Source organism: Calidris pugnax, unplaced genomic scaffold (assembly GCF_001431845.1).
Source record: "Calidris pugnax isolate Ruff unplaced genomic scaffold, ASM143184v1 scaffold8, whole genome shotgun sequence".
Taxonomy (NCBI): domain Eukaryota; kingdom Metazoa; phylum Chordata; class Aves; order Charadriiformes; family Scolopacidae; genus Calidris; species Calidris pugnax.
Window position 1 is genome coordinate 18,557,255 of NW_015090830.1, and position 144,179 is coordinate 18,701,433.

At 43.7% G+C, this 144,179-nt stretch overlaps 1 protein-coding gene across 2 annotated transcripts; it reads right to left on the reverse strand.

Moving 5' to 3' along the window:
* Window positions 1–11,998: 11,998 nt before the first annotated feature.
* NEDD9 (neural precursor cell expressed, developmentally down-regulated 9) lies at window positions 11,999–117,640 on the reverse strand. Of its 2 annotated transcripts, XM_014941054.1 has the most exons (8): window positions 117,624–117,640; window positions 87,327–87,550; window positions 36,916–37,356; window positions 19,448–19,549; window positions 18,142–18,243; window positions 16,488–17,702; window positions 16,066–16,155; window positions 11,999–14,666 (listed from the first exon to the last, which is right to left on the reverse strand). In XM_014941054.1, exons 2-8 carry the CDS (start codon window positions 87,327–87,329, stop codon window positions 14,157–14,159), a joined length of 2,463 nt encoding a protein of 820 aa, XP_014796540.1. In that variant the 5' UTR covers window positions 87,330–87,550; window positions 117,624–117,640; the 3' UTR covers window positions 11,999–14,156. The 2 variants fall into 2 exon arrangements, with proteins under 2 accessions (XP_014796540.1, XP_014796539.1); XM_014941053.1 differs by lacking the exons at window positions 87,327–87,550; window positions 117,624–117,640 and adding an exon at window positions 52,875–52,952.
* Window positions 117,641–144,179: the final 26,539 nt, after the last annotated feature.

Consider the following 144,179-nt stretch of genomic DNA (forward strand, 5'->3'; position numbering starts at 1 on the left):
TTCCTCCAGAGCAGCGGAGGGGTGAGGGGGCCACGCCGAGGCAGGGAGCTGGGAATTTCACTGAATTTCACTGAATTTTTAGAGTTGGAAGGGACCATAGAGATCATCTAGTCCAACTCCCCTGCTGAAGCAGGATTGCCTAGCGCTTGCCCGAGCACATCACTCAGGAGCATCCAGGCGGGTCTTGAAAATCTCCAGAGAAGGGGACTCCACACCCTCCCTGGGCAGCCTGTTCCCGGGCTCTGTCACCCTCACCGTGAAGAAGTTTCTCCTCATATTTGAGTGGAACCTCTTATGTTCCAACTTGTGCCTGTTGCCCCTCGTCCTCTCACTGGCAGCCATTGAAAAGAGTCTGGCTCCCTCCTCCTGCACCCCTCCCTTGAGATACTTGTCAGCATTAATAAGGTCTCCCCTCAGCCTTCTCCAGACTAAAGAGTCCCAGCTCTCTCAGTCTTTCTTCATAAGGGAGGTGCTCCAATCCCTTAATTATCTTTGTAGCCCTATCCTGGACTCTCTCCAGTAGTTCCCTGTCCCTCCTGAACTGGGGAGCCCAGAACTGGACGCAGTACTCCAGTTGTGGCCTCACCAGTGCAGAGTAGAGGGGGAGAATGACTTTCCTTGACCTGCTGGCCACACTCTTCACTTTGTGGCTCTGATTTGCAGGTCTTTGACTGACATTCCATGTGAACCTATTTGTTTTCCAAAATCACAAGGTCTATTTAATAAGTGTGACATTTAAATACTAGCAATGACACTGCAGCCTTAGTTTTTACACTTTCTGAAGGACTCAGATACTGAGGGCAGATTTGATTTTGCTTTTCCTTGTCCTGGTTTCCAGGATGTCTTCACGTTTCTCCTGACTCCTGGAGTGACGGGCTGGATGGGGGAAAGTGCTTATCCCTGCACTGGCTGCTTAAACAGGTGAATTGCTCGCGGTGCAGATCTAGTCTGAAATCCTGGATGGGCAGAAAGGGAGCTTTCAGGTTGGCTTTTCACCACTAGATGGCATGGGCCTTCAAGCTTTGCGGGTGAAGGGCCACCTCACAGGAGAAACCTTGAGCATCCATCAGTGCCAATGCTGTTGAGCTCCCTTGCATTTTCTGTCGCTGTTTTTAGTAATTCTGTTGGGATTTAGCAGGGCTGGGAAGTAAAAGGGCAGCTTCTTGCAGGGACTGAGCCTGCTTCTTGTTTGGTTGTGTGCTTCATGCCAAAAAAGCTGCAGGACCTGTGGAGTCCTGTGTCTAGGGGGGCTTGCACATTGCTCTGCAGCACAGGAGGAACACTGGATTTTGCTGTGTAAAGGAGAGTGATCTCAAAAATCATCTGCCCCAAAAAAGGTGGTCTCAAAAGTGCCAGGGTGGATATGATTTTCTTACCTCTCACCTTATTTAAGAAAACAAAACAAAAAGCCAAACCAAAAACCACAGGAGACCACAGCAGCATGTCCTCATGTCTGAGGGCTACAAACCTAGTGTAATGCTGTGAACAGCAGCTTAGAGGAATGCTTTGGGCTTGTGGGGTTTTTCCCCAGTCCAATGGCAAAGGCACGCTGCCCACCAACCAGGTCTCTCCAAAACCAGTTCCCAGCTGCATGTCCTCACACTTCTCGTGGTTTTGCTGCAGAGGTGTGAGGTGAAATGCCACCCCACCAGAGGCTGGTCTGAATCCTGCTGGTTTTTCCAAGCAGGTGAAACCAAAGGCTGATGATCAGCTTACTTTAAAATGTTCCCCCCATTATTAATGTTAAACTTGGGGACAGAGATCCTGTGTCACGTTTCCTTTGCGGTGAAGACAGGAATCCTTGAGAAGAGCAGTGACAGAGTGGGAGCCCTGCTGAGTTACCTGGCTGATGACTCTCTGCACTCAGGCTGAGGGAGATGGAGGGAGCACTTGGTTGCACGAGGCTCTGGAGAAGCCTGTTTTCCCTTCGTGGAACCTCTCATTTATTACCTCAGAGTAGGAGCCAGTCCCCATTAGCAGATCTAACATTTACACATAGACAGCTGCTGGCATTTAAAAAAAAATTAAAAAAAATAAATTCTTTTTTCAGTCCTGTGTGGCTTGCCAGGAAAAGAAGGCTTATCCCAGCTGTGCAGGTGCGTGTCTTGGTCTGCTGTTTGGGTCTGGAGGGCTCCTGCTCTTGTATTAATGATCCCTAGCACTTGGCGAGACCGTCTGACTCCAAACCGAGAGTAAACACATTAGGATTAAAAATAGGGCTGTCTGTAATCACCTGGCAGGGCTGGGGCTGACACTGGATGTCCCACTGCAGCTCTGCCTGGTGGCAGCTCCACAAGGAGCAGGAGCGCTGCTGGGGACATGGGACCACCGCTGGAAAGGACTTGCTTGCCCGTGTGCTGGACCACTGCTGCTGTGGCCGCCTGCCTGCCCTCTGGGGGCTTGGGCAGGAGGAAGAAGCCTTGACCCTAGGGCCAGCAGGAGGAATGGCTGAAGGTCCTTTAGGCCCCCAACCAGACAGTGCTGCTGTTTTTCTCTTGTGTGTGCTCCACCATGAGGTTGACCAGCCAGGATCCATCCATCACATCAGGGAACACAACAATCAGGCTGTGGATTTCCTCACTTCTCCACAACCCTTCCTCTCAGCTTATGTTAGGTGAGATGTGCTCATCATCCACGCTTTAACCAGGACTGGAGGATGCTTCAGAAGCCATTGTGAGGGATGGTGGGGTGAGCCTGTGCTAGGGAAAGGAGGGAGGTGCTGGGAGGAGGAGAGTGTGGGGCTGGCGGGGCTGGGTGTGAGCTTCTTGCTCTGCGAAGGGACACAAGAGACCGAGGATGCTGTGTCACAGTGCAGGTATGTGACAGAAGCTGTGGTTTTTCTAGGAACACCAAGTACTTCAGTGGTGGCTGCGGCAACAGGCTTCTTGAGGTGTCCCACGTACAACAGGCTTCTTGAGGTGTCCCACGTACAGATAAATGAATGCACTTCATGCAGTAGGTGATGCAAGCCTGCAATCTTCTGCTGTGGGATACCATGAAGCTATGTTTGTGAACCTGCAGATGCAGGCTAGTGGAGACTTCCATGGGCAAAGCCCAAGTTCCCTGCACCACGGCCTGACCCAACAGGGCAGTTCTTACCCTCTTAAACATTGGCAGGCTGAGAGCTGGAGATGCTCAGAGAACAAAACCAATGGAGTATTCCACACACACACTCTCTCTCAACTAAAAAAGTCTCTGAAGTCCAGAATGAAAAAAAATAATCTATTGTTTTACAAATAGTTGTCACGTTTACTGCTACAAGTGAGAGGCAAGAGGCCAGCATTCAGTGCAGCACAAGGGAGGAGATGGCAGCCTTTCCTGCCACCAGGAGATGCCCTGCCTCCAGGGCCAGCAGGGCTCAGAGCTGGGCTGCCATCAGCAGGTGTGAGACCGTCCCGCCCTCTGGGTAGTTGTTTTCACCTGCGTGAGGAAGCTGGGAAAGGCTGATTAGTTCCCACTTGTGCACAAAGTTAGGCTTTAGAAAGTTGGGGGGTTTTATTAGGATTTTAATTTGTGTTCTTTACCTGAAGCACAGGGGCTTGAGGACTCACTGCTGTGCGCATGGAATGAGCTTTAAAAATAGATGACCCTCAGCTGGTGGTGGGACCACAGCTGTGGCTCTTCTGCACATAAGGCTTGTGCCTTCATCTTTGTGTCTGGAAAAGCAGCATTGCTGAGGAACAGAAAGGGGACCATTGAAGTGTTCTCCTGGCTGTCTGTCATACAATTGTCTTCTGGGAAGCCATGGATGTATTCAGGTAGAAAACACTCTTTTTCACATTTTTACTTGATTGCTTTTTTTAAATGATAGGAAGCTGTGCAATGTTCTCAGGGCGTGGAGATTTTATTCTCTGTTGCCTTGCCTGGAAGCAGAGGTTGGCATTTTCCACTGAAGTTATTCCTCGTGAAGTGGGTTGGATGGGTTGCTCCAAGGATTTTGGATACTCTGATAAGTAGGTGATGAGATGTATTGGCTCCATATGAAATATGGGAGTTACAGGATTTCCCCCCTTCTAGGACAGCCTGAGGCAGAGTCATCTGCTGGAAAACTGGTCAGCTGCAGGGGTCTGCGTTGCATGGTGATGGTCTGGTGTCTCCTGATGGCCTCCAAGTGGGGGCTTTTGTTTCCTCCAGTAGTAGTGTCATGGTGTGTGGTACAGGAGTAGCTTGTGAGTATCTTGATGCTGCCCTGTCCGGTTAACTGTTCAGAATAAGCTCTTGGAGAGTTTGTTCCTAAGTATTGTGAAGAGAAAACCAAAAATGTGCAAACGCTGTAGAAGTGGAAACTCATTCAGCTGTATGTACGTCCTCGCCATGTAAAGCCCATATTGTCTGCGTTTGTGTCATCCTTGTCCCCATATGAGGAAAAAAAATCAGACAAAAATGAGATGAGGCATACTGGTAGTGGAGAAGCAGCTGGAGTAAATGAAAAAGAACTATTGCAACATGTTTCTAACTAGTCAAAGAAAGCAAACTCACTTTGTCAGAAAATAGTTTTGAAATCCACACTTCAAAATCAAATGTTCTTCAACTGCGTGAAGCTCCTTCAGCCTTCCTTGGCGATTCAGCCCTTCCTGTGCCAAAGGACACTGCTCCAGATGTGCAGCTCCTTAACTCTGCATCTGGCACACGCTCCCTGTGGCAACGAGTGTCAGAAATGGTGTGTTACACTTTTCCAGTAAGGCAGCTATTGAAGGGGAGCGAAGCATCACCTAAACACCATCTCTGTGAACCTTAAGAGCATTGGCCTGATTTTTCCTCTCCAGACCCCCATATTCCTCCTCTTCACCCTGGTATGAGAAGGAGCAACCCAGCCCAGGAATGCCTTCAGGCCGGGTGCTGTGAGCTCCTAAGCAAGTCCTCTGTAACTGCCTGGACTCGGTGCTGCCACGAGCCCTGAGCTGGGAAGAAAACTGGTGGAGGAGTGGAGGCACAGGGGTGTGAGCCACCCGTGTGTCCAGCCTTCACCCCATCTGGCGCAGCACGCGTTTTGGTGGATGGGACTTCAGAGCCAGGTCTGACCCCAAAGCCTGGAGACTGCCTTTTTGTTATGAAAACAAAACTGCACAAACACATCAGCTGCAAGGCACACATGCAGGAGATCTGACACGGTGTGTCAATCTCTCTGCAGACAGATATGATTTATAGCTTTGTGTTCATGAGTCAAGTGAAATAAAACATGGGTTTCCCATGTGTTAGACTTACTTTAGATCCACATAGGCTCTAATGCTTTTCAATGTGTATTTCAATGGCATCACGTTCCTGAGTTCCACAGGCTAATTGTGGTACCAGCTATGGTGTTACCATGACAGTTGAAGGAATACGCAAGTCAGACTTTGCAGAACAAGGTAGCATCTCTTACTGAGATTCTAACATTATAATCCCTAGAAGGATGCTAACTTGTTCATATGGGATGTCTGAATCGTTTGCCTTACTCTGTGATGCTGAGGTGAAGGAGGTGGCAGGTCTGGGGGGATTCAGCTCCGACGTGGGTGGTGGCACTGGCAGGCTCAGGTTCCAGGACTTGGATTCCCTGGAGGTGTCCAAGACCAGGCTGGATGGGGCTTTGAGCAACCTGCTCTAGTGGGAGGTGTCCCTGCCCATGGCAGGGGGGTTGGAACTTGATGATCTTTAAGGTCCCTTCCAATTCTAACCATTCTGTGATGCTATGACTGCTCTGACTTGCTGAACCCTCGGGACCAGCCCTGCTGTAGGAACATCCTTTTGGTCTTTGTAGCAATTCCTCTCAAGGTGATATAAGCTGCTGGCATGGCTGTCCTTAAGTCAACCTGCAAATGGACAACTGGAAGCCGTGTCTTGAGCGGGGAGGCCTGAAAATAACTGCAGGTCAAGCACTGTGGAATGCACGTGCTGCTTCTCATTTGTCAAAAATTAATTTCTCTTTGAAATGCGGCATGAAGAGAAGCCAAGTAAGTTAACTTCCCCTTCTGGAATGCAAGTTAATTACAGGTACCTGTTTCCAGCTCAAATCAGCTCCTGAGATAAAAGGCTTTTGGGTGGGCTGCTCCTACCTTCCTTCATGAAAACAAAGCACAGGGTGTAAAAAACAGTACTAGTCCTTTTTTGTGTTTTTTTTTTTTTTCCTTTTCATGTTCATGGCCACTCACCCCTGTGGCTTCTTCTCTTTGAGCTCAACTGGGAATAAAGGCAGACTTGAATCACCCTGTGGGGAAATGCCCTGGAGCTTTCTACCTGCACAAAAAGTTTTAAGGTGTACTTTGATTCCTTTCTGCAAGACACTCTAAAGCCAGAGCAGGTGGCTCTGGCTCTTTTTTTCCCCATTCCTCTCTGCTCTCCTCTTTTAGATTTTTTTTCTGCTTGTCCTTCACCGTAACCTTCATTTAGCTGCACTTAAGTCTGCCTTCATGTGAATAGCAGATGCTTCTGGGCCATTGTTATTGCACCTTCCCGGTTGGCAGCGCTTTGGGGAGCCCTGGTGTTGAGCAAGATAAAGCTCCGTGTGTGGGAAGCCACAAAGGGCCTCTTGGATTTGGTTTCCTGCAGCTCTGCATCAGGGAAAGAGCTCTCATCATTTTTCCTGTAGCCAAGGGATACTACAGGGAAAGAGGAGAAGAATACCCTTCATCTCATGGGACAACCCCCCACCCAGCAGCAAAAGTTTCACATCCCTCCTGTGGCTGCCAGCAGCTGATACCCTGTGGGTGCCCGTGTGCGTGGAGCCAGGGGATTGTGATTTTTGTTGTTGTTGTTTGTTTGGGGCTATGGTAGGTGTAACCTCCCGGGGACCCCACGGCGTGCGGAGGCGGCTGCTGCTGGTGCCACCGAGGAGATGAGCTTTATTTATCTCCTCTAGACCCCACACTTTGTGCTCCCCCACCCCATCTCTTGCTGTAGTCACCCTGAGCTATCGAGCTGCTGCTTGTACAGAAGAAAAAGATTATAGAATCATAGAATGGTCCGGGCCAGAAGGGACCTCCAAAGGTCATCTAGTCCGACCATTTATATGATCATTTATACCCTGGACTGAACAAATAGATAATTCCTTTTTACTCCAGGTTGAGGGATGCATAAATGTACATTTGTGATTATATAGGGAAAAAAGTCAAGAGCAAAGATTTTGTAATGTTGCCCAGATGAGTCTCTCATTAAGAAAATGCATCTAACGTTTATCCCTATATCAAACAGAGATTAAGAGCCAAATTTTGGTCCTTCCACACACAATTACAAATTTCGGAGTGTAAAATCTAATCGCTGAGTATACTCAGTGAGGCTGAAGAGAAGAAAGGGCTCTGCAACAGCCAGCAGTGTGCGTGCCCTGACATTTTGACCTGAAATTCTTTGCCACCCCTTTGCTCTGGGAGGCCACCCCTAAGTGGTCCTAGCCACTGCCCTGGAAAGTGGTGGGGTGAAGAGCACCCTGCTCTGAACCCAGCAGTTCTCCAGAGGCACACGGCAATGCCCTGGGGAAGGCATCTGCTCCGACCAACTGTTTCATGCCCTCGGTAACTCACCAAACACTAAATATTTGGCTTTTGAAAGCAGGAGGACATGCTTGTGATTCCAATGGCTGGCAGCAGGTCCAGCATGGTCAGGGCTTGCTATTGGTGTGAGCTGCACTCAGAAGTTAGCTCTAATTTAAACAAAGTAGAACTGCCTCTGGGGCATTCATTGGGAGGGAAATGGAGGTGGTATGAGTTTGTAAGAGACTGTGCTGGCCCCCATGCTAGTTAAGCTTCCCATCACTCTGGGTCCCTCTGAAGTCAGCAGGTTTATGGTAAGGATGGGTTAGATATTTCTCCTGCTGCTGTTTGCTTTATCCAGGTACTCTCAAGCCTGGATTCAACGTCTTCTTTGGGTCAGAAGAACTTCTGGGAGGGCTTTGCAGCACTAGATATAACTGTAAATTATCTCTGAGGCTGAGAAGCCACACAGCTATATCCAGGGCTCCTCGGACTAAGAATGCTGCTGTCTTAGCTGGAATTTGGGTGCAAATAGCAAAAAAAAAAAAAGTCCACATTATCTGGACAATCCATCTTTGAGATGGGAAAATCTTCTGGCAGAAAAACTGGTCCTTTGATCTAAGAGTGATGTATAAATGTTGTTTTTGAAACTGCCCGTGTAACAGGTTAAGGTGAAATGAATAGGCACATTTCAGAGTTGGGAGGAACAGTGTTGTCCTCTGTTGCCCTGTCTAAACACGAACTAATTCCATGAGCATTGTGAGAGGAGAAGGGAGCAAGGGAGGGTTAAGAACTATCTTTGGAGTAAATCTTACGGGTTTTGAAAACCTTTTGATTGTGACTGAGGCATGTGAAGACGGAACAGGTGGCCTAGAAGTGGGGTTCAACAGGGAAAAGCTGGATTAGAAGCAAAACAGCTACAGATGCTTGGCTCCTGGGCAGGGGGAAGGTGTTACTGGTGCAGCAACACTCTGAAGAGCACTGGCAGTAGATGTGGGAGGGACATTTCTGAAACATAGCCCAGATGTACGTGTCAGAGAGTGCCAAAAGCTCCAGGGTCTAGAAGTTATGGGGGATGTGTAGATGCTGGGGTGTAATCCAGCGTCAGGTGCTGCTGTGGGAACTTGGTTTCCTTCACCCTTGTTGCCTTTGCTGGAGCGGCAGACGGTGGGTTTGCCAAGGTGGCAGCCAACTCACAACTGATGAAAATGGAGCAGCCCTGGCTTGCAAGGAAGGGTGGAGGCAGCAGCAGGGGGTTGTGCGGTGTGGGGAGCAATGAAGCGTGTCATTTGTCAGTATGAACTGAGAATTTCTCTAAAACCTCAGAAAAAAAAAATAAATTTCAAGGGTGGCTTTTGTCTCTGCTCTTTCTCCCTTGCTCATCATCCTGGAGGAGAAAGGAAACATTTTTCTAATTAATATGAATTAGTATTTAATTAATGCCCGGAGTAAGGAGCCAAGTGTGTTCTGCATTTGCTACTAGTGTGGCAAAAAAGCAGACTTTTTTCCACACTGGACATCAGTCAGTCATTTCGCACCAGCCATCAACTTGGTTGCCAGAGGGCAGCGGTCTCCTGGCAACTGGGTGGGGACCCAGTGGCTCAGGGAGGAGAGCAAAGAGGCTCTGGTTTCTATTCTGAACTGGTTTTGGTTGTCCAGTTCCTCCTTTGTTGTTAGTTGACCTTTCTAAATTTAGCAGAGGAGGAAAAGGGACATAACCCTGCATCACTTCGCTGTCCCCTTGCGAGGATGCACCGAGCCAGACCAGGGACTTTGCTCTGGAGGCTTTCACTGCTCTTACACTCCCCAGCAGGAACATCTCTCTTTTAAGAGCTGAGAAGTGGTGCGAGCACAGGGTCAGTCCCAGGATTCTTCTCTCCCCCCTGCACACCCAGGGAACAGCAACAGTGAAATGGGGAAGTAACTTCTGGGAGAGACTCCGTGATCCTTAAAGCCATGTGGTTTAGAGCCACCAAGCTGGTGAGGGGTCTAGAGAACAAGTCCTGTGAGGAGAGGCTGAGGGAACTGGTCTTGTTTAGTTTGGAGGAGGCTGAGGGGAGACCTCATTGCCCTCTACGACTACCTGAAAGGAGGTTGTAGAGAGGTGGGGGCTGGCCTCTTCTCCCAAGGGAATAATGACAGGACCAAAGGAAATGGTCTAAAGTTGCGGCAGGGGAGGTTTAGATTAGATATTAGGAAGAATTACTTTACTGAGAGGGTGGTCAGGCACTGGAACAGCCTGCCCAGGGAGGTGGTGGAGTCACCATCCCCGGAGGTATTTAAGAAACGTGTAGATGTGGCACTTCAGGGCATGCTCTAGTGCCTGAGACTGTTGGTGTCTTTTCTGTGTGTATGGTTGGACTCAGTGATCTCAGGGGTCCTTTCCAACCACAAAGATTCTGTGGTTATTTCAGCTGGAACCCACACCCAGATAATGCTCCGCTTGGCATGGAGCAGAAGAGGAGTGCTCTTACCATTGGGCTGAGGGGAAGGATGGCTACGCTGAGCAAAGCTGCTCTTCCAGTTCCTGCAAGGATCATGGCTTCACCAGTAAGTGCTGGGGCGGGGGGCAGGCCAGGCCAGAATGGTGGACAGTCACATCTGTGTCCTGCCACCCCACCTTATACCCTCAAGTTCTCTCCTCACTTCAGTGCAAAGACGGGAAGTGAACTCCTCATTTTAGAATGGCTTTGACAGTATTAGCGAGCAGAATATTTCCTTTTAATATGCTTAGAGGACTCTGAAAACAGGAAAAAATAAAGACCAAGCGTTGCTGTTTCTTATATAAAAAAGCTCATCATTTAATAATCTTTACGTGACTCTCTACAAGATAACAAACTGCAATACAGGCTTGCAGCAAAGGTCCTGCTTTTGAAAGCACAAACTATCAACGTAACCGCTAAGCTTCAAAACGCTTTTTCACTTTCTAAGAATATACAGTGGGAAAAAAAAAAAACAAACAAGGAAGTCCAAAAAAACAAAATTCCCAAACTCTAGTATACAACAGGTGCACGTGGATTGCTGTTTGCCAACTGGCGACGGGCTGCAATAGCAGAACTGCCCTTTCTGGACGTTACGCCAGAGCCAAGCCCTGTGGTCCATCCTGGGTCCGTTGAGGTTGTGTTGGCTCCTGATGCCCTTCCAGGAACGTTCCACACACCCTGGGAAGTGATGGGTACCCAAGAGCAGTCTTCCCTCTGAGACACAATACGTTAAGGCTGGGAGGTGTCATACACTGCTGAAGTGGTTGTGTGATCCAAGAGGACAAATCCCATTTCAATAAGGCACGCGCTGGGATACAAACTGGGGAAGAGGGAAGTTGGGCAGAAGCGCCCGTTTCCTAGGAGCTACTGGTCTCCTGGCTGTGTGTCTACCAGCAATCTGCTGAGGCAAACACTCAGACCACATCAACGTGGAACTACCTTGAATCATGGAAGGACAGTAGTGTTTCTGCTTTAAAAACGCCGGAATCACCTGGAATTTACCTGAGCTACGACTCACTTTGAAGCACGGCTTTCAGGTCGAGGGCCGCAGGCAAATGGGCTTCTGTGACTGATTTTTAGGGGCTTCACGAAAGGCAACGAAAACAAATAAGCTTATATGGGTTTTGGAGCAGCCAGCACACGTGAAATTTCTGAAGAAGTCCACCACTCTGCTAACAGTTTTTAAAGCTCTGAATTGAAAATTGCTGGGTGGGATTGAGTGTACTTAGGGATGGAATGGCCCCATTAAAACAGGAGGTCATTTTTGGCAACAGTGTAGTGCAGAAGGAGCGGCGCCTATACAACAGAATTTGGAAAAAAACGTCCAATAGTTGAATGGAAGTCAGAATTGCAATAGGTGCAATTAATTGACGAGAATATGTTCTAGAAAAATAAGTGCTATTGGGGGCTGGCCTCTTCTCCCAAGGGAATAATGACAGGACCAAAGGAAATGGTCTAAAGTTGCGGCAGGGGAGGTTTAGATTAGATATTAGGAAGAATTACTTTACTGAGAGGGTGGTCAGGCACTGGAACAGCCTGCCCAGGGAGGTGGTGGAGTCACCATCCCCGGAGGTATTTAAGAAACGTGTAGATGTGGCACTTCAGGGCATGCTCTAGTGCCTGAGACTGTTGGTGTCTTTTCTGTGTGTATGGTTGGACTCAGTGATCTCAGGGGTCCTTTCCAACCACAAAGATTCTGTGGTTATTTCAGCTGGAACCCACACCCAGATAATGCTCCGCTTGGCATGGAGCAGAAGAGGAGTGCTCTTACCATTGGGCTGAGGGGAAGGATGGCTACGCTGAGCAAAGCTGCTCTTCCAGTTCCTGCAAGGATCATGGCTTCACCAGTAAGTGCTGGGGCGGGGGGCAGGCCAGGCCAGAATGGTGGACAGTCACATCTGTGTCCTGCCACCCCACCTTATACCCTCAAGTTCTCTCCTCACTTCAGTGCAAAGACGGGAAGTGAACTCCTCATTTTAGAATGGCTTTGACAGTATTAGCGAGCAGAATATTTCCTTTTAATATGCTTAGAGGACTCTGAAAACAGGAAAAAATAAAGACCAAGCGTTGCTGTTTCTTATATAAAAAAGCTCATCATTTAATAATCTTTACGTGACTCTCTACAAGATAACAAACTGCAATACAGGCTTGCAGCAAAGGTCCTGCTTTTGAAAGCACAAACTATCAACGTAACCGCTAAGCTTCAAAACGCTTTTTCACTTTCTAAGAATATACAGTGGGAAAAAAAAAAACCAGACAAGGAAGTCCAAAAAAACAAAATTCCCAAACTCTAGTATACAACAGGTGCACGTGGATTGCTGTTTGCCAACTGGCGACGGGCTGCAATAGCAGAACTGCCCTTTCTGGACGTTACGCCAGAGCCAAGCCCTGTGGTCCATCCTGGGTCCGTTGAGGTTGTGTTGGCTCCTGATGCCCTTCCAGGAACGTTCCACACACCCTGGGAAGTGATGGGTACCCAAGAGCAGTCTTCCCTCTGAGACACAATACGTTAAGGCTGGGAGGTGTCATACACTGCTGAAGTGGTTGTGTGATCCAAGAGGACAAATCCCATTTCAATAAGGCACGCGCTGGGATACAAACTGGGGAAGAGGGAAGTTGGGCAGAAGCGCCCGTTTCCTAGGAGCTACTGGTCTCCTGGCTGTGTGTCTACCAGCAATCTGCTGAGGCAAACACTCAGACCACATCAACGTGGAACTACCTTGAATCATGGAAGGACAGTAGTGTTTCTGCTTTAAAAACGCCGGAATCACCTGGAATTTACCTGAGCTACGACTCACTTTGAAGCACGGCTTTCAGGTCGAGGGCCGCAGGCAAATGGGCTTCTGTGACTGATTTTTAGGGGCTTCACGAAAGGCAACGAAAACAAATAAGCTTATATGGGTTTTGGAGCAGCCAGCACACGTGAAATTTCTGAAGAAGTCCACCACTCTGCTAACAGTTTTTAAAGCTCTGAATTGAAAATTGCTGGGTGGGATTGAGTGTACTTAGGGATGGAATGGCCCCATTAAAACAGGAGGTCATTTTTGGCAACAGTGTAGTGCAGAAGGAGCGGCGCCTATACAACAGAATTTGGAAAAAAACGTCCAATAGTTGAATGGAAGTCAGAATTGCAATAGGTGCAATTAATTGACGAGAATATGTTCTAGAAAAATAAGTGCTATTTCTTCCGTGAAATTGTGTATATACTAAAGAGATGTTTAAATATCTGTTCTTTCCAATTAAGCTGTTTTCTTTCCATACAAATTACAATTTGTATGTTAATCCTCTGGAGGGGACTGTTATTTTGAGACACTGCTCATCTGCAGCCCCAAAGACGGGCCCAGTGGATCCTGGGATGCTCTTGGGACAACTGTGAGTCCATGGCTTGAAAGTCTAAGGCTTTCAAGCAGACTGTTAAATTTAATTGCCAAAGCAAAGACATTCAAGGTAAACATGTATGAATTTCCATGGCTGGGAATCTGTCCATGTTTTGAAATCCCATGTTGCACAGTTACTAGAAACGGCAAAATTTGAATGCCTTAAGATATTAAATATATACAATTCTGCCTTCCTCCTTAGAAGGTTCTTTTTCTTATACAACCTAAAAATGCATTTCTCCCAGATGCTGTACGCCTTGCTCGACGTGTTGCTTGTTGGGGCTGCACACACAGGCTCGTCAGACTGACGGAATGCTGTACGTAACGAAGGAACATCAAGAGGAGACTTAAATTTCACACCATTAACCTATAGAAAGTAATTTCTAAGAAGGGAATGGAGTTCTATGAGAACCATTACACTTGCTTCGTGGATTGCTACAAGTAGGTTTCACAACCAAGTCCATGTGCCAAAATCAAGGCGGAATGAAACAAGAAGAGTGCAGCATCCAGTTAACAAATATTCTGAGGAAAGGGGCAGTATATACAAAAGATAGGCACTGCTTACCCGATGCATCATTTTTAAGGTGCTTAATTGCTGTTTTAGGGAATGTAGCAACATATACATATATGCAGTGTATACAAATCTAAATGTGTATGAGAAACATAATACAGAACCACATATATTCCCATATCCCTGATTTCATCAGATTCTCTAACGCAAAAGATGTATTTAAAATATTTCATTAAAAATATCTAAAAAACCAATAATTATAATGATAACATTTACACAAAAATAGTTCCAGTTTGTTTGCTCTTCTGTTTTGGCTGCTCACGCGTTGGCTTCCGCTGGGCTTTCATAAGGAGGCCATTTGGACCAGGGAGAGTTTGAACAACTGTGCGTGACGGGACAGCTCCGTCACTCGGTCCACCATCTTCTGCAGGGCTGCTGTGCTGGGGTAGTGCACAGCGGCCGCCTTGGTGGCCACAACGATGCTCTTCAGCAGCTCGCACAGCTGGTTGCTGGAGTTCATCACTTTGTTGCGTATGTCCTGCGTGGCCACTTGCCTCGCCAGCACGTCCCCGATGAACACCAGTTTGTGAGCACTCAATATGACACATTTGCTGTGAGCCACGAAGATTCGGGGGGGCTGAGAAGCGTTGACGCACCCGAAGAAGGCGTCGATGGCGTTGAGGAGGAAGTTGAAGTGAGTCTCAAACTGGTCGGAATAGAATAGAAGCAGCTGGCTGTCACAGGAGGTGGTGGTGCTGTTTGCAGGCTGGAGAGCTTGAGGTGGCTTCCATTTGGAGATGTCGTTCTCTACTGGCTTTGTGATCTCTTGCTCCAGACGTTGAAACTGGTTGATCTGAAAGGCAAATGAAAAGGCTCTCTTGAAAGAATATTCTCATAAGACATTGTTATGTATTACAATTTCACCGTATGCCTCAGGACACCCCTGGGTATCCCTGATGAACTTATGCCAAATAAAAAGCAGCATATATGTTGTCTAAGGTCCTTCATTTTAGAGAGTGAGGGGTAATCAAGTGCTTTGGTTACCACAAATCCAAATACACAGAGTTCAGAAGAGGAAAAACTTCTGAAATACTTTATTTGCATTAAAAAAACCCACAAACCATCCCACTCCTGAATTTACAGGCTGTTGCTCATTTGGCATATTCTGAAATCCCAAGTGAGAGCGATGGATCCAAGTAGCAATGACTCCTACACAATCTTTAAAAAGCTGCCATCTCTGTGGGATTTTGAGATGACAACCCTTTAACTCTCATCTCTGCATAGCTCGTACAATTTTCTGCCATATGATATGGCAACAACTTATTGAAGAATTAATATGAGGGCAAAGTGACAGCCCTTAATCTTATACGACCTACTTTTTTAGCATTTACAGTGATGCTAAGCACAGTATTTATGTTAATGGTATTGATGTTCCCTGAACAGAAGTGCAGGTGACACGTGTCGTGTATTCAGTGTGGTCCCAGTGATTTAGGCACTGGATTACAGGTCAGGAAAGCCAAGTTCTCAAGCTGGCTTTGTGACTGACCCACTGTGAGACGCTGCAGAAGTCTGTTTCTCCTCTGTGGTAAACTTTTGGAGACAGAGACTGCTTTTTATTATATGTAAGCACTGGGTACACCACAGCGGTGCACTGTTATTAAAAAAAATAATTAGTCTCTTAAATTGAGATGGTTGGAAATTGTTTCCCAGGGAAAGGCTTGTTCCTGCCACAAGAGATGATGTTCTAAACATGGAGAGCTGTGGCTGTGCTTCCACTCAGTTACGAAGTGGCAACAAGGAAATGAACAGGCCAGAGATGCTGACCTTCGGAACAGCTGCTCTGCAGTAAATATTTAAGATTCCTTTGGCATAAGCAATCACCGACAAAGATGCACAGGGCCAGGAAGGTGCTAAAATCTTGATGCTCACCATCTCCCATTTGGAGCATGCCCTTGTCCTTTGCGTTGATAAATCCATTAATGGTGGAGCCTGGCTGACACAAATCCCACTTGGAGAGAAACTAGCCTGGAGCTGCTGATCAGCCAACACCTAGAACCTGCTGTTCCTGTCCTCACCATCTAGCACCTGGGACTTGCCAACTGTGTGTGCTGGCACTCATGCACGCCTCACAGCCACGACGCCAGCAGCTGCACACTGCTAAGGGAAGGGCCCTCCTGCTTTATTTGACTAGTACTCTTTATGTGCAAGGAACACTGCATTTCAATACGATTATTGCACCCGAGCAAACATACCTGGTGGTGCTCTAGCTCCGTTTTGCTCTGCTTGATGATATTTTCCTTTTCCAGCAGCTCTTTCTGTTGCCTTTCAAATTCTTCTTTCCCCTGTTTTGCATAACATAAGACAACGGGTTAAATCAAAACTGCTTCTGAGCTAAATGACAACTCATAGGTCAAATAACAGGCTGCTTTGTACTGGCTTTTTCACTGGTAGTGCACCACTAAGAGAACAGAGAAGAAAAGGATAGTGTGGCAGAGCAAAAAGCTATTGTTAGTATGTATGCAACGGTCCTATCTGAGAGGAAGTAACCACCTCGGTGAAATCACTCAAGTATGTATTATTGTGACAATTTTATTACTACTTCCCTGCAAACACATTCTGCAAAACCCACAGGTAACTTTAATTTGGCATTGTGCATTGTGTTGGGTTTACGTACCTGCAGGTGAACATAATCGTAGTCATCCATCCAGCTCTTCTCCGAGCTGTCACTGGTGGTATTGTGAGGGTGCTGACCTTTACTTAGGAGTGGAGGAAAGGAACTGCAATGGTTCTGTGCTTTTTCTCCATGATGCTGCATGTGGGGATTGTCATATACACAGTCAGGAGCGTTCATGATATTCTCTGGTACGTTTTTGAAACGTGAGCTGCTCAATGCCTGTTTGAAGAGCACCTCTGCGTTGACGCTGATGGTAGTGGTCAGTTGCTTGGCATCGTCCGGGACTGTCCTTGCCACCATAACAAACCGATCCAGGTCATCACACTTGTTCTGCGGTCTGTTGACAGCTAGAACATTCAAAGACCAGTTGTAGCTGCTCAAGTCATGACTGGTTTGGGTAAGGATCTGGTGAGAGTCCTCCAGCCTTTGCACCTCCCTCCTCATTTTGTTAAGGAGGCCTAACTCAGGTAGGCAGGAAGCATTGGCTGCTGATCCTCTCGCAAACTGGAGGTACTCCACCAGCGACTGCTCTACCTTATCCACAGCAGCGTGAATCGCGTTGAGATGTTTCTCCATATACCCATAAGACCGCCAGTCGGTTGTAATGAAGGCCATGAGGTTATTGACAGCTGTCTCCACCATCTGCTGGAGGTGATAAAGCCTCTCTATAGCAGTGTCTGGATCAAGCATTAGTCTTTTGTCCTGTGCAGTTGATGCTGACAAAGAAGAGTCTTTTGACGTTGTTGAAGATGTAGACATGTTACTCCTTGTGCTTCCTGTGCTGGAGAAAGACAACCTATTCATCCCATCAGTCACATCCTGTAAGCCTTTAGTGTCTTGGAGGACTGATGGTGGCACATCATATACACCTTCTTTTCCTTCCGGGATGAGATTTTCGCTGAGTCCTGTCTGTTGTCCTGGGAATGCAAGTCCCCTTGGGGTATCATAAACGTCTTTTTGAGGTGCAATTTGCTGTCCAAGAAAATGGTTTTGATGATTCATAGGGAAAACATTCTGTTTCTGTGGTGCTCCATCCGACAATAAAAGGCTCTCAGGAGGAAATTTATTAAGTTCTTTCCCAGTTGCTTTGGTGATAGGAGGAGGAATATCATATACTCCTTCTGGTCTTACACTGTGGCCCACTGGAAACGAAAAATCCTGCAGATTTTCCCTCAGGCCTGTATCTCGGCACGCAGATGGAGGCGTAGCATAGACCTGAATGAAAACAAACCATGAAACCTTTGGCTAGAATAGCAAAATATTTTACATCTTCTATATGACCTATAAAATACTGGGATGGAAGATCTGCTATTGACTTTCATGGAGTCAGCTACTTACCCTGACTTTGACTGACTTGGTTTTAATATCTCACTTTTTAACAGTCATCTCAATGCAAATTCTCATAACCAGTAAAATCCAAGAAGGCAGCGTGCTGCCACAAAGATAATGTAGGCCTAATTCTCAATTCACACTCCACAACATCAGTAATTTTGATGCAGTGCGTCACTTTATCAGTTTTAACATTTTAAAAACCTAAGGAAATCTTTTAAGTACTGGATTTCCTTTTCCTTCAGTATCATACATGAACTCATTTAAGCATGTCTTTGGTCAGACATGAAAATACAGGATCTTGTGGGAAGAGGGTAATACTTACCCCTTTGGCAGGTGGAATGTCATAGACTCCTAAAGCTTTTGCTTCTCCCATGGGAACTGGATTCACAGGCCCCTTAACCGATGTGGGGGGAATGTCATATATCTAAAGAAAGAATAAATTGGTTATAGAAACAAGTCAGCTCAGGAAAGCTCTGATCTCAGATGAGTTTTCTTGGTTTCCATGTTTCCTCTCAGCCTGAAGATGATCAGAGAGACCTCTTCAACTCTGTTTCATATGGCAGAGCTGTTGGATTTGCCTGGGATTTTTGACCGTTCGGAGGAAATGCACTTTGCTAAGCCCCCTCTGGGCAACTGTGTGGACAGCAGGTCAGGGAGATGAAGTCATGGCTGACTTCCACGCCCAGAGTTAAATCAAGGCCAGTCTATTACAGATACCTGCTGAGGTGAACAGGGGAGAAGTATATTCATGTGGCCAGAACCGATAACAACCTTACTGACAGAGATTAGAGGGGCTGAGGAGTAAGCTTGTACTAGGATCCACAAAAGTCTCTGAAACTGATGCTGCCCCTGTCAGCATCAGCTATCTGCTTTATCAGGTGCAGTGTGAGTTGTCTTACTAGCAGAGAGTACAGCTGTCAGATGTTTCAAGTGTCCCTCTTGGTGACATGTCCTACATTGCAGTGGGCTCTGCGTGTGGTCTGGGGCCACTGTCTGAATGTGTCTTAACCCAGACTTCCCAACAGTTGCAGCCATTCCGTGTCAGTCTGTGTTATGTACTATTGAGCTTCGGTGTAGTTCCCTAGAGAAGTTGCTTTGTCAAAGAGCCACAGAGAGATGCAGGGTTGGTGAATTTCAGGTCCTGCAAGCATCCGTTCTAGATGTCTGTGGTCTTGAGGAATGAATGTTAAGGGTGTTCCCCAGAACAACGATGTATTTCAAGTTCAGTGACGTGGTGCATTAGATATGTGGTGAAAACAACTCCCTGCATAGTAGCTGTTCATCTAGGCAATAATTTTACCCTTACTGAGTGAATTACTGTCAACTATGCAACAACAAAGGAAGGGAAAAAAATTGTTCCCAGGCAGCTAGTTTATTCTGTTTAGATACACTCTTTGATCAAAACACAGAAAACAAATGGGACTTTTGCGTCTGGTGTGCTGCCAAATCTTAGTCAACATCAAATACAACTTTGAAATACTTGTGCACTCTGTGAATAAGCCACAGCATCTAATTAAAACATTTTTTCTCTCTGAAATGAGAGAACTTGCTTTGCTTGTAAACTTCTGGTAGGAATTCACCACCTTTTGTGCTCTGTCAGTGCTGTTGGCAGTTTTATTGGTACCTACCCCTTGGAGAGGGCGAACAGGGGGGATATCGTAGGTATCCTTCTGGTGTTTGGAAGGGAATTCATAAACATAACCTTGTCCTGACCTGACTGGAGTTATTACCTATGGGATAAAAGAAGAAGAGGAAACATAAGTCTCTGAGGATCTTGGCATGTTCTGTCTGTAACTGCACAGGGTATAAACAATCCGGTACTATTAACATTCATGCTTTATGTGGTAATGTTAGTAACATAAGTCTACATATAATTCTGAAAGTTGACCACCACAAAATAACTATTAGTAGCTACAAACGCACCATCTTTTCCTTCCAGACCAGCTGTGACATGACTGCTTCCTAGCGCTACAGTATCTTCTGTTTGTCAAGCACAGATTCTCCTGCACATCTAAGAAATCTTGGTCCCTTCTTCCCACTGACCACCCATTAGCACGAACCACACGAGGTGATGGTGACACCATCCACTCACTGAGATCAGGGCTACAGACACTGTGCTCCATAGCACAACATCCTGGATAACTGAGCGTGAGATGTGGCTTGGAAATTCTTTACATAGAAAGGCTATGCTTAAACCTTCCAAAGTGGGACATCAATTTTGCTTTCTCCACTTGGTTTGTCTATATTAGCAGCTAAGAGATAGGAAACGTTAAGCCATTCTTGAAGTATATAATGCAAGAACAGCCTCTGGGAAAGAAAGAAAGAAAAAAAAAAGCTTAGAATTTACATTTTTTTGACATTTTCTAAACCATTAACTACCATAATGACTTCAAATAAAATTTGGTGAAAAATAAATGCCTATGTCTTGGACAGCATGTGCATGGCAGAATTTCAATATAGTGTGGTATAAAAGAAATGTTACTTATCCCCAAGAAAGATCTGGGTTTATAGTGGAAATGCTGACATCTTAACCTCTGCTGGTGCTATGTAGCTCTAACAAAAAATACAAACGCTGTAATCCAAAGGCATAAAATAGCAAATTACATAGGCCTGTACAAGATGTGCTTTGTACTCAGCTAGGGAGAATTCTGTACCAGAGCTACCTAACTGTCTCCAGAAATGTATGCAAGACGTACAACAGCGTTTCTTCCCAAATACTCAGTAAAGATCCCATAACAGTTTTTGCTGCAAGGAATCCTAGCGTCCTGGCCAGACTTCACAGTGAGTTTTGCCTGACTGAGCTCTGCAGGCAAAGTCCCTGCTGCTGACCTGCTATCTCCTCTCTCCAATGTGAACAACATGGGCTTTTCTTCTTTTTACTTGCTGCCCAAATAGTGTTGTGTAACCTCTGGCTCTGTACCAGCACACCATCACTGGATTTTCCCCCTGAGGTGACTGCAGGTCTGACTCAACCTGAGTATCCCAAGGCAGTGCCTGGTAGTGCCAGCCGCTGCACCGCCTGCCTGTGCCTTAAGGTGAGGGAGGAATACCCGTGCCCGGCAGGCAGGGGGGAAGACAGCAGGTTTTGCAGCTGCTTTTCCTTGAATTAGCATCAGAGGACAGGAACTGGAAGTGAGTTTCCAGAGCGCTGTGCCAGTTTGCTGCTTGGGAGAAAACTCCTTGGGTGGGGGGTTAAACAGGGCTTACATACATAAGAGGTTTTTAAAAAGAATCTAAAAAAGTATGGAATATATGACAGATCATTTCCCTCCTGCACAGCCACCTACTGCATTGTAAAAGGTGTCTACAGACAAAACTTTTAAGAAAGATCTCCCTTAAATTACTAGAAGCTTCCCATATTGGACCACTCCAGACGTTACCCCTCCCAGGACACCCACATGTAATACTGGGCTTATTTTGTTTGCCTGAGAAACTTCTAACTTGTAGTAACGTCGCTTCCTCATGCTTTTTCTGCCAGCAAGGCCTAGTGAGCAGACTAGCACAGTTTCCCATAGATTTTTTGCAGCCTTTTTTTTTTTTTTCTTTCAGTTGGGTGCTGTCATTCAAATGCTTTCCACTCAAGTCAGGAACAGAAGGATTTGGTTTTAAGCAATATTTACTCAGAAGTTCTTTCCAGGGGCTCCAAAATTACAACCATGGCATTGCTTCAATAATGAGTCACTGGGTGTTTGAAAATGATCCTCTGGGAGAACAGACAATGCACAGCAAAAACAAAGGGCTGTTTCCTGGGTAGCCCATCTCCACGAACCCTTCTGCTGCTGTGAACACTGTGGCATTAGGCTGCTTTCTAAAATGCTGGGAAACTGCTTGACCATGCACAGTAAAAATCCCAGACTGATCGTGGTGGTCAGCCAGAAGTCCCAAACCAGCCCTGGAGGCGGGGAGGACCAGTGCACTGCTGCAGTTCAGTTCTGCTTATACCTGCTGATTGTTGTCCACCTGGACAAGGTGGGAGTCAGGCTGCATCAGGCTCCAAAAAGGAGTACCTGAGGGACAGGTAATAGTCCCTCAGCCTGAAATTTTTAAAAACTCTTGCTCAGTTTTGGTCTACTCCAGAAACTGAACTCTATCCTAGATCCAGAGCAGGAGTAAAATTTGACCAGATCTCCTCAAGGCATCAGATGTGTGATGCTTCTTAAGAGTCATGCCCATGGAGGTAATGCATGGCACCTCTGCAGAAGCTTTATGACACTTCAGTTCTTCAAGGTTTGCACAGCACTTTAGATAAGCACCTTTACACAGGCTCAGCACTAACTGTCCTACCCATCTTGTGCTGAAACTCGTTCAGGATACAAGACACCACCACTCCCTCCTTGCTCAGAGAATTAATTTCCATGAGCAAACTCAAAGAAAACTCCCAGGCCTCTAATAAAAAAAAGGAGCTGATCCAAGCAGCTCAGGTAATAAGGAAAGAATCACAGAAGGTTGGAAAAGACCTTTAAGATCATCAAGTCCAACTGTAAACCTCGTGCTGCCAAGTCCACCATGAAACCATGTTCCTAAGCACACACAAGTAAAATATGAAATGCCGAAAGCACTACAAGACTGATGTTTTTATTTACTGGGCTGTGATACAATCCTAAATAACTACACTGAAACTGGACTGGCCAGATGAAGGAAGCGAGTTTCACCCAAGCGCCGCAGGACTTTTTAAACCATGTATCTTGGTTATTTTTGCTCCTTCCCAGACTTGACTAATCCAAAGCAGTGGTCATGCAGGGTCACCCCTTTATTTGGGTGAAACAAATCCTCGCTCTGGGTGCATCCAGATGTTGTCAAAGGAAGTGAGAGGTTAAAACACGAAGTGCCTGATTCTGGATATTCATGAGTACTGCCTGCCTACACAGGTGCCTGCCAGACAGAAGACAGAAGCTGCCTGCAGGGCTGTGCTTAGCAGTGCACTCTACTTAAGGTGGCATTTATTTTCCAAATAAAAATGCATCAGAGGCTTTTATATCTGCTCCTTTTCAGGCTTCTGAAAAAGCTATATGAAAGACAGAAAGTGAAACCCAGCAACAACCAAAGTCTGTTGGTAACATGAAAGACAACTTTTTTCTCCCGTTGACTCAGGTGTATTTTCCTGTGTGAAGGATTATTATCCAGTAACAACATGTTCTGGGAGATTTCATCATAAAATCCTCTACAAATGCTGATCTAGTCTGCACTGAGTACAAGAACATTTCCTGTTGTAGCTACACTCCTCTTCCTTTCCAACACTTTTCATAATGTGTCTCTGGACTGCTCGTTCCTACTCAATTCAGAGCAGAAGCAGCTCATCAACAAAACATATCTTGAGTGAACATTTTGTAAAAGTAATTAAAAGAATGCTCACGCGACCTGAAAAAGTGAAAATGTGGAGCATTTGTTCTGACTCTTATGTCCCCAAGACAGGATTTTACACAGGAGGCCAGGACATGTGGTCACACTGCTGCTTCTGTACAAGGAAGAGGGAGGTAGCTGGGCAGGTGAACTAAGAAAGGTACCAAACTCAGTATTTTCAGAAGTAACTTTTGATTTTGAATATTAAGCCATAAATATATTAAATGAACTTGCTGCTTCTGAATGGGATGCTCAGCCCCTTCAATGCATTCTTGAACCATTTTTTATGGTTTTGAATGTTTGATGGAAATTTACTTTTGAAGCTGGGCTTCAGCAGGAAGAAGGTGGCTGCAAAAGAAAAGTTCCCCTTCTCCCACTCTCTAACAGGGATATCAGCCCCATCTGGTACTTAGGAATTTATTTCCTAACAGATGTCACTGAACTTTAGACCTCGTGAAGATTCTCTTTTTCATTTACCTCTTCTCTTTTAAGAATGCCTGTGGTCACGCATGTTTAAGTAATCCTGCACTTCAAACCAGCAATTTTCCTTGTTTACGTGTTAAAGGAAATAGATGGTGTTCCCACAAACTATCTAGGCCAACGTTCTCAAAACATTGTTAACCACCTAATCCAGGCAGAGCAACTAACAGGGAGCAGTTTTGGCTTTGGTGAAACATGTAATGAGCCTACTTCAAACTTTCAGTACTGCAAAACAAAGACAATTGAGCAGAAAGTTTGTTCTGCTCTTCCTGAGGACCATGGTCTTCCAACAGCAATTACTTGGGTCTTTTCCATGCCAATGGCATGTTCCTAACCAAGAAAAAGAGCTGAATATGCATGTACTTTCCAAAATATCCAGTCCTGTGGTTCATTAAATCCCTCTTCCTTAAATATGTGGAAAAAAACACCATTCTATTTCTTCCAGGATTAAAATGGATGTTAGGCTGCAACAGAGAACATTCCTAACAATGGCAGCAACAAGACAGTTCTTGTGCTTATGGCAAATGCACAACGCTGTCATTATGGCAGATGTAGTTTAGATTGTTTAACAAGGACAGAGAGTGAATAAACCTACTGAAGTCAACAGAATTACTCTGAATCTACAGCAACACTGTGGAAGGCAGAATTCAGCCTGTTTCCATGAACAGCAATTCCTGATAGGCAGACTGACGGGAAACAAGCTTTGCTGAGTTTTATGGGTGAAAGAACTGAAGCAGAGCTGTGCTGCACCTCTGCAACGCCTCACCCCAAACCACAGGAGCTGAAAAGGGCTGCTTGCCATTTCCCAGCATGGCCTCTTAGCCCCAAGAACGTACTGACGCCTGCTGACTGCTTTTAACATACATCAGTGCTTTTTGGAGGTGGAAAACAAGGGGCACATAGGGCAAATTTTATATATTTAATTTGAATCTGGATAAAAATTGTATTAAAATATATTTCCTGCAATGATGCTCTCTTCTCCACCCCATGGGTAACTCTCAGTGGTTGCTGAGCTACTGCCATCAGCTGCTGCTAATCTCAGCTGTCCATCCTCAATCTATTAAAATCAGCTGTAGCTTACCCTGGGAAGAGTCCTGCCCTGGAGGAGGCTGACTGGAGGTGCATAAAATGGGGCTGTTACGAAGCTTGGATGTGGAAAAAAGGGATTCAAAATGTAAGTAAAGGAAAATGTGTGTGTTTGTTGTGAAGTACTTCTGTAAGTTTAATACCAAATTCTAGTTGTTGAAATTCTGTTCCTAAGCCTTTCAGGTGGATATATAACAGCTACCTGGGCTCTGTTAGGCTTGTAAGTAGAATGAAATAGGCAAAGAGAATATGGGGAAATTATAAAAGAAAGAAAGAACTGGGGGGGAAAAGCCCGTAATCTCTGTTCTGTTGGACTCCCAGTGCTTTGGAAGGCAGTGGCAGGAGCTGTTGAATGATGCTGGATCAGGCAGTGAGCCACCTCTTGGCCCTTCTTTCTGTTTGCTGCGTGTACTTAGGAAGTTAGGTGTGTCTCATTAAATGTATTTTTTTCCTGAGAAAAGTCCTGTGGCTAAATTGAATTGCAGGAAGGTTGTGTTAAAGAAAAGAGTCTCTAAAGTAATCCAGGTATTTGAAATAACCCGGTTAGCTGGCTAAAACTCTGTCCTTTTTACATAAAGCTCATAGTGTTTCCTCTCCTGTCTTTCTCAAGCTGCATCAAGATTTCTGGTGACTGATAATGAATTTTCTGAAAGTAATAACTATTGTATCACCTAGTATTATCTGCTATAAAAAAAAAAGCAGAAATAATTTCATAAAGCAGTAGCCTTGACTTAATTATTTACTATATATGATGGCATACAGTGTGCTTCCCAGCTGTGTGTGAGTAAAGGTTGGGGTTTCATTCTCAGATGTGCTAAGGATACTCCCTCTGATAAACGTTTGTTTTTCAAAGTTGCTAGGGTTATCAAATCATAACACTTTATTTTAATGTATGAACACTATAAAACACTGTAGTAGAGTATTTTCTGCCAAGACTGAACCGTTGGAGAGCTTTTGATCACAAGCTGAGGAGAGGAAGCCTCTAGAAGTATTTATTCTAATGCACCAGGCTTGTAGCTACACCCATGAGTTGTTTTTAGTGCTATGAGCCCCAAAGTTTCTGCAAGGCAACAAGAAAGCAGCAGAAATGACTGTATTTTCTCTCCTGGGCTGAGTGAGTTATCAGCTCTATTGTGGGGCGGAAAGAAACCCGGTACCAACAGACATAGTGACATTGCCACTTATCTTTGATTGAGTGAAGATAAGGATACATGGCAAATACAACCCTGATAAAGAACTGACTTAGAGTTCTCGATGTTGATTCCATCTTCAAAATACCTGCTTATTTTCTCCTACGCTTTATGTCGATTTGTTGTCTAACACCTATACCTATGAAGATCTCATTTTCTGCTCTAACTGTACATGCTCTCAGAGCTAAAGTATGTCCAGATGTCACTGATTCATGGTGTGTTAAATTAAAAATGCATGACTCTGCAGGCTCAGGGATTTAAACATAAACTTTTAAATGTGGCTATGAAGTGCCTCACCAGTAGATACCCAGTCTTAAAAAATACACCCATGGTATTGTAATGAAAATGGGTGTTACAAATTTCTCCTTTTGAGGTTGTATTATTTCAACCAGATTTATGCAAGTTTTGGGTTGTGAGTTTGAGTTGGTTTTGAGTTGTGAATCTTGAAGATGTAGAACGGAAGTCATGAAAATGTGAAATCACAAGCTGGCCTTGATTCAAACCCTCAGCTGCTGGTGATACTGGTAGAGTCAACTACTTTGCAACTAGCCTAATGTTAACTTTTCAACTTCTGGTGTGACCCTTTCCATTAACTAGCACACAAAAGAAGGTTCATTACACTGTTGTTCAGTTTTGTATTTTTCCTAAATCTAAAGTGCAGGTTTATTGTCTTTCCAAACAATTACTATTTTTTTTTAATATTCTATGGAGTTACGTAAATGACCTAAGCTCCAATTAGCATAAAATGACAGGGCTGTATTAAGTAAGTGTAGTGGAATGGTGCTGACTTGCATCAGCTGTAGCTTTGGATTACAGTGTTGAATTTTTTGCTTGCTGCTGGTGTTCACGATCGCAAGCTAAATGCAGATACAAAGGCCTATCTCTCTGCAGACCTTACTGCATGAGCAGTACAAAGCACAAAAAAGCTCAACAATTTTGTCACTGACAAGATTTTACTGCGCTTTTTTTTCTCTTTTCTTTCTTTCCTGTATGAATGCTTTCGTGACCTGATCCTGCTCTCACTCCCATCAACTCTAGGGCTTTCTGCCAGTTGTGTTACGAGCAACATTTCTGCTTGGTGCTGGCTGGCCTTGAATTGCAAGGCTGACTGGGACAGGGTATTTCCTAGCTTCTGGTGGAGTCATTCTAGCTTACAAAATGTGATTAAAAAAAGTCAAATCAACACTTCTGGAGAATATGGGGAAATTATAAAAGAAAGAAAGAACTGGGGGGGAAAAGCCCGTAATCTCTGTTCTGTTGGACTCCCAGTGCTTTGGAAGGCAGTGGCAGGAGCTGTTGAATGATGCTGGATCAGGCAGTGAGCCACCTCTTGGCCCTTCTTTCTGTTTGCTGCGTGTACTTAGGAAGTTAGGTGTGTCTCATTAAATGTATTTTTTTCCTGAGAAAAGTCCTGTGGCTAAATTGAATTGCAGGAAGGTTGTGTTAAAGAAAAGAGTCTCTAAAGTAATCCAGGTATTTGAAATAACCCGGTTAGCTGGCTAAAACTCTGTCCTTTTTACATAAAGCTCATAGTGTTTCCTCTCCTGTCTTTCTCAAGCTGCATCAAGATTTCTGGTGACTGATAATGAATTTTCTGAAAGTAATAACTATTGTATCACCTAGTACTATCTGCTATAAAAAAAAGCAAAAATGATTTTATAAAGCAGTAGCCTTGACTTACTTATTTACTATATATGATGACATACAGTGTGTTTCCCAGCTGTCTGTGAGTAAAGGTTAGGGTTTCATTCTCAGATGTGCTAAGGATATTCCCTCTGATAAACGTTTGTTTTTCAAAGTTGCTAGGGTTATCAAATCGTAATGTTTTATTTTAATGTATGAACACTATAAAACACTGTAGTATTTTCTTCCAAGACTGAACCATTGGAGAGCTTTTGATCACAAGCTGAGGAGAGGAAGCCTCTAGAAGTATTTATTCTAATGCACCAGGCTTGTAGCTACACCCATGAGTTGGTTTTACTGCTATGAGCCCCAAAGTTTCTGCAAGGCAACAAGAAAGCAGCAGAAATGACTGTATTTTCTCTCCTGGGCTGAGTGAGTTATCAGCTCTATTGTGGGGCGGAAAGAAACCCGGTACCAACAGACATAGTGACATTGCCACTTATCTTTGATTGAGTGAAGATAAGGATACATGGCAAATACAACCCTGATAAAGAACTGACTTAGAGTTCTCGATGTTGATTCCATCTTCAAAATACCTGCTTATTTTCTCCTACGCTTTATGTCGATTTGTTGTCTAACACCTATACCTATGAAGATCTCATTTTCTGCTCTAACTGTACATGCTCTCAGAGCTAAAGTATGTCCAGATGTCACTGATTCATGGTGTGTTAAATTAAAAATGCATGACTTTGCAGGCTCAGGGATTTAAACATAAACTTTTAAATGTGGCTATGAAGTGCCTCACCAGTAGATACCCAGTCTTAAAAAATACACCCATGGTATTGTAATGAAAATGGGTGTTACAAATTTCTCCTTTTGAGGTTGTATTATTTCAACCAGATTTATGCAAGTTTTGGGTTGTGAGTTTGAGTTGGTTTTGAGTTGTGAATCTTGAAGATGTAGAACGGAAGTCATGAAAATGTGAAATCACAAGCTGGCCTTGATTCAAACCCTCAGCTGCTGGTGATACTGGTAGAGTCAACTACTTTGCAACTAGCCTAATGTTAACTTTTCAACTTCTGGTGTGACCCTTTCCATTAACTAGCACACAAAAGAAGGTTCATTACACTGTTGTTCAGTTTTGTATTTTTCCTAAATCTAAAGTGCAGGTTTATTGTCTTTCCAAACAATTACTATTTTTTTTTAATATTCTATGGAGTTACGTAAATGACCTAAGCTCCAATTAGCATAAAATGACAGGGCTGTATTAAGTAAGTGTAGTGGAATGGTGCTGACTTGCATCAGCTGTAGCTTTGGATTACATTTCCAAACAACTACTATTTTTTTTTTTTAATATTCTATGGAGCTACGTAAATGACCTAAGCTCCAATTAGCATAAAATGACAGGGCTGTATTAAGTAAGTGTAGTGGAATGGTGCTGACTTGCATCAGCTGTAGCTTTGGATTACAGTGTTGAATTTTTTGCTTGCTGCTGGTGTTCACGATCACAAGCTAAATGCAGATACAAAGGCCTAACTCTCTGCAGACCTTACTGAATGAGCAGTACAAAGCACAAAAAAGCTCAACAATTTTGTCACTGACAAGATTTTACTGCGCTTTTTTTTCTCTTTTCTTTCTTTCCTGTATGAATGCTTTCGTGACCTGATCCTGCTCTCACTCCCATCAGCTCTAGGGCTTTCTGCCAGTTGTGTTACGAGCAACATTTCTGCTTGGTGCTGGCTGGCCTTGAACTGCAAGGCTGACTGGGACAGGGTATTTCCTAGCTTCTGGTGGAGTCATTCTAGCTTACAAAATGTGATTAAAAAAAGTCAAATCAACACTTCTGGGAACGTCCAATACTCTTGCTAGGAGTTTTACCACTGCCATCCCCGTGACAATTACTCATTTTTAGACAGGACAATTATTCATTTTTAGATAGACAGTGACATCACTGTTTCTGCATGTGTTGGCCAAAAGGACTAATGAGCTGACGTGTTACAGTACTGGTGATAGAAGAGGCATGCACTCTGAAATAGATGTCCGTGGATGGATCTTACGGAGAAACAAAATCCCCAAATTATTGTCTGATAAGCTCTTCTAGTGAAGAAATAGGTTTATCTGGTAAAGCATTCTCTGCAAAACTGTGATTAAATTTGAGCTGGAGGTTTGATTAATGAAAAGCGTGTGGCGAAACTCAGCGCCTCAGCGTTTTGGTATCTTGCCCATGACAAATATTTAAAGCAGCATTTTGCTTTGGCCATCCCAGTCTGCCTAGTCTTCTCATTTTAAAAGCTGCCACATGAAGAACCAGTTGGCAAACATGCATGTATTTTCTGTGCTGGTAATACTACTGTCTTGTCTCAATGACAGAAGCATAAATTTAGGGAAGGTCTGGAGGAGGAGAGAAAATGAAAACAAAACAACAAAAAAAAAGGCATGAGAAGATGAGGTGCTGGGACAGGTAGGGCAGAGAGCAGTCTTACTGTTATGAATGCCATGAAATCCTAAAGGCTTACAACCAAACTGAACCAGTTTGGTTCAGTTCAAACAACTGATCTTAATTCTTTTGAGGAGCTTCATCTTACTTCAGTTATTTCTTCCCCCCTGTATTGAATTTCTAGATGGTAAGTTAGGGGGTGGAAAGCAGCTTCATTTGGGAATTGTTGAAGTAGGGTATTTCCATGACTTCTTGTTTCCCTTAAAATATTTTCTTTCTTCCTTTAAAACATTTCTCAGAACAGATCCTTCCCTGGTCACTAGTTTCAGTTTTGGTGAACTGGCATTTCCCAGTTGGCAAAAAAATAGTTGAGATGAAGCACTGCCTCAAGGGTTTCAATTCCCCTAGAGTGCTCTCGGAAGTACACATGGATGAAAGTGCCCCTAAATCATTTGGGCTGGGAACTATATTGCTCTGAGATAAGCAGGCAAAGAAACCTTCCATTAGGAAGAAGCTCAATTTAATTTGATTCATAGAAGTTCTCTGGCTCAGGCTATATTCTGGCTCCATTTCTGTCTGGGCTTCTCAAGGCAGCTGTACAGACAAGTGCTCTATTAACTGGTGGTTAGATTAGCACAGCTTGCTTTGGCATGTTTATGGAAGGTATAGACACTTTTTAAACAAATATAAACTCCATCCTTAATTGTCTGTTGCACCTGTATGATAATTACACCAGACCTCAGTCAGACTTGATTGTCCATATAAAAAAGTTATGATGGTAAGACCCAATGGAAATACGTTAGTGCCTTTTAAGGATTAGGGATGGACTGCCTTATGGAAGGTTTCTGTCTCCTAAGAACTTAACTATGTTAATTTCACTTTGATTCCTTTCTACTATTTTGGGAGGAGGAGAAAGCTTAATTATTTAAAAAAAAAAAAACCCAAACTGATGCAATATTACCACTGCCATTTAAGAAAGAAAAATGGAAATGTTTCATGCTAGACATGTAGAATGCTGATATGCTGATGTTAATTACTCTTCCTCTAAAACAAAACATCTACAAAAATCACTGAATATCTGCAAAGCTTTTAGATTTCAATAGAACTATGATTTCTGACTGTCAGCAACCCCTCTTCATCTATTTCCTATCTCCAGAAACCATACTTCCTCCTTATGATGAGATTCACTCTTTGAATAATCAGTTTTCCACTCGCGATTTGGTAGAATGCTCCACTGCTGTGCTTGAGTTTTCATACTTACAGGGAAATCTAGATTATCCAAACTTAGTGTTTGGTTACTGTGTTATTAGATAGATGTAACCAAAGATCTAGTTAGGCTTCTAACCACTGAGAAAGAGCCCATAGGCTTGCATTTCTCTTTTTATTATTATTCTATTTTTAGCTAAGGTTTGATCCTGCACTTGTGCCTGTGTAGGCAGATTTGTGTCCCTGAGGATCTCAGTTTTTGGATGAGACTGCAGGACTGGCCTTTTTTCTGATATTACAGGGTAAAAATGCACGCTTCTGATCTACAAATAGAACTGATTAAAAAGAGCCCTGCACTTAGGGAGAAACAGGGAGTAGTGTTGAGCTCATAAGTTTGCTCAGCCTCATAAAATGCAGGTTTTTTTTCTTAAAAGGCTTTTCTTCAAATCACATCAGTGACGAACTACTGCTTACTCTGACTTGTGGATGAGGGTTTCTTGAGTGGGTGGTTTTCATGGAGACCGCTGAGGATAGATTAACTGCACAGGCTTTTGTTCAGTAAAATGGCTTTTCTCCTTTTAATGTCACATGGAAAGTTACAAGTGAAACTCTCGAGTCTGAGGAGAAGGCTGTGTGCTGGTTTTACCATTGAGTTCGCATTTAATTTGGGAGAATTTCATCCTTTAGAGTGCACTTTGTGAAACAGAGCACTGAGTGTTGAGGTATTTGTTACCATTCCTGCTGCACTCAGCGAATTTGCTGTGTGTTCAGCACTTTTAACAGTGAAGCAATATTTTGTTAGGAGGGATATAAATCCCCGAAGTAGAATTTGTAATGTGAAAGCAAAAGGAAAGAGGGACTGTAAGACGACTGTTTGGGTCATTTAAGTAAACCATATCACAGGAAGCCACAGTATTTCAGACTTGAGGGTAAATGGGGACATTATTCTGTCTTGGAATGTAAATACATTTTGCCAACAAACTACAAAATGCAAGATATGCTCCTGTTCTGATGACAAAATATATCTGCCACACAACTTTCTATGCTTAATGTTAACATCTCTTCATACCTTATCTTTTTTTCTTGCCTATTTTGACATCGATAATGTAAAGACAGGCTTACTTCTGGAACAAGTGTGACCATTTGTTTCCTCCCAGCTAAGACAGCACTTGTTTAATTGGAAGGAAAAACGTCATTAACGTGGCTAACTGGCTTCTGCTGCTGAAGTCTGTGCCAGAACTGTCAGGGTGGTGCTTCTCGTGGACTTTCTCATGGATTCAACTAACCTGACTTTAACATAAATAAAGACCAGGGAATGAGGTTGGTTCCCTTAGCCATGGTCTACCTTAAATCTCCTGCTGGAGGCAGTGAACTCTTGAAAAAGGTGGAGGTTGCAGGATGGCAGGGTGTGGAATCCTTGATCTGTCAAGGGCATGTTTATACTTGGGAATAGGCCAGGGATGTTTGGGTGTGAATGTGAGTTCCTCCCCTGTTCTGCTTTATCCAGTTTTAAAAGGTGGATAACCCTGAGTGTTTCTTGAACTGTAAAGTTCTAGTTCAAACAGACCAGCAAACAAAAAACCTGGTGTGTTCCAAGTTGGCATTAATCTCTGTTTGCCTGAGTTAGTCCATGCCCTGTGGGAGGAGTAGTTCAGGGCTGGTAATAACCCCTGCAGTACAGCCTCTTCCCTGGTCCAACAGCTGTGGCACATCAGCCTCATGTTCTGCTTTGTGCTGACTTTCCTTGATCAAAAATTCTCCTGAAAGCTTTCGGAATTTGTCAGAACTGTTTTCCAACACGGAAGTGTTTCCCTTATATTTTTTGGCTAATGCTGTTTTCAGTATGGCAGGGACAGCAAAACAAACCAGTTATAGGAAACACTGAACCAGAAAAAGAGTGTTTAAATTACAGTGGTGACTTCTTTTTTTCATGTAGCTCTCCCTAGCTTAAAGCTCATGTGTGAACTGATGATTAATCACAGATGCAAAGGAGACTTTGTGCTTTGACAGCACCTTTCCCAAAGGATGTTCTCAAAGCAGAATGAGTTCCTTCATCATTACCCCACATATTTTGCAGATGAGATTGCTGAGGTGCAAAAACACCACAAGAGTATGCAGAAGTCCGTGGCAAGGATAAAACCCAGGTTTCTTGAATGTAAGATTTGTCTGAAGGTTCCTTCTCTTTGCTGGTTGCAGCAAAAGAGTAAATTTGAAGGCAGAGCACGAAAGAAGGAATAAATAAAGATGCAGCTTTTGTATCTTTATGTTCCTTGGACATTCTTCACCTTAGGTTTTTGTGACTAAACTTGCAGCACAGTAAGCTTGGGATTAATCAAGGTTTATTTTAAACCATCCCTCATTATCTCTGTCACTTGTATGGTGAGTTTTAGAAGGTGCTATTTTTATCTGATAGGAGGCGATACACCTCTGTTGTCAGCAACTAGCTTGGCCAGAATGAATTCATCATTATAATTACCTGCCTCAGGACTCCTTTTTGACTTGCTTTGCCTTTCTGGCTAATGAGATGCGTTACCTCAGCACAGCTTTGTAACGTGCCCGCTGATGATTTACAGTTGCTTGAGGCTAGACAATTCCTGCCTGACAGCAGTCCCTCAGCTTCGCCTGTAAAAGCTGTACGGCGGCCAAACCACACGTTTGCACAGAGAAAACAGGCAAATGAATAGGATAGAAACGGATAGGATAACAACTGCTGCTGGTCCTGCTTAGAATGGTGTCTAGAGGACATGGTCTTCTCTAGCTACTGCTATGGGAAGGGAGAAGGCTTACGTATAGGACAAATGCACAGCAAAATGCTCCAATGTCCTCAAAACTGCCAAAATGCCCAGCTTGCTAACCAGCCGTTTTGGCTGCGGTAAGAGGGCAGAGTGGTGAATTAAGCCATTGGGGCAGGTGTCACATATCTGAGAAAAGAGATTCATAGTTTTGGAAGTCAAAGCAAAGATTCCCAAAATCAAATCTTCAAGATTTCCAGCTTTCCTTAATACTAAGGACTGTTTTCACTGATCCCTAAACGAGGAGGGAGGAGGATTTGGAGGACAGTTTCCTCAAAGGGGAAGCACTTCAGCAGTTCTCTCCTTAATTATGTTTTTCTTTCCCAAAGGCATTAGCAGATAGTGGCAGCTGTAGCGGTAAAAATCAGTTTTGGCAAGGTTAGGATGATAAAGAAGGGAGTAGTTTTACCTCAGACTCTTCTGTTACTAATAACCCTACAGTACACTCTTGTCTGTCACTGTTTCAATCCCGTTGGGCTCTTTTTAGGATAGAACTGGGCAATTCCAAGGGACCAGAGACATGTCTGCCTTTGATCAAAGCAGGACAGTGCCATGAGGTTTGCCATCCAGCAAGCCAGCCACTAATACACAGTGAATACTGAGTCTCAGGGCTTTTATGCTAAATAAATGTCAAGTCAGGATTAAAGCGATTCTGTCCTAAGCAATAAGAATTGGTTAGTGCTGAGAAAGTCGGTAGCTACTTTGCTGAGGGTAAAATGCTTAATAAATGTACATGTTTAGTTTATTCTACAGTTGGCAGCATAGCCACTGTTCTTATGCAGCATAGCTGACCTTCTGTAGGTTGCAAGGAATTAAGTGAAACAAGTTATAAGTCAGCCTAATAAATGGCCTTAATTTTCTAAAGAATTGAATTGAGATTTCTTGAATTCAGAAAAATGCATAATCAAACTTGCTGAAAAATTTCTAGGCAGAAACTTAGAGAAAATGGATGCCTCCTGGTTTTTGCATCTCATCAATAAGCTTGCGCTTAACTGAAATCTTTGTTTTAATTTTTTCAGTGTAACTAGAGTTTTAACACAATCCTTATAGCGACCAGGTTTATGCAGAATGTCCTTTTACTTTCGGTGGAGCTGGAGAGGGTGTGGGGAGGGAGAAGAGACTTTGCAAACTACTGGAGAATTTTTCCTCCTTTCAGGCTTACAGTGCACAGAGCACAAACACACACATTATGCTAAGTAAATTATGCTAATGGTCATTTAGGCAGGTCAGATCCTACAGTTAAAGTACATAGCATTTATTCTGACCTAGGATCTTGGGCTTTCCAACAGCCTTGAGTGCAGCTCTGCAGTGTGGTGCATCTCCTGTGGTGCATCTCCTGTGGCCCAAGCCAGCTAGCTGAGGCATCTCTGCGTGGTGCTGTAATGTTTCATGCAGACACACACTAAAATGTGATCTCCTCTGTGCTGTCACATCAATAGGCTATTTATCAGGTGTTCACTAAGTGCCTTGGAGGGTATCTAAATGCTACTGTGGAAAGGTAAACTGTACTGCCCCTGAAAAGTTCACTCTATGTAGAGTATAGGGAAAGGAGAAAAGGAGTAAAAAGATGAGAGTTCTCAACAAAACCCACATAATTGCTCCAACAAAGATCCTATCTCTACCTGTGCAGCATGTGCAATTTTCTCATTTTATCATCCTGCACACCCTACAAAGCATAATTGTGGAAAAGCTGAGCAAACCAACCTCTTTATAACTTGACTTGGAATGATTTCACAGATCTATTGCTCAGTAGGTAAAAAAAATCCACTTATTCTTATGAAGGAAAAGGAAATTATAACAAGGAAATAAAAGCATTAGAAGATGACTTCCAAAGCCTGATATAAAAAAGACTGAGTTGGGGGTGAGGCAGGAAAAAAGCCTGAAACAGACTGTCTTGCCAATCTAAATTAGGAGATGAAAGTTTAAAAGAGTCAGGAACTTCCTGACAGAAACATCATCTACTCACATAACTTGGATATAAATACTATGCTCCAAACTCTAAAGATAAGGTGGATGCTAATAGCTGGAGCTGTTGAGCTGGAAATGGAGTGATTGTAGGAACTTGGTTTTGGCCCTGCAATAAGGGGTCTGGAAGGCCAGGATAATTTCCTTCCTACTTCAGGTACCTTCCCTAACTCTTTTCAGCCACCAAGGCACTGTGTGCCACCAGGGTAGCTGGCAGGTACCCTGTGAAAGTAAAATAAGGGAGTAACAGGAGATGGGGAGAGCCTGAGAGGGACAGTAGGAATATGGGGGATCCGCATAATGCAATGCCTCTCACTGGAGCTTTGGAAGCTCTCAGCTGCTGCAACAATGGCTGCACCATGGAGCTCTTGCAGCTCCTACCTTCAATCAAGAAATTTAGCTGCAGATAAACATCAACTGCACTCTTATAAACTTTAGGTTTGGTATCAAAACATCCGTCATTATCATCATCATCTTGTTCCCTCACTCTTCCAAGTATGGCCCTTGTCTCATTAATCATTGCTTTCTCTTTGTAGTTCAGACCCAATGGGACTTCTGCTGCAAGGCAGTACATGATTTTTAATTAAACAAAAATTACTTGGGCAGATGATGTAACTGTTCATTAATTTGTGGGAGAGTTAATCTTACCACAGCAGCTCTCTTTTCAGCATATAATGCAAGACTGCCATAGGCCAGATGTGCTTCAGCCTCCCTGGGGAGCCTGTAAGGACACGAGATCACATACTTCCCTGCACCTTTAGCAGCTGTATCTCAGTTCTGAATTAAGCAAGTTGTTAAGAACCAGACCTTTCTTTTCCTCCCACAGCAGTAAAGTTACAGCAGTAACTTTATATAGTTAAGATACAGGAAGTGTATATGTGTGTATATATATAGTCCACAGGCTATCACTACGCATTATTGGCCGTCAACACAAGTGACCTGCCTGTGAGCTATGACATGAAAGCAAAGGCACGCACCTTGTTACTCAAAGCTGAACCATCAATGCCTCTCTGCATGGAGGGTGGCACCTGGTAAACATCTTGTCCCACTAGACCGTGACCAGTGGGTATTTGGTAAATTCCCTGATTCAGGTGGGAAGGTGGCACTTGGTAGACAGGGTCTCGTGCTGAGGCATGTGAGCTTGGCACTTGGTAGATCTTTTGCTGGTTGAAGGACTGATGCATCAATCCTGAATTGGACATATCTTGGCCAGGAGGACTGTCCTGTACCACTGGACCTATCAGGAGTTTCACACGGTTGCCTGGAACGATGCCTTGCCGGCCATGTAAGGAGCAGAGCCACCATCCTTCAAAACCTTCAGTATTCTGTTCTATCACCGTCAGAATGTCTCCTTTGCGGAAGGCCAACTCTTCTGCACATTCAGGGACATTATCATACAGGGCTCTTGCCATAAGATTCTGTGGAGAAAGAAGGGCAAGAAAAACAAATGAACAATCAAGCTAGAATTCCTCTAAAACTTCAAGCACATTCTAGATGGAGAGAAGAACTGAATTTTAAAAAGAAGCGTGCAGGAAATTAAAATAACATAGGAAATAATGCAGCACAGGATTCCTCTGTTTGGAGAAATGAGGGCTTATGCATTAGCAGCAATGCTAGCGAGAACTTTTCTAGTAATACTAGGTCAGAGAGAAGCTCTTCATAGGATCTGCTCATCTGGACAAGGTCAGGAGACTTCTATTCTTGGCACTGAGATGCTCTTTCTGTGACTGGGGACTTGTACCTTAATCTTTTGATGTTGGTGTCCCTCTTAATGTGCCCTGTGTGCTGCTACAGCTAGCTAGCTGATATTTAAAATAAAACTTGAACAAGGCTCTCAGGGACATAATCCAGGGCAGTTGCTTCCAAACACTTTTACATCTGCAGTGTCCCCAGAGACTTTCCAGTAGAGGTGCAGATCCCTTTAGTGTGAAGACAGAGGGCTGGCTTTTCTTAGCTGCCACCTGCAGGCTTCTTAAAGGCAGGGATCTGTAGACTACCTGGTGAGAAACACTGGCTTAAAATATAAATTGACAAAATGTCCCATTTTTTTTCACTACGATCTTCACGTTGGTATGTAGCTCTGCCTTCTCAATCTATCTGTAAACTTCCTTGGTGACGCAGCACAACACAGCACTAGCTTAATAGGTAAAAAGCTTCCTCCCCGTTTCCTCAAAACCACTACCACCAACAAAACAGGGTGTATGAGATCAGTTTTCTCTTCTCTGAATAGGGAATCAGTTTTCAAATGTATGAGAAATGCTTGCTTTCATTTTCATCAGCTTAATTTATACTGACCTCACTAATGATGCTTCGGTTTGGAAAAGCAGGACTGACATTTCAAACTCCCATGTAAAAAGCAGCACTAGGGCCCATCATTCTCTCTGATGTAAGTCTATCCACCTCATCAGCCAACAATATTAAGAAATCCTAATAGGGACAAAGCAGGGAACAATCCTGTCCAGACCTTGGCAGAACTGTGAAACTATTCTTTAGTATGGTCAAAAACAGTGGTCTCTTCATAAGCACTACATCTATGTTCTTGCCATGTTGACCTGGCTGCTCAGCTGAGCCCAAGGAGCTCTGAAAAGAAAAGATGCTGTTTAGCCTGAATATTCAAATTAATCTCTTACCTTTCTACATTTCTTTCTAATGAGTCTTTCACAGTCAAAATCTATGAACCTGATACCTCAGCCCGTGCAACTGACTATTTAAAGGAGACTTTTGCAGATGATGTTGTTTAAAGAAGGGGGAAGATGGGGGGGGGGGGGGGGAGGGCACAAAACAAGCAGGTTAATCATGACAAATGCTTATTCTTCTGTACTTGATGACCAAAGGTATTTGAAAAATCTGATTAGCTTCTACAGCAAAGCATTTCTCAGAACAAAGCTGGAATGGTAGTAGAATTAGAGCAGATAAAAGTTCCCATGTGATTTTTTTTTTTTTTTTCCAGTTGCTCATTATCTCTGTCCCAGTGACCTTCTCACCACCTGGCGTGCAGCATGTTATCTGGATGTGCTTCAAGAACTTCTTTGCTGCAAATAGCTTCAGATTCTCATTGTCAGTGTTAACTCAGGCACTAGCATGTGAATTACACTAATTGGTTGCCACTTGTTTCGCAGCAATTTCCCCTAGGTCTTATAAATAGCCCAGAGCCATGCCACCAGCATCACTCACTGATGGAACAGTGAAGCAAGCAAAATATTCCTCCAAATAAGCACTGGGACCAGAAAACACTAACCCTGTTGCTTGTTGCTAGCAACATAGACACTGTTCCTGCTAAGCAAACCTTCTGCATCCTGATTATTTCTCTGACTTCATTCTTCCTTCACCAGATTTCTTAATATGAGCTTCAAGAACAGTGTCACGTTGCTTTCACTAGTCAGCTGAGTCAGTCTTGAGAAAAATGAAACTATCACCACAGAAGGTCATCAGGAAAACTTTTGAAAACCACAGAGGTACCTCTAACCTGCTTTTGATCAAAATGGTAGTCTTTACTTTTTCCCCACACAGAAAGAACTCCTGGTCAAAGACATCCCCCAACACTTCTGGGCTTTATCTCGATCAATTTCACAAATTCCAATAGCTTTTGGATACTGCGGGCATCATAGCTCAAGTCTCTCAACACTCACTCTCATTGGTCTCATCAGCTGGGGAGGGTTGCTGGGAATTAATTGGACTTGCTCTTGGAGGCATGGTTCTGTCACTCATCTGTCTGAAACAGGCACCAAAGAAGCACTAACATCTTATATGAGAAGGCATGGATACAGCAGTGACCTTTTTCTATCTCTGAATGCTAAAAAACCCCCTTGTCTATTTCCTAAACAAATTGGCAGTCGTTCAGTTAATAAGTGTTTCTCCACAACTAATCGTTGACTGGAAGGATTGAGTTCAGCTTTTGTATCCTCTAGCCTTGCTAGTAACACTGGGACGTTTGGAAGTTGAAGCCGGGTCAGGTCCCCACTGTGTTAACACTCTGTACAGGCTAAACAAAAAACCCCATTTGTTCTCAAGAAGCTTAAATTCCTCTTAACCTTGGACTCTTGAGTGCAGTAGAAAGCATCTTCTGTAAAAATCACACTTAAAAAAGGAAGTTTTTCAGTCTCCTGTTAAATAAAGTACTACCCCAGTCATCAGCAGGTCAAAGAGAAAGGGAGCCTGACCCTAATGACTGCCGCCTGGGGATTTCAGCTGGAACATGCTGCAGGAAAAGGCTCAGCAGACTTCACTGATGCCTTGTGTCAGAAACTCTCTAGAAAAACTAAAACTGAAATGGATACCCTCTAGATTAAATGCAGATTACAGTGCCCACGGTCCAACCTTTCTATGTTGGTTGAGACAAAAAATAAAGCTTTCAAGCTCTCTCAGGGTAAAGTGAACTGGTATTTGAAAATTCGATCTGAATTTTTCATTAACGCCAGCTGCAAGTCTATTAGATAAACCCTGGAAAGGAGTAATTCATATTCTCTGCACACCTTAGATTTTTCTCTCTTTTGTGTCCAGGATGCACGTCCTAGTAAAACCTGACTAAAAGCAAAAGATGTTGCCCTGAAAGCTGTCAGCTGTTCCACTTGGACAAGCTAAGGCAAAAAAAGTTAAGACTCTGTAAACTATTTGTCTTCTCAGACGCTGAAGGGATTACAGGCTATAAATGAGGTCTGTTACAGAACAGGTAAAGGTGTCTCCTCTCTCCTTAACCAACTGCAAATGACAGTTAACAAGCCTGCAGCTAAATAAAGATGCATGAAAATACTTTGAAAAACATGATCTGTTTTGGTTGACCTTCCCTGCAGCTGTTGAGATATATTAGTTGTTTAAGTAATTAAAACTTACACCATATTATAACTCTAGCTTAGATAAGTGATTTATGCTTTTTGCTTAGCTTTACTTAGCATCAGTAGCTAGATTTGGTGAAGCCTTTAGGTTGCAACAGACTTAATTTTCTATGTAATTTTCCTAGCAGCTGGTACAGTGCTGTGTTTAGTATTTTAGTATAAGAAAAATGTTGATAATACACTGATGTTTCTGTAGCGTTTTCCCTAAGTCTGGGATCTTTCAGTTCCCTATGTTCTGCCAGTGAGCACAGGTGCACAAGAAGAGTAAACCAGAAGGAGGCTACTGTCAGCAGAGACTGCAAGTCAACAAGATAAGAGCAGTCAGTGCCCTGCCTGGCTGGACACAGAAAAAAGAATCTAATAAGATGTTAGAAGCCCCCAGACTAAAACCCACCATTGCATAAGACATGTGAACAGCACGTGAGGGGTGGGTGTATAAATCGCAAGGGTATAGTTGCCCAGGCATTTCTTTGTTTGAGGTCCCTCCCCTTCCAGAGGCACCTAGCCCAATGACATTAATTATTTTTATAAAATCTGACTCCCAAGGCTCTGCTGTAGGAAACCTAGGCTCAAGGCCTAAAGAAGGAGGAAATGCACCCCAGAGTGTGAGTGTGTAAGGACTCAAAAGGGGCACCCATCAGCCTACTGGGGTTACCCACTGTGAAGAGGCCATGGTCCTAGAAATTAAAGACTCGGCTGGTGTGTGTGCATGAATCCTTGAATGGCATGTGAATGCTCAGGCAGCAGCTTCTCCTTTAAGCTAAGGGAACTGATAGAATTCTGTAATTTGTGGTTTGGAGGATGAAAAGGCTGTTTGTTGATGAGGCTGAGTGGCAGAAGAGGCAAGAGTTAAAGAGAGTGGTGGAAACATCTACTCTTTCTGTTAGAGTAAACACATCCAGTGACACGGGTAACAAGAGAGTGTGAGGTGCCCACAGCCATGGAAGCAAACACAGGAATAATAAATGACACGCTACGAGATTAAATACAATGCACTCTTTAAGGGCTGAGTGTCGCGGTGCCAAGCTCCTGGGGCAGCGCTGCCCATGGGACTCCTCAGCCAGCTCTGAGATGAATGAACGCTCGAGGAAAAGGTTCAACCAACCATAAGCTCGAAGAATTTCAGTCTCTTCCCTCAGAGGTGCAATATGAGGATGTTCCCCAGCACGCAGCCTTGTGGATGCTGATCCCTGCTCTGTGCTTGGCTGGCCAGGCTTCTTGTTTTGTTCTGCATTGCCTTGTTTTTAAATATTGCTTCCTATGCATAAAGTTTACGTGAAAACAAACCCTGGGAAATTGCCTCTGCCCTTAGACTGAAAAAGGGTGGGACCCCTTCTTTCTATTACTGGACGAACGGTTTCTTGAAATGCAAAATGGCTTCCCTTCTAACTTTAGCTCAGGGGAAGGAAGGAAGAAAGGAACAAAGGAAGGAAAGGTGGGGGGGGAGACACCCCAAAGGAGTGTCTATGTACAAACCACTAGCTTCACTTTGGCTGGATTTCTTTTAATTATCCATCACACAACATTCTTCATAAAGATTCTCCTTTTGGTTTTCCTTACGCTTTTTTTTTTCTGCTTTAGGTTTCTTTAAAATGAATCACTGCCGTTACAAAGTAAGCTTAAGCATTTATGTATGCCCGTGGTTGTAATAGGTCTAATAGTAATGATTTGCCTATGAGACTGAAGAACTGACCTGAAAATCCAGTGAAGACTTGAGTTGTATTTTTAGTTTGACTACAAACAGTACTAGTGGAAGAGAGGGAAGTTCAGGCTCTGATTTACTTTCTGATGGAAGGGCTTCTTCAGCTCAAGAGTCATTGGACAGTGTAACATTGGTGCTTTTTAGCTCCCATCTCCTTTTCTATTTCTCACTGTCACTGCCCCTTAAAGAATTTTGGTGCTGTCTTTGCAAGGAAAGAAACTATTGCTGCACAGTAGGTAACAGGTCTATTTGTAATAAGCAACTTTCCACGAAGGCTACTTAATACAAATGGACAGAGGTCACAGAGTAAGACATGCAGCCTTGGAAAAAGTCTGTTGCTGGTCTCCTCAAACCTGGAAGAAGGCAGCGTGGACAGCAAAGGCAGTATTTAGTCCACACAAAGCTGCACTGGCACATTCTTAGACATATCCCTGTAGGCCCTGACAGGGGGAACAGACTGCAAAACAGCACCTTGCTCCTTCGCTGCAACAGCCCCCACATGTGTGCAGACCTGTAGTAGCTAATTGCCAGCAATAAGCTATGTGCAAGTACTTATTTTTATCTATAGCTACATAGAGGAGGGCAGGAAGTACCACCACAACGTGTACAAAAGAGCATGCTGTACTACTTTATTTTTTTTTCTGGCCAAGTGTTGCTAGCTCAAATAATTGCAAATCCTGCTGGATGGAAATTAAGGCAGTTTTCCATTCACAGATCTGGAAGGCTGATTTTACAGCTAATGAGAAAATGAGCCATGATGTTAACAGCCTGAGCAAAGCCTTAAGGAGGACATATCTTCATCCATGCTTAGTATCCTTGCGGTCTAGTCCCATGCCTCTCTGGAACAGGGGCTGTCAGTCATGCTAAAGTACACCAAGCTGCCTGGAGGTTGTGATGTGGAAAACCTCGGTCTGCAGGGGAGAGAGGCAAGTGTCTTATTTCAGTGTTCCACCAAGCTGTCCCAGCCCTTCTGTCTGGCCTGAATTTCAGAGTTTGTTCTGGATGGGTTTTACTTCTGTAGTGTGAACAGTTACACAGAAATTAAGGAGAAAAATGGCAATGTCCCCTCCTTACTGGTTCCCACTTAGGTAAGTCAAAGTAGGCATTATGGCTGTCGTGCTGTGGATGTGTTCACCATAGTTTTGCAGGCACACTAGAGTAACCGAGCAGGGGTGGTGGGCAGGCAGTGAGCAGACCTACTAGGACTTGAGCATTTCAGACTCCAGCTCCAGATGCTGATGTGGTCCATCAGTTCACCCAAACTTGTGATTTAAATGCAGTGTAATCATGTAGGAGACTGAAGGTTCTCTGGCCTGAGGACACTCTTTGTTTCAGTATAGCTGTTCCGTTTTAAGCAAATAGGAGGTATCTGTGTATCCAGTTTTTTGTAGGCAGTCTGCAAAATGCTTTGTGAAACTGAGGCACAGTGGTGAACCTGCAACTTGGGAAGGAATCCAAATGCCTAAAAGAATTAGGAAGGTAGAAAAGCTGGTAGGGAAATAAAAAAGGTAAAAATGCCAAAATGAGGGATAGAGATCGTAACTGAAGCTTTGCCCTGTGTGAATAAAATACTTCACTGTGTTCTGCAGTGAGTGCATCAGCTTATTGCTGTGCCTGACACTTCAGACTGGAGACATGAGTTGAAAAAGTTTTCTGGCTGTCTATTAAGAGCAATGAAATGATAGCTCTACATTGGCCAGAAGGACAGTAAGCTAGGCTTTAATCTGTTCATGTGGATGATATTCTGTTGTCTCTTGAGTTCTGTATTTTGGCTTGGCTGGTTTTATTTAAGTTTAGTTAGAGAGGATGTGAGGTATGGGGGCGCTGCCCTGATTTCCTGGGAGTTACAAAGGTAATCATAGAAACATGATTTGAGGTTGGACGCTAAATAAGGAGTTGATTCACCCTTTCTGTTTCTGATGCAGTGAAGGAAGGATGAATGTATTGTGTCACAAACACTGTTTAAATCACACAAAACCTCTGAGTGCTCGGCGAACTTGTAGGGAGAGTTTAAGTGGCAACTCCCTTTTACTACATAGCAACCTTCTGTTTGGAGTCTGTGCAGTGAGACGCAACAGGTCATAGCTATGCAAAAAAAAAAAGGGGATATCTGAGGTAATGCTCTTTTGCTCAGCCCTGGGGAACACCCCTGAGATTAATGGACACTGCTTCTGTGTTGTGAGACCACCCACCCTGTGCTGGAGCTATCGTAGAAGGCAGATATGGTTAGTGACAGTAACATTTACAGTGAAGCAGACCAGGGATCCACTGATCACATGCCCTGATCTTATTCTCCTGTGCTCTGAGTTTCTGGGGTTTTACAGGATTGCTGAAATACCATTTTCTTTGCTCTTTCTGGGAATACAAACCACAACCCCTGACTTACCTTCAAGACCTATTAATATTTTGGGAAATTCCACCACACCTAACTCGCAAAGCTTTCTGTGTATGTTTTACCCTCGTAACTGGTTTCCTTTCCCCCCACCCAAGGAAGGGTGTGATCTAGTTCCATAGCTTTAAAAGGCCTTTTCAAATCTCTCTGAGGGCTGTGTGCCTTCTGTGACATCAACAGGGGGGAAAAAATAAAGCATGCAAACAATAGCCTTAGAGTAAATATGATCTCACTGTGATTAAACCGCAGTACATCAAAATCAAAAAAGCAGATGGAAAACCTAACCTCTTTCCCTCAGGCAAGCAATTAAAAACTTAATGAAAGGAGATCGGATGTTGAATGCTTAAGAATTGAAGGAGCAGAGCAGAAGGAAAAAAAAAAGGGGATGGAAAGAAAGAATCCTGAAACGTGTGTTTTGAGTTCTCAGTTTTCCATTTTCTGGCATTTGTGAGCAGTCTTCTCTCAGACAAAGTTTCCTTAAAAAAAAAAACAAAAACACAACCTCCTCCTGAATTTAACCCTTCTCTGTGCAGCTCTGGGGAAATAATCACAACTCAATTGTCAAGAAACCACAGCTATGTAGACGTAGGACCTTGGTGTTGTCACTAACTTATTTCTGTCTGATGTTTTCAGCTTTGGAAAGTACGGGTTTTTAAATTTATATTTTTTAAAATCTAGAACTTAGCTGAACTGGGACATGTTCTTCTTCCCCCAAGTGTCTCCAAAAACTTGCCATAGAAGGGAAAGTCACCCTTTTGTCTCACTTTAGTGGTACCATCTGGGATACTACACAGCAGCCTCAACTTGGGATGCCCTGAGAGTCCAGCTTATTGATGAAAAGCAAGCTTGGGAACTCATGTTTTGGGGCTCCTGCCAGCCCTCAGCACGCTGGGGGGGTTATGCTGCCTGTGAATCACTTCCAGGGGAGCAGGGCCTGGCTGGCAGATGAGGTTTGATAGGTTTGGTCAGGGTCTTCTCCATACCACAGGGCACTGGCCAAAAGTCAACATACGAACTGGCTTTTGGCAAGCTGACATTTTCTAAGGAATCATACCCCTGGAGAAGGGAGAGGGTGGGCGGGTGTTAACCAGTTACAGTGCTTTGTCTCAGATTGAACTACAACTTTAACTGTATTCTTGATTACGTGAGAGATAGGTTTGTGCAGCTTCTGGGCTGCAAACAAGATAAAGCAGTATAAGCAGGGAGAGAGGAAAAAAAGAGAAGACATCTGCTTGTAAACTGGGCCCTTCCGTAACACTAAAAATTGCTTTATTACCCTAAGCATTTTAACTGTATGTACAGTCCATAGGACAAGGGCATTCATGACCCTACCTACTTAACCCTTTGGATCAAAAAATTCCATTGAAAGAGAATCATTGCGGGGAAGTGAGATCTACTCCTAGGAACCTTCAGCATTTTTGTCACCAAATGATCCACAGTATTGGTCCTGCTAAAATGTTCAACTTTGCTGTGAATGAGGCCTGCTTAAGAAAGGGCTTCTGACGTGCTGACTGCATTCCTGTAGAGTAAATCCATTCTTATTACGCTTCCTTTTCCAAGCAGGCTAATCCACTCTGACTGTGAATGAAGTGTTTTTAAAACAAACACAAAAATAGAAAGGCGAGAATGGGCCTCATCCCTATGGAGAAAAAAAATACACATTTTTTTTTTGTCATGCTACGCGCTTGTGCTTCTAGGACTGCTAACTATAGCTTTAGCAGTCCTGTTTCTTGTCAAATGCAAACTACGTCCAAATCTGCTGTGGAAAAATGAACTCCTTAAAATTAAGACAGTTTCCACTACTGTAATGTCTAGACCAAAAGGCAAAAGAAAAAGGTCACTTGCCAAGAGCAGCCTGTGACAGACAGGCAGCAATATTCACTCTTAGCTGTACTCTTAGCTGCTATAATACATTATATATATCAGCTTCATTGATACGGAGAGCTGCAGCCACTCTCAGGCAGCAAGGAGTTACCTATAAATGCAGCTTTACTCAGACTTAACAGTTGAATACATGCCATAAGTATTCTTTGGTAGTACAGTCCTGGAGGACTGTCTGATCAATCTTACTGAAGACCTAGCATAAAGTGTCTTTCAACAGGTAAATGTCCACTGCTTTCATGGATGCTCAGAGAGCACCTATACATAAAGAAGCATCTTCAGAAGTGACTTGCACATTTACAATTCCAGATGTCACTGAATGTGGGCTCCTACAGAGTTTTACAGACTTTAGTATCTCAAGAAGTTCAGCTACTCGTCAAGGGCAGCCAGAAATGGGAACAGTAGAAGATAAGGGTTCTCCACAATCGCTGCTGCTCAGGCAGACACTTGTGCATGCTCCTCTTAAGTGCTTATGTTGCTTTAAGAATGAAACTTAAACTCTAGATCTTGGAGACAAGCAGGTTCCTAACTCCTGTTGGTATGAATGGGCCTTAAGTACTTAAATGTCTGTGATAAGCTGGTCCAAAGAAAATAAGCAAAACAAAAGTGACTTTAGCTAGGCCTTTAAGCGACCTAAGCTCATCTACTGCATGCAAGTGTCCATGGCCCCACCATCTTTGGTAATAGCAAGATGACAAGGAAGGAAGCCCTAAGCTCCAGTCGTGCTTCTCTACTATGCAGAGAGACACAGGGCTCTATACTATTTCTATATGCTGATGGTACATCCTCTTCTCCTGTGCTGCTGTGCAGGACCTCATGCTTGCCTGAGGGCTCATACAAGTGCAAGCTCTTTGCAAGAAGACAAATAGATTTCTTGTCTCCTACTTTTTCTAAAGGTGGCCAAAGCAGCCAGTAAGTACACCCATTCCAGCAGTGGTGCATGGAGGTGTGTGTGACTTGGGAGAATTGCCTTATTCAAACTTTTACTCAGGTCACTAGATGCACCTGGCCTTGCTGCAATGACTCTCTGGTATTTTTAATGCAGTACAAGCGGTTCAGTAATATAAACTTCTCCTGTGCCACCACGTGTAGGAGTTCAATGTCCAGTGATAAGGTATCAGTGCAAGTCTAATCTTTTCCAACACTGCTTGTTGCTCTGGTTGAGATCGTAAGATTCCAAAGGTGAGTGTGTGCGTGGTCCTACTAATTGTAGGCCAACACTTAATGAGTTTACAGTAGTGTTTCATGAGACTTCTCTAAAGTCTAGCCTGTATTCTGCAAAATGGTGGTTATCGGCTTAGAAGGCTACCGAACTCTCCTGAAATATACTTTGATTTTTCCTTTGCAGAAGATGTTTCCATAAAGTCTTATTATCAGGCAGCTCTGCTCTCTCATCTGGTAGGACCTCCACTGATTGGGTCTTCTGATGTTCTGGCACTGTTTGAAATGACTAATGCTGGGTGAAGGTAACTTAAGGCAAAGTAACAGTTTAATGTGACTGCAACCTCTAGCAGGATCTTAAAAGCACAAGCAAAACCCCTAGATCAGTATCCAATGTCCCTTGTAGTATCTACGGTCAAATTGAATTGGAATTATCAAAAATATAAATATGACTGTTCATGTGGCAGTTCTGTTTCTCCATCATATACTAGGAATTATTGGACAGAGAGATTAGACTACCAGTTTCTTGATGAAATAGACTTACAGCTACATTACTTATGAGCCAGATGTTAGAAGAAGACAATAGAATTCTAGAAATCATGCAAAAAACCCTGCATGCTGTTAGCTGTAACGCTTTATGATGGCTCCTCTTCCTCTGAAATAAGTCCTGTAACGTACCTAAGCCTCAGCACCTCCATCTGTAAAACAGAATTAACAGCACCTTGCTACCCTACCAAGCCTTGGGAGGCAAATTCTATAATGGGAATTTCTCAAATACCCTGAGGTACCGAGGCAGTTACTTCTAAGTATACAGATACATACTTGACCTAAAATTGGAGGCTCACAAGTTGGGGGGGTGCACACAGAGGCCACAGTGGGGAATAGTGGGAACCTGAAAATGACAGCGGCCCTCCAAGCTTTGGGAAGCAGCCAGTCCTACTGCTACATCTCACCAGTGCTACTGCTGACTCTCATAAGATTTCTGCCACCTCTCTCCCTACACACACAGAGGAGGGAACCACCATAAAACTTCCAGTGCAAATTCATGATGGTTAAAGAGACAGCACAAACTTGGATGGTTCTTCCCTTCATTGGTTTGTTCCTCTAGTGTTGCCTTTTAAAAGTAAATACGAGCTGTAGAACTCGTTTCTACAGCTTCTACTCGTTTCTCGTAGACTGTTTGACTGTCACCCTGTGATTGCTGAGGTACCCCCTCCTCCTCCCCCCCTCAAAAAAAAAAAAAGGAAAACAAAGGGGAGTATGAGGAATAAACAAAACAGAGAGGATTTAGTTAGTAGACTACAGGCAGTTCTTTTCCCTTGACATGGCCCGACACTTAAAGTCTTTCATTGCAAGGGTTACAAGCAGCTTTTCACAAGCATTTCTGGTTGGGAATATGGTATTTCTTCCTAGTGACACTATTTTGTTTGTCTTGGCATGCAGGCATTGTAATCAAGTCTATATATTACAGATCTGTGCCTTAGCACAAATGGCAGGCATTTCAAACCCTATTTACTTAGGTTTCTTCCTTGCCCAACAAATTGTCTAAAAATAGATAATCAAGACCTCATACTTTACATCTACGTCATTCCTTTTGGCTTAAATGAGGTAAGGAATGTAGTTTTCTTTTCCTCTCCTCTTTCACTAACAGTTTGAATCTTTTAGTAAACAGATAAGTCCTCTTTCTCCTTCCCCTGCTTTTTTTGTCTTGCTCCCGATCAGCCAAAAAGCTGCAACAGCCTTGTTATGTCTTCTCCCTTTTGCTTCTGTCACGCTTCTACTGCCTGAGATATGTATGCTGGAATTGCTGGGCAGACATATCCATCCTCTCCCTATCCATGTTCTTCTCTGATCATAATAGCCTAGTGGTATTTCTGTTTCTACATAGTACATTTTAGCTGTAACTGCTTGATCCTTGGAATCATAGTCTGAGTTAGCTTTTGGAAAGGGTTGATCCTACCTTCCAGATCTACAGAACACCGACACAGCATCCTGTGGGAACTTGATGGGATGCAGTTTTGAGGTACACGGAGATTTAGGGCAAAAGGATGCTGCTGCTGTTATCACATGAAGGACTGGGGTATGCCACAGTGCAACTGCACCCTACAGGAATTAGTTTCTGAAAGTCGCTTTCAGACAAGTAGGACTAAGAAATGCTCACAACAAATATAAAAGTATTTGTTATGCTTAACATTTCCCATGGCTCTGTTAGAGTAACTTTTGTGTTCTCCAATATTTAACAAGTACATGAATGGTAGAACGGGACCTAACCTGGGGTCAAGTTTGTCTTTGCTTTAAACAGTCACATCTTCACTGAATCACATAGAGTGCACAGAAGATAGACATGTCTCTAAATTTCTGTCTAAGGTAAAATTCTGAACTTGCTGAAATCCACCGGGGTTTTCCCCACTGGCTTTCAGAGGACTCTGACTTAAGTATTATGTTGGAAGAAAGTTTAGAGTGGGATAAACAATAAAAGAAATCTAGGTGAAAGAAGAGAGGCAACAAGTTCTCAGAATCACAGAATCTTCTAGGTTGGAAGGGACCTTAAAGATCATCTTGTCCAATTGTAAAAACCTTTATGACCAAAAAACGTGCAGACTGAGTAGCAGAAAGGATTTCTAGGTCAGAAATTACCTTGGGTGTAGTCACACTGAAAGTGAAGCTAGGACTGATGGAGACATGTACTCAGGGTCTCACACGTGAGTCAGTTCCTGTTCTAACCAACTGTTAATATTCTAATTAAAATATAACCAGCATCTCAATCGTTAAATGAGGTGTTACCTTATGGACTATCACAATGAAAGTAAGAATGACAGGCCTCAGTATAACACCTGGAGCAGTTAAACAGACCCAACTCTGCACCTGGAAGATAAGTCACCTTTGAATGTGATGTCATTTTTATGTCCCCATGCAGGCCATGAACATGCTCTGTTCTTTTATTTTGTGTATGTGATAAGAACTACAGGAATTTTGTTTTCCTATACAAAAATGAAAGAAAGAAAGAAACAGAGACTGAACAAGCAGGTATTTTCTTTATATGTTACTCCACCTATAAGAAATAGATCTAAGGATGTTTGTCCTAGGTAAACAGTGTAAGTAACTACTTCACATTTCCCAGGGAAAGTAAACACCCTAGTCTGACAAAAAGGTTTTTGAGGCCAAAGCCCTCAGTCTTTTTTTTTTTTTTTTTTTAATGGCTTGTTCTTTCTTTGTCTAGAATTACGTAATCACAAACCCAAACAAAAATGCTCATTCCAACCAGACACAGCAAAAGAAATACTACAGAGCAGGGAAGAGTTCCCCCTTTTGAGCCACCTCATCAGTCCCTATTCTTGCAGTGCCACTGGGCTACATATGAGGCATGATCTCCTTGCAGCAGAGTATGGATGGATGGTGACCCTAAGTTAGGAAGCTGTGTAAGTATGCAGGACCATGACTTTGCCACTGCGATAGGCAGTTGGAAAGCAGTTCATAAGATCTGGACTAACAGTGATGCTGCTCTTCTATCCCCAAGTACCTGACATTTTGTGGTAGAGTCACAACTCTAAGGAGGCATAAAGTCTACCTGAACTGATCTGAAGGGAGTAGAAAGGGACAGGAGATTAATTTGATCTTGGACTTCAAATCAGTCAACTGATTAATTCTGTCTGAGACAATTAAAAAAAAAAAAAACCAACACACAAAAAAACCGCCTCAACCCCCCAAAACCTCTATCAGATACTCTGTGACATTGAGAATTTTGATCTGTATCTTTGTCTATATTTATCTTATATAATTTCTTTTTCCTGGTTCTTACTAACCACCATAGGATGGAGAAATCGGCAGCAGCTTCAAAAGCTTAACTCTGACCTTTCCCAAAGTTTGGACATGGAAGATCCTGAAAGCTTGCGCTGAGCTCCAAGATGTATGGAAAAGCATGAAAATCTGTTTATGTTTACCCAGGAATCACTTGCACATCTCGTTCTGCCCAAGTTTATAATCCTTATACAATGTTATAGGCAGTGTGGTGGAAAAGAGCCCTGATGCTAAATTCAGTAAGAAGACGGGCTTCATTTCCAAAGCAAGTTAGTCTCCAATTAAGTACATAATGTGTGACGGTTCCAGATCACCTTTTCTTTTTTTGATGCTGAAGTTATTTTTGGCAGAGGGAGGAAAAGTTTTTTCCTTCCCTCCCCCTTTTTTTCCAAGCACATAAGATTACGGTATGTCTGTCCCGTAATCTAATGCCTCGTGGGCAATTCCGTTACCTTGCCCGGGGGTTTCTTAAGTAGAGTAATATTACGATTAAAGTAATATTACGATGAAAGCCTTCACGTCTGTATCTTCTGAACAAAACCCTCTTGTAAAAGGATAAGCTACATCACTTATTTAATTTAACATGGGAAAGGGAGGGGGAATAGGTTTTTTTTTTTTTTTTTTTTTTAAGATATATGGTTGTATTATTTATTCTTTTAAATTTCCTTGTGACCCTCCAAGCAGACCACCCCGAAACGCGACACTGGGATAACGAAACATTCCCGAAGGGCTGGCAAAGCGGGTGAATTAGAATTACCTGGCGGGGAGAAAAGCAGCGACAGACCCCCCTGTCCCAAACCGACACCGGGCACCCGCGTAGGAACCCGCCTCCCCCCAGGTACCGGCACCGGGAGGGGAGAGACCCTTCTCCCCGCCACCGAAACACCCGAGATGGGGGGGGTGTCTCCCCCGGCTTGCTGCCCCCCTCACCCCTCTCCGGGTACCCCCCTTGGGGGTCTCCGACTGGAGACAGCACCAAGGGAGGCTTGGCCGTTCCCCCCGGGGCCAACGGTCGCCCCCGCTTGCCCTGAGGAAAGGTGGGGGTGCCGAGGGGAGCGCCCCCGGCCGCTCCCCCCGCGTCCCGTCAGCGAGGGGAGCCCCGCTGACAAGCCCGTGAGAGTCCGCTCGCCCGCCCCTACCCCAGCCCCCCGCGGGGAAGGGCTGCCTCACCTTGTACTTCATGGCTGCGGATCGCTGCTGAGGGGACGCGCGGAGAGCCCCCTACACCGCCAACCGCCGCATCGCCGCCGCCTCTCCGCGCCCGGCCGCCGGACCCGCCGCCAGGCTACCCCGCTCATTTGCATAGCGCCCTCCCTATTGGCTACGATCGGGGGGGAGGTGGGGCCTCGGCGGCCCCGCCCCCCCCGGCGGCGCGCGGGGGCCGTTGGCGCGGCGGCGCTGAGGGGAGCGGGCCGGGGTGAGGCGAGGGCGCCTTGGGGTGAGGCGGGCCCCGCGTCCCCGGGCCCAGAGGGAAGGTGAGCCCCCTCGCACGGGAGCCATGGGCTGGTGGCCCGGCTTCCCGTCACCCCGCCACTCCGCCCGTGCCGCTTCAAAGGCGCTCGCCTCGAGTTCTCCGCCTGAAACGGGGATCCTCGGAACAAAAGGTCTTCTGTCAGCCCCCTCTGGGCCTGTCCAAGGTTCAAGGCGCCCAGGCCATCTCTGGGGGCAGCCCAGGGAAGAGTGGCTCTGAGGTGACAGAAGGAGCGAGGCACCAAAAAACACTCCTTGAAGCCTGGGCATGTCTGGGGGCTGCAGGGGCTCTGTGTCCTGCCAAACCCACCGGCCAATCCACCTCCAACCATCCCTTCTGCAATCACCTCTTTCTTGCACAGCTTTAGAAGGGGTTGAACGTTTTTATGCTGCTCCATCCCATCTTTCCTATCAAGTTTTGTTCTCATTCGTCCCCAAAAGACAATCTTTTAGCTGCTACCAGGTGTTAACTTTGCCTGGAGAAGCCCGCTATTTCAACACTGATTAGACACCATTTGCCAAGATCTCCGCGCCCGGCCGCCGGACCCGCCGCCAGGCTACCCCGCTCATTTGCATAGCGCCCTCCCTATTGGCTACGATCGGGGGGGAGGTGGGGCCTCGGCGGCCCCGCCCCCCCCGGCGGCGCGCGGGGGCCGTTGGCGCGGCGGCGCTGAGGGGAGCGGGCCGGGGTGAGGCGAGGGCGCCTTGGGGTGAGGCGGGCCCCGCGTCCCCGGGCCCAGAGGGAAGGTGAGCCCCCTCGCACGGGAGCCATGGGCTGGTGGCCCGGCTTCCCGTCACCCCGCCACTCCGCCCGTGCCGCTTCAAAGGCGCTCGCCTCGAGTTCTCCGCCTGAAACGGGGATCCTCGGAACAAAAGGTCTTCTGTCAGCCCCCTCTGGGCCTGTCCAAGGTTCAAGGCGCCCAGGCCATCTCTGGGGGCAGCCCAGGGAAGAGTGGCTCTGAGGTGACAGAAGGAGCGAGGCACCAAAAAACACTCCTTGAAGCCTGGGCATGTCTGGGGGCTGCAGGGGCTCTGTGTCCTGCCAAACCCACCGGCCAATCCACCTCCAACCATCCCTTCTGCAATCACCTCTTTCTTGCACAGCTTTAGAAGGGGTTGAACGTTTTTATGCTGCTCCATCCCATCTTTCCTATCAAGTTTTGTTCTCATTCGTCCCCAAAAGACAATCTTTTAGCTGCTACCAGGTGTTAACTTTGCCTGGAGAAGCCCGCTATTTCAACACTGATTAGACACCATTTGCCAAGATGGCTTTAATGATACAGCGATGTCCATTATAAAGAGTCACCATGGAAAACAAGGATTGTTTGGAAGAGAACAATAATTACCTCTGGTATCTTGGGGGCAGGAAAGAGCAGGGAAAAGAAATGTGGTGATCCTCCATGCGTTTTAAGTCAGATCCTTCAATCGGGCATGATTAACATGGTGCACATAATAGGAATCTTTGTGTATGGGACATACTCCAGCTTGTTTAGATGAACAGGAAATAAATCCTGTCCTTTTTGCCCCAATTGGATCTTGCCCAACATTTCTAGGTCACGGATGGACTCGACTATTTCTAGTGGCCTAAGGGAAAACAGCAAAGAACAAGCTTGTACTACCAGATTACAAACATAACTTCATTCCATGGTACAGCAATATCCTTAAATTGTCATGTGACTAATTCTCTGGAGAGGGATCCTATTGCTAAAATGGCTTCGTGGCTTCTAAAGAATGTCATACTTCTATCCATAATCTCCTTCGTTCTCTAGTTCCAGCATAAAATATGTGGTTGTATTAAACAGATTTACTAAATGCATGCAAAAGTATCATTTTTCTATACCATCTTCTTGACTGTACATGCCCTAAGAGCTCATTGGTGTGAGTCCCTCTCAGTACAAAAGATGTCCCAGTTATTAGTGAGAAAAGTGAGCTGCTGCTTTCTGAAGCACAGAGCTGCTTTCTGTGACTGGGCTCCCTATGCAGTGCTGTAGCTTCACTGTCTGCTTGGCCTTGTGTTGTTTTTTTTTTCCTGGGTTTTTCTTTCCGTTTTTGTTGCTGTTGGTTCTTCTGATTTTCCAAAAAGATACTTGAAGTAGATAGTATTTTATATGTGCTGAGTTTGGGTCAGCATTGTCTTGATTGTGACATCAAAATAAATTTGTGTAGTTTCAAGAGAATAAAGCTTATTTGTATGCTGTGTCCTTAGACACTTTAAGAAACAATTCCTCTAGTGATTATGTATAACCAGCTTACTATTAGGAGAGTGCAAATCTCTTTGGAGCGTTTCTTAACTGTAGAGTTTGACTTTTGATTTTCTTTTTGCGAGTTTTTGCCCTTCATACTTGAAGGATAAAAACTTCCCCTGGGATGAGAAGATTTCTCCTAAGTACAGAGGATGCCATGGCTAAGTTGTTAGCATGGTTTTGGACTAGCATCCAAATCGCATTGCCTGAAAAAGCTCTGTATAATCTCTTCATGTGGCACCGTTATAATTAAGATAAATGCATTAAAGATTGTAAAACAACATTAATAAGAACTGGGTAAATATCAGAGACAAAAATAAGAAAAGTAGAATCATATTTCTGACTTCATCTATATTTAAAAGCAGAGTCCATCTGGTTTCCAGTCATCCCACAAACAGCGACACTTTTCAGGTAATTGGTGTTTCTAGTTTTTCAGAATGCTTTACAATCGCATTATTATAAAACCTAAGCACATTTGAGAAGCTGTGCCTTCTCTTTTCTTTTAGCTTGAGTTGCTTCTAATGTATGTAAAATGTCCCTGACTGATCTTAATATGAGGTAAGAGATGTTTTAACGTAAAATTCTAGTTGGTTTGTTCCCTTGTGTATATTGTTTTGCCTTTATCGCTCTCCGTAAGTCATATTAAAAACTTTAATTAGATGCCACTGGAATGATACTTTGGGCACGAAAGCACAAAGTCAGTTAGTGTTGATAGCTAAACTTCACAATTCTGAAGAAACAGATACAAGAATTGGTATTTTACAGGGAGAAAGAGATTGCCGTTGCACACCACCTTCTCAGTGAAGTCCCACTGCTCACTTAATTCACTTTTTTTTCCCTGCACTCTCCCTTCCCCTCTCTCACCTACTCCATTTACCATCTTAGGTTTTCTTTGCACTTCGAGGGGGTTTTTGATTTCCCCTAGGGTGAACTAATCCCGCTTAGTACAACACTTCTAGCAGAGCCAGCAGTGCAGCGGAGCTCCCCGATCTATCATGAATATCAGGAATTAGATACACCTTGAAAGAGAGATTTGTAAATATGACCCTCTAACCCTGACACATTACTAGAAGAAGTCAGGATTGTGGCAAGCACACATTTGTGTTTAGTGCAAGCACTTTGCTTTTCTCGATGACCTTGTCAACTGCTGTGCCTTTACTATGTAATATTGTATTTCAGGCGTAGTCTAGGAAAGTTTCGAGTTGGTCGCCTTGGATAATCAGCTCAATTATACAATGGAACATGCTGATGAGGAAGCCAAGACCTGGTGTTACTCATGTCTGTGTTGTAGAGGCAACTTGAGCTGTATTGCCAGGATTTATAACTACAGGGCCCTATTGAAGTTCCTCAGGAGGGTAATTCATGTAATGTGTCTTTTTGCTTCACAGCACAGCAATGGCTTGATTCACTGCCTCATATTTTATGCCGCTGCAATTCCAGTGGAGTAGCAAATGGGTTCTGTGACTTTGTCTTGTGCCTGCATCAATGGCTTTTGTTTGTTTCTTTGCTTTTGCTGAGGGCAATTAATATTACTCTCTGCTCGTTTGGGCAAACTACTGCTTGTCTCCTGCTCTCATACACCACCCTGGTGAGCTTAGCGCTTGCTTTGTTTCTCACCACACCACTGGTGTGTGTCCTCCCAGTGCCCTCCTGATGGCCAGGTGGTGTTCTGGAGTACTTGGGGGATGGCAGCAGGTGAAATGGTGGGGCAGCCAAGGGGACTGCTCGTCAGCCAGGCGCTGTGACTTGCCTGGCACAATCCTCTGCACACAACATGAAACGGAGCTGTCAGCTGGGCTGGGAAGGGAATACCCATTGAAGTAAATCAGCCAGCTATCGCCCTGTGACAATTGATAGGAGAAGAACACGAGACAGATATCCTGCTCTGAAAGGTTACTCAAACAAAAATCCCTTGTTCCCGTTTCCCCATGACACAACCTGAGAAAGGAGAGACACAGCAGAGTGTCTCCCTCACAGTTGAGAGAGTCTTTTCAGGAAGAGTCTGTGAGCTCTGTGTTTAGGAAACACTAAGCTATCTTTTTTTTTTTTTTTTTCCCCTTTCTTTTTTTTTTTTCCCTGCACAAAGCCCTAACTATCCTTTGGATAATGTTGTGCGGCATCTGCATCGCTTCTTGCTGTGATACTTGGCCAGGGGATGGGGATTAAAATTAATCTAGTTATAGCGTCACTGCACTTTATGAGCAAAGGAGGGTCCTGGTAATTAGCCCTGGTCCTGCTGCCTCTATAACACTCCCCAGACGGGTTCAGCGGGTACGCAGTGGATGGAATTTCTTCAGTATAGAATGGTTTTATAGAGTGGTGGAATTTGCTTGCTTGGACAAATCTGTTAAAAAAGATGAAACGCTGCTGTTTCCTGAAAAGAACATGAACAAAAATTCACCACTGATGTGGGCAGGCTTCTATGTCTGACTGCACAGAAAGGCCCCCTCTCCCACCTCACTAGGAGATAATAAGAAAAAGATTTCATTCTCACCCAAAGAAGGAAATATTTTGCATTGCAGCAAACCAAAACAAAGTACATTCTGTTTTTCTTTGACCAGTGATGGAAATCTTTTCAAGCAAGCAGTCTATTCCATTTAACAGTACCAGAAGTCTGATCTGGCAGAGAGGTGAGGTGGGTAGCTATTGCTGTATTGATCAGGTTTAAATTTAAGGTCCAAATTGTGAGAATAAAAATTGTTAACTGAAGTATCTTTTTCATTTTGACTGTCCTTTGCCATTCCACCTAAGATGCCTTTTAACCACAGAGCTAGTTCACTTGCCTTGCTCTAGAATTCTACATTTCCCTTAATAGATATGAACTAATCTTACAGGCATCCCACCTCCTTTCAGAATAAAGCACAAAAGCTGCTCACATTCTTAAGAAGGGCATTTTACACAGTGTTTCTTCAGGAATCGCTCATTTAACTTTGTAAGTCAACCATCAAGGCCCTGTTTAGTGACCCTCCTTCAGATAAAGAGAATAAATGCAGCTCACTCTGTTCTCTCTCTTTTGCTTCAAATGCCAGCACTGGTGTCCTCCCACCCAAAAGGTTTTGGAAGTGAATCCAGCCTTTGTTAGCTTCAGAAATCATGGAAGGCAGTTGGAGTTTAGATATTCTGGCCCTGGCTATCACTAAGCCAGCACCCTGACTCAGTGAATAAAAACTGAAAAGTCTGTTAAGTTTGGGGGAAAAAAAAAAAAAAGGGAAAAATATATCGCCACAATTTTGACTTCTTACAAGAAGCAGGCTTTCACCTTCTCAGGGGAAAATGAACATGGAAATGGTGGAATCACTGTTAAACCAGCATGAGACACCCATCTCACTCTGGGTAAAGGAAAGGAGAGAATGTAGAATCATGATGAAGCGAATTTGTCTCTGGTCCGAACTAACCACTGGTGAGGATGGAAAAGAATGGCTTTTCCAGGTCTGTGTGGCACAGCAGCTGCCCAGCCCCCTGGCTGGTGTAGAGCACGTGGGGGACTTCATGTTCTCAGCAGCTTTGGCAGGAATTGGTGAAAGGTGGCAGCAATCACAGCTGCCACTTGAGCTTTGCGATGCCGAGGAAAGTAAGAGCTCTGCAAACCTTGATATTTGTGCGTTGGGTAGGAGAGGTGGCAGAAGCTGGTGGCTTCAAGATGGGTACAGATGTGGCAGACCGGGTCCTCAGTGCCTGCCGGCCCAGGATCCGGTGGTGTTGGGAGGGCAAGAAGAATGTAAGGTATGCGGGGAAGACTGGAGAGAGAAAAGAATGTCAGGAGGGAGCACACACTGGCCTATTCCTTCCAGAGATACTGTCAATGGCTTATTCATTTCCCAAACAAACAAACCAGTCTAACAGTCGTGCTCGCAGAATACACTCCTTTATTTTCCCCTCCAGCACTGAATATTTTTAATACATGGGTTAAAAAATACAGGCTTGCTTCCAGAAGTGTGGCGTGCATGCCATTCAACCTACTGATGCCAAAAGAGGGATTTTTTTGTTTTTCTTAAGAAAAGCTGATAAATAGTGCGACTATGGAGACTGCAAAAGGCTGTTCTCTCTGGTTCACAATTGTGTGTATGAAATATGATAAATGTAATACAGGGTGGTTGTTCAAGAGGAAATGTATGTTTAGGCATCACAGCTCGTTTAAGATGAAAGGAATCCAGAATTGGAACCGGAATTGCCTCAGACGAGAAACTTGGGCACAGAGCTTAGGCATGTTAAGCTCTTCATGCAGTTGTGAGAAGTCATACTGCTGGCAACCAAAAGCTCTGATCTTTACCTGAACTTTCTACTTGGACTTTCCCTAGTTTGGGCGAAACTCTGGAGCTGAGATTTTGTCAACATGAATCATGTTACATTATTCCACCAGGTACTAAAATTGTTAAGATAGGAGTGAATTGAGTAAGGTTTTTCTTTTCTTTTTGTTTTTGGGTTGGTTTGGGTTGGTTTTTTTGGTGGAGGCCAACCAGCCCACCACAGCACTATGTTGCCAGTTTGGAAATACCCCAGCCTCATTTGAATCAGGCATACTAGGTTTGTGAGAATGAAGTCCTGACTCAAATAGCACAAAACCCACCCTCAAAGGAGCTCTTTATGAGACCCACCATGGGAGTGTGGACAATTAAGTAGGAAACAGCGGTCTGGAGTAAAAAGGTTTACTTTCCTGTGATAAGATGTTTGATATCTAGGGAAGTAAGGTTTTGTAGAGTAGCATCAGTAAGCTTTTGTCTTGAAGGCAGTAGCGCATGGCTCTGCTCTTTACTGTCTCTGGTGTCCTGCTTCTGCGTACTTTTGATGGTACAAGATGGTTGGAAGGGACCTTAAAGATCTAGAAGATTCTGTGATTCTGTGATTTTCCTGCCTGCTTCTCTGTTTCCTCCTCCTGCCCTCCCGCTCCTGCAGTCAACAGGGTGGAGACCCCCACTTCCAAACACACATGTGCCAGCGCGTTCCCCTGAATTTGTATGGAAGGAGGTTGTATAGGAACATAATGAAAGAAAATGGTGTATAAAGAGGGGTATTACAAAGATTTAAAATACTGCAACAAAATCCCTGCAAACCCATGAATCCTCTGTGCAGAGCATTTCTGTGTCTTAGCCCCATCTCAGGGAACCAGGACCAAAGAACCAAGAAATATTCTCCCCTTCCCCCTGATTTGCAAAATCTATAGTACTTTAACTTAGCAAAAACTCAAAACTGCCCCTAAAATACAGTCTCTCCTGACTATAAATTGTCCATCGATGATTTTACATATCATCCAAGGAAATGTCCTGTGACTGGAATAGCCAACTGTGTCCATTTTGTTTGCAAAGCCTGTTGTTATTTTTTTTGGTCTATTTTTAGGGACCTTTTGCTGAGTATCTCCCACACTTCCTTTAGCAAAACTAATCTGCTGTTGTTATATTTTATATCCTCATATTTTGCATCTCCCCAGCAACTCTTTCTTTGTCCCAAAAGCGTATCTCCCAGGTAGGGCCAGCAGCTCGGTTGTTGTCCAGTAGACAGCAACCAGTTCTTTCCAGTGGGAGGAGGGGAAGCAAAAATGAAAATTTAATAAAATGCAAATTAGAGATTTAAAAAAAAAAATCAGTCCAAAGGGGAAACTCCTGTTTTGCCTTTAGCACCAAGCTTCCCATGAAGTCTCAGCCTGGGGGTGTTTTGAAGCTTGAGGAATTTCAGGGAAATTTGCTTCTTTTGGAGGTGTTTGGAGAAAGGATATATGATAGGAAAGCAATCATCTTTTCTCTCTTTCGCTTCAACCAGATCTGTGGATGTCACTTGACATCCATAACAACAGAGAACAGCATGTGAAATGTCTCACACTGTCTCACTTATTTTTCTCTTCTTTGGATGTTGGTGTTTAAGCTCTCATCTAACACTCAGTGTAAATTTGCATCTCCATAAAACTGCCAAAAATGGTTATCTCCGCTGCCATCTAAATCTGTTTATGGTCTGCTCTCCCCAAATCATTCTTTAAAGGAAAATGACTGATTTCCAAACCCCTCCTACTTTTCTGTTATTTTTAACAAGCAATTCAGTCCAATGTCATTTAAAGAGAAGATCATTGCATTACTGCGCGTTGCAGGACTCTCAGGAAACAATACTAGAAGAGAAGGAACGTGGGAACTCTGTTCCCTCTCTTTTCCATTGCTATCGTTTGCGAACTCTGAATGCTTCCAGCAACGGGGTAGCCAAAGACGGGGTGAAAAGGACAGAGCATGTTCCCATTGGCAAAGCTTCCCTCGACTTCACTGCGACCAGGATTTGGCCCACGCTGCACAGCATCCCGAGCCTTGGCTTTGACTTAATTGGCTCCTCTCAGTAGACTCTCTCTGCTGAAGGAGGCAGTGCTGCTGATAACTCGGCTCTCACGAGGATCTGTGGCAGTTACTCTGCTTGCTTCAGACTGAATACTTTCACTTGCACAGCTGATAGAAGCACCAGTCTTGGCATCACATAAGAGGAAGGCTGCACGCAACACTTTGCTGGTCTCTCCCTCAACATCCACGTTCTCTTCTCTGTCTGCCCTTTCCCTCACATCCCAGTTGACTCATGATGTGTGCTCCTGAAGTCTGATGAGGGCTTGAGTCATAAGGGTTGACACAAGGGTTTGACTACTCACCTCCTCAAAGTTCAGCCCTGTCTGGGACGTGAAAAAATCTGTCTCAACGTGTGCTCATGGCTTTTGAGGGGCTTAGCTGAGTTGTTGTGCCATAAGGTCCTGGAGAATATACATCTGGAAACCATTGCTAAAAAAGCCCTAGGAGTGTAAGGGTACTGGAAAGGCTCTCCTTTAAAGTTTTGAGACAGAGTGTGTTGGCTCTGGCTCTCCAGACACTAAATAGACACTGTGAAAGGACCTTAGCCATCTTTCAAAAGTAAGGCGCTGTAGTGAGCCCAGCTACCATGGAATGGGTTCACAGTAGCTATTCCAGAAGTTGTTGCTTCCAGTGAAGCACCATGGTATGGATGAGTGTTTGCCCAAAAAGAAGACCATGAAGGCTGTATGTATGCAATCTCCTTTCCGCAGAACATGTCAGTCGTCTGACATGACTATCTAGTGGTGTAAATGCTGGCTTAGAAGATGTGCTAGGAGGGCAGGTTTCAGGTATATATGTGTAGATAGGGTCAAAAGCTTTGGACAATGCTGGTGGGATAGGCTCCTTAGACTGGTGGTGTTGTATCGTTTTCCTTATTTCTCAGAGATGGATGTACTGGCGCAGAGATCAAAAGTGGGAAAGCATAAGAAATGCGTGGTCCCAAATTCTGGCTCCTGACCTAAGCACATGGGTGAAAAAAAAAGTTGCATTTATAGGAGGGAGGCATTTCTTTGAATTTGTGGAAAAAGGGAAAGAGGGCAAGAAAAGGAAGATGGATAGAGAAATGGACTATTATTAATCAAAATAATGAGAGAGAAATAGTCAGGGGCATTAGGGATACAAAGCACCCCACACCTTACGTGGATCAGTAGAGATTATACTAGCCTTTTCTGTCTTCTGAGAAATCTGTTCCCCTCCTTACTTTGATATTTGAAACATTCTGCACTTGATAAATAACAAAAAATATGGTTCTTAAAGACGAAACCACATTCTGGTAGCAGCCAAGATAACTTTGTTATGAAGACAGACAAACTTGTGTTAAATTAAAAAATGTATCTATCACGCTAGAAAGTTATGTAAGATTCTATTTTAAAATCATCTGGTCCTAATTTACTAAATTTACTGCCTCAGAGCTAATGCCAAACTGCTACATTTGATTTATAGAAATACTTTAGCACATTTTTCCATCAGGCTATTGTAGAGTATATTTACTGCCTTTTTATTATTGTTAAAAATGCAGACTTCTTTAAAGGAAAGGAACATTTTTGAAGAGCTTATTGATAGTTTCTCACAGGATGCCAGGAGACATGCAGATAGTAAACAATGCTGTGTGCTTAGGAACATTCCACTCGATTTTCAACTCCTTCACCATCTTTTTTTTTTCTTTGTAATTGAACAAAGTGATCCATCTGGTAAATGGATGTTTGAAAATGTCCAGTTTGTGCCAAACCACTTTTCTTAAGCACAGACTACATTTTTTTTCAGGCAAATATTTAAACAGCAGCCGTACTATGATGCATTGCTAACCATTAAAAAACACACACACAAAACCCAGACAGGGCAGGAGGGAGTCGGGGTGGAAGAAAGCTTAACAAATATTCCATTAAAAATCTATCTAAAAGTATCATGCTAAACAACCCTTCTTCTTCCCCTTTCTCTCCCTGACAAGGGTTTCCAAGTGGGAAATGACTGCTAGGGAGTAGAACCTGTGTCCTGTGTTCAGCAGAGCAACTGAACACATTTAAATTTACACACATGCTCAACTTTACGCACATGTTCAAGTCCCTCCTTATTCATTGATATGTATGTGCTTTACTAAATGTGGTTCTTGATGAGTCTTTGTCTGCTTCTGCAACAAAACTGTTGTTCAGAAGAGTTATGATTTTGAAGGTTTTAAGAAATCATGGTAACTTTTTTTTTCCTCCTGCATCCATCTCCCATTGAACTCGTCTGCAAAGTTTGCACCAGATGCAGAGAGTTCTCAAATTTATCATTATTGGGTGGCGCTCTCATTCAGGCCTTTCCCTAATTTTTATTCTTCTCTGTATACTGATCTTCTAAACCCAGAAATGCCAAAATATAACTCTTCTGGTATTTCCAGCTTGAGCAGGAGTAGGTGGTATTAGACATCCTCTCTTCTTCTGTGGTAAATTCAGACTAATTCAGATCTAATGTAGCACTTATACCAATACCTCTTCTCCAAAAACTCCCGTGCAGTTACCTGGAATTTGTATTGCCTGCTTTCATTTTGATACCTCCCTTCCCTCATCCATCTCTACTACAAGTCTCTGTTGAGTCTTAGATTCAAATTCAGAGTCTCCTGAAGTCACACAACCAAGTAACCAATTTAAGGGACTAATTTCAGCCCTGTTTGAGGTCCATAAACTCTCTGCCATTTTAAAGCCCAACTCTCTGAGTAATTTTGAAGCTCAGGGAATTGATATGTTTTGCCTCGATGCAACAAGACATTGGACTTTTAATGCCAGCTTCAAAAAAAGCATCAATGGTTTTAAAGTATCTGGTCTCAATTCCAGTACTTCTGGATGGGTTGGGTTGGCACAGCTGCTACTTCAGTAAAAGAATGAGAGGATGTAATCCCGATCCTAGCAAAGCTGACTCGAGTGTGGCTGTGGCTCCACGGTTATCATCTGTTTAGTCTCAAGACAGAGAAGACTTAGTCAGCTATCCCAGTCTTGCAGTGCCAAGGCAAAACTGATGTCTGTTTTGTGTCCATGAATGCTCTGCCACCATGTCTGCTTGGAAAGTCCCACCATTTTAGGGCATTTCAGTTTCAGTTTTGTGAAGCAGGTTACTAGACTGTTGTGGGTTTTGTAGTTGTTACAGTTGTGGAAGAAGGACTGTTGGAAGAGAACTGTGTTTCTTGCCCAATATGAAAGGCTCCTGGCTGAGAAAATTTCCCTGCCGCTCATCAAGTACAAATCCACCCAATCTTCTCAAATGCTTCTGATACAGATGCATGAGAGCCATTCATGAACAAATGGACTGACATGAAAGAGAAGGAGGGCGAAAAGGTCACAGCTGGGAAAAGAAATGATTCAGCGTTAGTTTTTGCAGGGTGGCATTTGTGTTTGCAGGTCAAAGTCAGTGTAAAGTTGTAAACGTTCTTCTGGGTTCTGCTCTGGAAAGGAGATAACGGCACAAGACAAGCAAAGTGCTAAAGTCTAAATCTAATCTGACACACCATGAAAATGAGACAATTGTGTGCTGGCTGGTTCAGGTCCAGAGATGTCACCTTCCATTACTATCATTTGTTGAGTGGTTGCCAACATTTGTCCATTTTCACAGCCCCATCACTGCTACAGAAGAATATTTCTAGGGCTCCTCAGCAGTCTGAGGAAGAGTGGAGCTTTGTTTTTTGGGAGCTAATCCCCTTAAGCCACTTCCTCTTCCCATTGGAGTGAGGTTTTCTTAATGCCTTTTTGTGTGTTTTGTTTTGTTTTAATGACCAGTGCTCTTGGGGCTGTTTCCAGGTCTCCCTGAAAGGTCAGGTCTGCTTTTCTCTTTGCTTGCCATTCATATGGTGAGTAGCAAGTGCTCCTCCTGCCCCTTTCCCTCCGGCTTCGAGGCTGCTCTGTTCCCTGACCTCAGTTCTCTTCTTTAAGGTTGACAGTGGTTATTTCATTGTTTCACTCTTTAGAAAAATAAGAGAGTTCCTTAAAATCCTGCTAATTTATATCCCTTCTTGCTATTTATCACAACTTCACCCAAATATATGGATAAATAAAAAGTATATCTATATCTTTCAGCCTTTTCTTTGCACAGTGATACAATGAAAGACGCCTGATGCAAACAGGAATTTTTCCACCTGCTGCTCTGTACAGCTTTGTTGTTGTTGTTTTCTCTTGCAGGGTTTGTTCTGCATTTCAGAAAATAAAACCAAACACACGTGTGACATGTTTATATAATGGTTCTAGACTTCTGGTGTGTTGTATGTAAGCAGGTGTCCCCAGATAATCTAAAATGTATCAGGCATGACATTTTTATAGCTATATATGATATATACATATAGCTATATATGATGTAATCACTTAATTAAACTTGCCATACATGCAAAAGACTGCATCTGTCTTTGATTCATGCAAGATCTTGGTGGTCTTGAGAACCCACAAGCTACACTGAAGCTGCTCAGTTTTATGAGTGATTATTGCCTCTTGGGACCAGTCCAGCTGATAAAGCTTATGTTGAAGTAGGTGACAGTTGTATTCGTATGTGTAGGGTAGTAATTCTGACTTGCTACATATAGATGAATTCTAAATCCCACAATGAATGATGTAGTTAGATACAGAAAAATCTGACACGGAATAAGAAGATCTAACTTAAAAGTGAATCCAGCCTTCAAAGCAGCAACTGTCTCCTGTCTTTTTATAGCCATAGGAAGTTCCAAAGTTCAGAGCCGGACAGCTAATATGAGCTGGATTAATTTTGCTTTCTTCTCTCTCCATTACTTATTTACAAACAATTTGTGCTATTTCTTAGGTTGGCTGATTACTTTTCAAAATAATCTGGGGCTTTTTTACTCATATTATGTCTCCATTTCAGTACAAGTCATGCCTTGAGTTTTTTTCCTGTTATTCATGACTCTGTGGTCCGTTCCCCTTCAAGGTTTCGAAAATGAATTGATTGCAGAGAGTGCAACTTTTGGACCAGATGAGGTTAGCAAACAAGTGCTGAGATGCTAATATAGACCCATCTCTGGACAACAACCACAACTGACATGAGAAAAGGAGTACTGCAGATGTTAGTTCATTTGGCTGTGTTCTTTAGCAGAGAAAAATAAGGGAAGGATTACATACATTATAGCTTGTCAGTGGTTTATTGACACCGCTGGTTGAATTTTGGTTAAAAGAATGTCTTCCAGTTTTTAGTTATATATTGACCTAGAACTATATATGGCTGAGGTGTAATACACTGATTTGAACATGTAGTCCTGTGCATTTTACAAAATGTACTGCGTCCTCTACTATGGGGTTTTCCCTGGTGTATGTGGTAGGTCAGCATTCTCCGAACTGCTGGCTGTTCTTCGAGATAAAGTAGTAGTATCATCAGTATTTTGCAGGAAGGAAAACTGAGGCACTTGGTGATTTGCTCGTGATCACACAAGAAGTGCAAAGCAGCTGAGGTACAGGCAATGGGGAGCTGAAGGACTGGGAGAATTGGCTATGTGGCTGTGACAACATTGCTTAATAGGGGAGGATGGGCATCGCTCCATGGGGCTGCTGTATCTTCACTGACTCTCCCTCCTTATGTCCTTGGCTGTGTTGTACTGCTACAAATAGCACCTAGCTGGAATTTCCCTTGCTCTTGGGTCTGTGTCGTCCTTCTAAAAAATCAAAGTGGTTTGGGGGTTCAGTTTACTTAAGCATGTGAATGTTTGAGGGGTAGATTTTCCAAAGTAAATGTAGGTCTGCTAGGGATGGGACTGGGTTGCCTGAGCATGGAGTCTGTGGACAGGTATCTTAGGGTATCCTGGCTGACATATAGCTGCTGCTCCAGGAAGGCAGGGTTACCCAATAGCTCATATTGCATTATGCCTACCCTTCCTTGCATGGATGGCTGAGAGTTGTGTGCCTGAGCCTTTTGAATCCAACCCTGACTGTTTGTTGGGATCATGGGCAAGATACCTGAATGTCCTGGCTCAGCAAAGCTGAACTGGATTTTGAGGCCTGCATCTCCCCTATCCACAAATCCATTTCTTCTGGCAGAAACCAGACATGCCGGGGAGAAAGCACATAAAATAAAAATCATCACGTCTTCAAAATGTGTTTGAGCTGTTTCCAGGCAAAATTTTGGCCCAGGAATTCTGGGAGCAGGAGAGATTCGATAGTCAGAGTAATAGTAGTAGGGAAATCTAGGCCAGTTTCCGGTCCCTAAGGTTCAGCCAAGTGAAAATTCATCCATTGTGAAATTGTCACAGCCTGCTTGCTTAGGCGGCCACAACCTCTGCCACTTTCATCCTGTAAATACAAAGTGGCCTCTTCCCTGGTCCAGGCAAGGAACAGAAATTGATTCATTGCAGTCAAGCATCTCAGTGCTCAAAGTAGCCAGTAAGTTTTTCCCAGGACTTCTGAAAGGCCCGTTCATTTGAAGGAATGCACAGAGAAGGCAAAGATATGGTTGAGGGAAACTAATCTTTTCAGTTCTTCCCCGTTTCTTCTAATTTCTGCTGTACTTAAAAACAAAATACACCTAAATTTCATTAGTGATTCGGTAATCTCTGCATCAATATCCCACTCTCTGCACCAGCAATCTAGCTACCTTGCTTAGCTGCCACTACTAAATGTCTCTTGCTAGTTTTTTAGAGCAAAATCACACCTCACACTGGGAGTTTCTAGGTCATATGCTCACATTCAGAAAGGATGTGGTTTTCCTGTTCTGTAGAAAAGCTGCACTAACATGGACTCTCAGAAAGGTTGCTGTGTAGTGCCAGCTGTGACAAATGCTTCACCATTACTCTTCACAAAAGGGTGAAACCCACTGTTTTAGTCTTCTGATCTCCAGCTAGCCCACTAGGAAGGCTAGACTCAGGTTTAACTTGCACAGTGGGATAACAGGGCAATAACTGCAAGGACAGAGAAACAAATGGAGACGTGCATCACAATGATTCTCACCCAAGTTAGTAAAGCTTAGTAAAACTGGCCCTTACTTTTTGCTTTGACTTCTGCTCATATTAGAGGTGCCACCTCAATAAATCTCAGCTCTTTAATCCTTTGTTGCAGGTACCTAACTAGACTTTGCTAAAGTGGCTTCTCTTTTTCTCATCATCATACATAGATGGGGTTCTTTTTCCCATAAATGTTTTGAATGTGAAACATGGGCTTCACAACAATTTGCTTTTGCTCTTGATTTCATCTGGATTTTTAATGGTATGCACAACGATATCAAAATGGCTTCTGACCTAAACAGCTCATTATTATTCTGGTATGGTTGGAGACCACATGTGGTGACTTAAGAGACAGTAGCTGTTGGTGGATCTCAAGTATCGTCTCATCTCAAAAAGGTAACTTTTTATGTACAGAAGATGTTTCTGCAAAATTTCAGTTCACGCGGAAAAAAACCCCAAGTTGACAGACATAGTAGTGTGGGGACTGCAAAAGCCAAGGGCTAGCTCAGGGCATGTCTGCACTAACCCAAAGGAACAAGATACATTCTCTAGCTCTTTTTTTATTCAATCATAACCTCAGGTCTGCTGAATCATTCATAACACATTCATAACACATTCATAACAATGGAAAGTTTCTAAAATCTTGCATTAGTTGAATTTTCACAGTGCATCTTCCAAAACTACTCACGGCACTTTGCAATATTTATATCTAATCTAAAATTTACAGCCCTGTTCTTCAGCTGTGCAGCTTCTTCCTGGAACAGCGAAAGAGCTTCAAGGGGACTCCCACTCATGGGTGGATCTTGTGGTTAATGTGCCAGGCCCTCAGTTTAACAGCGAGGCAGTTTGATGTGCTAGCATGCAAGCGTCTCTTTCCTCTTTAATATAATTCTCTAAGTTCAAAGAATATCAAACACAGATGTAAATCACCCTGACCTTTCCACCAAGTCAGCAGTGCTGTTCCATTTTTGTGCTCTAATAAGCAGTTCTAACAGTTTGAAGCCCACCTGATTCTCAATACATTTAACTGGTTTGTTCTGCTAATAGTGTAATTAATAGTGTAATTAATTTCATGTGGAACTAAGGCTACTAAGGGAACTAGATGCTCTTCCCCTTGATTAGTACTCTCAGAATCTGCTCTAAGGTCATTCTTGTCTCTGAATATTTTCTGAGCACTTACATTTCAAATTGTTCCTACCAGTCTGGTGTGTAAATATCTAAACGCTAATGAGTGCAACAGTTCTTCCTTGTTTTATGGAAGTCCTTAGGCAAGATTGTTAAAACTCTCTTGAGACGGAGATTCTACTTTATTTGTGAAGTATCATAGCTGATTTCAGTGATCATCTGTGATCATTCAACACTCCTCAATTGAGGTGTTTTCAGTCAGAATAACAGAATATTGGATTCTGTACCTCCTGAAAATGATTCCTGCTTTCAGTAATCTAGGTTCTAATTTATAATGAATATTAAAATGTCTGCACATGGACAACGTATATCCACATGTAAAAATACTAATTTTACAGTTTATCCCATTTACAACTAATATGGTAAAACACCCCCTGCTTTTTAAATACAATAAATGTACCTTAACACAGTCAGTAAGTACTGACTGCATGTTGCATACAAAGCACTGGTATTTCCTTTCATTACTCATGCTGGGTAATCATCATTCATCTTAAATTGTCTGTCTTCTTTTATAAGTCCAACTGAGAGGTAAATATTGTGGTTGAGAAAGAGTAACCAAGTCTGACTCAAGCACCTGTGTTGATTAATATGGTATGTAATCTTGCAGCAAACATCTCAAAGAATGTAAAATCAATTTGACACATTTATTTCCTATTTTATGCCATATTATATTGATTACTGAAAGATTGAGTTGGAGATACCAACTTAAAAAGTATCCTCCTGAGTACGAAATAACAATGGCCACAAATTCTTGGTTTTTTTTTCCAACAGCAACCCCTAAAACTTAATTTATCTGAAATATAAATAAAGCCCCACTTGATGTGGAGTGCAGACTGAAGGGTGGGTGCAAAAATTTGAGGCTTGTCCTTTGGCTTAGTGCAAATCATCCTACTTCTGCTGATTTAAATGAATCGACACACATCTTCACTAGCCAAGGATCTGGCCTTTAGAAATGGCTGTGTGAAAAGGCCTCTACTTTCACAGTATCCATGACTGACTATTCTGTTCATTTGAACTGGATTAAGGTCCAGTGTCTTTCTACTAGACTGCAATAGATACTAGACCTGTAGTGCACACTGCTTCCCACCTTCCAATTGCCTCTACTTAGACATTCAAGCAAAAACTGCCTCTTTCTTTTCCCTTCTACTTCCATTTAGATCTTTGGCTTCTGCAGTTGTTGCTAGTCCTCTGCAAAAAGACAAAAATCAGATGGAATTTACACAGCTGTTTGTGGTCAGAAGCTCTCGGTAGTCCTAGATGGGATGGGCTTCTGGGTGGCTCCTGAGAAAAAATTGTCCCCCTTGCTCCTTTTCCAAAAGTTGCACCTATGAATCTTTCCATCATTCTAGTTCAGCATTTAAAAGGCAGTAAATGGATGTGGAGAAATTTAACCTGATCCCCTTCTGGGTGACAGAACAGAGGAAGATCTGGAAACGTCAAGATGGTCACCATTTTTCCTGTGTAGGTTTTCTTTAAAGCTAAGGATTTGTTTGCTGAAAGTCATTGTTCCCTACCTTCTCATGCTTCTTCCAAAACTGTTTTAGAAATGCAATTCACCTAGTGAAAAACAAGTATTAAGGAACTTAAGAATTTCCTCTCGCAGCTCTTTTTAGAATGGCAAGCCTTCATTTCTTTTGGAATATGAACCACTCATATCCAACTTCTACATAGTTTTGGGAATATATCTATATTGTGTTGTTCCTCTCTGTAGATTTATAAATGATTGCCACTTTAGGACACAAAACTGTTTAACCTTGTATATCTTAAGATGTTTATCCATAAGCTAAATTAACCTTATTATAGAAATTACCTATTTGCAACTTTACTATTGAAAGAAGCCTTTAAGACAGTGGAGAAAAATATTTCCCTTTTTCCTTCTGCTCCAAGCTGTATCTATGAATATTCTATTTCCTACTAATTTTGTACCCTTATATTGAAAAGGCAGGCATATGGGATGGGAAATAGCACTCACACAGCTCCACAAATCTGCAGTGTATCAGATTTTTGGTATAAGAAATCAAATGAACACAGTATCCTGAGGATAGTGACACAATGGCAAATAAGTTCTGTGTGTTCAAAGTGATCTGTACACCGCAGGTAACGAACGATACTGAGGCAGACTGAAAAAACCCTCACGTTTTTCTACATGAAATTGTTTTCAGTTTTGCTGTCAGAGATTTTAAAGCAAAGCCAGGTGACCTTTATTTCAATGTAATTATTTAGTTTCTAAGAAGAGAAACAACAGACGTGTATTTTATTTTTGCCTGATTTCTTTCATTTTTCTCTCATGCACAAAAGGAGGGTGAAACTGTGGGATTTCTAAGTCTGAGGAAGTTTCCAGTTGTGAAAAGAGCACAGATGTTGTGTGAAAGTATTTTATTCACTTTGTCTTCCAATGTATTTTCCTGCATTTTTAAATGATAGAGAATAAAACCTATTTATTTATTTATTTATTTGTATTTATTACTCATCATATGATTTTAAATGTATTTTCCTGCATTTTTAAATGATAGAGAATAAAACCTATTTATTTATTTATTTATTTGTATTTATTACTCATCATAGCTTTGCTTACACCTGAAACAGTTAATTAATTCACATTAGCAAAACAAGATTAAGGCTCTGTCCCGCTACCTAGCAGAAAAGTTCTTGTTCTCCCAGGTAGTGCTGTAAAGGACCTATGCCTGTTGTGAGTAAGACCTCATCTAAAATCCAGGCTACCATAAAGAAGCTAGCTAGAAGCATTTGCAGGACATCATAATATTTGGAATTCATCCACAGAAATGCAATAAAGTGTTTTTAAATACAAATGAATCTTCCAAATCTTTGGAAATCTGAGCAGTTTGCTTTGAGAATGCACATAAATTATATATCTCCCAGACCTGCAAACCACATCTGTTGCCAAAGTTTAATCCCAAATACAAAAAGCGCAGAAAGAAGCTGGCTCATAAAGCGTGCAGGAGTGTACTCCTCTGTGCAGACAGATCTTCTCCTTTTGCAAAGTCCCCGACAAATCCCCAACATTTTCGATATGCAAAATCAACTTGCAGCTGCATAACTGCTACAAAGAGGATCGTTTTCTTGGTGGTATTGCTTTATGTACATCAAGGACTTCACGGGCAATTTGTAATTTCATCCCACTGGGCTAGACTGTGGATGAGCTACCAGCCTTGGTTTCCTGGAAGTCAAGAGTTGTGAGTTTCTAAAGTTCAGATAAATAGTCATCAATGCACATGGTGAACTTTCCTTAGAACTACATACACGCACACACACTGAGTGTTACCTCTTAAGCTTTCATTGCCTTAGGAAACCACACACCTCACACAGGTGCACATATACACAGGTAGACAGTTTGTAGATCTATTTAAGAATAAATTTGACAAATTTACCAAACTATACTACTCCCTCAAGTGCTATTTTTTCCCGTTGCACCTTTACAGGCTGTATTTGTAGCTGACTTTCGGAACTAAACGCAAGGGGATACATGTGGTTGCTGTCATGCTTTCAACATATGTGTTATTGCAAATTTCTACTTCTCTGCATGTTAACCAGACTTGTGGGTTTGGTAGCGCTTTTGCATAACTTCTATTCCTGCAGCTGAAAATCTCTCCTCTTCCTGCATAATTGAGTTCTGAATTTTAAAATCAGAACTCAACAAAAAAGGTCAGCGTTTAACAATCATCCATTATATAAAATGTCCACATGTTGTTTCCTATTCCCTTCCTAGACAACTAGGATGGATTTTTAGGTACTTTTTGGCTGACAGTTAACACATGTTCATCATATAGTTTGTGTCCGTATTCAGGTATTTTGAATCTCAGCTTGATTGCTTTTATGTGATTTCTTCTGTGTAAGGAAATGAGGGTCAGACTTTTCCACCAGTCATAAGCTTGTTCTTCTGCTGCTGCTGGTGTACGTGACTGTTTATATGGCTCTGAGGTAGGACTGAGTTAGACTCTTCAGCTAATGTTTAATTCCTTGGATCCTTCCAGCAAGTGATAGGTGCAGTTCCTCAACTGCATTATTCTGTAGGATAACATTATGGAATCTCTTTTTTTTTTTTTTTTAGCCAGCCAGCAGATAGAATGACAGCTCTCCCTGTGCTCTGGAATGTCATTGTGGTGGCCTCTTTTACAAGTTTTGTCAGCTTAAGTAAAACAAATACCCTACTTATTTGCCTCAGGTTACAAAATAACAACTAGGCATTTACTGTTGTTTTAGGGAACCATAATTATTATCAATTACTAAGTATGTAAACGTATTTTGTATACTCAATGGATTTAGACCTATTTTCATTCCAGTCTAATTAGAAAGCTACATAGTAATCTCCAGCCTCAGGCTTTTCCTACCCGTCTTTGACTGACTGCCTAACTTATGCCTTCAAAACAAACAAAGACCTGCCACATCCACAGCTCCAGCATCCAAAGCTCCAAAAGAAGGCCCCGTACATAGCGGCACAGCATTAAGAAATGACTTTTTTTTAACAATTCTCTTTTATTTTGCTTTGCAAAGCTGGCTACTAACTACTGGCCTCAATGGGAAAAATTAACTTTGAAATTCAATTTCAGTATTTCTAGACCAGGTTAATATTTCCTTTCATACATGGTGGGAGAGGAAGAAAACAAATTTGAAGCAAAGATTATTTAGTTAACTATAAGACCGAAAAAAAAAATTCTGGGAGTATAAAGTACTGAAGCAGGTATCTGAATGAGGTTATGGGCTCTCTTTTCTCAAACGCTTTCCAGACCATGTTAGATGAACGTGTATGGGGTTAGCCTAGGAATATCTGACCCTGCTGTTGGGTGAAAAATGATATTAGATGACCTCATGAGGTCTCTTTCAGCCCTAGTTTTCTAAGATTAAATTCAACTAGACAGGAGGCTAAGCTGTGCAAGATGCTGGACTTAATCCACTACTGCTAGAAATCAGGGTGCCCACCGTGCAACCTGAAAGGTCGGAGCAGACTGTCTGTTTGAGAACTGTGCTGCTGTAGGAGGAGGTAGACATGGAGATGAGAGGACACTGGTGGTACAGGATGGAGGCTGTGAGTAACACCAGTCACAGTGGGTCACTCCCCTGGCCTGGTGTCCCAGGAACCAGCTTTAGCCAAGGGGCCTCGTGATAAAAGAGAGGGGTGTCCTCATACCTGGGTTCTGGGTGGTTGTCATGAACAAGTCTGCTGTAGGACCAGTATTTAACATACACTAGGCACAAAGCAGTTTGGAGGTGAATGAACGAGAAAATGGGGTTCAGTGGCTCCAGGCTCAAGTCTGAGTTCTAGGGTGCAAACCATTGGCTTTGTGCAGAACAAGGCAATTTGGCCCCTAAACCACCCCTAAACCATGGTGCTTGTCTATTGATGTTTGTTTATATTGTTTATGTTTGTATTTTAGAGGGAAATGCAAACAAACCTCCTTACTGAAAGAAAATAGCTCATTGCGCAGACAACGTTTCTGTCAGGAAGAAGGGTTCCCATGTGACAGAGGATGGTCCCACCACCTGATGTGCAACCAGGAGGTGTTTGATACCACAGTGATGATGCTTCCATGGGAATTTGGGTAGTTTAGCACAGAAGTTTCAAGCTTCAGCAAAGGGCTGGTGGGTGGATTTATCCTCATGTTCACTGTTGTGTGCGTGACAGCATGTGTATTTTAGTTGCAGGATGGATATGCAAGGTTAGGTAGCCTGACCCTGGCAAACAACTGGACTCTATTTCTCTGCAACATGTTAATATTTCCACTCTAGGATATACAGTGGCTTTAGGACCTCAGGAAGAGCTGTTTGTGCAAATTACCAAGCAAATCAATGGTATGTGCATTCCAAGGACTCATAATTCAGGCAGAAAGAAAAAAAAAAAATCATCAAGTTGCTCAAAGGAACTTGTTTAGGGTGGCAATTTCCTTGCCATATTTCAGCTCTCTGTCTCCAGCTATTCAGGCTGTCTGAAATAAATCACTGTCTTTTTTTTCTTCGTTTTTTGTTTTTTTTTTTTTTTTCCTGAACAATGGGGGAAGTGTGATCAGTTTGTTTGTGCTAACTCTTTTTTTTTTTTTTTAATTCTCCTTTTCCATAAAACCAAACAAAACCTGTGACTGTTTCTGCTGACAACTCTACCCTAAGACCTAAACATGCAAAAACTTTCAACGGGCTTGAAGGAGTATTTTAACCAGGAGAAATCAAAATAGCTTAGCTGTTTTACCCACCACTGGAATGTAACACAAGCTACGTACACAAACCAGGCCTCACATATTAAAAAACATCAATAAGAAGTAAGATCCATTCCTCCCTTTAGAAGCTGTGGATTTCTTCCTATGTTAGAAGGATGCTTGGTCCAGACTCCTGTTAGGTGGCCTCATCCCAGACAGTGGGAGTCCGTATAAAATCACAACCAGTTGTGGGGGTTTTTTTGCCAAAGCTGAATATATTTTCCTTTGAAGTACTGTTGGTAAGGAGCATGCTTTATTACGCACGGTGTTAATACCAGTTCAAAATTTTAACTCCCTTTTCATATTAAAATCAGAAATTGTGTCCATGAGAGCTTGAGCCTGGCTTTTTAACTACAGGCTGCAGCTCTTCTTTTTTTCTCAAATGAAATAAAGGCGCTGCTTGGGAGCAGGAGACCAAAAGGATGTTTCTAAGCTAAAAGGCAGGCAGAATAAGCTTGGCTTGTCACCAAGTTGCACTGAATTTGACAAATGAAATTTCATTAGAAGTGCAGGGGCGGTTGTGAAACTGCCAGTAAATAACTGTCTCCCCAGAGTCTCACACTTTTTCCAGAGTCTATTTTCTCTTCGGACTTCATTCTGCCAGGGACAATATTTTAAAAGCAAAAACCAGAGCTAAGTGTCAGAGTTAGAAGTTAGTAGATAATAAAGGTCAAATGTATTTTTTCCAGGAGCTACTGGAATTCATGCCATTATTTTATCTTTTCTTTCTCCCTTGCGCTTTCTCTCACAGTTGTTACCGCTAATAGGTCTGAGCCAAGGCCATGAATCTAGACAAATTCGGGGATGGTTCCAGAGCTAGACTGTGTAGCTGGCCATTTTGTCTCCAGTGACCTGAAGCAAAACCCAAGCCCCATGCCCATGACTCTGTGCTCTGAAATGCTTGGAGCTGTTTCAGACCTGAATCTGAACTTCATGGCTAATGACCCTCTCCAGTCATCATCCTTCAGTAATTCAAAATATAAATTAAATGCACATCATCATTCATCCCACCAAACCACATCTGTGCATGAAGCTACTTTTGCTCTCTCAGGGCATTACAAAATCATGAAGTATCTCTACTCCTGACTGTTACTGAGCAAAGAAAAAAGGTTCTTTGTCTTGTTTCTTGCTGCTTCTGTAAGGAAGGTTTTCTACTTTTTCTGGCTCGGGGGCGTAAGACATTTCCATTTCCAGACAGGAGGCTCTGTCATGACAGGTTGTGTTTTCAATAAGGCTTAGCTGTTGAATTTACTCCTCTGTACCACTCCTTTCTCCTTCTCAGCTGAAATGTGGGCTGGGGTTGCCCTGACATTGCAGCTTCTTTGGCTTTGAGGTCCAGTGATGGTGCGAAGTGTAGGAACACAGCTTTCCTACGTGGACACCGTCACTTGTGGTTGACTGAGACTGGCTCGAGGGAGCACCAGAGCTCTTTTCACAGGAGGCTCCCCCCTCAGTGACCCAGTCTGTATCTCTTCTTACAAATGGCACTCTGAAGGACACCTACTTCTGAAAACACGTATATCTGCATCTCTTTGTTGTTAGACGCAATTTTGATCATGAGTAGAGATGTTTTGTAACTGCACTCTTTCCTCCCCTGTGTGCAAGGAAAGAGCTAGCTTTTCTTGGTAGCAGGTAAAATCGGGCATATGAAACACCTTCTGAAGTGCACAGTCATGTCTCCAAATGGACAAGAGGCGGAAAAGGACGTGCCTCCAGACTCATTCTGTCATTTTCTTTTGAAAAACTTGAGACCATGTGTTTTGGGCAAAATTCATAAGTGCTGCCATCAAAAGGGCAGGTATGAGTTTTTGTTGAGAAACAAGTCCTGTGTGTCACACATTTCGGCTGATAATATCAGCAGGACTTTTCTACCTTCCCTCATCAGGCCACATTCCACCCGTCAGTGATGCAAATGGAAGTCATTACACTGATAGTTTATAGGAAGAGGATTTAGGTTATAGAACATAGAGCCCTAGTCTTTGCTCCTTCTAGTTTCCTAAAGCCACAAATGCTTGCAGAACTAATATGAAGAACATATTTCCAGTAGATGAAGTAGATGAAGTTGGAGGACTCAGTGTCTTGGTGCAACTTCTGTTTTCTAGAACCTTAATTAGAAGCTTTAAAAATCCCTGATAACCCAGATATCTTGCCACTGCTCTTAGTAGAAGGCAATCCTAGATGATCTTCCACAAATCCCTTTTAATTAGCCTCTTTCTCAGAGCGTGCCATGCCAGCAGATGATTAATACATTAATCTTACTGTATTTGCAGCAGATTCTTTATTCTTTCTCTACAGATGGAATTTTATTTTGAGGCCCCATGAAGTTTTAGGTCACGATCATCTACTGTAAAATCTATTCTCACCCTTAGAGAGTCTAGTCACATTTTGGGGCGGGAGGAGGGGGGATGTTCTAAAATAAAATCTTGCAGATGATATTGCACAAAACACTACACACAATTGCACACAACAACATACACAATGCTGCCAGCAGTCCTGCTGCTTAAGAACAAAAACTGTCCCTCATGAAATCTGAATTCATAAGTTGATTGTAATGCTATTGAACAAGCTAACAAATTGCATACTGTTGTACAAGTTCACACAGGAGGCAGTGCTAAAAAATTCATTAATGTGTAGATTGTGATGTCAGATATACTTTTTAGTCTTGAGAAATAAGAATTTATTTACACTGCTTTTTATTGAGAAATAATACAAAATGGTTCACATGAAAAAAAATTCTGATTATGGCACTTGGTGTTCGCCATTGTACTGGTTGGAAAATAGCCATATTGAAAGAAAAATATGGGGGATTTAATTAGGCTAAATAGATTTGCTGGAAAGCATGTCCTGCCTATCACCTGCTGCAAATTTGATCTGAATTTGGGTCATCAATCAGATGTTGGACTGAAATGTAACATAACATTAGGGAGGATCAGCAGAACATTGAGCTTTGTATTTGAAATATTACAGATTATGTCAGGCATTAACTACATCAGTTGTTACATATGGCAGTACGGAACGCTCTCTGAAAATATTTTCCCTGAAACTTTCTGTTTGAAGAAAAAAAAAGGTAAAGAAATAGATAAGTGCACTTTTGCCACCTCCAGTTTCAGGGATGGTCATGGCAAGCAAGGATGGAAAGGTTCAGGGTAGTGGACTATGGGAAGTCTGGAAGGAGAATCTGTCTGTCCCAGTGGTAATCTGGGTACCAGCAGGTATTTGATGGCTTTATGATAGGCGTGGGTTACAAGCCACTGGAAGGGATATACATTTTCAGACTTAAGGCATGAACTGACCTGTAAATGATGCAGGTTAGGGATGAGCTTCCCCTTTGGGGAGACTGCTGGGTTATTTGTGTTTTAGCAAGGCAGTTGGTTTTACATCAAAACCAGGACATGGATTAGATGAACAGTTACTTGTATTAAATAAGGTGGTTCCTGTGTACTCCAGCTGTTAGGCTGGGTAGGGAAGCTCTGTCAGATGGTGAAAGCACAAAAGAGTTGTATATATACTGTACAGTTAAATGCAGAATATCAGGTCCTACAGGACCCTACCAGTGGGGGTCATTTACTGAAGTCTTTGTAAACAGAGGGTACACTGAACCTTGGAGAATGGGAACCTGAGCCACCTGTCGTTTAAATGGCAAAGCAGAAAAGCCAGCGAATGGGGAAATCTGATGGCAGAGAAATGTGAGAAACAGGCATCAGAGAAGACTTTGAGCAGTGGTATTTTGCACTGTTTCCCACTATATTCTGGGAGCCAGTAAAGATTTCTGAAGATATTTCCTTGATAGAACACCCACTGCTTGTTTTAATTAGCTGGGTCTCATTTTTAATAGGTACCAGATGAAAATTTTGAGTGGGACCTTACATGCATTTCAATATTAACGCAGAAAGATGGACCTGACGGGGTTCGAGTTTGCATCCCAGTTATTGCAGGCATAATTCCTCGGCCCTGGTCTGGCGCAGTGAAGGGGGAGCAGCAAGACCCAGCTTAATTAAACTTTGTGGGCTGGGGCTGTCTTTCGAGTTTTACTTGAAAAACTTAAAACACATAAAGGCCATTTAGGTTCCTTTTTTCCTCATCTCTGTTTAAGGCTGCTGAGATCTTCTGTTGAAAGCAAGCAATGACTGCCTGTGGTAGATAGCTTTTCTATTAAGAGATAGTTAAAGCACGTCAGCAATCTTTGGCTGATAGCCGACAAACCAAACTCCTCTCATCTTCCCTCACACAGAGCCTTTAAGTCTTGCTGACATGCCTGGAGTTGCAAAAGCCAAGGATGAGCTGTGGTAATACCTTGTAAACACAGAGCGGGGCCACACCTGGCAGTGACTACAGCCTGAGGGAACAGATCTGCCAACCTATACCTGCCCTTAAATGCTAGGGAACAAATAACTGGTAATAAAATACAATGGCCGCTCTCCATCTGCAATCAATTTCTGTTTAACTAATGATGTTAAGTAGAAAATAGCCACAGATAGCTCTTATTAGGTCCTTAAATAAACAACGGCTGTAGCTCAGATGTTTCATTAACTGGGAGGGAGTGGGCCACCAGTTCCCTTTCCAGGTGCTGGTAACAGCTAGGGTTTGCATAGCTGCAGGCATGTAGTTGTGTTGTTACCATCACCTTTTGCTGGTGTGAGGGGAGGAAAGGTGCTTCTGCTGCATAGCCTGGACAGCTATGGTGTGCTCGTAACAGGGAGACGGGATCTGCAACCTGGTGAAAAGAGTAAGTCTTTCCACTAATTGCAAATGGTTTTGGGCTTCACCACGAAAAAGGTCTCCCAGGGTCTGGGTGAAGTTCTGGCTGTCTGGGGGAAAATGATGGTGCTGGGGCTCTGTCTAAACTTGGAGGCAGAGAGCCTGAGACCAGCAACCTTATGTGTTTCCTATCTCACCTCGAGCAGGCTTGGGGTGCGACTGCTGGTGGGTGGCACTGCAGTCCCCTCCAGTGGGTCAGCTGCATGTAGGCCAGAATCATGGAATTGTTGGAAGGGACCTTCTAGAGATCATCTAGTCCAACTGCCCTGCCAAAGCAGGATTGCCTATAGCAATATATATATAATATGTAGTCAAGATGCTTTCTTCAGACCCAATGGCAGAGAAAGGTTCAAGACATAATGTTGGGATCAGGGTCCAGCGCAACAGTTGTTAAAAGCTGAAGGTGGTGGTATGACACGGATAACACCTCTCAACTTTTCTAGGTTTAAGGTTATTTACTTCTTAAGTTTTGCGGTTTTTTTAATGCCATCTATAAATTACAAAACCCAGCTCTCTTAAAGTGGAAATTCTGTGCTATGTATGCACACAGGGCTTGGCTGTTCTCTTACAACAAAATGCCATGCCAAATAAATAATCATGAGCATAAGGAAATGTCATGAATTAGAGAAGGGAGAAAAAGAATAAAATTTAAATGAGGCTCTTTAAAATATTCTGGGAAATAAGCAGACATTATGAGCAAGTGAAGACATTATCATTTGTAGGCAGACTGGTAAATCTGTCTTCTTTAATGGCATTCTAATGCTGCTGATAAGAAATGCATGTATTCATGTGACTTAAGTAGATGCTAGATCCCCTTGCTTTAGAATTAAATCAAATAAAGCTTTAAGGTGTTTTCAGAGAGCCCCTTCACTTCTAGCCTGCTCTTTGTTAGTTTAAAAAAAACAAAACACAAAACCAACAACCAAAAAGGATTCCTAGAAGTAAATATTTATGTTCATTTGGGGCAACCCAAAGCCTTTCATTTGTTTTTGTTTTGGAAGGCCAATGTTTACCCTGAGTCTGGGCCTGGCCCCCAGGTGTTGTGGCAGGCCCCATTAACCTGCCCGGGCAGGCGGCCTCCAGGGTGGCCTGCCTCCCTGCACTCAGCCTGGCTTCTCTCTTCGCTGGGTGTGCTGTAGATCTGTCATTCTTGTGAAAATCTGAGCATTTCGGGCCTGGATTAGGTTAGAGAAACTGTGAAAGGAAAGGGGGTTTGTTCTATTCTGGTTTCCCCATCGTGATATTTGGTACTAGAGGGATTTCTCCCTGACTTCCCTCCAGCCTCTGACTGCTTCTGGCCCTGTAAAAGCTGGTTCTGAGCATTAAATATTAGCGCTGATCTATTCCAGCTTTTTTGTATATGTTTGTGTTTAGCTTGCTCTTCTGCGTCGTGTCGCCCCGCCTTCTCCAACAGAATAGTAACAGTCATAATGCATTTCAGTAGTGGTTTATGCAAAATGGCCATCCGAAGAGGGCTACAAAGAGTGTTTACTTTGGCTGCTTCTAACCTGTAACTGCTGCCTATGTGAATCCTGGCGATCCACATAAACACCGTGGTAACCCTACACAACAGTGAAAAACAACTAGAGGCTGTCTTTAATTGGACAAGGTAATGTTAAACAGTTGTGTGAGGAGTCACAGAAGCTGGGACTGCCCAGCCCTTAAACACCTAGTTACTCAACACCTGATGAACATGGCAGAGTCCCCAGGCTCTCCCTTCTGTGCTCATCCTCGTAATTTAGTGATACCCTCTCTGTTTGATCAAGGATGCATTATTCCATACTCCAAATTTCAGCTAAATTTCTCCTTCAGCTCTGTCTCTGGTTCTCGTTACTCTACCCTACTGGAGAGCCTGAGATGTACCTCACTTGCACTTTGTCATACTTGGAAAGGAGAGAGGACTAAGCTGGCTTTAAACTTATACCTGGCTGCAGTCTAGGAGTTACTTGGTGTAAAACAGAATGGGCTTAGGCTTTTTTCCACATTTTGTTTTGTCTGCCAGCATGTCATTGGGACTGCTCTATCATATGAGGACTGTTAGAGGGTGGACTTCCCGCTGACGAGTTTTCCCTGAGGCCTTACTCCTGCATTGAAGAACAGAAAATGCAGGAGCTGCTCCTAAGGCCAGGCTTCCTTGAAGGATTCCTTTAGATAAAGAGTGGCCAATATGTGTTGATGAGCTATTTGGTCAGCAAATAGGGGTGGGGGAAATGGCAAGCATATAAAATGTTCTATCCACGTTAGAAGTGTGTATGCTTTCTGCCTCTGCTTCTAATCCAGTCTGAAGCTTTTTTTTTTTTCCTTTAAAAAAAAATAAAATCCAAGCATTTGGTATTTTTCTTCAAGATTTGTTATGAGGTACTCTGTTTTTCTTGCTGCTTCACTGGACACTATAATCCAAATTTCTCCATGGTAATTTTTAATGACCTAAAGCTCTGTGCACAACATTTCTGTAATTGGCTGTATTTCAGACAGTTGCTACTTTAGGTCTTCACTGTCCTGTATTTCAGTGGAGAGGAAAATAAATAATCAACGTCAACTGGTGGTAGAGGGTTATAGATGGAAAGCTATGGCTCCATGAATGAAAGTATTATTCATGGAGTGAGATGTAATCCCCAAAATCCAAGCTGGGAGAACGACTGCTCAGTTGAGGCCCCTTCTGCAACTTACAAGGCAACTTGCTTTCCTTGTAAACTAAGGAATTGGGTATAAATACATTTCACTGCACCTTTAAAGTACAAAACAAAACAGATGGTTGAAAGGCACTGTGCTCTCTTGTCAGCTCTCACCCTCTTTATGTGGACTTCTTCCAGCCCTCCCAGTCTTTCTTTTGCGGGTTTTAATACAGTTATTCATCCCAGTTTCCCTTACCCCTTGGCAAGGGGCTTCTCCCCTTGCCAGCCTTTGGGCAGACAGTGCTACTGAAGCCTGATTCAGAACCTGCTGCTGATGCCAAACCTGTGATTAGTTATTGTTTGGAAGCCCTAAATTAGGCAGGGTGCGTATGTTCGGCTGGAAGCCAACAATCTTGAGCAGGAGGTCAGGGGGTGGGGATGATCCACTGGACAAATGTCATAGTGCAGCTCAGTTTAATGTAGTGGGAAGCGTCAGGGGATGTGCAGTGAAAATCCCTGATGATACCTAGGGAGAGGACATCCTCAGGAAGGGCATGTTGTGCTGCAGCTGCCAGCAGAAGCCAGGTGGATTGGCTTTGTTGCCTGGACTTAAGAAGCAGATAAAGCACTGAAGGCTGAGTGAAAAAAAAAAATCAAACCACAACTTTCTCTAAACAAACAAAAAAAATGACTGAATGCTGGAATTCTTGCAAAATCTGGGAGCTGGCAGGGCACTGTAAAAACCAGCACATATTCTGAGTCTTGTGCTTTGGAAAACGTACTGTGAGCTGGCAGTGCTGCACAGTGGAAATCTAAAATACTAATGCTTTAAGCTTTAAGATGCTGCACATCAAGAATGAGTTACTTGATTCAAATATAACTTGCCTGGGGACCATCTGAACTTGCAGACTTGTTTCAGCTTGTTACTAACTGCTGTGCCTCGTTTCTGCCTTCTACCTCCAAATAAGCGGCGGAGAGGACAATTTAATTTAGTTATCCATCATTCCTGAATCCAGGCATGGGCATGGCTTTGCCAAATGGGTTGGCTTGTGCACGGAGGGCAAAATGTTGCCCTTGCCCCATTACCGTGGAAGCACTAAGATGTGTGGGCAAAGCTTAGTTGGCTTTTGTTTGGAAGGTGCTAGCGTTAGGTACGCTAACGTGAACTAATTGTATTTCTCAGGGCAGGAAGGCTCAAATTTATCCTCTCTGTAGTAACTGAGATGCTGAAAGCTAGGCATCTCCAGGGCCTATTCAGTCTTATACCAGTTTCTACTTGACTGTAGGGAGAACAATTTATGCTAGTTGTCTTTATTAGGTGAGGTGCCTTGAATGTAGGGCTGGGTGGAGAAATAAAACACTCTGTTGCTAGCAAGATGGCCAAAGACCTCTGCTTCCTTCTGTAAATCCTAAATATGGAGTCAGGGATAGGCAGACACTGGGACAAATATGATTACCCTCTTTCCATTGACTAAGTGAGGCTGGAGTGATCCTGTTCTTCTCTTTGGTGGGCTATGGGATGTGCACTTCATCTCTGCTGGGCAGTGCTGCAAGGCAGAGACTGCCCTTCTCTCTTCTAGCTGGGCAGTTTGCCCCAAGTGCAGGACATTTTGTGTTTGGACTTTGGTCAGTTCCTGAGAGTAAGAAAAAAAGCTGTAGCTGAATTCTGCTGTCTCTTCCCAGGCATGCTCCAGATGTAGACAAGCATAGGTTTCTTATTTGACCTCAATTTATACTTTCCTAGAGAGAAATGAGGAGAGCCTGCAACTGAAAGTCCTGACTGGAAGAAAGCAAGGTCTGCCACAAGCATCTATCTTCCTGTCTTAGTAACAGGAGAGAAGGAAAAGTAAGTACGGCTAAAACCTCCCTGAATGTAGGGAGTCACTTGCTACCATCTTTCAGCTCCTGCTTACTCCCTGTGATTTGGCAGTGCTCCATTCTGCCTGCACAATTTCTTCAGTGTGACTGGGCTTTGCAGAAACCTCCTTAATCCAGCACAGAAAGGTTTTATGCAATTACATACATAGCATAGTCTTATTTCACTTGATTTAAATGAGAAAGTTAAATCTCAGTCTAGACAGAGTGCTCTCTAGCTCCTGTGAATCTTGCACCCAGCGAGATGCATCATCTACGAGTATGTTTCTCATTTACCAGACAAGCCCAGGGAATCTGCACCCCCCCGTAAAATTCCTGTCTGTGCTAAATTGCCTTTTAGTCCTGATTTATACCTCAATAAAACACATCATGAGAAGAAGAAAATGTTTAATTGTATAACTGACATGACTTATGCGAGACACATTTTTGGTGGTTATTTATGCACTTATCTTCTTTAAAAGGGGTCTAAAGACTTATGACTTTCATCTACAGTGGGACAGTAAAGGGTGAGGAAAATAAATGTGATGAAGGACAAGGACTAAACCTTAAGCCAGTGTGGCTTCTGGACAAGGACCTCTGTTAAGAGAATCACTGAAAAATATAAAGAGATGCAGGTTGGGTTTGAGATCTTAAGGATCTCAAAGAAAAACTTTTAGATTCTTCCTTTCTCCTAACAAACCAAGCCAGAAAACAACCTCAAGTTGGGGCTGTTTGATGTTGAAAGTTGGAAGAAGTTTCTTTTCTCAAAGCAGTAACAGGTAAAGAAATCTTCTTTTATGTTGCTTATGAAATCACTGATTCTGAGTTCTTGTTTGATTTGTTTCACCCAGACCCCTTTCAAAATTGTGCTGTAGTGTTTGGGTTTTTTTAAATAGTTTTCTCAAGGGTGAATATGATGCTAGAGACCAAGAGACATGTATGCAAGTCTGTCTTCAGGTGTCTGCTGCAAGGTTTCTGCTGGCAACGTTGTCCTACTGATGACAGGCACCCTGGCACCACCTTAAACAAGTGTTCAAGCAGCACACGCAAGATAGGACTCCAGGATAATTAGAAATGGATTCATTACTGGGAGGCCTGCATTATTTACTTAATTACATCATAAACATGCTTCTTATCTTTTTTTATCACCTTTGTAAGGATGTAGCTTCTAAGCATGTTCTTGGGGGGTGAAAGCTAAGGAGCAAAGCTGAGCTTGTTGTTCAGATCCAATTTGATCTCATCACTGAAAAAATGTTTATTATGGCATGGAGTTAGTGTTGACATATGCTTTGTTCTGCATGACGTGCCTCTTGCCTCAAGGGCCATCTAGACTTCAAAAGCTGGCGAGTAGGTGTGTGGTAATGCAAGGACATGCCCATATATCTGCATATTAAGCTGATAGAATACTTCACAAATAGGTAGGTTAGCAGCATTCTTATTTCCTTGTCTTTCGCTGTCTCAGCCTGCTTTTTTCACCTGTGGTGGTGTCCTCTGCATGGGAACTTGGCCGCTATGGTGCTGTGGACCAACAAACGGGGAGTGTAAAGTTGGAAACGTGTGAAGCCTTCAGAGTGGTGGGGTATAAGGCCTCCTAAAATGTCTTAGACTGTCCGTAGGAGATGCTGAATTCTTCCTGGTGACATCTATATATATCCCTTAAATATGAGAAGTGATCAGTGCAATCTTCAAAAGTTTTCCTCTAATGAAGAGGTGAATGAAGTTGCTCACGCCTTTGTACTTAAACACTGTACCTCAATAGGCTGTACGAATCCCCTGAGACATCGTTTACTAGAGACAACCCTTGCCCTTCTTCACCAGAGCAAACCCTCCTGGCAATGTGGTCAGTAAAAATGCATTTACTACCAACACTTGAAGGATTATCCCTACCCAGGTTACCAGCTCTCACTAGCTTTCACATGAAGACTGGTGGCAACCAAGCCTAACAAGGAGGCTGACCTCTGAACGACGTGGGTGTTCCATCAGCCTCAGAGAGAGTATTTTCTTGCTGAACTTCATGAAAAGAAAGGCAGCTACCCTTCTATTAAAATGACTTTTGACTTTGTAGAAAGTGAAACTTACCATTATCCAGTGTTTTGGGCTTCCACCTACGCTATGTTAATCGAAGGAACACAGGAGCTTTGTGCATCGACGATGGTTATCTCCATAGGAAATCCAGCATTGTGGTTACACCAGCTGTTTTTTTGCCTTTCCCACTTGTAGGACTTCTTTTCACTTGCAGGATTTCCTTGTTCCAAGTGTTTCTTTGTAGACCCAAGCACTTTTTTTTCTTTTTTTTTTCTCCTCTGAAAGAAAAGGTCAATGAAACAGAGATGAACAAAGGAGGAAAATGTCTTTCCATTTACTTACTGTCCTGCCAATTCAAACAGCTCTGTGCTACGCAGGGTTTCCCTGCACACCTCTCCAGATGATGCACAAGACTGACCTCAGGGAAAAATTGATTCTCTCTGAAATACGATCAAATAACTTTGCCACTGTCAGCGATACGTGTTTTTTAATCAGCAGCATGACCTTTTTTTATATCCCTGTTAAGGGCTAAGGAATTTTGGCAGGTATCGTGAACTGATGCATGCTGCGTGGCCTTACTTTACTGCTCCCAATGCATTTATCAGGAAGGCTGTTATCCAGAGTTGTTCAATAGCTCTGGAACGCTTATTCCAGCAGTTCCTTCACTTGCAAATTTGCAGCCGAATGTTGCAGCTTTGTGCTGGAGAACGAAAAGGTCAAACAGACCTCATCCAGGGTAAAAGCAGCTACTTTGTGGGCTTCACTGCACAAGCTTTGAGAGAAATGCAGCCAGTACACCAAAGCACAACCAATCCAGAATTGTGAATTGAAAAGATAGTTTTATGAGCTTGAATAGCTTAGCCTTTTTAAAAATACTTTGTTGCTTTTAATGTTGGGACAGTGCCTAGAGCCAGACCACCACATGGATTATGCAAACATAAAACAAAGGGTTGATCTCTATACTGGAGATCATTAATCTATCTTTAAAATGACCAGTCATGCTTTCAGAGGTCATTTTGGGTTGTTTATTAAACCTGCTTGTTGTCTTGAGTCACCCAAACATAACATTGCTAAGGCCCTGCCCTTATTCTGATAAGGGACACAAAAACTGCGATCACACACGGAATTTGCCTCCAAAGCATTCAGGTATGTAAGTGACTGTCCACTGATAACCATGTGAATTTTCTGAGACAATTCATGTTTCAAAGACAGAACTGAATTGTAGGGGGGGGGTGGAGAAAAAACCCAGAACAAATAAAAAACCAAACATCACCTTCTCCCCACAAAAAAAAAACAAAAACGCAACCCATGGGAGTTGTCAGGAAATAGCTGAGCAAGATTGTGAGAAAACTGTGAGTTAAAGGACTAGTGAAGAGTTTATGCCACGTGTGGAGGGTGTGAAGGTTTAGATGGGCTTGGGGTATGGCTGCAGCGAGCCATCACGTAATCCTTCTAGCATGCGACGCGCAGGATGAGCTAGAGGTTGAATAGAGTTACTTGGCCTTGGGATCTTTTCCATTTGCCAGGAGAATCAATCTGAAGGAAACCTTGGAAACAGAGCACACTTACTTTTTTTGAAGAGCTCTGTAACTTTCGCTACTTCCAAAGCCAGAAAAGTGGATTGTCAGAAATGACTCTGTTTCTCTTGACTTGTCGGGGGGAGTCTGAGGTATCACAGTGGCTCTTGAACTTCAAAATGCTTTCACTATCCTTTTGGTAGTGTGCATAGAACCCACAAGGCATGACTTCCTCCCCTGCCCCCAAAATCTTCTAGACAACATTAATGCCTTGTCCAAAAATTACAGAGGACGCAACTGCGCAAAATGAGGCAGAAATGACTGCTGCCTTAAAATATGCTCACATCATGGCATGAGCACCTGCCCCCGCTCCCAACCAAAATAGATTTATAACAAAGGCACTGAGTAAGCTGTGGAGTCCTTCAGCCGACAGCGAGACTGCTGGTAAAGGTTGCACAGCAGTCTCCTTTCTCTCTTCCCAACAAATGAGGAAAACTGATGTCCTGGCAAGGACTTTTCCTGTCTGTCTGGGTCTTAAGCACAGAAGCAGCACTTTGCAGGGAAGAAAGCGAAATTACACTTTTGTGTGCAAATAGCAGCCAGCTGCTGGCTGTGTTTTTTGTTGTTTGTTTCCCCTGACTTCTAAAATGTGTTCAACATGTTGCACCCAGTTTCTCACCGTTCATCCAGCAGGCAGAGGATTTAAAGAACAGGATCGAAAAACTCCCTATATGTCAAATACGGCAAGTGTCCTGAGGGGTGAAGGACCCAGAGGTGACCTCTTGCACCAAGACCAGTGTGTTTGCTCGATGTGCACCCAGAACTGTGATCAGACATTGGGCCAAAGAGTCTGACCAGGTGGGAGACAATTTTAGGGGGACTTCATGACAGCAGTATGTGCTGCCTTACTGCAGGACCACTGGTGTTGGCCTTAGTTCATATCTCTGGACTCTTGTTTTGTAGAAGCTTTAGCAATTGCTTTTGCTCTCCTCTTCCTCCTCTCCAGCCCCTGTGGTGTGAGCCATGCACTGCTTGTGGTCCTTCCTCTCAGAGCAGAGGGCAGGAATTTCATTTTCCTCTCTTTTTTCCCGGCCGGGCCAACTTTTCTTCTGTAAGGTTCAACCTTGAGGAAGGGCAGTCTTTGCCTGCCTTGTCTCCTGTCAGGGGAGTGATGGGGTCAAACAGCTCATGTAGGATTTCTTGTTCCTGCTGAACGTGCGTTTCTCCTGTCACCTGGGAGATGTGCTGATAGTCTGCTTGTGTTTGTCTTGATGTGGGGAATCTTGCAGGCATAGCTGTAGCGTGCAGTTACGCCATTGCAGTAATGCCAGTGTCAATTCCTTTGCTTGTGGATCAAGAGCGTAGTTCATGCTGCTTGGGCTATTTCTGAAGTGATAACTCTTAAGTATGGGAGGTCAGGCAAGGTATTTGATCCAAGCAATGCCCCTGCTTTCCTGAGATGCTGCTGGTGCACATTCAGCCCAGGAAGGACCATGTACCTGGGAGGAGTTGCTACCTGAGGGATCTGTACAACAGAGTAAAACAGGATGGCCTTTGCTAGGGGCATCAAGTAGGAGTCTAAGTCTGCTGGCATGTTATTTCATCTGTTGGTATGGGCCTTTTTTCCACTGCCAAAGAGTGAGGCATGAAACCTGCCTATGAAGTGCCTACAGCATTCATCCCTCTTGCTTATTTAAGAGAATCTCGAAGGGAGTTGAATTACTTGCTTTCATGTTAGGCAGCAGTAACCTTGTGCTAAATCCCGTGAACCAAAGGCTGCAGGATACTTGAGCTTTCAGCCAGCGCTTGACTTCATAGCTTAGGCAACCAAGTAGTACTCCAGACCTAAAACAGGGTTTCTCAAATGAGTGCTTTGGGATTATTACCATTACATTTCAATTAATATGTTCATTGCTGTAGTGCAGTCTGAGGCATACAGAAAACATTTGTTTTGCCAAATGGTACCAAGAGCAAAATTACCCTTCTATGATCCATGTGGTTTACCAGAGTAAATCATAGTACTAAAAAATGATGGAAAGACCGATCCAATTAAAATCCTTTTATAAATAAAAACACTAAAGAAATCCATGTCAGCTGTGTTTAAGGAAGAAAGGCAAACATAAAATCTTAAGATCCCCTTCTCTAAAGAAGGACAACGTTGTACTGAGAGGGCGAACTGCTGCTCTATATACTGCATTATTTTATTGTGTACCCTTTCATAGCACTGAGAAAACAAAATAAGGTACAACCCACATGCCTTCCAGATCTACCATAGGGCTGTTTTTCCCCCTCTTGCTACATAATGAACAAACACGCTGTGCCTTTGCTTCACAGATTATTTATTGCTTAATGCTGAATTCCCCTTTTATTCGCTATATTATTTTTACCAGTGTATTTCAAAAATTGCTCTTTCAGGTATCTGCTCCTCTAGCACTGAAAAATGCCTCTCTGTGGTGAATGAAGTGCTACAGGAAGTTATTAGTTTCTAATTAGGAGAACAGCCTGAGGGGCAGGCTACACAGGCAGTCCTTGCAACCTGAGCAGGTTAACGGTGAGAGAGCAAGCACTGGTGTGAGGACCTGAAGTGACTAGTACAAGAGCTGAACAGAAGATCTGTGGTGGCATTAAGAGAAGAGTCCATGTTTTCTGCATCACAGGAGGGATCCTGGATCCTATAGCTCTGGATGGTAGGATTTTCTGGACCCCAGAAAACAGTCTCTATTGTAGCTGGAAATAACCATCTAACCTGCTCTGCTCACGAGGGAACTTGTCAGAAGAGTTTTTCTGTCTAGAAGCAGAAATTAGAAGGAAAGTGTTAGTAGGCAGGGGTGAAGAGAGCTGGGAGAAGCTGGTGAAGAGCAGGGATAGATTAATGGGCATTTGGTTTTACTGCTCAGAAAGTGCATGGAAGCTGGAAGAGATTAGAGAAGCGCATTTTAATTTAAACTATGGTGAATGTACCTGAATTCCTGAGTAACCTGCATTGAGAATTGTGTGATGCTTCTCACTTAGAAGATCCTGCTTGAAGATGTTCGCGTGTCTGCCAGGCTTTGGGGTTGATGGGTTGAAGGCTTTGGGGTCAAACCACAGGGAAAGATCCTGTAATCAGCTCCAGTTTCTGAACTGAGAGCTGCTCCTGCAGTGGCTGCGTGGGATGGGTCTAGCCTGATGGCTGCTACTCAACTGCAACTTTAAGCACCACACTTAAACCATAAATACCTCTCAATTTCTTAAGCAAGCTGGAGGATAAATGGCTGAAGAGCATTACCCCAGAGGTCATTCTCCTTCAGGGCCCGGAGCAGAGGTCTGGGCTTTGTTTCCTTTCTCTGCAAAAGACTGCAAACCTGCTGGAAGTTGTCTGTCTCACCTTCTGGGAGGAGAACCATAAAGGGAATAATGACAGATTATTGCACTAGCTCTAGTAGAGAAGTGTAAATGTTCCTCACAAAATCCCATTTTACAAATATATTTCTTGTAAAATACTGGGAAAGTGGTATTAGAAGCATCTGATTATCATAGAATGCTTGGAGTTGGAAGGGACCTTAAAGATCATTGAGTTCCAACCCCCCTGCCACGGGCAGGGACACCTCCCACTAGAGCAGGTTGCTCAATGCCCCATCCAGCCTGGTCTTGAACACCTTCAGGGAAGGAGCATCCACATCTTCCCCGGGCAACTTGGGCCAGTGTCTTACCACCCTCATAGTGAAAAATTTCTTCCTGTTCTCTGATCTAAATCTGTCCTCTTCTAGTTTGAAGACACTCTTTATCTGTCTAGTGATGAAAGGTGATATTTTGGAAGGAGCAGAGCAGCACAGAAAGTTAATTCAGCATCGTCCAGGGCAGGATGCACTGCATCTGCCATCAGGTATCTCATCTGAGCCACTTCTCAATGGATAGGGAAAGACATTTCTAAAATGCTTTTTCAGCTGAAGTCTGGGTGGGGGAAATGCACTCTCCAAAATACTGCTTTGCATTTCCGTTTAAAACATGCTTTTTATATTAAACTTCAGGCACCTGTGTTCTTAAACAGTTTTGTTTTGGAAAATGATAAAGCTGAATGTTTGAATTGCTGATAATAGTTGCTGTCAACTATTTTCTGACTTTGACCCAACTTTGCTCACAGGCTCAGTTAACTGAAAACTTGATCTGTTTTCAGGTTGAAACGAACTGTGAAATTGAGAGGGAAAAAAATCCCAAACCCTTTTTACTTGTATATAACATTTTTCTTATACTACTTGATTAATTTTAAGTATAGCCCTCTGCTTTTGGTTGCTGTTGTGCATGCTTACCATTCCAGCAAAGCAGGCCAAAAATATTTCAGTGCAGTTAATTGGAAGTAGATTAATATGAAGTATCTATTTTCAAAGCCTGGGGTTAAATAAGGTAATAGGCATTTTGTAGGAACTGTGCAACTGTTATGGATGCAATCTGAGCCTATGGAAACTTTTTTTGTACAAGAGACCTTGATTTTTTTTTTTTTCCAACAAACTGTGTTCACTACTTCAGCAGCACATTAGGACTTTACAACAAATAAAGCAGGGGCCTTCTAAACAGGGCATTTGCTAAACAGCCCCTGACTAACACTTAAAGTATTGGCATTGCATCAGGAAGGGGATTTATGGAAAAATAGCATGGGATAAAATGCATATGGGTGAAGACTAAAGCTAAGAAATACAGGTATAGAGGCTATTTGTGCAGTCTTGATCCAGAATACTTGACTTTGTAGCTATTGTATTCTTCTAATCTATAATCATTTTTGATGCTAGGAGGGCTGGATTGAGATGTGGCAGGGAGGTTTGGAGTATGTGTGTTGCATATATGTATGTTGTGTGTATATATATGCATATTTAAAACATAATGTGTTGGTGTAAAACCCGTGCTCAGTTGTTCTTCCAACCTGTGTTCTATCTGTGTGGAGAGAATTGAGGAAGTGGGGACCTGGACCTTCTGAATCCTTCCTCAGAGGTACAAGCGAGCAGGCTGATGCAGAACCCTGCATGTGGCACGCATGATGGCAGCAGTAGAACTTCCTTGTTACTCAGACAAAGGAGAAGAGCAGTTTTGGTCTCTCCCTGTGTTATTTAGCCCCATTAATTCACAAAAACCCCTTCCCACCCAGCAGGCATCATGTACGCTGCTGATGCAAGGCACTCATTTCTGGTGACAGGTTGCACCAGGGTGGTAACTGCCTTGCCTGAGGCATGCAAGAGGAAGGAAATAAAACCAAAGATTAATTTTTTTTTTCTAGCCTTTTGCTCCTGGAGGTGGAGGGAATTTGTTTGTGTTTCCACGTCAGGTGAGCGTGGATGTTACAGCCTGGCTCCACGCGTGACATGGCACAGCAAACGCTGCCCACGCTCTGCAAACAGCGTGCTGGTGGCTCCCAGGCTGCCCTCTGCCACCTCCCGCAGCAAACCGTGCCAGCCCTGCTGTTTAGTGATGCTAGCTCAGTGCTCAGAAAAGCCAAGCTGAGCAAAGCCTTAGGAGCATTTGGCAGCTTATTTCCTTCCTGTCACAGAGCCGTAGGTGTTCGAGCACGGGCATTGCAACAGATGGGTGCAAGCTCTGAAATACCCTTCTGTACTTTGTTTCCTGAAGTTTCAGATACAAGCTGTTGCTTCGGGCTCCTCTCAAAATATTTCCAAATAGTGAGTAATGTTAAGGAGGTTGAGAGGGATCAAATACTGTACCAGTAAGTGCTTGGTGTTCCCTGGGCCATGCTGCTTTCTCTGCTCAGGCACATCATTTTGGGAGGTACAGTCTGGCAGTGGAAAAGCTGGAGGCAAGCCTCATCATAGAACTGTCTAGGTTGGAAGGGACCTTTAAGATAATCGACTCCAACCATTAACCTAACACATCATCTCTAGGGTTCAAACCCCTACTCTTGATGAATGAGTTGCCTTGGGAAGATTATTACACCTATACATGTTCTTGCCCCTGGGCAAGTCTACAGGCTGGCGTTATCCCATCTGCAGCGCTGTGAGCGTGGTGTTTGCCACCCACCAAGGCTTTAACTGTGCACGGGGGTAGGAGGAGGTAAGCCATACAAAACAGGAGTTAATAAAGAGCCTAATGAACAGCAGCCAAAGCAGACATGAGTTCATGTAAAAGCAAAGTAGTTAAAAGCTAAATTAAAATAGATCTTTGGCTGTCCTATTCCAAGTGCATGTATCAGCAGGAGTGCCCGTGTTCTAATTTAAGTGAAGAATTAATCACAGGCAGCACAGGGGATCCTAGGGAAGGTGAAACAACACCCATCCCTGCCTCCCAGAGCCCCCCTCTTCCCATGAGTGTGCCGGGAGCCCCCCTGGTGTCTGCTGGTGGGCAGACAGGCATCAGCCTCTACCCTTCTGCAGTCGCTGGCTCACCAGGTCCATTTATCAGGGACCCAGGCAATAAATGAGCAATAAAGATGGATGCAGCAGTGGAGAGGAGCTGCAGGCACTCGGGTTCAGGTTGGGCAGCTGTTAGGAGGATGGTGTTCCACCCCACACATTTGTGAGAGGGATGAGAAGACCGTGAGTGGCAGCTGTGGCATACGGAAGGGATCCTTGAGGAAGTCATTGTCACACGCTGCTGTTGCCTGTTTGAACATAAGGCAGAGCTGCAGCTGTGATCTTCTGCCTGGCCCTGTGCTAGCTTGCTCTGTGTCACACCACAGGCAAAAGAGAAGGTTACAGGTCAGTAGCTCTGCTTGGCTTCAAAGCTGATGCTAGGAAGAAGTGACTTTTCCCACCCACCCTCCTCTTTGAGCTAACCGTTATGAATAAGCCATTCTGAGGCGTAAGGCAAGACAAACATCAAACACTTAAATTTACACACACACCCCCTCCCGAGTTTGAGACGTGGCTTGCAATTCCTCTCAGGTCTAGTGGCAGCCAGCAGCTGATGATGTTGCTACCCGTGCTGGTGTGCCTGACCTCTGCCAGAAGCTGCTGCCACCCCAGCATTGATGACAAGAGAAGCAGGGTGCTCCTCTCCCCCCAAGGCTGTTGGCAACCCCAGGTGCCAGCCCCAGCCCAGGTCAGCGCTGGTGTGAGGGGGGGATGCTGGGCTCCAATATGTATGGCTGAGAGCCATGCTCCAAATATTTCTCTTGTAGCAGTAGCTGCAGTTTACCCAGCCCCTGGCAGGTTGGGAAGAAGCTTTTAGTCCATAGGGATTGCAAATTGCTTCTGATTTTGGCTGGCTTACCTCACCAGTTTTATATTATGGGAGGTAAAATAATTGCTATGCAGATCTCTTCCACAGCTCTGAGGCACCCACTTCATCGTCCCTGCTCAGAAGTCAGATCTTAGGGGATATCACTGGGATCCAGTCCCTCATCCTGCCTTAAAAGCTTTATGTTCTTAAACTCCTATGGACCTCCTAGTCTGTCTACTTCCCATATTATGACTTTGCCTCTTCCCAGTTCCTGTTTTCTTTCATCTTCTCCCACTTTCTTGGGATTTCTTGGCTGCCTAAGTTCATACTGTAAACAGAGCATGTAAGAGAAATTAGCAAAGCCACAGCAGAGCATCCAAGTTTAAAATTTATCATGGCTTTGAATGAGTAATTAGCAATTACATTGCTTCAAGGACTATTTTTACAATTGCCACTGAGAGCTCATTACATCTTGTAGTTCATTTTTGGCAATGATGCATCAGCTCATTGAATTAGTAGTTGTAAATGTCACTTGGACTTGACAGAGGGAGGACAAATGATCTAGTTAAATAGTTTGGTTGTAAGATGCTGGGGTGGGCAGTGGTCTGGGCTAATATGAACTTCCTAGGGAAAGGATCATGAAATTAGGACTTTAGAGAGAGATGTAGAAACTGCCATAGTTGGTAGGATAATGAATCTCAACACTGGGCTAATTGACAGGTTTTTAATTTGGTGCTTATGTTCCCTCCACCACATGAGGTGAATTGGGAACCTCAGCATGACTCTCCTGGTTTTGCATCATGCCAGTGAGGACTTGCTCTGTGACTCTGGCCTGAGCTCTAGGGCACTGTTGGATCAAGAGGCTGGACTTGCAGCCAGTTAATATTGAAGAGCTGAAAGCAGACCGGATGAGTGCTCCCTCCTCCTTTTCCCGCAAGACTTTACAACTAAGGTTTTAAGTATGCTCACGAAGGTTGAGGCATGGGTGATCAAGTGAGACAGAGGAACAGAATTAAACATTGGTTTCCTTGCATTGCAGCTTAGCTGTAGAGTATGAGGAGAAGCACAACCTCCTTCGGTTTTGTTTTATGCAAACCTGTGAGTAATTGCTCTAGTTCTTTACTAAACTGGGCCTCCTGGACAAAGTAGGCAAATGAAGTCTTAGTCTGTGGATCCCCTCTAAATCTGAACTTGAGCAAGCCAGTCGGTTGTTCAGCTGTAACTATTTTGGCCATAATGTTTGACACCCCTGCTTTGCACAGAAACGCCTGCCATGGGGACAAGGAGTGTTATGCAAGGTGGACAAGGGTCTCAGCTAACGAAGTGCATCTTCCAAACACCACGTGTTGCAGCAGAGTAGCTGTCTTTCACCACATGCTCCTATACCTGCAGGCTGGCAGAAGTATTTTGGTTCCCTCTGCTGCTGTGAATGATTTTCCATATGAGAATAAGAGACTTTCTGGGCTATCTGAAGAATCATCACATTAATGGAATGCATCTAAGGTGACAGGACAGCAGTTTTAGTGACATGTCTCATGGGCTGAGTGACCACTGATTAAGTAAATCATGGTTTGAGCTGTCAGGATAATAATTGCAAAAACAAGGACTAGTTTGGATTCTCATGTACTCAAAAAAGAAATATAATATCCTAAATGTACATTTTTATTGAAACCAAATGTGTTTGTGAAAGGTGGGAGTTACCTAAGAAAGATACATATTTAAATGTGCATAGTCAAGTGTCAGTTCTCAAATGCTCATTTGAAGCCCTATAAATAGTACCTCATCCATTTCTGTGTTATGAGATGTACATATGATAGTTGGAGTTATCTTGGATATGCTTTCCTCTCGGCGCCAATCCCATTGTGTTTCAGGAATATCAGTTCATTCCCTTTCATGCTTATTTTCCCCTGGCTTACTTGCAGCACTATCACATAATCAGAATTTGAAATTTTGCCAAGGGGTAATTGTATTCAGCATTGGGATAAATATGAAAACACTAGTTTTGACATTTTAAGCCATTCATTTTTGTTTTGTGTTTTTTGTTTTTGTGGGTTTTTTTCTTCCCCCAATTACAGCAAGTTACGTCCCTAGGTAAACATGTCACTAGCATACCAGTTAGATGGTCATCTAAGCCCAAATATGTATGTATGTTGGGTGTGCTGGCAAAAAGAAGGATGTACTACTTGGCAGCAAATGTTTCTCAAAGTTCAGCAAGCCTCTGACATAAATTTTATATATATATATACACACACACACATATATAAGGGGGTTTTGGTTTGGTTTTATGTTGGGTTGTTCGTTTTTTTCTAAGTTCTGGAAATAATTTTCCTTAAACTCCACCAGTAATGAAAAACACTTGTTTGTAGTGAGGTCTGCGCGGTTGCATGGGAGGCTCGCCTGGAATTCTCTGGCTCGGGGATCGGCTGAGCTCATGGTGAAGATAGGGAAATGAGCAGGAGGTGGGATGGGGGCTGAATGTTCACCAGCAGGCGAGTGGGACTGCCCGTGATGAAAGGAAATGTGGCATGTGAGATGGCTGAGCAGCCCGGGCAAATAACCCTGGTATTCACAGTTTTCTCACGTACAAAAGCGACTCTCAAGACTTTCATGCTCCAGCAGCTCTGCTGCAGAGTGTACCACCTCTAGGAGAGATGGTATGAGGAACTAACGCCTGACCTTGACTTGGGCCTGCTCCAGGGGAATTCAGCTGATGAGAGCCCTGGCCATGGTGCAAGCGTGGGGCTGGCACTGCTCTCACCCACAACAGTGCAAACCTGTTATCATTCAGAGTCTGATAATCAAACCAGAGCATTTCCCTTCCCAGGTCAACGAGTCTACTTTGCGTTGGCACGTGGCAGAATCTGGTCTTAAGGGCTCAGGCCAGTGGTATGGCACATTGCTCTGACCTGGAGCTGGGTGCCCTCCGCTCCTCTTGTGGGGAAGGACCATCCCTTTCACCTGATGTGTTCAGGACCACACGCATCCATGTTATTTCAAGAGTGAGAATAAGAGCTGTTGTACCTGTAGCTCTGATCTCTGGGCCATTCAGACTCAATTTGAACAGTGATTTGTGTGTGGAAGAGTTATTTCATGCACTGTGGCTCATGGCTACAGCTGAATCTGAAAATTGATCAGTTCATTGCAGTATAGTTGTGGAGAGCTAATCTGGGCAGAACCTCAAAGAGGCTGTCTTCATTGCAAGTAGTTCAGTGGAGGAAAAAGTCACCTATTGGAGCACCACAAAGAGTTGTGATTTCCATTCTCTAGAGATCTGCCTTTGGAAACCATGTGCTCAGTTGCAGCTGAGACTGGTTTCAAAGGAAAAAGTCAGGAGCAAATGAAAAAAAAAAAAAGAGAAATGGTGGCAAGCTTTTTGCATGTCTCAGCTGCCCTGGCTGCACCTGTATAAATGTGTGATTGCTCTTATGCAACAAAGGGGAAGCAGGCCTAAAACACCACTTCCCAATTTTTCCCTGAATTAATCCCCTGGTACTGTAGGGACTATGAGCCTTGAGAGGAGTGAATCCCATGGTGTTTGTCAGCTCCATCAAATCTGGTGGAGGATTGAAACCTTGGGAACAGAGGACATGAATTTGCCATTTGTCAGATGGCACATTTTCCAAATGTGCTAAGTGATTAACGCTGCAGAAGGTTGGGATCCGTAACCCTGTGGTGTCCCTGGAAGTGCTCTGAGATGCAGTCAGACTCTGAGGGGCAGTCAGAAAGCAGTTGCAGTCTATCTGCATCAGTTTGCCACCAGTCACAAACTCACAGTTAATTATAAGCATGGTTTGTTGGACGGATGACGGAGGAGGAGATAGTGCATTCAAAGGGGTATTACAACAGGTCATTTTTTTCGGTGGCACTGGAACGTGCTTTTCTAAGCATGGAGCTGTGGAGGTCAGAAGTCTCTTCCTGCTTTTGCAATAGCAGTAAGTTTCAGTTTACAAAACAGTTTCCCTGGGACACGAACACAAGGCATTTGACAGCCTTGTTAGAGATAAGTTGTCTGGGAATGTTTTTCTCCAGATCATTTCTGTAGTAAAACAAAATCCTACTTTGTCTAAAACTAACCCTTTTGATGAGAACTAATAATTGTAAGAGATTTAGCTGCAAAGAATTTTTTTTTTTTTAATTTAAATGCCCTGTTTAGATACTTTTGGGTAAGAAGACTCTAGCTCGAAACTAAAACTCTGACTCAAAATTGCCTTCATTTTAACACTCAACCTAGTTATAAGAACCCTGAAACAAGAAAAAAAACAAAATATGTTGAAGTGCTCGAAGCTTTTAAAAAAGCCCCACAATGGGGGCAAGAAAGGGTTAGTGTTTTTTAGATTTTCATTTTTTGTAAATCTGGATTTTTCTTTAGAATAACTCTCTCAAAGCCTCAAATGTTTTCCCCCATGTAGGAGGATGGTTTATAGTCTAGATTATTATGCATTTAGCAGTAAAGCCGTGTCTTCCACTATGGATAACCTTAGAAATACTGTTTGAGGAGGGAAAGAAATCTGACCCTGTTGGTCTCTTTGTGGAATTACTCAAACCAGAGCCCTTTCCTATATGATAATATGGGTACCCTCTCTCTCTGATGCTTTCTAGACAGCACTCCTAAAGAAAAAGGGACGATGTCTCTGAAGAGGGGGCTATGGAGCAGTGAGGGCAGTGTGGTAGAGTACAGTTATACTCATGTGTGTGTACCTGGGAGCTGGGCAAAATGGAAACTGAGCTTTGTTGAGCTCCACCCTGATGCTACCTCAACTGCTCTCCTTGAGTGTTTCTTTCTCTCTCCAGCCTTTTCAGAAATCCTCATCTTACAGGAAGGGACAAGAGACCTCCCTGGAGGAACCAGGGGTCCAGCCACATAGCTATGCTTAGACTCTCCTGTACTATGCTGAGGAGGGGGGTTAAATGACTGGAGGCGTTTCTCACATGCACCACTTCTGTGGTGGCCATAAGGCTTTTCAAATAGACTGTAGTGCCAGTTGTGTCCCACATTCAAGGGTTTTCCATCAATCCAGGATCACCAAGTGGGACCAAAATAATTCACCTCCCCTTCCCGCTGCTTGTCCCACAGCTGCCAGTTATGCTGGTCTGTAGAGCTGCTGGCACCACTGGGAGATGGGCTTCTGAATAACCCTGATGAGATCCTGGCAATGATTCATTTGCTACGGGGAGGGAAGTGGTGGAGGTTGACCTACTCCTCTGCTCTCTCACCTCCTATAGGGCTTTATTTCAAGACCTCTCCTCTCTTGTCCCTTTCCTTTGATGCTTTATCCCCCTGTTTCTCTACTGCAGAGTTTTATTGTGACAATTTTTACCCTTCCTGCTTTCTGCTGCCCTTGTGCTTTGAGAATCAATGATAAGAACAGTCACAGCCTCGGACTTGCTATTAACAGAGCCTGAACAAAATCCATCCATTGCTGCAATCATGGGCTACTTTTTTGTTTGTTTGTTTTTTCCATGCTGAAGTTTTTGTAATTTCCAACTTAGAGTTTTGGAGGAGTATCTCAGAGGTGGGAGTATGGCAGCAGAGGTTCTGGGGAAGGCCCAGAGGAAACTTGCTCTTAGAAGACAGCATGGACTGGGTTGAAAGAGGCTTTATGTAACAGTGTTCTCTACAGCTATCCCTGACGCTTCAGATGAGTGGACCTTGCCCTTCCCTGAATTAAAAAAGGCTGACCAAAGAGCTCCCTTCCAGCAGGTCAGCGTGCCTGCTGCTTCTTGATAAACATGCTTTATGTCAAACCACTTAGCTCAGGGCAAGTCTTCCCTGCCCCTGTGCTGCTCTGCTGTTGCGATAGCTGTTGCTGCCCTTCCTGTGGGGAGTGAGAATGTTCATCAAGGTGAAAATGCCAGGGCAGGTTGTGGGAGAGGAAGCATATCCTTGACAAAGAGGAAGAAGAAGGTGGAGACCAAGACTTTCGCGCACGGCCCCCTCCCAAAAGCCCCTTAATCCTCTTGTGTCACACCCCTGGTGCCTCCTGAAGAAGGGGCTTTCATGCACGGCCCCCTCCCAAAAGCCCCTTAATCCTCTTGTGTCACACCCCTGGTGCCTCCTGTTTAATTCCAGGAAGTCCTTAACTCTTACCCAGTTTCCCAAGTATTGCCGTCAGCAAGAAAATGGTGCTTAAACCAGTGGAAAACCTTGAGTTGATCTTTGCTGGCTTGGCTCTGGAGCCAGCCAAGGCGTAGTGGATCACCTCTTGAAGGCTGGCCCTTCCCAGAGTAACCCCGTAAGCTAAACCCAATGAGCAAATCGGCGCGGAATGGCTCCATGCTGCAAAGGCTGTTTCATGTTGTTTTAAACTCGAAAGCTGGAAAATTCAGAGCCAGCACTAAATATTTGTTCCACTTTCAAAGCTGAGCATCAGGGAGCCATTCCTTAAATAGTGGATGTCTGTTCTCTGAGCCCAGATGTGCTTATAGCATGGGTCTTGCCAGTGTTTTCCCTTCCTCATGCTTCCCACACGAATGTGCGTGCAGCTTTCTAGCCATCCTTCTTTCCCCTTCAATGCTGGTGTGAGGGGTAGCAGCTGTTCCTTCTTCAGTACAGGTGGCAATAACATTGTACAAATTGTTTTCAACCTTAATCAGTAAAGCTTGCCACACAAGTGATCCTGTTTCTTGCCAGAAGTGATAAATCGGACACAATTTTGGAGCAGATGAAACGTTAGACAAAATACATTAGTCAAAGACACTTCAGAGTATCAGTTACTTTCCTGTGGTATGTAAGTAATAATTCAGTTCTTAAAACCTTCCACCTGGATTTGGAAGGTCACCTGAGCTCCTGTTGCAGGCACTTAGGGGTGAGTTAGTGTGAGGCAGCAGTGCTAACCGGTGTGTGAATTGATGGATAGCATCGTGTTACCATTTACGTAACTAGAAGCAGCAGCAGATTTCAGCCTGGAATTTGGCATACAATTCATCTTACTGGGCCCAGGCTGGGACGTTCCTGTTGCTCACTATCATTTTACACAGGCAGCAAATCTCAAAATTTCACAGCTTTATCCTTCCTTTAAAGGGAAGACCTGGGGTAACAACAACACAGAGGTGCACCGAGCATAAGTAGGTATCTCCTGAAGGTCAGTTGTCCCTTCCTTCCACTTTCAGTGGCTGCCTTTGCCCACTATATACAACAGAGTGGTTATCCTGAAAGAACCAGAGGAATCAAGAGCTGAGATCCTTAGAGAAGGGGAGCTTTTTCTTTCTGAAATGCTTCTGCCACCTTTCCTTGCCCTGAGTAAACCCGTTGTTCCTCTCGGGGAAAGAAGTTGCTGACGGAGGAGAGTCGGGTTATCCTCTTCTTACTGGTCACGTGCGCTGCTGCCCTGGTGAAGGGATCTGTCAGATTAGGGTTTGTTTGTCTTAGGCGCCGCACAAAGCTTAACAAGTGACGTGGTTTGAAACGATGGAGTTGCATCACTTCGTGTAAACTCAGTAGGAGGCTGATGTGAGAAGGGATAGATTCCACCTGCACCTCTCACAGCAGGTTCCTTCCCCTCACAAGAAAAGAGCAAAGGTGTTTTGAGAGTTTTAACCAGGTTTTCTACTTTTTTTTTTTTTTTAAGCAACCCTGCTTGTGTATAGAAATTTCATTTCTAACCCAGCAGAGGGGACAACATGTAGAGTAAGTCAGAACGACCAAGACAAAATCGCAGTTTTCTCTGCTGAGGTCTGAGGAAAAATGTGTTCTTGTTTACTGCACCCGTACCTTTGTCATATTTCAGCACTAAGAATAGGAAAATAGTGAAGTCAGTTGTCAAGACATTGAACCCAAGACCAGCGAGGGGGGTCAAATATGGAAAAGATGGGAGGGATGACTGAAATAGTTGAAGAGCAGGTGGTAATCTGGTAAGTTCTGGGGCAAATCACAGGAAGGCTGATACGGAGTTGAAGTTAGGAAGGGGTTAGAAGAAGGTAATTCATGGCAATTGATGCAGTTTTATGAAAACTGTTTTGTCAAATAATTGCAGTGTAATTTTTGTAAAATGCCACCTGTTTTGTTCCTAGAGGTAAGGGGTTTGATATCTACTTAAACATATATCTCTTGAAATTTCTATAAGGCATATAATTTTGTTCCACATGATGTTCTGGATAAAACCCAAAACTGTAAATGTGTAACACTAATTAAAGACAGCAAATGAATTGCAATCTGGCTAATAGTTACACTTTTTAAAGTAATTATAAATGAGGAAGCATTCAGAATGATGTTCCTGACAGATATAACAAAGGCTTAGACCTATTCAGTCACTCGTCTTTTGACATGAAAGCACGTGTTGTATTTCATTAGGGAAAGACAATAATGATGATGATGATGCAACCGTCAATGAAGTAATAAAGGAAAATGTCAAGGACAGAACTGTTCTTCAGGGTCTTCTGAATTGCCTGGTAAACTAATCTCATAAAATAAAATAATAAATATTTAAATCTTCGGTCAACTTCAAGGTACGTACAGACCTTAAATGTACTTTTAGAGCCATGCCATTGACTGGAGACCATGTGTTGGAAACCAGTGACTCAGTCAGGCTCGTTGTTACAATGGATAATCAGCTAAACACGTGCTCCCTGCGTGATACAGTATACCTGAAAGCAAATGCTACCATCTTGGATTAGAGCAGATTGCTGAGTAAAGGTCAAGGAGGTGGTATTTCCATGTGTGCAGCATTAATGAGACCATTACTGAAATATTGAGCCTGCTCCTGGTGTTTACGCTTTTAAAAGGATGTTGACAGATGGGCAGAGAACAGAGAAGGGCCGAGCAGCACAAGCATAGGTTGAACCATGCTGTCTAAAGAGAGGCAAGAGAAGCTAAATCAATTCATTTTGGCAAAGAAGAGATTTTATATTCCTGAAAGCAAAGGGATAATTAATAATTGCAAACTATCTCTGGATATAGCAAGGCGGTTTGGTGCTGAAGGTGGACAAATTCAGATTAGAAAACAGGCAACTAAAAATGCCTTTTGCTTTCGGCGTCAGCAGCTAACCACTTCACTCAGGATGTGGGGCTTGCCTGGTACATGAGGGCTAAGGAGGCACTGCATCTTTTTCAAAAATATAGGGTACTGGTAAACAAGAGTTTGTGTGAGGCACAAGTGTTGTGACAAAAATACCACAGCCGTTAATAGTTCAAGCAGGTCAGCCAAAGTGAATTTACTGGTTTCAGTGGCTCTAGACAGAGAGAACCGATTTCTCCCACATAATTTTAGCAGTTTGGCACGAAAACACTGAATGCCTGGAAATGATCAAATGGTCTGTTGCTGTGGGCAGCGGTGCAGGGAAACTTTGATCTGAGCATCTCAGGTGGAGAGGGCAGAGCAGGCACCAAGTGTCACCTTTCAGCTTGCCAGCCACGCAGGAAGCTCCTCGGGGACACTGCCACTAACTACCAAGCAGCCATCCAGTTCTCTGCCAACTCACTGCTGTTCTGATGTGTGTTAAAGCCAGCAGGGTACCCCCCATCTCCTTAACTTAGGGCATGTTGTGCTCAGGAGCTGTAATGGGTGAGAAGAGCCAGCAGAAGAGTCGCTGGGGTGGTTCTGCGGTAGCGATGTGGGGACCTTAAGGGAGGACAGTCTGGCCCTATGGATGCTTTATGCTATCCTAGTGATTAAATTCCCCGGACAGAAGTGAAACCAGACTTTGGGTCAGTATCTCAAATCTGTTCGAAACACAAACAAGGATGAAATCGGGATCTAATAATCCCTTTCACCTCCTGGCTGCCGATTATTTTTATGCTTCCACACTCAGGATGTTGCTAGTGGGTTTGTTGTACTTCTGAACACTGCAAATACTGAGTAAAGGTAAAACTTTTTGAGTTTTTGAGTGTAAGACAGCCTTTCAAGGGGGCAGTGAAAGAATAAAGTTCTTAATGCAAAGGCAAATACCAGGCTGGCTCTTACATGGGTCCATGAGGCACCACATATTTATGTCAATTTACAACTGCGTTTCAAATTTGGTATATCATCAGATTAGGAATAATGTAGAACACAGTATGAGGCAAACTGTACGTAGATACTTTAAAGACTGAGAGGTAACAGATGTACCGCATGCATATTTGTCAGAAGGCCTAGATCAGGATGAACTTTTTGTGGGACTTTTTGGTGAACTTCTACTGTGGGATCTGAATCCTGGTTTTGGGACAGCAGGAAACTGTCAGTGGCTGAAAGTGTGGGTTTGTAGCAGTGCGAAGTGAGAATCGCCATCACCAACCTTCATCCACAGGTGCAGTAGGAACAGAGATGTTAGACATTTGGCTGCACTTGGATGCAGGAGGAGGCATTTTATTTTAGGCGGCATATGCAGCCTAAAAATCTATTCCTTGCTAACTTAGGGGACTGAAAGGAGTAGGCTGTCAGGGACATCGGTCTTCATGGTATGGTTTATATAAAGTAATTGCACTCTGGAGAGTGTGATGTGTGGTGGGGTTAAAGCAGGACTGAGGGGCGGAGGTTCACTAATCTCTCAGGGAGACAGGAGCTGAATGAGAGAGGCGTAGAGGGTCATTGCTCAGTGTAGAGATAACTGGCTTTCTCATAAATGATCTGCCTCTACCACCACAGAGGTCAGCGTGGGCAATTTATGAAGCTTGTCTGGCATGTGTGAGCTGCGATGCTGCAGTGAAATGTGTGTGTGTGTGAGCATCCATCCTGTATGTGAGTGCTTTGTACCTGAACAACCCTGCTTAAGGTGCCGTGGGCTAGGAATAAGTGCCTGCAGCACAAATACACTCAAAAAGCCTCTTGATTCCTTCTGTAAGGTCTTCCTCTTATTTCCAGCACAAACACTGCAGAGCTGAGGCATTTTGCACAGGCAATGAGCAACATCTCATGTTTGTTTGATGTACTTTGACTTCTTGGGAGGCTGGAAGAACCTTGACTTTACATCCATTTATAGATCACATTAATTTCCCAGATGGAATAAAGCAGAAGGACTTGTGATATTAGTAGGACTGTGTCTACCCTGGGGCCTTCACTATGATCAAAAATTTTGATGGGGTGATTTTTGTAACATATTCATTTGCACACTTTTGGCTAGAGCCAAAGTACAAAGCAGGTTTCAGGACTGGCTCTACATATTTGCCTTTCGTAGCAGTGGCATTGCCCACATGTTTGTTCTGCTTCATGGGACAGATTTAGAAAAGCTTGTTTTGATAAACTGTTTGCTTGCTTGGCTTGGCATTCCCAAACACCATGTCAGCTTTCCACAGAGCTGTCTCGTTTGGGTCGGTCGGGGAATTCAGACTGGTGCTCGGCAGCACTCAGCCAACAAGTGGCATGATTCAAGGAGAAGATAATTGAGTTTATTTTTTATTTTTTCCTGAGTAATTGCACAAGAATTGCAAAGCTACTTTCCAAAAGTGGGAAAAGAGTGTCTGAAATGGATCTCAATTTTCTGCCGGGTGTTTGGGAGTCGAGAGCCACGTTAGGCAGCAGCTAATGATGGTAATTGTAATACCTCCCTTTGGGTGGGGGGTGTTCCTAGATGTATGGCTTGTCAATGTGTGTTTTTCTGTGGCTACATCTGCAGCACAAGCTACCATTTCTTGCATGGCTGCTGCCAGCTACTCAGAGAACAAGTGGTGGGGAGTCTCCCCCCATACCAGCAGGAGGAGATGGGGGGAAACACGCAGGGAGAAAGCTAGAGATGAGACCTGAATATTGAGGGACTGATGTGTTAGTGAAGGATTTCCCAATTACAAGTGTCTTGGCTGCATGGAAGACCTTTATGGCTCACACCGTCCCTCCTGATCATCTCTCTCCCAATTTAATGCTTTTTCTTATGAGCTCCATTATGTGGGTATAAAGGTAGTGGGTGCCAGGAAGTGGGTTAGTACACATAGGAAGAACGGAATGATCAGCCCCTATAAAACTAAGTAAAATGAAATGGAAATATGGATGGTGGGAGCTGGAAACTAAACAACCCTGAAAAAAGAGGGAAGGCTGATAGGGGCTGTCCACAATTTCCAGTAGGCTGGCATATTCACTAAGAGCAAACAAGTAAGATTTGGACACACAGCATTTCTTCAGACCTGTGTACTTGGAAGTTTGCCTTTTGTTTTGTCAATCTCAGTGCGTCTAATGCAACCTATTGCTTCTCTGAGACCTGTTTGTCATTTACATCCTTATACTGCTGTGGCTCTGCCTGTCACCAGGATGCTGGGTGGGATGCTGCAAAACAGTCGTTTTTCAGGGAGTGCTAACGGTGGGTGGATGCCAAAGGGATTCTGGTTTGGGCATTGTTTTCTTTGTGGAGGCAAAAATGCTGAAGATTGAAGAAAAGAAATGAAATGAAGAGGAAATGAAACCTCATTCTAATTTCCAACTTAAATGTATTACTGCCCAGCATAAACACATTTTCAGGGTGTGGGAACAATAGTGTCTTTTATCTTTAGTTGCTCATTCTTTTCTGCCACGTTTCCCCACTGGGGGTGTTTTTGGGCAGCAGTCGGATCCTCCTCCACCTTCCCTTGCCCAGGCTTGGCTCTCTGGGGTTTTACCAGTGTGAGCTGGTGGCTATCGAGAGCAGTGGTCCCACCCTTCATCCCCCTCTCCCCACGACTGCTACCACCTCCTGGGCATTTGCCTGGCTGGGAGCAGAGCCAGCTGCTGCCCTGCTCTCCTCTCCATCCAGCCTCCCTCCCCTCCCACGCTGTTATTTTTAACCCAGATCGGCGTCTTCGATTCACTTCACCCTGTGGCCTCCTGCTTCTGCCAACAGAAACAGGCTGTGAAACTACAGAGTTAACCCCAACTTCTTCAGGCTCCCCGCAGCCTGGGCAGCTCACCCCCATCTGCTGGAAGCATCTCCCCTGGTACCCTGGAAGGTGGCACCAGACTTTTCCACTGCTGCAGCACATGAGGACAGGCTCGTGTTGCCTGGGTTGAGATCTTGGGGAGAAGCCCAGCACAACGCACGTAGGCTTCAGCGGAAAGTTATTAGATCCCTCAGTGCATTCATAACTTGTAAGATGTGCTAGTAGAGTCTGTTATTTTTCTCCTCTGCTTTCCTCATGTTTTTCACTATGAAATTTCACCCAGTGTCTTACAGTCCTCAAGACTGTTCCACCGATGATAGTCAAGAAGGAAAAAAAATCTCCCCAATTACTGTTACAATCACGAAGCTGTGGGAGTAAAACTCTAAAAATGCACCAGAAATGTATTTCTGCAGGGAGTTTGTATATTTTACTTCTGAGTCTGACTGTGCTGACCTTGATAGGCTCCAAGCACAATCCACCTCCCGGCTGAAGTTAATAGGGAGAGGATCCATCCCATTTAACGTTACAGGCATGCACTGTACACAGCTGTATCTGGGGTAGTCAGACTCCCTTTGTAGTCAGGGGAGAGTAAATGTGTTTTGGCACTAATCAGTCCAACCTATTTTAGCTTTCTGCCTAGGGATGTGGATTTAAGGTTTTTTCATAGAGAATAATTAAGTTGCCAATAATGAGTTCATGTTTGGATTATCTACATCTCAAGTCAGCTGCTGTGTACCCTCAAACTTTCCACTTGGCTCCAGACCAGATCTGGGCAGATCAGCATTCAGTCATGACCACTCACATAGTTATAACGATGATAACCTTTGAGTTCTTGCCTCAGAAGATCTTTAAATAGATATGATCCTATTGGAGAGAAGACCCACAGGTTATTATAGTTTAACTGCCCTGTGTGCTCTCAAGAGCTATCCAATAATGACTGACAATGTTTCTATACCTTCAATGAGAAATGACAGTTTACAGTATGAGAATCTCAGAATAATTCAGGTAGGAAAGGGACCTCTTGAGCTCATCTAGCCCAACCTCCTGCTCAAAGCAGGGCCAGCTATGGGATCAGTCCAGGTCACTCAGGTCTTTGTCCAGTTGGTCTTGAGAACCTCCAAAGTTGGAGACTTCATGGTCTCTCTGGGTGACTTGCTCTGCTCCATGACTGCCCTCATGGGGAAAATTACTTTCCTCATGTCAAGTCAGAAACTCCCCAGTTTCAACCTACAACCTTTGTGTCTTGTCTGCTTACCATGCACCTCTGAAGAGCCTGGCTCAGTCTTCATGATAACCTTCTTACAGGTACTGTAGGGCTGCTGACAGATCACCCCAAAGCCACCACTTCTCCAGTTTGAATGAGCCCTGGTCCCTCAGACCCTCATCACAGGTTACATGCTCCAGCTGTGCCCACTGAACTCACTCTAGTTTATGGGTGTCTTTCCTGTACTGGGGGGGTGAAACTGGACATGGTGTCTAGATACACTGTCTCATGACACCACAACTGAAGGGGAATCACTACTTCCCCAAACCTTCAGGCTGTGTTAGCTCTGTTAGCCCAGTGCTCTGTCAGCTTTCATTGCTCTGGTGTGTGCTGCTAGGACACGTGTAGCCAACTCTCTGCCAGGGCTCTGATGTCCCTTGCAGTAGGCAGTTGCTCCCCAACCTGTAGTATTCAATTAGTAGGATTTTGGCAGAAGTTTTGTAGGGATTGAGAGCTGTGCTAGGAAGTAGCAGTCACTCTTATTATTAATTACTGTTAAGCCATGCATTTAGAAGAGCATCAAAAAATCAAAAATCCATCGGTATTTATTGGAAATATGTTCCTAACGTAAAATGCTTGCTGGGATTCATTATTTAGCTGAATCCTGATACTAAGTTGAGGTAAGAATCTGATGTGAGAACTCTCAACAGCTCAAATAAAGGGATATGGTGTAGGGGAGAACTTTAGAGTAGGGTAGATGGTTGGACTCAATGATCCTGAGGGTCTCTTCCAGTCTAGACGATTCTATGATTCTGTGTTTCTGGAAGATGGTGGCACTGGTTGGAATGAAAGCTGTGCAGTGCTGAGATGCTCAGGCTGGTTGGGTATGGCGTTTTTATCTTCTTTTCAGCACCTGGTAGTGCCCTGTGAGCAGGATGTGCACCTACTGTTGCGTTCAACCTTGTAACTCCCTCCTGAAGGAGGAATGAGTTGCACTGGCTGTTTAAAAGGGAGAAGCCATGATTCAGAAACTCAGATGCCTCTGACCCAATTTTAATTGCAATGAAGTCCCAGGCTAGCAATCCGCAGCCCTTCTGAAAAGGGAGAAATGGGTCCCTCCAGAGGTTCCTGGATTTCATCTCTTCCTTACTTGTTTCAGGGTGAAAAATGGCCTGTCTGTATTCACCAACACTAGCAGAACCTGAACAGTCAGTCTAAATTACTAGTCTACCTGATGCTTGGGGCTAAAATCCTGGTTAAAGCTAAGCCTTTGCATTGCCATTTAGTGCTTCTCACCAAGACTAATTGCAAAGAACTATGAGTGCTCCTGGGTTTTCCCTCTAAGCTAAACACCTCCAGACCATCCCTCATGTTGCCTGAGGGATGCCATGGAGCATGAATTCTCACATTGAGGAGGGGAAAAAATCACCTGTGTGTGTGTGCAATGCAAAGCGAAATGACAGCACCCTGGGACACAGACCACAAGATTTATTTCCAGTCTGTGAGAATCCTGGCAGAGTTAGACCGTTCACAGGAGTGACTAGGAGAGGACTTCAAACAAAGAAATTTTAATACTGAAAAGAAACTTTGATCGCTTCTTTCTAAGTATTGAAGAGCTCTCTTGCACAATCAGCTCACAGTAATTAGTGCTAAGGGTCCCTGTCCTTCCTCAAAGGTGGCCCCTTGGTGCTCTGGTTAGGAGAGTCGCATGGTAACCTAAATGACAGCAAGTCTCAATTAAGATTTAGTTTGGAGGCCAAAAGCTATCCAATGATTTAGTCTCAGGGATTAAGGAAAACAACCTTACCGACGGCTGGATAAAATTCACATTCCTTTCAATTGTGATCATCCTACATCAAGGAAATGTTTGAAATGTTGGCAGTCTCCCACTATATGCCTGCAAAAGTTATTATATTGCTTTAAGTAATTTAAGAAAAAGGAACCAAGAGCTATAGTACAAATGTGTTATATAAATCTTCATTGGGATTGCTGTGTTTTTACAAAAATACTTTGATTGATGTTGCGTCCCAGTGGGTGACCTTTAAAAGAGACCACATCAAAAGGAGGGGCAGAGCGGCGGCTCTCCACCCCCACGCTGGCTTTTCTCCTCCTCTCTTCTCCTCTCCGTAGTGCCTTTAGACAGCCATGTCATCTGTAGCCATAAAATAAATTGAAGAATGTCTGTCTTGCTAACGGCAAAAAAGGAGCCCTTTTCTCATCTGTATTGAAGAGGGACACGTCCCTAGCTGGGCTGCAAAGTGAGCTGTGTACCTGCAGAGAGGCTTAAATGACTATAAAACCTCCTCCCTCACATCAAATCAAGGCATCCTGGGTCAAGAGGGATGTTGTTGTGAGGCTTGGGCAGGGAGGAACAGGAGTCCTAGCTTTGTGCCACCTTTAATTTGCTGTTTAATTAGTGTGGGAACAGCATGATTTGCTACTCATGTCTATCAGCATCAAACTGCTAATGCTAGAGCAAGGAGGAAGTTTTGTTTTCAGAGGGGCTTTCTGAAGCACAGCTCCTCCTAGGAGATACACGTAGGATTGTTCATCATCAGTGATGCTTCTTACTCTGAGTAGCTATGCTTAAAAGAAGAGTACAGCACAGCATTGAGGGTGTGCAGCTCGCAAGATAGCTTGTCTGATATTTGAACCAGGTTGCAGGGGTCAAAGTCGCCAATTATTGTGGTAGAAAATCAGCTTAGGCATTTTCTTTCCTTTTTCTTCAACAATGGTCTGTTTGGTTGTGGCTTAGGAAAAGAAAATTATTTTTGTACTCCTTTGAATCAGAAAGGTGAGTAGAAACAATCAGTGCTATCGTTACACAAGGGTGTCTTATTTTTAGAAAGCCATACAAGAGTAATATCAGGCAAAATAAAGTTCAGCTGAGGTCTCCCGAGTGAGATATTTAGAGATGCTGTATTGGCAAGCAAGTTCATCTGCACTGATAGAGATGGCACTGGTGAAACAAACAGCAGGAGATGAAGTGTTAGTGAAAGCAGATTTGTTTTCTTGTGGCCTAGAGGCAAAGGATGGGGATGTGGGTGCTTCAGGGACACCTACTCCCCTATGGCCAAGTTCCCGCACCAGGCCATCATGTGTCTTAACAAATCATGTGAAACTCATGAAGAAATGACACACTGGTGCCCAGTTAGCCAAGGAAGCCTCCCTCAGCCTACGAGGGAGGTAATTTCTCGCAGTTCACATGATTTTATAAAATAAGACTCCTTTTTCCTTCTTTAATTCTTTCCATGATGACATGAACAAATACCGTCTCCTCAGAAGTTTCAGTCTCTATTACTCCTTGTCACCCTCTAGAAGAGCCCTTCAGTCCCTGTCTAGCAGCAGACAACCAGCGAGAGGAAGCCAACAGGTTTAGAAGCTACCTTAGAGAAGGGGAAAATGTTGCAGAGCTTAGACCAGCTCTGGTTTAAGCATCCCTAAAGGCCACAAAATCCTTTGCAGCTTTCCCTGCTCATGCTGAATGCATGGATATTGTAGTCATTTCCATAACAACAAGTAAGGTCCAGAAACCAAGACTAGGCTTTCTATGAAAGACAAGTAGAAGATGCAGCAAGGGGTACTTGCTTGGATGCCCTTTCGGGCAGGGAGCCCAGTGTAGTTCAGAAGGATTTTAATCAGTAATTGGACAGAGGGAAGAACACAAATATACATCTGGGTTTGATCCCTGCTTGCTCCTTACCTCAGGGAAGATAGCTATGCAGTATCTTGAGAGTCTCTCCAACAAGACTATGGGGTGGATCAATTATGGGGCATGTTGCACCTACAGCTTTTGTTTTTTTCTTGCCTGCCATGTAGATGCAACCACCGAGTTTTAAGTGAGCGGAATTGCAAAGATTAATTGAAGATCACTAGTTTCTGCCCTATAATATACTGCCCTCCTAAATCTCCTGGGAATCTGTTTGTTTAGATCTCTTTTTTACTGCTGACAGAGGCAAACTGTTGATTTGGTCTTAGGTGGGATGTCAGAGGGTCTGAGCACAGCCAATTATGTACTTCAAACCAAGTAATGGCATATATTGTACCACATGTTATAGCACTCAGACACAGAAGAGTTTCTGCTTCTCAGGCTATTCCCCAGACATTGTTGGGAGTGTTTTAAGTATTTGGTATTCATGATATACTCTTTGGTTAGTATTTGATTCATTCAAATTGTTTTTCCACTGAGTACCAAGAACAATAATTTCCAGTTTTGATTCTTGAAATTACAACTTTAAAATTTCTTTACAATGCCAATATTTGCTTAAAGTACGCTGCTTCTGATAAAATGCCTGCCACTAAGCTTCTACGGTAGAGCACTCAGAGAGAGAAAGGTAATGAAAATTATTTTGTTTTTTAAAAAAACAACTTGTAACCTATAATCAAAAATATGCTGAGTAGTTATGGAATAATCTTAGCGATCATTATCAATTAGCCCATCTTGATTACTGGGAGCAAACTCTCCAGGAGCAGAGGAAGCCCGTATGTTTGGCCTCAGGAGGATAGATACGTGGTTTAGTGCTTTAGGGGGGTGCTAGTGCTGTTTAACATTTTTATCAATGATATAGACAGGGAAATTAAAGGCACCATCAGCAAGTTTGCGGATGATACCAAGCTGTGTGGTGTTGTCGATACACTAGAGGGACGGGATGCCATCCAAAGGGACCTGGACAGGCTGGAGAGGTGGGCCCAGGTGAACCTCATGAGGTTCAACAAGAGCAAGTGCAAGGTTCTGCACCTGGGCCGGAACAATCCTCGCCACCAATACAAACTAGGGGGTGAGGTGTTGGAAAGCAGCCCTGAGGAAAGGGACTTGGGGGTGCTGGTGGACGAGAAGCTGGACATGAGCAGGCAGTGGGCAGCTGCAGCCCAGAAGGCCAATCGCATCCTGGGCTGCATCAAAAGAAGCGTTGCCAGCAGGTCCAGAGAGGTGATTCTGCCACTTTACTCTGCTCTGGTGAGACCTCACCTGGAGTATTGTGTGCAGGTCTGGAGCCCTCAATACAAGAAGGACATGGACCTGATGGAGAGGGTCCAGAGGAGGGCCACAAGGATGATCAAGGGGATGGAGCACCTCTGCTACAAGGACAGGCTGAAGGAACTGGGGTTGTTCAGCCTGGAGAAGAGGAGGCTCCGGGGTGACCTAATAGCAGCCTTCCAGTACCTGAAGGGAGCCTACAGGAAGGCTGGGGAGAGCCTGTTTAGAAAGGCCTGTAGTGACAGGACGAGGGGAAATGGCTTCAAGCTGGAGGGGAACAGATTTAGATTGGAGATTAGAAGGGGGTTCTTTACTGTGAGGGTAGTGGAGCACTGGAACAGGTTGCCCAGGGAGGTGGTTGAGGCCCCATCCCTGGAGATATTCAAGGAGAGGCTCGACGAGGCCCTGGGCAACCTGGTCTAGTTGGGGGTGTCCCTGCTGACTGCGGGGAGGTCGGACTAGATGACCCTTGGAGGTCCCTTCCGGCCTGGGAAATTCTATGATTCTATGATTCTATGATTCAATCAGTTACATTTTTATGTAATAGCCCCTTCAGGTTTGTGCTCTCTTTGGGAAACCATGGAGATCAAAATGCATGGTGTAGTGGTAAGGAGAAAATTCACTTTTGGGGAAAGGATGGGCAGGGCGACTGGCAGAAGGAGTTCAGGGGGACTGTTAGGAGGGTGATGGAGAATCCCCTACCTTCCCCAAACTACTTCACCCTTCCTCATCCCCCTTCTCCCTTGAAACACCAGATTCCTCCTTCCCTATTTGTACTCCTCTCACCTCCGCTGTCACAGGCCTGAATCTTGCATGGTCCTGCTGTGAAGCATTGTGTCTCACCAACCTTCAAAGCTTGGACCCAACATGTCCCACTTATCTTTTTCTATCACGTGTAGGCTAACCCTCTAAGCCACAGTGGGACTCTGGCTCTGGAGGAGAGGCAATGTGGCTTTGTCTGATGAAACACCAGTTGCTATTATCAGCCTTGTTTTGTTTTCCTGAGAAGCAGACAAAAAATTTTCATGTTCCAGACATTTAGCCTCAGCACAGCACTCCCATGCCCATCCTTGGTCAAGCTTTGCCTACTGTTTATGTGATGCTTTTACCAGCATAGTTAACTTTTTTAACTGACCCTGTGAAGCAATGTTGCTTCAGAGGAAGCCTCAGCACTGAGCTGGATATTCTCTGTGTTATTTCCTGGGCTTAGAGAGGGTTGTTGTATCTGCAGCTGGTAGATATGGACTTCAGCAACCTACAGTGAGGTTGCTGAGAGTTGCTTTAAGTGAGGCTTGGCTGCTACACGGGTGTCTGCAACCTTTCTTTGTCCTCCTGGCAGCTTAAGGACAGATCTCAAAAACAGAAGTACAAGGGAACTGTTCAGTGCAGTAGAAGTAATAGTCCCTCTTTTAAAAAATCACAGTGTTGTAAATTACTTGGCTGAATTTACACTACAAACATTCTTACCCAAGCATATTTTTTAGTCTGGGAAATTATTCCTTCAAATAGGCCAAAAGAGGACAGAACGACTCATTTTCTGCTTACAATACACAATGTGACTTAAATCATATCCTATTGTCATATCCTACCGCACCCTGAATGCCGTATCTCAAAGAGGCTGGACTACCTGGTGCGAGTCACCATGTTTAGTATTTCCTGAGAAATCATACTTGGGCTCTGTACAATCACAGACCAGTTGTGAACAGCTGCAGAGAGTGAAAGAGCGCGGCACGTACTGCTGACACAGCTTGGTAGTCGTTATTCAAATAACGTTCGCAGATGCTTTTTTTTTTTCCTTTTTTTTTTTTGCTTCTTAACTACCACTAGCATTAGGAAACACCTTGCCCAACAAACACTACAGACTAGCAAAGCAGCAATCATGTTACAATTCTCGGTCCCTATCAGTTCCTAAATAAAGCAAAAAAAATCATGATTAAAATTCAATCACGTGAAAATCTACAGGCTAGAAAGCCTAGGAATGAATAGGAATGACTCCTGAGGTGGAGTCTGCAGTTGCAAAGAATTATTTCTTTTGTCTTTAAAACTCTATCTTAAAACTATCTTTTAGCTTTCTCACATCCTAAACCTCTGTTTGGAGAACTACCAGTATGTTCTGATGCATCCAAGACTGACTGAAGCAGGTTTTACTGTGTATTCAACACTAAAAAGGAAAAACGAAACTACCTGTTCAATAAATACAATCGATAGTATAATTAAGAGCTGACGATCTGTGTTGCAATTCACAATTTAGGGTAAGGATAGGCTTTTTCCAGAAGAGTTTATAATGTGTTTCCTCTTGGCAAAGGGCAGGTGCCTGGGGTTTGGCCCCGTCTTGCCCAGGAGTGGCAACTCTGCAAACAAGGGGGTGGCTGCCAGCCAGCTCCCTTATCTGCCTTGGGAAATGAGGCAGGACCTGTCTGATTTCTCATGAAACGCGTCTTCATTAAAGAACTTACCAGCAGTCCAAATAGTCAGAGGAGGTAAATTGCAATGTTCAGTTGTCAGCCAGAAAGTATTATTTCATCATAAAAGAAAAAGCCCGTGGGTGTGCAACGGCAAATAATTTAGCCTTTAACAAGCAGAGTGCAAATTAATTGGTAGGATTCCTCAAAAAATCAAGAAGGTCACTGCGTGTCTAAATGAAGAGGGACCCGACTGTTGACAGACTTGCAAGCTCAGGCTCAGTTATTAGACAGCAGCGGCTCTACAAAGCACCAGCAATGGCAATGGAGCGGCTTCATCGGGTGGCACTTACCTTGCCAGGGACACAGCTCCTAATGCCCTCCGCCGACCCTTCTCATCACCTTTCTGGTGTCCTCCGTAAGGTTAACGTAGCCTGAGAAAACCTCGTCTGCCCATTGGCTCGTTAGCGAGGGCTTGGTTGTAGGAGTACATTTTTACTCCATCTCCCCTCTTTCTTGTAAAAGAGAGAAACCACAAATGTTTTTCTTCCGGTTTTAGTCATTTCCTCTCTGCTTGGCAAACTCTGTTTCTCGACAGGATCTCTCAGATATTCAGGCTGAGTGCTCCTTCAATAAGGGAGCCCACGGGGAGAGCTTAATGGTTGTCTGTGGCTGTCGTTCAGGCACCAGATTCGGGGGAGCTATCCTGAGTAATAATTTCATTTTATTATGATGATTTACTTGGCAGTCCCAGTTCCTGAGGATATTTCTAACCTTGCTTCGGTGCGAATAAAGAGCTTTGTAGCTCTGGAAAGTCAGATAGCGGGCTTTGAGCTTTCCATGCCACAGCCCAGTGGTGAGATAGCTGCTGTCTTCCAAAGCTCAGCACCTCCATGGATTATGGTCATGGGCAATAAGTCCCTCAGTGGTTGAGGACCACCCTCACTCTTGTTCTTAATCACAAATGATTAAGAAGCCAAGAACCTGAGTTACCTGGAAAAAAAAAAATATTAAGGGATACTGGGGTTGCTGCAGACAGTTTTCCTTTCCATGCAGGTAGGCATTGGGAGTGATGGAGGTTTGGCGTGCACCCCTTCATTGGAGTGGAGCTGGCCTGGCCTGGCCATTTGTCTAAACCCACAAAGCAGGAAAGTATGATTTGGTGAACAACACTTTTCTTCAATGGCAAAATTACCATCAGTCATAAAGCAAAGAACTCTAATGGAGAAGGGAGCACGAGGGAAGCTCCTGCCTCCTCTGAGACATTGCTACAGGTGTTCTGGTTGTCCTGACCACAGGTGCTAGTAATTTTTAGAGAAACAACAGATGTAATACAATGCTGAGGCTTTCCAGGGCCAGGAGGAACAAGCTGTCGAGCAAAGGCTGTTCAACCATGCTGCCCTTCTGCCAGCCTCAGTAAGCAGGGAGGGCAAAATCTAATTATCTCAGGAGAAAGGCACTAATGTCTGTCATGCAAACAATGCTCAGTAACTGGTCTCTCCGTATTGGTCATACCGAGGAGTCCCTAAACTCCTCTCATTGCACGGCTGAAGCATGTTTTTTCAGTTTAAAACCATTACTGCAGCAGGCTCGAGGACTTTTGCATCTTGCTCCTTTCTCATTTTCACTGCCAGCCACCACGGCAGGCAGTCCTCGTTAGCCCTGAGCCTCTCTGAGCTGGGGTTTGCAGACCCTGCGCTGCTCCTGGAGCACTCCCTAGCTCATTAAGCTTAACAGAGCAAGCCTCTCACTGGGGCTAGTTTGTGTCTTTCTTTTCCTCCCTCCAAGATTTGCATTAATGTAAATTTGCCGGTGATGAAGCTTGCAAGCAGGACATACTCAGGGAGAGCTGTATGCGCCATCCCAGTGTAAATTGGGGGGTTCATAAAGGTGGTGTAGATGGTTAAGGTAGTGGACTGAAAGCTGAAAGGCTTGAGGCTCTTTTTCCCAGCTCTGCCATGGAGTGTGGTCTCTGATAAGGTATTCTGGCACCCTGTTAATACCTTCTCTCTCCTCTTCTCCTTGGCAATATAAAGTGCAGAGTCTGTTTGCATCAGGATTGATTCTCAGCTTATATTTTTTTTAGTGCCGTCAAAAACTGTTACCTCTCCCCCTGGCCTGTACATTACATAGATACATGTAAAGTGATCCCCGGTACAAACCTTGAATAATTACAGCAATAAAGATGAAGGAACTAGAGAGACTTGGTCCTAAGAAACATAAACTACACTTCATGGGTGTCTGCATTTGCATCAGTGAGCTCTTGAGGACAGCTTCCTTTGGTTTTCCTGAAAAACTTTTGTTTCAGACAGATCTGTGTTTCAGGGGCTTGGGTTTGACCCCACCAAACACTCCAAAAAGCCTTTTCCCTTTTCATCAGAACAAAAATCTACATTAAAAGAATCCCAAATGTAGAGATATTGAAACCAGGTACAAACTGTTTGCCTTGGGTCTCCCTCGCATTTCCATGCACTGAGTTCATTTCTCTGTTGAGGGAATGAAGCTGTCTTGAAGCGCCAACAGATACCAAAAAGTAAAACCATCCACTGAGTTTCAGGGCTTGTGTCAAAAATATGTGAAATGATAAGTCTCGCTGGGCTTCCGAGCGAAGCTATAATAATTGCTTCAAATTGTGCTCAGGGTATTAGAGGTTTGCTGGAAGATTCATGGCCCAGAAGGAGCCTTTTACAGTAAATCTGGTCCCACATCTGGTTTGACGTTGCAGCCTGAAAATGGGTACAGCTTAAAGAGTTTTGTGTCTTGCCGGGAAGGCTGCAGCACAAAGCACTTGGTGTGTTTTTCTCCCGGTGGAGACAGAGCAGCCCAGACTTCAGCTGGTTTGGATGCTGACTAAAGCAGTGGCTCTGAGAGAAAAGACAACAGTAGCTTCTGGGTGTTTTGTACAAAACCGAAAATGCTTCTCCAAGAGGCGGGTTTTGGGCATGGTCTAAGCAGTTGTGTTCAATGACAGGCTGCTGGGTTATGAAAGGGTAAGCAGAGTCCTTTCTGATGCGTCTCGGTGCCAGGGTGAATTAAACACAGAAGCAGTTTGCAAGGAACGGTGCAAGCGCTGCAGAGGAGTCCCAGCTCAATAGGGCTGCTGCTCTGCTTAGTATAAAAGGTATAGACCTTCTGCTTAGGAGGTATAGACCGAGCCATTGCAAATGGCCTGAGAAATCAAGAGATTGATTTCAGTTATGCTCAGGGTCTCGATTCACCTCCCACCTTTGGGATGCTCACAGTCAAAAGAAATAAATAACTGTAAAATGGGAGACTGAGATCAGCTTCGCAATTTATAGTCAGCTGCACTTTAAATTCCTTTTTTACTGCTTTCTAACTGAAAGCTTCTGAGGCACGACTTTCTCCCAGGGAAGACAGACGATTGCACTAAAATTTCCCTAGGATAATTTGTTTATCTGAGCTAAGGTTAGATTGCTCAACATGCACTTAAGTAAATAACATAAAACCCAAGGACTATCTTTAGCTACTGAAAAATGTTTTCCCTAAAATAATGAAATATGTAACTGGCATTGCTTGAGCAGGACTTTATTATGTTGTTTCTGTATTTTTTAGTGTAGCGGGAAGAGGGCAGAGCAGTCGAGAATGTCGTGTCTGGGAGTGATGCACTTGTCCTTTTTCTTGGTACTAGGAAAAGCACCCAAGGCTGGCCCTGGGGCAGTAGCAAACCTGACTCCATGGATGACTGAATGCAGGGGCTGATGTCTGGATGTTGTTCTGACAAGACAGGGGTGAGCAGGGTGGGTGGGAAGCCTGTTTTTGAGGAAGTGTCAGATAGAATCATAGAATGGTTAGAGTTGGAAAGGACCTTAAAGATCATCAAGTTCCAACCCCCCCTGCCATGGGCAGGGATGCCTCCCACTAGACCAGGTTGCTCAAAGCCCCATCCAGCCTGGTCTTGAACCCTTCCAGGGATGGGGCATCCACAGCTTCTCTGGGCAACCTGTTCCAGTGTCTCACCAGCCTCCGAGTAAAGAATTTCTTCCTAATATCTGATCTAAATCTACCCTCTTTCAGTTTAAAATCGTTACACCTCCTCTTGTTGCTACACTCCCTGATAAAGAGCTCTTCCCCATCTTTCCTGTAGGCCCCCCACTTTAGGTACTGGAAGGGGCTATAATGTCTCCCCATAGTCTTCTCTTCTGCAGGCTGGACAACCCCAACTTGCTCAGCCTGTCCTCATAGCAGAAGAGCTCCAGCCCCCTGATCATGATAGCATGCGTGGAAGAGAAAAAGGGAAAAATGTAGATGTGGCACACATTAAAGTCTGTAAGTTGACAACTGGGAGGTGCTCACAGGTGAAGATTTGTTTTGGGTGGAATATTCTATATCCCTCCAGAGCCACGTTTCTGAGCCAAGTTTGGAGAAGAGGGTAGAGGGGAGCTTTAGAGGAAGGAATCGGTGTGGCAGCCTGAATATGACTTGTGCAATCTCCATGCTTGGTTTTCATATCCAGGGAAGGGAAAGATGTGAGTACACTAGTTGTGTACTAGAGGATCACAAGTTCACCCTGAGTCACTAGAATGACCTGCCCTTAAAGAAAGGGAAATGTGATCTCAACATGAATTGCCAGGAAGGACATAGAAATATCAATGCTCTTTTTTAAACACCAAGGAGATGTCATCTAGAAGTTTAGTCACCTACTTCCAAGGAAAATCAATTCATACTGGGACGGATGCAGAGACAGGTCATTAGGTTCATAAAGTAAATGATTAGGAGTTGTTTTCTTGTTAGGGAAAAGTATTAAAAAGCCTGGTGGTTTGTTTAGCTTAGCAAAACAAAAGCTTCAATTGCTGTCTATAGACACTTCAGCAAATACACACAAGAAAAAGAAGACAGCTGTTTAAGCTAAAGGAGAGCTCTGACACAAGCACAAATGAACGTCAAGTCCTCATGCCAGCCCTGAAAGGAGACCTCTGCCCTTGGGAGAAGGGAGTAATAGTGTGATTAAAACAAACCTCATTTGAAGGTGCAGATGGAAAGGCATTGTATGACCTGGGACAGGGAAGTACTTTCCAATCTTATGTCCCCATTTGCAGCAGGGCTTACAATACCTGGTGTTGAGAACAGAAGCATTTCAGTTGGTGGGCAGTTTAATGTGGGAAGTATGTAAGATCTTCCCTCCTGCCTTGTGCTTGCACAGTTTTGTGTCCCTGTGCAAGGAGCTGTAGAGTGCCATTGTTCTGACTGACTTCTGCTTTGGGTTTATTTGGACAAGAGTAAGAGTCTGCATTGAGACTGAGCTATTGGTTCATATGGAGACCAGCTGTGAAGAAAGGGAGAACTTTTGAGAAAGGCTGAAGCATGTGTGAGGGCACTTGCAGCAGTTCTGTGGGTTGCGTGTCTTGTTAATCTTTGCTGTTTATTACACTGTTGTTTGAAATTAATGGGAGTTGTATGTATCTTGTAAATGAACATATAGGATCGTTTCCAAAGTCTCTATCCATTTATTTCTCTCCTAAGTAGAAACTAATGAGGTCTGTAGAAATTGTTCATTGTAAATAAACGCCTTAACAAATATTTGAATGTTTTTGTTTTATAAGTTAGTTGTAAATATTTTTGTCATCGTTCAATTGTTACCAGAAATAACTCAGTCCTGGAATTCACTCCCTCATAATATGTTACATATTCCTGCAATAACTACATTCCAGAGGTCACATTCTGCAAATAGCTTTCCTAACTTAAATTACTAGTCAAATAGTCTGAAGGATCCTATATGACTGCTATTGCGAAACCCAGCTTTCCTGGTAGAGCCATCTGCATTTAATCCCTTTCAGGGGAAGAAAGTTACGTGCAGCACTTTTGGATCCGTGCTTTTCTTTTGAGAGTGCACACCTGCAAGGATCTTCATTATTCACATTTTATGTTTGTGTGAAGGATGTTCATACCTCCCCTTCCCAAGAAACACAGTGGGGTACTGCTAATAAAGACCATTCTTCAGTGTCAAGTTGTGCTTTGGCAATAGCTTCAATATATCACTGTGGTGCTATAAAGAAATGAGGAGTATGCGTTTGGGCTTTGTTTAGAACAGAGTACTGTGGTTTTCATGTATGTTCTCGTTTCTGTAATTTAAGAGCTTCCAGGCTTGGTAAAAGTTAGAAATCAACTGAGAGTCTGGAAATGGCACAGGTAACAAAAGGAAGAGTTATTCCTTAATTCAAACTGAAGTTATTACTATCCTTAGGGCAGGACTCAGTTGTCAGGGAGAAGGATGAAGGGTAGGAAGAGATGGATGGGGAGCACAGATGGGGTGATGTCCTTCAGGAGACATCATCTGAATTTAAGAGAACCATTCCACCTCATTTCTTCAGCATGAAAGATATTCAACTTGCTAAAAGAAAACTTTACAGATCTAAGGACCAAAGCCCCTTTCTCAGTTATGCCACCTAATTCCTGCAGCTACGTGAAGTTAGTGAAGAACCTGGAAGGCAGAGAAGAGGGGCTTTGGCACAGGGGCGAATGTGGCCCCTGAGAACGGAGCACCACTGAAAAGCATCAAGTGGAGCAGGGGTTTGCTAGTGGAAAAATACAGGAAATTATTCCTGCAGTCTCCAGGGAAAAGGGCTTATTTCAAGATCAGAAGAAAGCTATTATCTCTGTTTTCTTCCTGGTAAAAAAAAAACCAACCCAATTCCACAATCACATATCTTCCTTTTTCTTCCAAGTATAATTTATCATGAAGGTACAAGCAGAAAAAAGGCTGATTCTGAACACCCCACATAACTTTTTTGTTTCCCTGCTAACAGTAAAACAGTGGTATGATCCTGAGCGCTTGATGAGAAAATAGGAAGGTGGAGGGTCCCTCTAGAACAGATGCTACTTTTTTTTTAACATTTTGCATGTTACAAACATGCAACTGAATTGGGCAGCATATCAAAACCTGCATTATTTTGGCTGAACTTTTTTGAGTTTGGGAGCATATACTCGACTGGTAACATTTTACTCTCTATTAGATGTAATAGAAATGGTAATGTTTTACTCCCTATTATGACAGATAATTTCATTTAACCAAAACCCTGATTTTTCCATAGGAAACCATTTGCGGTGGAAAAAGGTTTTGTTTCAGCTCAAAGAGCAGGCGACGGGCCATGCAGCAGGAGAACCAGGTACCTAGTGCAGCCTCAGCCCCAGCGGCAGGGCTTATGGGGGGATATGTTTTCCTCGTAAGCTTTTATAACCTCAGCAGTGTTTCTAACAGCAAGCCAAGTAGCTACCAGGAGTCAAACAGCTCTCTGGTGACCATCGTGTTCCTGAGGCTCCGCTCAGCTGCAACATAGCTTTATATAGCAATTTATTCCCTAAGAACTACGGGGATTGACCACATAGAAGAGCATCCACGGAGCCGGCACTGCACTGGCTCTCAGCCTGTGAGGCCCCCTAATTTCTCCCATTACATCCTGAGGTTGCTCTCTTTGGAAAGCCCAGGTCTGTGCTGCTGAGCTCGGTGGGATCAGTTACAGGGCAGCTGCTGCCAAACAGCTTCATGGGGCTGCTCAGGGAATCATCTCTGAACTGGTGAGGCTTGGCTTTTCTAGCAGAGGAGCGGTGAGGGACTGGTGCTGGACTGTGCCCCCCAGGAAGGCACGATGGACTGAGACATAAGGAGGTGTTTCTTGGTTGTAAGCTGAGGTTTATAGCGAGAAGCAGAATTGCAGGGCAATACACATCAGGATAATGGTACCCCCTGGGGGACAGTTGGGATTTAAACCTTCAAGTGGTGGGTGTCCTCAGAATCCCATGTACAGGGGTCTTGGGCATCTGTCTCCACCCGATGGGGGGCAGTTGGCTGAAATGCCAAGCCATGGCTTGGTGTGAGGAAGGGTTTTCTGCTCAGTCAGGTAGCAAGCATCTGGCGATCAGGCATCATGTTTTCTCCTCCTGTAATCGCTGTACAGAGGTGCAGCATGCAGTGATGGTGAGCACTGCTAAACCTGCTGAGGCCCTGAACTGCTCAACACTGTGGCTTGTTGTTGCAAGACTCAGTGGAGCAGTCACTCATCAGTACGTACTCCATCCCCACCAGGGAGGAACACACAGTGACATTTGGATGTGATGGGTGGTCCAGGCCCTGCTAAGTCAACCAGAACATGCAGCGCAGGGTTTAGGCTGATTTTATGCTCTCGTGATGGCTTTGCACTGGTGGCAAGGTCTGGTTTGGCATTGATCTTGCCAATGCAGGGGTAACCATCAACAATTTTTAACCAACTTGAGGCAGCAGAATGAATTTATAGCAGATCAGCTTTTGCATCACATGGCCACACAATTTCACATATGGGACTACCAGTATCTGAACGTACTGTTTCTCCTAAAACAATGTCCTGCCGGAAAAAAAGCAGCTCTGTTGATCATCTGCACTTGCAGAAAGGATGGGGAGGAGGAGGGAGAGAAGCAGGACAAGTTTGCCTGCTAGGAACTGGGGACCATGCATGATTCACATGCAGAGGTCCTAGGAGAGAGTTAACCCTGGCACTCAGCCCTGGCTCTCCCTGCAGGGCTCTCCTTTGCTTGCGGAGGGGACAGTAACCCCTGGGTGGAAGTCTGTCTGTAAAGGATGAAGGAGGGCAGAGGGAGCTTTTATTTAAGGAACCTTTCCAGAAAAACCTGCCCCATGAGATTTTGCTGTTCAATAACATACGTTGCAAGAGAGGGGGAGTACGATATTCTTTAGATTAGGGAAGAGGACTTTCTGTGTTTTGAACAGATTCAGAGAGGCCCCTCACAAAGACTTCAGACCAAAACTAAAAATAGCTTACTCCATCGATACCAAGAAAACACTTTTTTTTGGCCAAGAAGCTGCAATCCTATTTTTTATGCCCACTGATTTTAGAAAGCAGACTTTTAAGTCCCTTTGTGTTGGGCCTCTTTCTGAGTGAAAAGCATTAAGAAGATCAAGGTTGCTTTGTACTTTGTTTGAAGAGCTATCAAATAGCAGCAGTATCAGATAATGTGGATTATCATCTTATAGCTCTCTACAGTTTTATGCATTTTAATTACGAGTACAGAAAGAGTTCTGTGGGACATCTGAGGCTTAGAAACAGACACTAATTAAACAAAGCAAAGCGTGCTGAAGATCTGTTTCCCTGAACCGTATCAATAACAAAATTCTCTGACAGGTCAACACAAACTTCCTCCTCCCCCTCCCATTTGAGCTGTGGGTACTGAACAGTGTAATGTTTTCATAATCATCCGATTTACGTAAGAGCAGATAAACTCAAAACACAGAAGGAAACTGGGCCATGAAATCCACAGTGGCTGTACCAGTAGCTTTCCAGAATCCCTGACAAACCTCACATCAAATCCCCAGCTGCAGCTTTACATGAAGAAAGCCCATTTTTCCCCTGTGGATCAATGCTGTTATGAAAAACAATTATTGAATCATAGGTAGAAAGAGTGATCTGTTCAGGGCAGCATAGAAATATGTCCAAGCTCAGACTGGTCCCACTTCATCTTCCTTCCAGTAGGTAGGTGCTGGGAGGAGCATTTGTGCAAGCTGAACACACAGAGTTGAAAGATCATTGACTGTTTACCTAAATTCATCAGGAAGCCTAACAGTTGACCCTGGAGGGGTGGAAAAGGGCCACTAAATCATGATCAAGAATATGGCCAGATTATTCTTCACAGAGAGAGTGGAATAGGCTGCCCAGGGAGGTGGTTGAGTCACCATCCCTGGCTGTGTTTAAGAACCATTTAGATGTGGTGTTGGGGGATATGGTGTAGGGGAGTACTTTAGAGTAGGGTGGATGGCTGGACTCGATGATCCTGAGGGTCTCTTCCAGCCTAGATAATTCTGTGATTCTGTGATTATATGAATATGGGTGAAGGGTTGGCAATTTCTTCCAACCACCTTGTTCTTCTGTCAAAATGATGATATTTTAGCTCCTGTCTGGACTGCTGGCTTTGGGCTGGTGAGTGGGGTTGTTGTTATCGTCCATTATCAGTTAAATTGTTAGCTGCACACTGATTGTAGAGACCCAAGCGCTGAATACAGTCGCTGAACCCCCAGCACCCCTTCTCTTAGTCATTCTCTTCCTTAACAAAGCTGAGTCCTTGGGGTCAGTTGCACACTACTGCAATGGGTGTTTAACAGTACTTGATATGACACAGAATACCACAATATTTCCAGCCAGAGAGCTCTCCGAGGCAGGCAGTTTCCAGGGTGCACGTATGTGCCTGTATTTGCGTGCGTGCTGGCTATACTGTTCTCCCAAGCAGGGAGATAAGAATAGGATTACCCTGTATCTGCCAGCTACAGGCTTCTCAGACCTTCTTCTGAAGCAGCTGGTGCTGGCTAGCATCAGAGACAGGATATTGACCCTTCTGTCTAAGCAAGTCTGGCAATTCCCATATTTCCAGGCACTGGACAGAAACAGACTGTTTTCTAGTAGAGGGTGGCTCATATTTCTTGCCAACGCTGACAGTCAAATGTGGCTTTCACATTCTGTCTTACTCCTAATACACAACCTCAGGCTGAAGGTCAAAGGGTAGATCCTGGATGTTCCCATGCAAGGAAAATCAATTTGGAGTCACAAAAGAGAGAGCAGTCAGTGCGGAAGGTCACCGCATGGTCTCAGTTGCTTTTCGGGTTTAGAAATTTGAACGGGGAGGAAGGAGGGGGATGAGCAAGGATGAACGGATGCAGCAGGATCACTTGTGGACTGGCAGAACGGCAGCACAAGAAGAGGCATTGGCAGAAGGGCCATCTGCAGTAGAGATTGACCCATCCCACTGCGCCAGGACCTGGGCTATCCAAAAATCTCATCCGCAGTTGTACTTTGGTCTCAGTTCATCCCATTGCGAAGCGGGATGTCCACCAAGTTTGGAATTCAGATCTGACCAGAGGCTTTGTAGTTTATAGGGAAGTTTGACACCAGATAGTTTGCTTTTAATCAAGCGAAGGACTCAAATAAACAGAGAACGACCGAGGAACAGAGATACTTTTGAGATTAAAGCACTGCTTTCTTGGTGTATCAGAAGAATCTGCTTGACCTGTAACAGACAATTTGACCTCATAGAAAATTAGAGCTTGATAAACAGTTTCCAATAGGTTTTGGGAGATTCTTTGCCTTACAAAGATGCTCATTTCCCCCAAAAAGACATTGGTAAGAATCAGTGCTTTTCAGAGGGGCCAGGGCGAAAGACTTTGAATGAAAGGCAATGGGGAAAGCCACTCTCAGGGCAATAAGACAGTGTATGTGAGCCCCCGGCACACAGTGTGGATAGGAGGCATCAGTCCTCTCCACCTCTGCCCCCCACCCGGCTTGCCTTTCTTCTTCCAGGCTGGTGGGTGCATCAAATGGAACCGCACTCCATACGTCTCACCAGGAAATGCTTGTAGCTTATATTGGGGATGTTGGCAAACTCAAGCTACTCTGAGAAATTAAGATCGTATTTTGGTAAAAAAGCACCCAACGATTGAATACCCCCGTCCGCCTCATTTCGTTTTTGAGCACTGCTCAGTAATGACACCACACAGGGCTTCAAATTTAAGCACCAAGGTCCCTACAGACATAGACTGTTTTGCAGCTTTCATGTATACAGCGGAGCGCGACACCTCCCCAAGGGCCGGGGCAGCGCTGCTGTTTTCATCTGGAGACAGATTCCTGCTGCAGAGTCTAATGCCCCATTGAATCCAGCAGGGTTACATCACAAGTAGAATATGAATCAGGATCTTAATTTGTCATTTGGTGTTTAGTTCATATTTGGTGTTGCTATAAATAGGTCATTAAGCGGCGATTCTTATTTCTAGATTTATTTATTTTTTTAACCCCAGCTATGCTTTTTTTTTTTTTGACCAAGAGTGTGTGATGAGTCTCAAAATGTCAGATTTGGAACTGGAAAGGGCAGATAACTGAGGCATGGCTCACTCCCGTCCCAGGCTGCTCACTGCCTTCCCACTGTGGGCAGAAAAGGGCCAAATGATCAGTCTTGGCGTAGTCACTGAGGGCTGTTTTGAGACCTTAGGAATTTAACCCTATGGCTTTGACCTTTGACAAGAACACTTAATTATTTCCAGCTCTTCAGCCAGGTCATAAACTGGCTCTTTAAAGAAGTTTCCTGCTCTCCATAAAAGAGAGCTCTTGGCTTCTGTCTTAGTGGAGTTTACATTCTTTGAATGGAGGGGCTTCTTGAATCAGCGGGATACCAGTGCTGGGTTAAAGAGTTCAGCATTTGGTTTTGTTTTTAACAGGAGATGAATTTGTGTTCTAAAATGTCACCCTATGTCCACATTTTGTATCTCCCAAATTTTTCCTTTTCTTTTTTGTTTCCCTGGATTCTGGAATGTGATACTGTTCCATTATAAAACCAGAATTTGTCTGGAAAATCAGAATAAAAAATATTCTGCCCTTTTCTTATCTACAGAATCACACTTGAATAATAACTAATATTTTATTCATCCAAATACGCAGCAGTGACTGCCTTGTGCTCCTGAACCTTTAGCTTCGGTCGCAGCTTCTGAGCTCTTCCCTTGGATGACGTATCAAGCTGCATGTGGCACACTTTCTGTGTGAGGCAAGAGAAATTTCTCTTTTTACCTTTTTCTGTAATGCTCTCCATGCATTCCACTTGTCAGGGGGATGTTTCTCCTTCGATCAAGAAAAAATAATAAATGCAAAACATTACTTATACCAGACCAGCCAATAAATTGGAAGGCAAGACCCCCCTGCTGCAGCACATCACACCTTAATGAAGGAGTATTTCACCCCACGCTTTCTCTGATTTAGGTAAACAGCCAGACCTGAACAACCACAAGGCACCGGGGAGTGAAGAGACTCACCAGCTTTTTCGCGGGGCTGGTGATGATGGGCTGGTGAAGATGGGCTGGTGGGGTGCTTGCTGACCTCCAGGCACACCTCACTCCTGGTAAGGAGCTATTGAAGCTTTCGAAGCCTCACTGAAATGACAGTAAGGTTTAACAGAGTGTAATTCTGCCTGCCCACTTAACAGCTTTACCAGTAACTTGCTGCTTTTTCCTTACATGGGGATGTGGTTGGTGGGGACATTCTTTTAAAATGAAAAGGCGGCTCTCGGTTCCAAAAACCACTTGCCCACATTTCTAGCGTGATGCACTGTAAGGCAGCAAAACAGAGCTGAAAACCAAACTTTTACTGAAACACCTATTTTTAGACCGATTTCCCGGCTTTTGCAGCCCCAGGCTCTGCCTGCGGGATCTGAAGCTGAGCCCGGTGCCCCCGAGGGCACAGTAGCTAGAGCTGGCCTTAAGCAGGCAGCTGGGCTCCAAATCTGCCTTTGCATCAGCCCAGGTGTGCAGCCTGGGGGTGAGGACCGGGGTGAGGAACCGCTTGCACCCCATGAAGCTGCAGCCAACCCCGAGCTGCAACCAGAGACCCCCCTGGGTGCCCCCAAGCCTTTGTCTGTGGGTTTGGGGTCATTGAGACCGTGTCCAGCTGCAGGACCATCCTGCAGGTGAAGCCTGTGAGATGTCTGAGAGGACAGAAAGGAAGAGCACCCTTTCCTCGCCTCATTGCAGGAGGGGTGGACATGGAAATGTGTGTGTTTAAGATCACCTGTGGCAGCAGTGATTTGCACTTCTTGGTCTGTGGAGCATGAATGAGTTCAGGCAAAGACTTTATTAAACTTGTCTCGGGGAACAGAAAGCAGCTGTGAGCATCTTTCCTGCTCTGAGGTAGTGCCCCACGCCTTGCAGAAAGCTGGATTCCTGAGCATGACCTGGGAAATTCCAGCCCTTCCCCAGCCTCTGGGGGGCTGCCAGCTTCCACCTTAGTTACACGTGAGAATACAGCCAGTGCCAAGCAAAGGGAAAAAAAAAATAATAATAAAAAACAACAACAGAAAGCTTTACAGGCCACAAGCCCTCAGGGAAAGGGCTGCATTTCAAGATAAATCCATTGAGCTCTAAACACAAATGTCATGCTTGTAAAATCATGCAGAATCTCAGTTGCTGAAAACAAATGAGCACTTAGCAGAGACACCGAAATCTGCGTCTTAAAGGGTTCATCTTTTTTTATACTTTTGTCCCTTCAGAGTCTCCTGCCTGTACACAACGTCCTGGAAATGCCTTCTGCTGCCTTTCCCTCTCCAACAGCATTTTGCAGCAAATGAATTGCTTTTTCCTCTGTCTTTTCTTCGGTTCAAGCCTGCAAATGATTGACTTTTTAAATTGCAATTCCGTGCTGCCTGAACTGAATTCTCACCCAAAGGCTGCTTTATACTGCTCCAGCAATGCCAAACTGCTGAACTGCCAGTGTGGTATAAAAGAGACCTGGACATTAAAAAAAAAGTCTTTTCATGTCTCTAGAAAATTTTCTGTACTCTACAGAAGTACCAAGTACTTCTGTTTTCTCAAAAGAAAAAAAAAAGCAAACTCACCCATTTAATATTCCTACTCCCCATATATACCATATGGTATTTTAAAAACCATCTTTCAGGGCCCTTCTTTTTAAAAAAAAAAAAAAAAGTTTTATGGCATATTTTCCCCATGAGGTTAGGAAACCAATGTGTCGGACACTATATTTTTTAAAAGTTATGGTATATTAGATCATGTTCTTTTGTGGTTAAGTATGACATCAGGCCACCACAAAGCCATACCAGGAGAAGCACACGAAGGAAAACATGTCAACTTAATAGCTTTCAACATTCAGGGGAGTTTTAAAAAGCCAAAACCGGGGTACACGGAATAATCTGTTGTTCTTCTGACAAAGCTAACCTGAGGTGACTCGCAAACATGAGTACTTATAAGAAATGTAGAGGAAGAGATGAGGTAAAAAGCATCATTGTCTGGATGCTGCAACTTCAGCAAAAAAAGCTGGCAAGGCAGAGAGGCCAACCACCGCCCCCACTTGCCCTCCAGCAAATCCCTGATAATTTACCTGCAATCTAAAGCTCTTGGTACTGGCTTTCCTGAGTGAGAATGGCAGCCCAGACTGCTAACAGACCCAGCTCGTGTCTGCCACTTTGGTACTGGTTTTATTTGTCCATTCCACTTATCTGTTGGTTTTTGGTTTTTTTTTTTTTCTTAATGCAGCACTGGTGATTCTTAGACCTTTTGGCCATCATCATGAGGAAATACAGAAGAAAAATAACTTTTCCTGGAAGACAGATCTGCGAGAAAAAGTGCCAAAATGCTGAGGGGGGCTGTGAGCACAGTGATGCCTCAGGCTGGCTGCGGGTGATGCAGGTGAGGAGGGAGCTCAGGATCCAGCCCTGGGCGGATATAACCTGCCTTGTGGGATTTCCCACTTTGGGCTGGGTGGTGGAACTGCCCTGACTTGTCAGGGGTGTTAGAGGGATTAGTTCCTGCCTTGTGCTGCCCCCATCCTCCCATGGCTCATGCTGTAACTGCTCTCCCACCCAGAGCAGCTGGGGAGCCTGGTTTTGCTCTCCCCCTACCCCTGCAGCCACAGGCAGTGATTGCCACCCAGCAAGGGCCTCTCCAAGACACGAGACACGTAGTGTAGCTCCTGAAGAAAGCAGATCTCAGACAAGGTCTGGCCCTGAGGCAGGCAAGCAACCATCTACAGAGACTTGCATCAACTGCTGAGAAGTCATTGTCTCTGTGGAGAGCCAATCCCAAGGTTGTAGAGGTGTTTCTTGGTTTGTTTGGGGATTTTTTGTTGGCTTTCTTGTGTTTGGTGATGTTTTTTGGGGGTTGAGGGTTTTTTTGTTTGTTTGTTTGGGGTTTTGGTTTTGTTTCTGGTTTTGGTTTTGTTTTGTTTTTTTTTAAGTCACCAACTTTATTTGGGAATTTGCTATTCCTATTTCTGACCTATAAAAGGTCCTTTTTGTAACTCCACTAATTGAGCTAGTGAAAAGTATTTCTCCTACCTGTAAGACTTGTCTTGGCTTGGGCTTACTCCATCATTTTCCCAGTGGAAAGGAAAGTGCTATTCCCGCTGCTAGCCTTGTACTTTGAAGGATGGATGCAACACACGAGATATCCTGTATCTCCAGTAAGCCTGGGAGAACTTGAGGGTTACAAGTGGTCTCACATTGATGTGCATACATAAAAGGAGCTATCTCAAATGGCACAGGCAATCTTTATATTGGCATTTCTTAAGTCCTCAGCTTTGTAAGCTACTTAATGTCCTAATAGCACAGATTTGCACTTACGCATGTAATAATATGCTTTCAAATGCTGACACCACCAGTTATTTTATGTCTTTTGGAGTACAGATTTATTGATACAACAGGTGCAGGTTTTCTCCCCAAAACAGAAAGAGAAGAGGGACTTCAGATTCAGATGTATTTTATACACTGATGTCACGAACTTCTGCTGCTCCTGCTCCATGCTGTGCTGTCACCACTGTCCCCATCCCTGCTGCAGCAGAGGGGCAATGTCAGGTGCAGCCATAAGAGCTGGAGGTCTCACCTCCAGCAGCAGGGGATGCAACTGGTACCAAGTTCCTCTCGTTTCTCTTTTTGAGGAGGGGCACGTCTTCTACCCCAGTGTGTCTTAGGCACTGGAAAATACATCAGTCGCTGGGACTGCTCATAGGTGCAGGACTTTCCTGGGAGACAATCCATTGATATTCATTTCCATCATAGCATATATTGATTTGATGGCTATAGTCAATCCAGTCAGCAATATTTTTTTTACTTAAAAAATATCCTATTACTGTTTTATTATTTTTTTGCCCTTGTAATTTTTATATAGCCGTCACGACCATCTGTTCTGAACGGGGCTTTCCTTTGCAACATGCAGCTGGGAAGTATAAACAAAAAATTATATAGAGACAATTTCATGTGATCCATCAGGCCATTCAGACTCAACCAGTGTGCCTTGTACTTTGAATACTGAATATTCACAGCCACGTGATTGCAAAGGATATACAGCTTGGGGATTCCTGTTAGAAATTTTCAGGGAAATCATTCTGAATGAAGAACTCACTCAGATTTATATTTTTTTCCAGCTGTTTACAGACAATCTACAAACTCAGTGACAGAATAAGTGTGGACTGCATTGCATGAAATTGTAGCATTTATTACGTCAAATCTAAGCAAAGTGGAGTGGATTTTGCCTTGCTCCTCCTGTCATTGTCCTTGCTAAATGACTTGTACAAAAGCAGCAATAGCAAATTTCACACACAGCGTTTCTCATCAGACCTTACGCTGAGAGGTGATGAGATATTTCTGATAACATTTAAAGTTATTAATTTTTTTTAGATTCCAACATGTTCATAACAGCGCAGGAAAGGAAATTGGCTCCTCTGACTCGGTACACAGGACAAACCCCCAAGAGCCAACTCATTTGCTTTGCTCACAGTGAGCCACTGCTCTCCACTTTTGATTTCATACACAGCTTGACACTAGCTTAAATATTATCCTTTTTAACTTGTTTTAATGTGCTCAGGGCTTTTTTTTTTTTTGGTTGGCTGGTTTTCTTTGGGATGGGGATTTGGAGGACTTTTGTGGTCAAAAGCTCCCACATAGGCCTAAAACCCTGCATTGCTCCCTGCCCTTGAAGCCTGGGTGAGATCAGCAGAACCCGACCTGTCCTGCTGCTCTCCTGAGTGAATGGACACAGGGGGGAACTGGAGCTCTAGGAGGGGTGAGGATTGAAAACACAAAGAGATTTCATTTTCTTTGCAAAATGACAGAGAAATACGGTCAGGCCCAGATGCCTGACATGTCTTTGGGTGCTGCGCCAAATGCTGGCTTCTGGATTTTTAAGGCACTTTCCCAAGTGGGGCTGGGGGCTTCGTTAACACCTCGAAGCCAGGTCGTGCTGCACCCTTGTCCTGCGTTAGCTTCATCCATAACAGCCCCTGGCTGGCAGAGAGGTGGGGGGAGCCCCATCAGAAATGTAGGTATCGTTAGACCCTCCAACAAGGGGAAGATGCCCAGCTTTTGCTTAGCATTGACCTGGGTTGGGTGCCCCTGTACTTCCCAGCCCTTAAGGACAGGGAGATGGCACTCCCTTGCCCTGGGTTGCTGCAAAACAGTTATTGGTGGTGGGCATTTATCTGAGAGTAATAAGGAACTTCCTGACTTTTCAGGGAAACATGTATTGTGCCTTTTCTGAGCCACTGAATAATGATTATACCCACAATTTTGAAACAAAACCCTCAGCTAGGGCACTTAAAAGAGAGATGTGGTTTCCACAGGCTGGCAGCACAGCACAGCTGCCCTTCCAGCTGTGGGGAATCAGTGCAGGGAGCAGCAAAGCAGCCGGGAGGGAGGCAGCTTTTTATGTTATCTGCAGATGCTGCTGAGAATAGCACTGCCCTGGGATGGCCTAAAGGAAGAATTTGTCCCAGTCACACCAGAATCTTTGGAAATTAGTGGAGTGGTAAGGTTCCTTGTCAATCTAGCAGCAATATCCTCTCCCTCCTGTGTTCTGTGACAAAGACAGAACATAAATATTCTGGCTGGGAATAGTACAAAAGGAGCCCTTAGAAGTTCTGCAGTTACTGGTTTCAGGTCCTTATCAAAGGATTGCTTCAAGCTATAAAAAAAGGAGCTTAAACATCTTCTAGTTAACCTCTTTCCTTTGTCTAGAGTCTTTTTATGTCTCCAACTGCTGTATTCCTCTGCTTCCCCAGCTGAAAGGGAGCCAGGCACAGGGCAAGTGAGTTTGAAAGCTCAGACACTCCCTCTCCTTCAGTGGTCAGAGAGCATAAGAGAAAAGCAGTGGCAGCTCTTCCCTGGGCTGTTCTGCACCCTTTCGGTATGCTCTTGCCTCAAAAGCTGATGATTACTATCATGAGGATTGCCGGGCTTGTTGGTTTTTGTCCCTGGTGAAAGGTTAAAGTTTCCTCCTCTGACTGGTGTAGTTCATCACAATGATCAATAAAAGCAAAGGATGATGGTGAAGTCCTTGAACTCTACATTGGCTGAGGTCTGAGTCTAGCATCTACTTATATTAGTGTGCTATAATATTTTATAAACCTCTAATCATAAACAGAGGTTAGATAAATACTGCTGAGACAACGAATAATGGTCAGGAGTTAAAAAAAAACACCTCACAGTGATTTGTTGCTAGGATGGTGCTTGTCTCTTAGAGGAAGTGTTGTCTTTTTTCTGATGCTGATAACTTTCCCCAGCAGAACAGCCAGCTCTTCTAAGAGCAGAATTGTGACTGTCACTGCATAAAACCTGTGTCTCTCCAACTTTGTATACTAAACTATGTATAAAAGACCACTCATTTGTATACTGGACAAATATGACAACCCCTTTGAAGCTAGATGAAGGAATGATTTTACTTGTTATTTTTCAGGCTGTTCTTGACTAGTTCTGGGCACACAAAACATGGAGACCACAAGACCTTTCCTCCCCTCCCTTGCTTGTGAAGAATATGGACTTGATGTCGAAGATGTGTTCAAACAAGCTATGGTGCTGTTGATGCTGGCATGGCTCAGAAAAGTAAGTTTCATTTGCTCCTTTTGGTGGCTTTTATTCAGAGGGAGTCCTGGACTTCAATTTTCCATTTAAAAAAAAAAAAAAAAAAAAACCTGTTTCTCTTACTTTTTTATAATGGAAAGAATGGAAATAATCACATAATGTACCTAATGCTGGATTAGACGTTGTTGATACTGCTTCTCAGGAAACTCAAAGTAAAACCATTCATAAGGCTGATGGCCAAGTCAGAAGCTCTACTGGAGGCAGGACAGTGGGCTTTTCCCATCTGTATTATCAGTGCTTGATGGGCAATTTGTCTAATGTGGTAACAATCTGGACTGGAAGGGATAGAAACGGTAAACTAAAATAGACAACTTAGGGCGTCACCTGAAGTAGCATCTGTTGCAGTACCAAGGTAGCTCCTGGGAAAGACTTATTTAAAAGTAACATGGAGCATCGAGGCATTTTGCTTGTATACTACAGTCCTCCACCATCACCACCATGAGCTTCTTGTAATAGTGAAAACAAAGTAGTCACTGTTAAAATTTTGCTGGCAGAACTCATGGAGTTACTTGAATCATTCTGTGTTTCTGCTCTCAGCAGCTGAGGATGACAAAGCCAGTAGACCCATCTTTCACCTCTTCACCTCTCCCCTTCACCTCTCAAGCATTTTTCCTGATGGCACTTTTCTCTCTTTTCCTTGGTTGCAGTGGTCTAGGAGGAGTCTGCTCCAGAGGTGAGGTCTGGGTGAGAGAAGGGGAGTCACCGTTATGATGCATTGCATGGGGTATTCTCTAAAGCCAAAGTTGTGATAATTTGTCCTCTCCTTGCTCCTGCCTTCTCCCCCCGTAACTCTGCTGTATGTTCTTGGGCTTCTACTGCCCTGTAAGCTCACAAAACAGCCTTTCACTGGGGAATGGTAACAGACGGGCTCTTCCAGGCTTCTGCAAGGTCTCTGTGTCCTATGGCAATCTGTTGTGGTGTTCAGCAGTAGGATCCTATGAACTTGTTTATGGTCTGTTTTCACAATCCTGACAAGAGGGAGCATGGGCCCATTTAAGCAGGCTACCTGCCTGATGGACCTAAGGGCTAATTACAGTGAGTGTGACTGGTTTTGGTTTAAACAAACAGATTCTCTTATGACTTTTTCCAACTTCAAAATTTTAATAATTAAATTATTTAAGTTTAAAGCATATTAAATCCAAAATGCAGATCTGAAGTTGAAACAACCTCCTTCCCTCCCTACCCCAACAAGACCGTATCTGGATTTTTAGAATGGAAGGTTACTGGTGGGCAACAAAGGAGACCTTTGTTCTGCTCTTGGCCACACTTCTTGCTCTCAGGCTGACCTTCTCCAGGCCAGCCTCTCTCAGCCTGCTTAAAAGGGGAGTGTAATGATATCGACCTATTTGGCAAAGTGCTGTGAGATCTCTCTGTGAAAAAGTGCTGGGGGTGAGTTGCCTTTGCAAACATCAGTCTGCTACTTCAGCTTGGAAAATATTACTTGCTAAATTTGGACAGGTTTTGGTGCTTGTGATTCATTTGCAGGGAATTCCTGACTTCTTTAAACTCCTCCCTTATTTGTAGGTATTTGCTGACTAGGTCACTCGATGGGCTGTTCTGAGGCCGTTCACTGCACTTGACATCACTTGCCCTTCTGAGTCACACTCGACCAGGTCTTACACTAGTCTGTGGTAGTTAAGATAAGGCAGATAAGGAGGAATAAGAAGCGAAAACCCAGCCTACAGCTTGGCAGAGTGGGATGGCGTGGGATGGCGTGGGATGAATGGCAGCTCTACTTCCCTGAGGGTGGACCTCGTGGGTGTGTGACTCAGGGCTGGCTGAGCAGACAGAGGTGGGACTTCTGACAGGTCAGAGGCTTGATAACAGCCGAGGACAAAGAGTAGTTGTTATCTGTTGTGCACTCAGAAGTACTCACAGTGCAGACAAGGTATTTGGCATGTAAAATCATGAGCTAAGCACTACATGCAAAAGGTAACTGTAATAGAAGTATAATAAGCGCATTTCGTTCATGGTTACTTCCTTGATAAAATAATCTAAAAACTGTGACAGCTCTTTCCTTTAGCAACTTTCTTTTCTCCCATAGCTCCTATTTTAAGAATATTCCGTATTCTGAAAAAAAGTATCTTATTATTTTGAAGCTTCTTGCAGGGAACAAAGATGCAGTTACAACATGCTCATTCTTTCTCATAAATTGATTTCAAACCTTGTACGTGGACATGTTGTGATCTCAACTGGTAGTCAGGCTCATGTCTTCCATAAAAACACACAGCTGTCCCTTAGTGGGAAATTAGTGATTGAATAAGATGTCTTTTTATCACTGTCGTTGTTCTCTCACTAATGAAACAGGCTTGTGCTGTGTGGTATCAGTTACATTACAAACCGTGCAATGCAATGACTTGGTAATTTTCTTTTGTTTTAAGAAAATGTAGCTCTAAGTTTTATTCAGTCTGGTTATTTCATGGCTTCAGAATGTGTTACCCAAGTCCCTAGTTACTGCAGCTGTAGATAAAGACTTGATAATCTGAATCTCTTAAACCTCGGGAGCATGACAGAAAATAGCCCCCAAAAGGTCACACATGGTTTGTTTCTGCGGGAGAGAAGGTGGCGAGGAGATAAAATGGGACATTTGCAGGTAACAATGCTGGCAGTGGGGCTGCTGGCACTGTGTGGCTCTTGGGGCTCTTTGGAAAGTTTTCTCTGTTTAGCCTCTGAGTCTGAATTCTTCCAGTGTTGTTTAGTCTTTCTGGGCTCCCTTAAAGGTCAGCGGAGAGAAAGCATGAATTGGCGGAGGGAGCTGCTGCTGCTTCTCTCTCTCCGTTTGGCAACGCAGGGAAAGTGTCTAAAGCATGATGGTGTGAGAGGAATTACCTTCTTCTGCTTTCTCCCTTCCCCTGTAGTAAATTTTGTTCCTGGATGAATGAGCTGGACTTAGTACCGATTTTATTCCCAACAGTCCTCGATATGCAACCTAAGAAAAACCTCAAAACCCACACATATCCCTCATAGCCCACAACTTTTTCTGGAGCTGATGAAAAACAGAGGTGATGTCATGGGCTATTTTTATACAGTGATGTCTAAAATACTTGATTTTTGTAATAGTGAATGACTGTGCCATACTTGTATGTAAAGTATTTCAATTGTATTGTTTCCATTTATGTAAATTGACAAATATCAGAGCTGAACTCAGGTGGAGTAAGTCTTTGTTTTTTCTTTTTTTTTTTTTTTTTAAATTTCTCTCAAGTTCTTAAGCCCCACTTCCATCCCTGTCCTCTTCCAACAGCAAGCACCAAGGTAACACCTGCCAGGGATAGGCTGAGCTCTCAAGACAGTGTCCTTTGGTCTCAAAATAAGAGCAGGTAAGTAATTGCACACTCACAGCTCCAGACCCGAGTGGTCAGTGCTGCAGCAGAGGTGGCACATTCATTCACAGTCCCTGGAGGTAGATGCCACGGTCCTGTCAGCTCCGCATCCTTGTGCTGTCCTAGCAGCTGTGAGAAGCCACCAAAGCTTCACAGAGAAGTTCCTGAGATGGTGGCAAAGAGAGTGAGAACCCAAATGTCCAACTTGGATGTACAATGACTCATTGTCTTTAGCCATGTCAGATACAGGCTGAGTGTTTTTCCATTTTCTGTTTTTCTTCTCCTTCGATGCTGTTGAAGTGTTTGGGCAGCCAGTCTGTTCCCTGTCAACTCCCACTTTTACTTTTTCCTTATAAGCAATAGTAAAAGTGCTTGTATTTTAATTTTATTTTAACATCAAAGAGTAGCTCAGCATGCAGAGTCTTGCCTGCTGGGTTCACATTTCTGCCGGCAAAGTCCCTGCTCCTGTCATGCACTTGACACCCTCTTGCTGCTCACTAGCAACCCAGGTGGGCACAGCACAGCCCTTGTCTCAGAGCCATCCATTAGAGTAAAGTGCATTTTTTGGCAATTCAAGCAATTGCTAATCTGCAAAACTGAAAAATAGAAGTTCACTAAATGGAGCACAGGATGTGGTTGAATGCAGAACTGTTTAATTAAAGCCGTACAGGTTCTCTCCATCTCTGCTTTCCAAAAAACAAATCAAAGAAATAAAAACGTTTTGGTTTTTATTCAGGCCCTGCTTCAGCAGCATCTGCCTTACCTGGGGGAAATGTGTGTGATTAAGGTGGTAGACAAAGGGCTGTTTTCCAAAAGGATTCAGGTACCTAATAGCAACTTGAGATGCTTCTGTCTAAACACAGACTCCAAAAACCTGTTTGCTGTTCTAGTGGACCTGAAAACCTAACTGCAGGCCTCAGCAATGGCTGCTTTTTATCCCCTCATTTTTGAAAGGGGGAATAAAAACATCCATATCTCTTTACTGCCCAAGGACATTTGAATTCGTGTGTCTCACTTCCCCGGTGAATGTCCCAAGCAGCTAACTAGAGAGTATCCTGAAGTGGTGCTCTCTTTCTTACAGTTCTTCCTGTCTTAAAGTAATTACATGTATAATTTTGAAGGTACAGACACACAGAAGACTGACTCTGCCTGTGTGGTGGTTAAATACTCCTTGTAGGCTGCAGTTCTCACTCCAAGGATTTAAAGGTTTATTTATGTATTTATTTATATGTCTAGTATTCAGTGGATTGTTCAGTTCAGAAAGGAACAAAGCTCACTGAATCTTCGCGAAAGCTTGTATTAATTCAGCCCCAACATTTGGGTCCATTATACGTACACAAACACAGGGACTCTAAAGGCCAAACTCCATCATATTTAACTGAGCAAGACGTTTTGCAGAGTTCGGCTGCAGAGCAGGCGCTGGCAGCGAGCACCAGCCGGCAGAACAGAAAGGAAATACTCCTGTTGCCTGCCCGTAAGCAGGTGCAGCATCAGACCGAGATGTTTTCAAAAACACCGTATCATACTTCTCTGTTACATCTGCGTCATTTAAAGAAAAATAAAAGGATAATCTTCTCGTTGCCGTCTTCTCTGCCTCCGGCTCTCTGAATTATTTTCACTGATTTCATGGCAGGAAACGCTGATCCTGTGTTGCAATATGTAGCCCAGGCTGGAATAGTAATTGCATCTTACATACTCAAGGTAGAAAACATATTCCGTTAACTTCTTGCCACCTAAAGGGTCACATTAATCAACTTTTTATCAGTATCTTCTTCAAAGCTTTCTCAAATTGGTATTATATAACATACACTTTTCCACTGTTTTTTTGATATCATTTTGTCTGACTACTATTACACCATCTGCCTCTGCAGTACAAATAATTACCCCAAACCTGCACTGTGTTTATGTATCTGTGGAAAAGTAGTCACTGAAAGCAGCTGCTGAAACCCTTGGCCACCAAGATGAGTGTGCAGAACCTGCTCCGGACAGCACTGGGGACACTGCCTCCATCCCCCAGCTCCTGTGGGCCAGGGAAGGGGAAATCCAGGCTGGGAGAAATGGAAACATGGAAATGGAAACAACCTCAGAGGGTTTAAACAGTTTTGCCTCCTGAAGCTGCAGGAAGAAAGAGATGAATCAGTGACCATCAAAGAGCAGGCCCCTCTGTACCATCAGGGAAGAAGAGGGGTCTGCAGACCCAAGGTTTATGTGATTCTCACTGTCTGTCACGGGTCCCATGGTACGTGGCAAAACACTGTTCAGAAGAGGCAGTCTGAAATTGCTAGTTTTTGAGTTTGACCACATTTTGCCCCCTAGAAAGTTGTCTTTTGCATTTCTAGTTGGACCTGCTGAAGAAACACAGTCCATCAGATGGGTTGTTGTAACCGAAGAGCCAGGACGTAAGTTGTGCAATTTCAGCCCAGAGCGATTTCACTATGAACTTACTAAGACAGTTACTTCCCTCTCAGGAGTTTGTCCTTTTGAATGCCCACACTCACCCCCAAAATCTGTGTCTTTTGTGAGCACCTGGCAGCTGAGAACCACCTCCTCTTTATGTGTTGTTTGGATGGAGCTGAGCATAAACCTGCACGACGTGGCTGCCCTTATTTCTCTTTCCCGTTGAGATTCAGCTGCTCTTTTTATAAAGAACCAACCTTACCTTTTTTCCAAGTCTAGCCCTTCTGCCCTTGGAGCAGTGCCCACTCCTCAGAGCCATGCCACCTTCCTCACAGTGTTTATGTCCTCTCCCCAGGAAAGGATTACAAATTATGGCATGAATGCATTTTTTAAAACACAAGACCTCTTATTAGACAGTGTTTTTAAGTAAAACAGCAGGTGAGCTTGTTAACTCCATCTGCCACTCTTCGCATCGAGTATATGTTTTTTAAACAAACTTTAATATCCTCTGCTAAATTAAAGAAGTGTTGTTTTCAACAGGAATACCCTGACTATAATCATGATATACATATGTGCCTTTTTTTTTTTTAAAAAAAAAAAAAAACCAACACAATAACTACCATCTGCCACTTTCTTAGTAAACATTGTGATATTATGTCATGAACTCAATTACGCAGATCACTGGGGTGTAGACAACCGGTTGCTGCTTTTTAAAAATAAGTGTTGAAATAAAGCTTTGCTTTAGGTGCAGCAGGTCCATTACTGAATGTTCATCAAAGAGAACGGGCTCATTTCAGGCAGCTGTGCGTGTTCCCTTACGTCAACGGGAAATGGCCTGGGCACAACTCGCTTGTTTCTTATTGACTTGTGTAATTATAGGCAGGGTTAACAAATGGCACCGGTTACTGCATTCTGCTGTCTGGCTTTGGCCAAGCCTGTTGAGAAATGATATCTTTCACCAGCTCTGCTTTTTTGATCAAATGTTCTCTGTGGAAGGAGATGCATGTCTCAGGCTCGGATTTAGAAATGGATTCATTTATTTAGAAAAACACCAACCCGAAGGGCTGACACACTGCTAGTGCAGGGGAGAAAGAGGAGGCGAAAGAGAGTCTTGTTCACATGAGGAGAAGGTTTGGTGACCCCCTTGAAATCTGAGGTTGGAAGCTGCGGGGGAAGATCAGAAGGAAATCAGGATTCAGAATTGGTGGAAAAATACTTAAATTCACTGAGCAAAGGTATTGAGCAGAGACAGAAATAGCACGTGAGAAGAAAGGCACAGAAATGGCAAAAAGATTCAATGAGCATTTAAGGAATAGGGCAGGGGGTCCCTCCTTCCTCTCTCCCACGTCCTAAGAAATTACAATGTATTAATTAAAGAAATGGTGGAAGCTTGAAAGTAAAAAACTCTAAGGTTTAGAGATGCTTGTTTAAATTTGAGCCTTTTTTAGATATAAATAAATAGAAACAGTTCTTAATTGTACACTAGGTGTGACCACGCAGTGAGCAACATCTGCTAGTTGAACAAGGAAAGCATCTTTTAGGAAGGGAAACCAGTTATGAGTCTAGAGGCAATCTATGTTGCAAATCTAAGAGGACAATCATGGTTATGGTTCCTAATTTATTGCTCACAGGGCATTGAATCATCTTCTCTGGAAAACCTGCAGAAATCTACTGTGTTACATCAGGTATTATTAATCTGTTACATCAGGTATTATTCAGAAACAAATTTCGTCCTTTTTCACATTATTACTGGCATCAGTTTCAGCCTGACACTTCAGGAATTTATAAATATCT

Excerpts from the sequence above, each read along its gene's own strand:
- NEDD9 (XM_014941053.1), bottom strand. Across the intron at positions 19,550-36,915 it reads GTTCAGCTTTGAGTAACAAG|GTAATAACTCCAGTCAGGTC; the intron begins GTGCGTGCCTTT and ends TTTATCCCATAG. Across the intron at positions 18,244-19,447 it reads CTGTTCGCCCTCTCCAAGGG|ATATATGACATTCCCCCCAC; the intron begins GTAGGTACCAAT and ends TTCTTTCTTTAG.